The sequence below is a fragment of the Nuphar pumila genome, chromosome 11 (genome assembly GCF_984573655.1).
Source record: "Nuphar pumila chromosome 11, dmNupPumi1.hap1.1, whole genome shotgun sequence".
Classification (NCBI taxonomy): Eukaryota; Viridiplantae; Streptophyta; class Magnoliopsida; order Nymphaeales; family Nymphaeaceae; genus Nuphar; species Nuphar pumila.
The window spans coordinates 5,636,603-5,780,781 of NC_143259.1; the positions used below are offsets into that span (position 1 = coordinate 5,636,603).

At 37.8% G+C, this 144,179-nt stretch overlaps 4 protein-coding genes, 1 non-coding gene and 1 pseudogene across 6 annotated transcripts in view; 4 read left to right on the forward strand and 2 right to left on the reverse strand.

Annotated features, from left to right (window-relative positions):
- LOC149821744 (putative xyloglucan endotransglucosylase/hydrolase protein 32) overlaps window positions 1–1,602 on the reverse strand; it is a 3,303-nt gene extending 1,701 nt beyond the window's left edge. Inside the window, exons 1-3 of the mRNA XM_089981088.1 lie at window positions 1,392–1,602; window positions 1,214–1,314; window positions 442–659 (exon numbers count right to left, since the gene is read on the reverse strand). Of these exons, the coding sequence (XP_089837214.1) occupies window positions 442–659; window positions 1,214–1,314; window positions 1,392–1,602 (530 nt within the window). The remainder of the gene's footprint in view (window positions 1–441; window positions 660–1,213; window positions 1,315–1,391) is intronic.
- Window positions 1,603–27,270: 25,668 nt separating this feature from the next.
- LOC149821745 (vacuolar protein sorting-associated protein 24 homolog 1-like) lies at window positions 27,271–39,312 on the reverse strand. The gene is made up of 6 exons (XM_089980519.1): window positions 38,919–39,312; window positions 38,736–38,812; window positions 38,560–38,662; window positions 28,767–28,888; window positions 27,656–27,850; window positions 27,271–27,571 (listed from the first exon to the last, which is right to left on the reverse strand). Exons 1-6 carry the CDS (start codon window positions 39,028–39,030, stop codon window positions 27,491–27,493), a joined length of 690 nt encoding a protein of 229 aa, XP_089836645.1. The 5' UTR covers window positions 39,031–39,312; the 3' UTR covers window positions 27,271–27,490.
- Window positions 39,313–39,870: 558 nt separating this feature from the next.
- Window positions 39,871–89,825, forward strand: LOC149821746 (uncharacterized). 2 transcript variants are annotated; one of them, XR_016425867.1, is made up of 12 exons: window positions 39,871–40,002; window positions 40,759–40,939; window positions 41,040–41,093; window positions 45,649–45,690; window positions 47,879–47,998; window positions 60,205–60,350; window positions 60,487–60,634; window positions 66,780–66,863; window positions 69,759–69,869; window positions 88,586–88,644; window positions 89,385–89,475; window positions 89,551–89,825. XR_016425867.1 is itself a non-coding variant. In XM_089980520.1 (12 exons), exons 2-12 carry the CDS (start codon window positions 40,849–40,851, stop codon window positions 89,776–89,778), a joined length of 1,179 nt encoding a protein of 392 aa, XP_089836646.1. In that variant the 5' UTR covers window positions 39,871–40,002; window positions 40,759–40,848; the 3' UTR covers window positions 89,779–89,825. The 2 variants fall into 2 exon arrangements, 1 of the variants encoding a protein (XP_089836646.1); XM_089980520.1 differs by having other exon boundaries at window positions 69,759–69,874.
- Window positions 89,826–105,405: 15,580 nt separating this feature from the next.
- LOC149821747 (ACT domain-containing protein ACR10-like) lies at window positions 105,406–109,028 on the forward strand. Its single transcript, XM_089981095.1, has 5 exons — window positions 105,406–105,562; window positions 105,658–105,879; window positions 106,130–106,235; window positions 107,313–107,916; window positions 108,313–109,028. The coding sequence occupies exons 1-5, from the start codon at window positions 105,406–105,408 to the stop codon at window positions 108,451–108,453; spliced, it is 1,230 nt and encodes a 409-aa protein (XP_089837221.1). The 3' UTR covers window positions 108,454–109,028.
- A 9,076-nt stretch (window positions 109,029–118,104) lies between these two features.
- TRNAG-GCC (transfer RNA glycine (anticodon GCC)) lies at window positions 118,105–118,175 on the forward strand. The gene has a single exon. It is a non-coding gene; the product is annotated as a tRNA-Gly (tRNA).
- Window positions 118,176–131,489: 13,314 nt separating this feature from the next.
- On the forward strand, window positions 131,490–133,409 carry LOC149821749 (purine-uracil permease NCS1 pseudogene; annotated as a pseudogene).
- The last annotated feature ends 10,770 nt before the right edge of the window (window positions 133,410–144,179 follow it).

Below are 144,179 nucleotides of genomic sequence, written 5' to 3' on the forward strand. Positions count from 1 at the left end.
GGCGCGTTTGTGTCACGGAAGAGAGCTCTACTAGAAGCGTTATCATGAAGCTCTCTTCTGAGGAAATCCAGTCCTATCTCCCTACAGGGGAAGTGTTACCGGGGAAAGAGGGGGACCGAATTGAATTTGGGGCCTCCTTCTGCGCGAGGTTCCCCCGTTTGCATAGTCACTGTGGGCCTCGTAAAAACACATGGAATACCGTGCATTTCCGCAGAAACCTGTGGCTTTCTGCACTTTGCAAACGGGCCCCAAAGGTCTCTAATTCCATCAAAAGGTCGTTTAGATTATGACATTTTACAGTAATGACAGGATAAGTTGTCATTAGGGAAAACACACACATGGTCAATCATCACGCACACACAGGTGAGAGTGCGCCTGTAAGGTAGCGCTGGCAACACAGAAGTAACAGCGATGACAATAATTGAACAAATGGTTACTCACACTATCTCCCTTGGATTCCAAAGTATGGCGTAGTTGTGAAAGTCAGCAGTAGGATCAAACCACAGATGGAACTTCACCTCTCTCCCTATAATCCTCCCATCACCCGTTCCATTGATGTATACATTGGTTTGCAGTGTATAGGGTTTTCCTGGCCTGGTACCCAAGAACTCAATGTCTACTTCGTCATGATGCCCAGGATACTGATCCCCATTGGAAAGCTGCAAAATTTCAACTGACAACTCAATCTTAATTCAAAATTTCATATATATATATATATAATGCTAAATGAAATATGCCAAATGAAACGTGCTAAATAAGTTTTTCTGCTCTTCCGGTGTTTTTTTTTCCAGTTCGGACCCCATAAATGTGTTGAGTATGGTCGATTTAGGAAGAATCCAAGCATGGATCATGTGTTTTAGATGAAAAAAATGATATTTGGAGCCTAAAAAAATTACAAAGATTTTGGACCTTTGATTTTTTGAAGCTTATAAAAAAACCCATACATGTATTGGAATCCAACACTTTAAGAGCTGATTCCTATAAAATCAAGTACATAGAGCACATACGGTCAGAACTTAAAAATAAAACAAAATAAACCTGAAAAACTCATTTAGCACGTACCCATTACTCTCTCTCTCTCTCTCTCTCTCTCTCTCTCTCTCTCTCTCTATATATATATATATATATATATATATATATATATATATATATATATATATATATATATATATATATATATATATATATAAGAACATGTGCTTAGATAGCTCACATAGAATGAGGTTATGATTCCTGCAGTATAACCAGATTGGAGTTTGATTGCTGCTCCAAAATAACCCGATCGGTAAGCCCTTGCAGACTTAAACCCACTTCCTGAGTTTCACAAGAAATATGGCATCAGCAGTTATATACGCACACACAAATACATATATAACTAGAGAGATGAGAACCTGAGTATCTGTCAAGCCAAATAGTGACGGAAGATTGGTCTGGAGAAACAGATTGGTGTTGAGGACCCCAGAGGCTTGCAAAGGATTGATAGAAAGAGGATGAAGGGTAGATGGAGGTTGGGTAGTAGCCAGGTGATGGGGGTCTCTGACCTCTGCTGCTGCTTAATATCTTCAGTATGGTCACTAGGAGGAAAACAAGAGGATGTGCCATCTAGATATAAAACAAGCAAGTGCAACCGTTTTTTTTTTTGGGGGAAAAAGAGAAAGGTGAGCTACTGCCTGCTCATTGAGTCCATTATCTTGTTGAGGCCTAGAGATGCTGGACTTGAGTAAGGTGGTACACAATAAATAGAGTGCTCTCTCTCTCTCTCTCTCTCTTCTTATGTATGATCGGGGACAAAACCTAACAATTCTTGATATCTTGTTACATGTCCATATTGTCTTGTGTTTATATAGAGATAACTTGAGGAGGGTCATCATCTCCTTTTTATTCATGCCATGTTTCTTGTACCCCCATTTTTTGTCAATTTCACCATCAGCCTAATCTATTTTTTTTAAAGGCAAGCTGGGGTTAGGCAGACCCATAGTGACAAAAGTTAAAAACGGCAAAATCTCCGCATGCAAAAAACTTGGGAGATTTTGAAAATTTTCATAAATCTCATATTTTTTTGGCAAAATTCTCGGGAATAAAAAATAATTTTAAAAATATAAAAAAATAATTTATATAAGAAAATATAAACAAAACACATTTAAAAATAAAAATCTTGGAGGTTTTCAAGATAAATTTATTTTAAAAATATAAATATCATGATATTTGTCACGGTTTGAAATTCTCGCGAGAAATTGCGGTTTTAAACTTTCAGGCAATTTCTCGTGATATATTGGCAAGATTTTTATAAATCTTGCGATATTTGTCACAGAGGGCAGACCCCTACCAGAACAACAACCGCCCCATGTGGCGGAAGGATTCGATCTTGGGCCTTCAGCTTGATACAGGACCCCACTTACCACATGGGATACCACCTCACTCAAGTGGGCCAAGCCAGTTAATTTGGAAATGGCCCAACCCAATTAATTGAAACCAATTTTTGGTTTTAGTTGGTAGAGCTGAAATACAGACCGGACCAGTCAATGTCAGGTCAATTCAGCCTTGTCTATCTGCCTTGTATGCCAAAATCTACTGCAATGTAGGACCAAACTTGTCTGTGCTCCTAGCCGAGGAGTTTTATGTATCGAGCGTGATAACTATGGCAGGCTGTGAGCCAGTGACCAGGTCTTCATGCTGGGTGCAGTTTCTTCAAGTTATAAATATAAAAAAAAAAACTCAAAATCTAATCCCAAGTTAGTTGGCTAGACCCACTTTGTCTTCACAAGAGGGCATGCCAATTCTTTGAGAAAAGAAAAAGGGGGGAAGGATCTTAATTATGCATATTTGGTTAATGCATCTTAGTAAACAGTCGACGGTTTCCATTGGAAAAAGTAGTTTCCTATTATCAGACTCATTTCTTATGATTGTTCTTTTTATTTGAGACTAAGGAAAAATCCATTAATTCTCAAAAGGAAATGAAGAGGGGGTGATGAGGAATCATACACGGAAGCAGCCATAGAAATTAGTTTCCTATGATTAGATTCATTTCTTATGCTTATTTGCTCCTAGGGTACAACCACTCCCATTATTCTTTCTGCAGGAGAATTAGGCCAACTAAAGCAACTGTAACTTTCATGGGGTAAACTTTTGTCATTGAGTGAACATAACTATTGAACTTTGATATAACTGGTAGGAATGGTGGCATTTCTCCAAGAGGGAAAAGTTTTGGTCTATAATTCATGAAAGGGAAAGGTGTTTTTATTATTTATGAAGAAGCAGGAATAAGTCAAGTTGGTGGTTTGTTATTTTCAACTGCCTTGATGGGTATGAGGGAAAATTTCGTGATAATTTAAAAATTTTCTTAGGAGAATCTTGAGACAATATTGGCATAGGAAACATTAATAATGTAAAATAGGAACTGTAAAGAACATTTGAAATGTATATAAACAATATTAGAAGTTTTTTTAAACTGTATTAATATCATGGTTATATAACTATAATTTTAAAATAGGTGATATTTTGAAAATATCATACCTTTTTTTAGATAATATCGGCTTTTGAAAATATCGTGATACGATCATGGTATTTTCGAAATATTACCAATATCTGCTACACAGAATCAAATAAAACTGGGCAACTAAGTTCGTGATCATAGATGGTGTATTTTGCAAGCAACTCGAACCTATTTGCCAAAAGAGGGGTTGGCATAGTGGGGTGGGGCCTTGGCTGCTAGACGAGCAGTTAAGGTTCGATTCCCATGGGCATCACACCTCTGCGCGAGCCAATGCGTAGCATAAGCCCCGGGGCAGGGTTCCTAGCCTCAGGGTTTTATGCAGATGGCAAAAAGACCATAGGTATGGCAGGTTGAGCCAGCACGACCAGGTCTTCGTGCCAGGTGCAGTTTCTTTGAGTTATAAAAAAAGAAAAAACTCAAACCTATTTAGTAAATTTAAGGCCACTCAGCCATGTCTTAAACTTGGAATATGCATGAAAGACAAATTGATTTGGGCTCTTTATGACTTAATTTCACGTTCTCGATTCTCTCACCTCGGCTGGAGAAAAATATAAATTCAACATTTTTTGGTTTTTGCTGAAAGATATCAAGAAAACTCAAAATATCGAAATGTTAAATTTAAAATTATACCATAAATGTAATATTTTTTTTTTTGGCTAGATCAAGGGAAAACATGATTCCTGCCCCTCCAAAATCACCATTAGCACATTGGCATGCTTTTTGCTTGTAAAACCCTTGAGGTCCCTATGTTCTGCTTCAACCTTATGGCAAGGGATGCCATCTGTGGGTTTCGAACTCGGCATACCTTCAACTTGGTGACATTCACGAGTTGCCACTACCAGATGATTGTGGGCTTATAAATGTCATATGTAATAATATAGTAATGCATTGGAAATAGGTGGACATTTTTAAAATATTATATTATCCATATTTCATCGCTTGTGTATATATATGTCACAATAATATTGCGAATTCTCAAAATCTAGACATTTTTTGGGGGTAGTGCAAGAAAACCCCATACGGGCACCCCCACCACTTCCGCTGCTTACCGGAGAGTACACCCAGCTAGGGATGGCAGTGGGGCGGGGCGAGGTGGGGGACAAGGTCTCCACCCCTGCCCCGCCTCAAGATTAGAACCTCCATCCCCGCCTCCATCCCCAGCCGGGATGGATTTTAACCTCCACCCCCGCCTTCATCCCCTTTTCATGTCCTCCATCCCCGGTTCAAACCGGGATGAGGCGGGGAAAAGTGGCAGGGACGGGGCGGGGCGGGGATCGTAGCGGGGATGGGACGGGGAAAAGGGTACGTCCATCCCCGCCTCCATCCCTGAACGGGGATGGATTTTAACCTTCGTCCCCGCCTCCATCCCCATTTCATACCCTTCATCCCCGGTCCAAACGGGGCTAGGCGGGGTCACTACAAGAAAAACCCTTATTAGCGACGGATTTTTGCGACGGGTTTTTTCCGTCGCAAATTAGCGACGGACTTAGCGAGAGAAAATTATCCGTCGCCAATCTTTGAAATATTTTTAAAATTAGCGACGATATAAATTCCGTCTCAAATCCGTCGCTAATTATCGACAGATCGACGACAAAAAATTTTCATTGCAAAACTGTAGGAAATTAGCTACGGATTTAGCGAGGGAATTTTTCCGTCGCTAATTAGCGATGGATTAGCGACGGAAAAATTCTCTCGCTAATTCTGTCGCTAATTTTCGATTTAAATCGTCCCACCTAAGGCGCGAAATTTTCTCTCTCTCCCCCATTCGAAATTTAAATTGATGTTCAATTTAAACCGATCCTCGTGCTCCGCTGGTCGATGAAGCTGAGCCTCATGCTCTCCGCAGTAAGGCTCACCGGACGATCCTGTTGGACGATGTCGACCATCGCGACTGCCGTCGCCCAACTCTGACGCAGCAGAGGAGGGTGGAGGAATCTCGATGAAGGGCGTGCGGATCGCGGGGCGGCCGTTGTACCTGGACATGAAGGCGACGTCGTCGGTGGACCCGCGGGTGCTGGACGCGATGTTGCCCTTCTTCACTGGCCGCTTCGGCAACCCCCATTCCTGCACTCACCTCTACGGCTGGGAGTGAGACGAGGCAGTCGAGCACGCCAGGGAGCAGGTCGCTTCCACGCCACCTACCTCTCCGTCGGCTCTGACGATCTCCTCGACCTCGACCACCTCTGCAACGTCATCCGCCCCGACACCGGCCTCATCTCCGTCATGGCCGTCAACTACAAGATCGGTCCATTCCGAGCTCTGCGAGACCCAATCGAAGATCTTGGGGTCGAGGGAGTACGTCTTGCTGGGATCCGGTGGTGGGTCGTCCTCCTCCTCCGTCGCTGCCGACGAATCGCTCCAAGTCCGGCCTATTGTTGTCGAAATACCTCCTGACAACGAGCAATTTTTTTTAAATATTTATTTTTTAAAATTTAGCGACGGATTAATGACAAATATTATTTGTCGCTAATTTAAAATAGCGAAGGACTCACGACGGATATTATCCATCGCTAATTTAAAATAGTGACAGACTCGCGACGGATCATTTCCGTCACTAATCCATCGCAAATTAGCAACGGATTAGCGACAGATAAGTTTTGTCGCTACTTAGCATCGAAAAATTCGCTATGAAAGTTAACTGTCTCTAATCCGACGCTAATCCATCACTAAACTGTTTAGCGATAGATTAGCGATGGATTTAAGTCGTCGCTAATCCACATGTTTCTTGTAGTGGGTGGGCCCCGCTTTCCCCCGGTCCACTGCCATCCCTACACCCAGCTTTGGCCTTGCGGCATATGGGACAGACTGAATATGTGAATCAGCCAAGCCTAGGGCCATAAGTTAAATAAATCAACTAAAATGACATGTACATTTGGCGATCTTCTGTGGTTGTGGGCACAGGCAATGTTGTCAGTACCGGTATCAGCCCCGTATCATTTGGCCAACTATTCAAGTGATTCTGCCGATATACCGATACTCAAGTGAATAATTTTGAATCGGCCAAAAAACAATTAAAAAATATTACATGTCAATCAAAACGTGACACGTGTTAAAAAAATATTAAAATAATATTAAAAACAACTCTTAAGTATTTTTATATTTATTAAAAAAGAGCCGATTGAGGGGTGAAGCGTATCAATATACTGACAACATTTCACAGGTCATGACAATCTTGGACCAGCTACTAAGGGAAATTAACGCCATTGGCAAACTTAGGCAGAAGAAGTGCAGGATTAAGATCAGCACCCATCTAATGCTGCCTAGTCCATGGCTACCATGCACGTCTTGGCATCAATGCATGGCTTTTGGGGATTGTTGATGGTGTTGCCTTAATGATATTCTTCTGGTTATCTTAATATTTAGAAAGGCATTGTTTTTTTCTGCAATTATGTAGTTTGTGCAATAAAATAAGAAGAGACAGTTGGAATAGTAGGGAGCTCATAGGGTTTATCAATGAGATCCACTGAAAAACAACAATGTTGTAGTGATGAATAGTCTAAATGCAGAAAATTAGAGGATCTTTTCTCCAAATAATCATGTACTGGTCTATCTTCACATTTGCTTTTGCAATGAATATTTTTTACTCAATGCATAGAACAGTATTTCTCCTTTTCTAATGCATCAAATTTTGACATCTTTTCTAAAACATGACTTTTTAATAACCTTAATCAAAGACTTTCTTGATAATTCATTGTACACCATCTACCACAAATGACAAGTATATTTTTTTTGGATAATCCAAGGGAAAACCCCCCTTATCACCGACTGCACATTGACTGGCCTCAGATTGGTAAAACCCCCTTGATCAGTTTCCAACTGCCCATTGGGGAGTACACCCAGCTTTGACCTTGCAGCAAAGGATGCGACCCATGGGTTTTGAACTTGTGACATCCCATCAACTTGGTGACATTCAAAAGTCGCCCCTACCAGATAAGTGGAGCACTTGTAGGCAATGACAACTGCATTTTAGGATTACCACATTAGGAATAGTTTGATGTGGCGATCTTTCAATTTAAGATGCATGATTGGTGCATGTTATTGGTGAAATTATAGCCTAGCTCTTCGATGGCAATCGATGGATCGTGATCTCGCCGATATTAATTATTTTCTATAGCATTTGGAGAAGAGGGTTTTCAAATTAATTTGCATAATCTATTGATGTTTCATTGATAAATCATCAATAATGAAGAGATAGATTACATTGATGTCATAATACATCATTAGTCTTAAACAATTAGATTGCAATGACCAAGTGGCCACTGCAGCTGGTTAGACAAAGCCAACTGATCAGGAATTTGCTGTGACTTGTGAAGAGTGCAAAGATCATGTGAAACGTGACCAAGAATGTGAACTTGATCATGTTCCTACATGAAGCTCACAAACTTGGTCATGTTTTAAATGGCAGTGAAAGAATCATATGAGAAAGAACATGACTAGCATTATAAAATTGTTTAACAAAATAATATTCCACTTTCACTAAAATAGAAGTACTGATTAATAAAATGATATATCGTTCTACTTGGCTTTTAACATGCAAGTAATATCACATTTTCAACAAAATAGTAACACTACTTTGTGGTAAATGATTGTAGGACTTGATAATGCGTGGGGCCTACGAAGGAGGCCTAGGGATCTGGCTGGCAGGTCCTTTGTGGGTCCATCTGCCGACACAAAGTAGCAGTTTCAAGGACAATAGGTTGCACAGAGCATATAAAAAAGTCTTCCTATGTGGGGGCCACACGTTGCAGCATGAGATTATGTGGGTTCCTTTCCCCCCCTCCTCACTCCTCAGTCTCCATGTACCAATGCTTCGAAAACAGGAAATAATGTGGGCCTCATATATATTTGATATTGACTTTGGAACCACTAAGATCCGGATAATTCAATTTTGTAAACCATCAAAATATGTAAACTGCTATGCATCGAGATTTTTATAGTTTTATTTATTTATTTTCTAAAATCTCAGTATACGGATGCAATTTAGATGCTTGGTTTTATAAAAATAGACACTTGGGAAAATCCGATTACAATGTATAAGAATATATAAGAAGGACCTTTTAATGCTTCAAAATAAACGGTTCAAAATTTTTGTAAATATTCAAGCATACAAAATCACATTTTTTTATCTGATTATGACGATTCAATAGTCAATTTCAAGCAAATGGGCCACGTTGAATGCATCTGCAGGGTTAGATTTAAAAAAAAAACTACGAAAATCACGGTTCATAGTAGTTTACATATTTTGTTTGTTTACGTATTCTAGTTTTCCTATATATACACAATCTACAAACTTAGCAAATGTTAATTTTATTTTTTAATTAAGCTGACACTATAGCTGTGATTTACATGCTTTTTGTTTAGTGGGGATTGGCATTTGGATATGAGAGAGAGAGAGAGAGAGAGTCCAAAGAATATATTCTAAATCTTTTACATCTGAAGAAATATGGGGAACCATAACTGAAAAGAAAATTTGGAGCAGCTTTCACATTCTCAATAATTCAACTTAAAGTAATGCCAAAACCCTAGATCTCACTGCCCCTGAAAACTGATTTTTTTTTTAGACAGAGAAAGCTGGGGTTAGGCAGACTCCTACCAGTTATACAACTATACCATTGGGATTGGAACTTGCAACGTCCCAACACAAGGTGACGTGCACTAACTCCTCCACAAATGGAGCCCCCGTTGGTTGAAAGCTGATTTTTTTAATAAACCCAAAAGCAAACTGCTTCTTTCTTTGACAATAATAATTTGAAATATGGGGACTCGACTCTTGTCAAATTACACCACCTTTACTCATTCAAGCCATCTTACCCCCATCAATATTTTGTGAAATATTTGATGTTCACATCTTAATCTATGTCACATGGACACTGATTCAATGCGAGTATGGATATGGTACAAGACATGCAATTTTTTAGGAAAATTAGGGCACAAAGGCATGGTTGTATGTTATTTGCTATTGAGAAGAAACTGTTGGTATTTGATGTATATATTAAAAATATCAAAATAATCTTAAAATAATGTAGAACATCTCATGACACGTGGTTTATCCATGAGTGTTGTGTCTCACCTAGACATAGGGGCCTAAATAACGTGTCCTTGTAATGTAGATATTAACATGATCTATTGACTAATGATTGGGAGAAACATGAAGAGTCAATAAGTAGGGATGGCAGTGGACCCGGGAAACGGGGTTCGCCCCGCCTGGCCCGGCTTGGACCGGGGATGAAAGACATGAAACGGGGTTGGAGGCAGGGATGGAGGTTAAAATCAAAACCTGTGCGGGAATGGACTTATGCTTTCCCTCGCCCTGCCCTGTTCTGTCCTCGCTCTCTGCCTTGCCCTGCCCTGCCCCGCCCTGTCGTCGATCCTTCTTTAGAGATGTCAGTGGATCTAGGAGAAAGGGGCCCCGTCCTGCCTTGCCCCGTTTGGACCGGGGATGGAAGATATGAAACGAGGATGGAGGTTAAAATCAAAACTTGTGTGGGGATGGAGGGTAGGATTTTGAGATGGGACGGGGGTAGATACCTTGTCCCCCGCCCCTGCCCCGATCCACTGCCATCCCTACCGATAAGTTTCATGAAACAAATTGTATTTCGCATGGGAAACATGCCCTAAAGGTACACCTAAAACTTTTTGTTTCAGCCGTTCATGTTTTGCATTGCAGAAGCCCTTCATCTAACACTTGAACGGCTCTCAAAAGATTTGTAGTAACCAAATAAGAAACAACATATCCATCCATCTAAGTCCCTGTCTTATGCCGTTAAAATTCATGTGTAAAAGGTAATATGGGTCAGATTAGACCCGACCCCACCCGAATCTAGGGATGCAAACGGACCAGATCCAGTATGCCACATTTATGATTTTTGTCTGTTCCAATGTGACTTTCCTATGTGTTTAGCTAATTCGGACCCGAACCATTTGCATCCCTACCTGCATTGCTTTTCCCAATTTCGATAGAGATACAATTAGACCCAACCAAGATTCGAATTCGACCCAGGTATATATATCCATTCTGGATCAGACAGTATAAACCAAATCGGAACCAGCTATTACTGGGAACACTGAGTTTTTAGCCCACTAGTTTTTGGATATGCTTTTGTAGGACCAGATCCAATTAGCCAATATACAGTCCTCTCAGACCTGTAACCCTAATATATGAATCTGCTTACAATAAAACAGATTTATAATTGAGTTTTGATTTGTTTTAATGATATCTCAGGTTGCCCCCCCCCCCCGGCCTCATTTATGAGATGGATCACCGATTTTCAATAATTCATCAAAAGATTCGATCATGATTAAACTTTCAATAAATAAAAGAAAAAATGATGCACCAAATTTCAGGTAAGATTTATACCGACACAACAATGTGGAGCAAAGATTTTCACTGTCAAAAAAAGAAAATTATAAAGGTAGATGACAGCTCTTTGTCACAGGTAACCTAAAGCGCCACAAAATGCTCAAACTCACAAAATAAGTTACCTGAGCAAGAAAACCCTAAAAAAGTATTTATAGGACCTTGTTACAAATAGATCGGGTCCATACGGTGAGAGCTTCGCCCCCGCACCCTCACTAAGTTAGTGGTGGGCTATGATCCTGGGCCTAATGAACCGGTCCCTCCTCCACCACCACTGACTTCCAAAAAGTCCTCAACATCGCTTTCTTCAAGTGACATGTGTTGGGATTGCAACATAGAATTTAAGGCACATCTCAACAAAAGAGGCAATTGGAATAAAACAAAGGATATGGATGGGAGAAGATCAATGCATGAGTCACCATATCTTATTGGGGGGATGGTGTGGGGGTGGGGGGAGGGGGTGTGGGCTTGTCTTTAGGTGGGTCAGGTTCTCATGGTCCCGTGAAGTCTTTTTTGTCAATAGTGGCCCATAATGTCACCTAAAACAAACTCATGAAGGGATGCATGGACAAAGATGATGATTGGGGTGAGTAGGCTATCCAATCTTGAATGCCAAAAATGTCAAACTCAAAATCAAAATGTGTCTCTTTTACATAGTTTGTGAGGGGCTGCCCTACCTACAGTGTTTATTTATGCTATATAACAAACCACCAACCCTTCTTGGAAGGAGTCCCACACGTAGGGACCACTTGATCTCCTTACTTTCCCTATACAATTTTGAGCTTACGTCAATAATGAGAAACCAGTGCAACAGATGGAGACTGGTGTGTAATATAGATCTATTATGACAACTTGGTTTGGCTTGTAAAAAACCAAGATTAAAGTGTCTTAGTAGCATAAAATGGTAAGTTATTCATTGCAACAGCCTTTTTTGATGAAAGAAAAATATTTATTGACATTTTACTTTAGATGAAAAACCTTATAATGTGGTCACTATAGTTAATTATCAAGAACATATCGCAACATCAAGACTAGGTTTTGCATATATATATATATATATATATATATATATATATATATATATATATATATATATATATATATATATATATATATATATATATATATATATATGGTAATGATAAGGTGCTCCGGCAGTGCTTACTCCCACCTAATAGAAGCTTTAGATTTTCAATTTTCTTAAACTTTTTTTGTTTATCAGACCCTACAGATATGATCTATAAGCAATATTTGGTACAAAACAAGTTTTGGATGGTCCAATTATGTCATACATATATGTTTTTTAAGACCTTTAAAAATCAATGACTCACAATGTATCAAAATTTTATGACTTAAAAAATCTTATTTTTATGTCAAAAAACATGATCCAAAGCATGTTTCCTATCAAATAAACTATGTTGGGTACATCCATAAAGTTTAATTGAGAAGATACAACCTACAACCATAATTTCTAGTATGTGAAAGTAGGTATTCTAAGAACGCGCACATGCGCGCGCGCACACACACACACACACACACACACATAATTCTCTTCCAAAATGATAAGCCTCACTCAACGTTGCTTCACTCATTCGTATTGCATTTAGATGTTCCTCCTTTCAAAATTTGCATTTTGAGTCTCATGGACAGTTCCAAAGTGTACGTGTTATTCCAACACCTTTAGGAAAATAGTTTTCTTGATTGGTTCGTGATGAAATTGTTTTAAACCCCAAAAGGGGTTGGTGTAGTGGAGTGGGGCTTTGTCTGCTAGACGGATAGTCAAGGTTTCATTCTCATGGGCATCGCCCATCTGTGCAAGCCAACACATAACATAAGCATCAGAGGCAAGGTCCTAGCCTCGGAGTTTTACGTTGCCGGCACGACGACCATAGGTATGGCAGGTTGAGCCAGCACGGCCAGGTCTTCAAGTAGGATGTTGTTTCTTCGGGTTATAAATCCAAAAAAGAAAGGATCATTAAGGTATGTTTGATGCGTCATTCCTAGCATGATTCAGACGAAAATCATGCTGAGAACGGCGATTTTCAACAAACATTGGACGTGGCAAACGACGTTCCACCACGTCCATAATTGTTTGTGATTTGCAATCATCCCCCCCCCCCTCTGTACATGTATGTGCACAAAAATATCAAGAATGCATGTGCTTCCTGATCTTTTTAAATATATGTGCAAGCTTTGTTGCCACAGTTGAAGTCTAGCCAAGTCACAAGCTCATAGCCTTGAGTATTTGCATATGAAACTGAATGGATTCATCTTACATTGATAGGACTCGAGTGTAAACATATGGTTTGGTGCTCGAGTGGTATCTCCTACTTAGTTCCAATGCAAGGTAGATGGAGTCATAGTCGGGCTTGGACTACTTGTTGCCCTAGCTAATTTCTTTTTGCTGAATGCATAGATATAGAGTAGACGTGATGTGAACTCGGTGAACACCGATCCAAGATCCAAACAGATCTTAACATGAGCGGAAGCTTTCATGAAGATGAGTCCAAATAGGACTCAAGAAAACAGGGGTTTTGGGACTCATGCGCTCTGTTTCAACAGAGACAGTTCAAAGAAAAGTTGTGCACGACTTGTATGCCTTTCCAGCGAATCTGAAATCACTGGATTCAGATTAGAGGTGTTTGTTACATGGACTCGAGACTAGGACAGACAAATCAGTCTATGACAGACTTCTAGACTACGGACAGTCTGTTCGAAGGGGTTTTCGACCCTTTAGATAGTGGAGTTTGCAGAAACCACCAACAGAGAAACTGTAGGTCAGATCTAGACCTTTTCAACAAACTAAGATTTGAATTTTTCTGAGTTTTCTATGAATTTTTGAATTCTCAAAATGATTATAGTAAAATATAATCGAAGATTCGACAACAACAGGAAGATTGATATTTTGTGAGACACCTAAACGAGGATTCAACCACAACTTTGAACACAAAAGTTTTAGAGCTATGTTCTCACTTTCCACATAATCAAAGAAATTAATTTTTCATGCAAGGAATCTCGAGATAATTGAAAAATACAGAACACCACTAAGTGTGTTCTGTAACAGATAGGTGACAGTGGAGTTATGTTAGTCCAAAATCTTATCAGCACTGTTCAGGGCTATATAAGGTCAATTCACGAAATGGCCTCAACTACAAAGTTATAGATAATCGTCTTAGATTTTCGTGAAGCTAAAGAATGTCAGAAACCGACTAGTATTGAGGCCGATACGATTGTTTCTTTTGAGTCATCCCTGATAACTCAGGATTGGAGAATTCGATTTTTGACAGAAAACTGAGTTATGTAATAACAAATAGAACTGAATATTTTTGTGAACACTAGAATCAATTTGTAACATAAAATACTTATAATCATTCATTCTAATAATCAACAAATAATCAACTTGCAACAGTCAACAAGAAAATACAGGAAAATTGATAATGAAGCAAAGACAAACACAAATGAACCAACAATTTTTTTATCTAGATGAAGATGACCATTGGATGTCGCTGGGAAGCAGTTGGCACCAATGGAAATTTTCAAACAGCAGACCGAACATCCTCTTTGAGGGCCAACACCCACAAACCTGAAGCTTTCACAACACGTCAAGGTCGATATTCACTAAAGGGATTCTAAAAAAAAACTCACAAACTCGAGCTTTCCACCAATAAAAGGGCTTGATGCTGTCAGCATGAAACTTGCCAAGGATTTTAGCAGCTTAACCAAGTTGTATCAAGTAGAATGATAAACAAAAAACTTTTAGAACAAGATCTTAGCTTTCCAACAAGCTAAAGATCATGCAATTTGGACCGATATCTAGGGAGATACGGTCAAAATATTGAGACTGTAATCACCCTTCAAACACTTCTTCTCCACCAAGAAAATTTCAAATTTTTTAGAACAAAAGCCACCTTCCCTTGGTCGACCTCCTCTCTTGATTAATAAGCATGTGAAAGAGCCATATTAAAGAGAAAAATGGTCTTCCCAAGCATAGCACATCCCATGATTTTGATTAAGCTATTTTGGGTAAAGACCATTAAGAGGTCTAACCGCCATATTGACTTGGAATAGTCAAGGCTGGATTTGAATAAAGGCTATATTGGTCCATACCAAGTGGCGCCAACTAGTTCCCCTTGGATATGGATCTTGATCCAGATCCAAAACTTGCAGCCAACCGGATCCTACACAAAAACACATTAGAAATAATTCAATTAAAAAAATAAAAATTGCCCTTGTTTCCCATACACCCTCTAGTATCACAAAAGAATCCTACAGGGCACCAAAACTATCCAGATCCGTAGAATCCGGCTCCTAAAAAATAAAAAATACATGAAATAAAGTCTGTAGAAAAAATATCCAAAAAATTATGATTTCATAAAGACGCAATGTAATCGAAGCATCTAGCAAAGGAGCATGGCGAGCATCGACTAAATTGTAGATCCACTGGGACAAGGGACGTCTTGCACGTGTGTGAATCGCCTCGGGTAGCGATGCCTGGATCGGGTCTGGAGAGTTGGATTGGGGTCCAACTCCGCTTCTGAACTCTGAATCTCTGGATGCTCTGCATCAAGATGTGCATTCATTGTTGATGAAATGTATAAAATTTTGTCAAAGTCAATAACTTTCTCTTGAAAATCTTATAAGGTAGATTTTATTTATAATGGACACACACATTGAACCTTACAATTCAGATGGATTAAAAATCACCTTGATATGAAGTTGCACTTATAGAAAAATTTGATTTCCCATATTTACTCGAATTTATCCTTCTTTAACGTTGAAATATCTGCCTATAACTTATTGATATTTAAAACAATATTCATGAACCAAAAAGATGCAAGTTAAGAAGGTACAATCTAGGACTACTAGTTTTGACATTTCAAACTTGCTACCCATCATGTCTGAATGATGCAATAGATTAAATGCAACAAAACTTTCAACTTTAATATTTCATTTATTGCAGATTGTACCCTCAAATTTAAATTCAAGTTGTTATTGATTATGATCAATTTTGCTTGCAAATGAGTTGAGACGAAGGCTATTTGATAAGAAATATTAGATAATCATTATATATAGAGGTGATAATATGTGTTTTTTTAAAGTCGTTTCTTTTTATCAGGATTTGATTTGGATCCAGTTTGATATCAGATTTAGCACAAAACAATTTATTTCTTATGTTGTTATGGTAGCATTGACCTTCTTTTAAATTTATTTGTTCTCAAATAAGTTACATGCATGAGCTATTGGTTTAGTGAGATTTTGTTAATGCAAAAGAAGGAAAAAAATGCTCCACTGAAGAAATCATCCCCATCTCATTTTTGCATCACAGTGTTTGAAACAATCTCATGTTTTTCATTTAAATGACACTTCTTTCTGAGCATGCATTTTCATTGCGTCCTTTATTATTTTCATGCTGAAGTTTTTCGCTTTTACTAATCTCCTATTATATGTATTGGCATTCATATAGTAATGTGATAACGCATACTATGTTCTCAATTTTTTTAAGTAGGAATGTTTTTTCTTAGCATTTAATATATTCTTTATTTACATGTTTCATAGAATCCATGATGTCAAATGTAATGGGTGAGGTACAAGAAGTGCAACCAAGTCAAACTGAGAAAATGCAATGAAGTACTCCGCAGGTGGACTTCTTAATTGACTGCATGTTAGAGCAGTCTAGAATACCTACAATGAAACATTCTGAGGGATTGAAAGAGAAGGCCATGAGGGTGGTGGAAAGTTAGGTGAAGGAGAAGTTTGGGGCCAAATTTACCTTAGAAAAAATAAAGAACAAGTTGAAGTGTGCCAGACCCAACTTGACAGTAATTAACAAAATCTTAAACACATCGGGCTTTGGATGGGATGATGAACTAAGGATGCCTTTGGCAGATACAGAAATATGGATCGAGTGTGTTAAGAAAAACCCAATATGAAAGAATTATCAAAAACCCAAAAAATAATGATATTTTAAATAGGTTGTAGAAATTTATGGCAAATCAACTGCTATAGGCAGTTATAGGTCCATTCAATCAGAAGTACAACCACCACTACCATCTCCCAATGATCTCGGCGTGAAAGAATTGAACTCATCAACAAAATTTTCAAGTGATGAGATACCCATGAATAGCCCACAACCTAGCGATTTCCAACATGCCACAAACTGACTTTCAACAAAAGGAAAGTGCAAAGTCCGTAGTGATGATCAAATTATGGAAATGCTAGGCATCATTTCTGAGTATGCGAAGACCATTAGCGATCAATCTCCTTGCACGATGATCAAATCGTGTAATGTTATATTGAAAGAAATGTTCAATAATGGTGAGATTACTGCAAACACACGTGTGAGGGCATTGGACTTAATGATAGTGCTTGAAAATGCAACTTTATTTCAGAATATGGATCCAGAATGTCGGGTTGATTATTTTAGATTTGAAATTATCATCTAATGTTTAGGTATGCCTTTACTGTGAACACACTTATGTTGTTTTTTTTATATTGATCATTTTATTAAATGTTTCTCCATTAAAATGTTTGCATGTTATAATATTATTACATATTCAATATACATGTTATATTACAACCATGTTATTCTTATTTGATTTTTATCATGATTTACATGTTTATTCAATCATGTTAAATGTTCATAATGTTGAATGCTATTCATATATAATTCTTAGATTTTGTTCATGTTACTAATGTTAAAACCTCAATAATTTTATTTGTATTTGCAAAAGTATGATGAATCTTAACCAAGAACTTATTTACTTACTCACTATGGTGGTGTTGATCATTTCACTATGTTGTTCGGGAAGGTCACGTAGGGCAATAGTTCATAATTCCATACATAGCGGTAATGATTTCATGCGTGATTGCTTGTTGGGTCATCTGCACAATTGTTTTGATCTTTTACGTATAAAAAAAGGACATTTACATCACATTATGTGAATCTCTTCACAAAAATGGATTATTACAAGATGCTTGTGATGTAGGTCTTGAAGAACAATTTGCAGTTTTTTATTAACAAATTTTTACAATGAGCAAAATAGAGCAGTAAAGTATGTGTTCAAACACTTAGGACAAACAATTAGCAAGTACTTTAATTTGGTTTTAAATGCATTACTTAGCATTGATCATCAATACATGGGCCGACACAATAATGATACCCCAACAAAAATTATGAAAGAATACCCATATTTGAAGGTAACCGAGATTCTATACTTATAATATATATATATATATATATATATATATATATATATATATATATATATATATATATATATATATATATATATATATATGTGTGTGTGTGTGTGTGTGTGTGTGTGTGTGTGTGTTGACTTACCTTTATTTCTTACAATAGGAACCCATATTCCTATAAACACATCAAGGGGAGAACAAATAGAGTTTCAAAATAGAAAATGGTGGTTGTCACAAAATGTCCTCGCTGTGGTGGGGTTTGACATGAGATTTCACTATGTGCTTGCTGGGTGGGAAGGAAGTGCAATCAATGCAAAAGTATTGTATAGTGCACTTGACGATCCTGACTAGCCTCTAGTGATACCCAGAGGTAAGTAAATAACTATCATGTGCATAAATTACATTGATTATTGTATATAGACAAACATTTTTGTTTACTTCATAAACCAAATGTGTTAAATATTATCTTGCATATTCTGAATACCCAAATATTGTTAGGTTTTTTACTCCACACAAAGGATATCACTACCATTTGTCAAAATTTAATGCACCTAGTGCAAAACCAATTGAAAAAGCAATAGAGCTATACAACCATAGACACTCCTAATTGCAAACAACAATTGAACATGTTTTTGGTTTGCTCAAAGCACAATTTTCAATTTTAAAGTGCCAAGTTAAATATCTGGTTCTCACTCAAGTCAAAATTGTTCATGCAACATGTATAATACATAATTTTATATTAGAAAATAACCCATATGTCGAACATATCACAATTAACAATGATGAATATACGTTGGTTCTCGAATCTGAGAAAGAAAAATTAACAACAGTAGTTACTCGTGGTTGCAAAAAGGACTCGAGAGATGCAATAACAACTCAAATATGGAATGATTGGCCACATAGTAAGTATATTCCATGATTTGATATAAGTATATTTCATGATTTTATTACATGTTATATAAGTTTCATAATGACAACATATAATGATTAGCAAAATTGATGATTTGTTGTATTATATTGGTGCAACATGATGTGCAACAACTGGAGGTGCTTGAAAGAGCGACTACACGATGTTTGAGAAGATGCTGCATTTGTTTTACCATGATACTCTTCCTGATTTTGTGCTTTTTTCTAGTATATTTATGTTTTTTCATGCTGGAGTGATGTACACTTTTTGGGTCTTGGGTGGATGGTTCACATAGTATGATACTCTCTCACATACTATTATACTCTCAGTTTGCACATTTTGGATTTATGACACTATTGATATTTTAATAAATGAAATATATGTCTGCATTTTTTCATGCTGGAGTGTTGTTTTGGACATCTTAGATGTGTATTTTGATTATATATGTTTGCGTGTATCCTTGTGAATCACCTCTCAAAGCTATCACCTTTCAATGCTATAACACACTCATTTCAACTGTGTTTTGATGAATTTCTTGGCCTCTCCTTGCCTCAACTGGTGTGAGACACTGTGAAGTACTTAGATACTCAAAGAATGGAGTAAATACTTCACCTAGATTATAAGGAACTGTTTCTATTTTTTTGCATGTTAAATGCTATCCGAATTTGCTTATGAACTTTGTGTCACATATTTTATTACCTTAATTGTTGTCTTATTGAAATTTTTTTGTACCAATGCCCTTAGGAGGATGATAAAGATTTAATTTATTAGAAGTAATATTCGAAGAAATTGAATTCTCTTGGGATTATAGCAATGGAAACCTCTGTATCTATATGAGTATCCAATTGCAACTTGCATAGATGATCAAGCTTAGGAAGTTGAATGATTTAAGGGTTGTTTGCTTTCTGTCAAGTTTTGCTTGGTCCTTACTGAATTCTTTGTTTCTTAGATTTTCATCAAATAACCGCAATGAAAATCCACAAGCTGCACCAAGTTGATTGTTCTAAACATAAGCAAAATAATATTAGTTGTTCTGTGTGTAAGGGTTATCTCTGCATATCCGAGTACCACTAAGAATGTAGCCACCAATTGCACTCATTTGCATAGCAGCTGCAAGAAAAAAGACAGAAAAAAATCACAGATTACTGAAGGAATCCAAAAAAAATGTGAAGAACCAACTTACACAAACTAATAGCAAAAATTAAAAGCATTTACTGAAGGAATCCAAAAAGAATGTAAAGAACCAACTTACACAAACTAATAGCAAAAATTAAAAGCATTCCAGGAATATTCAAGAAAGCACACTTGGTATTCACGTAACCAAGGTTCAAAAATTTGAAAACCAACAACCATCTTTTCAGAATGCATATTGTGCATGATTGCTGCAAGATGCTGCAACACACACACAAAAAAAGTCTAGTTGGGTATCCAGAATAAGTGATTTGTATGCTAGCGGTGTCAAACATATAATTAGCATGACTAGGTTGTTGAACTACCATTTGGTCTTTCATTGGATCTCTCATTATGGGCATATACCATGCTTAGTAATTACCATTCCCATGAACCTCAACATTTTATTGAGGGTGCACAGATCAGATGCAATCACATTCAGTGTAGCCGTCCTCGTCGACTAAATCATTGTCACATCCAAAACAATTTGGGACCATGATTTTCATTGCAAATTGTTGGATCTTCAAGTTGTCGATTAAATTCGGGGCAAAAATTCAATTTGAGATTCATATTCAAGGAAAAAATTCATATTCGGGGCAAATATCCAATTTGAGATCTATATTCAGGGCAAAAATCCATATTCGGGGCAAAAAATCTAATTTGAGATCCATATTCGGGGCAGAAATCCAATTTGAGATCAATATTCGAGGCAAAAATCCCATTCGAGATCCATATTCGGGGCAAAACTCTAATTCTAAATCCATGTTTAGGGCAAAAATTCATGATTTTAGATATAATTTTGTAATTGAATCCATATCCGAGCAAAAACCTTAAAAAACTTGTTAAAACATATAAAATGGTGGACGGATCGGGTCATACGATCCAAAATGAAGTAATTTGACCCATTATCCATGACTGTCCAAGTTGTCTGCACATCATCATCAAACAATGAACATTTGGAACATAGCATTTGATTACGGTCCAAACAAACGTTGGACTTGAAACACTTATTACGGAACAAATAAAACCAATGTTCTGTTCCGTTCTTTTTGTTCATTTCGTCCACCCCTAGACAATCCATCAAACATATCCTTAATGGACAGGGTAGCATTTATACTACACCAGTGGACATGAAATGACCTTTTAGTTGTGACACTTGTGTAAATGAAAGACGCTTATTTTATGTTGTTTCTGGTTGAGTATGATAGTTGGATCGATGATCTCTCTATCTTAGACTACAGTTCTTTGTCACCTGAGGCTATCCTCGCTAGTGTTGCCTATGCTAACAGAGATGGAGTTATTTAATCACAAGTTGTTGGTCTATTAAATGCACCTAAATCATGGGGGTGTATGGCATGACTTGTCCTTATTAAAATAAGCATCTCTTGCCCATTCAATTTGGGGGGTGGCAGCATGTACTAATGGTTGTTAACCTTCACATCTTTTTGTGGATAACTACTAAAAAAGAACTTTGCACACCTGACTGGGTGGCAAGGCTTTCAAGATGAAGGAGGTTGAGAGTTCAATACCCAGGGTAAAACTATTTCCAGCGGGCAAATAAGAGTGCTCATGGAGTTTCACACTGCAGGGACCGACTAGGTCCACGGTCAACGCGAAATCTCTTGGCCCGTAATGGGACATCCAAACCATAGCAGTGGTTTCTCCACAATAAACCAAAAAAACAAAAAAAACAAAAAAAACTCAAAATTCCCTCTATTTTAGTGCTTGAGCATCCGTTGTGCAAAACACACACACACAATAGCATGCATTCCCTGTTTGAAGTGGCTATAAGATTGAGGAACATGTTATTTTCAAATGACAAACATTTTATAATTAGCACTAAAGAATCTAAGCTAGGGTTTCTCACCTACCAAATCTCTCTCTCTCTCTCTCTCTGTGTGTAAAGTATTTTCTAAAATTGATAATATATAAAATATATGTATATATATAATACATGTATAAACCATATATAATATGCATTTTATGTATATAATATATGTATACAGTATATAATATATAAATATATAATATGCAAAACGAGCCTACATGAACCATCCGAGCTGAGCTTGATATGTTCGTGCTCTGTTCATTTACCTAAACGAGCTGGGTCGTAGCATGGCTTGCTGAGCTCAATTTTCAAGCCGAGAACGGCGAGCTGCTTGTCTCGTTTCCGAGCTCTACTTACAACAAAAACTCCAATATGGATCCAAATTTTATCCGATCTTGGATCTTAATCACATTGAATCTTGTATCCGAATCATGTAATTCCTATTCCCTAACTTTATTTTCTAGGAGAAATCTCATATATATATATATGTTTGTTTTTTCACGTCATTTTCATCCTTTTCATCAGTCTTTTTTAATATAAAACTTTTGTAATTGGTGGATGAATGAGATGGCCGGATGGTTAGGTCACACTATCATAACCGAGGTCTCACATTCAAATCCCACGGGGTTTCTCCCTACTGACCTATCCCCTGAAGAAAAGGAAAATTTTCAAAAGATGCCTAAAGTTTGGGCATTTCTTAAAACTGCACTTAAATTTTGAAATTTTTAAAAATTGCACTTAAAAAATATGGTTGTTAAATATGATGTGAAATTACTATTTTACCCTCAACATCATATTTAAAAAAAAACTCCACCTACAAAGGAGGAAAGGAGTCTTTGAAAGGTTAACTAGTAAAACAACTCTCTTAACTCTTCTTTGGGTTAGTGATAACCTAGGTTAAATGGATGAAAATTTGATTTTGATCAACTAAGCAAAAATTAGATGTTTTTTTTAACTTTTCCTAAACTTAGGCACTGTCTTTCATTAATAACCAAACGTTAAGTCACTAATCCATTCTTTAACGAATTTTCGCCGTATTGCTAATTGATAATTTTGGTTACTGATAATTCCTGCTGGGATAAGTTCAAAAAAATTGGATCGCACTGGCACTATACGATCAAAGGACTCCTTTTAATTTTCGTGTAAATTTGTTTTCCTCCATTTGGCATTATAGATCACGTCCTGAATGGGTTCATAACCTGTCAACATCCTCTCTCTCTCTCTCTCTCTCTATATATATATATATATATATATATATATATATAATCACTAGAATATGAGAACTAATTGTGAACCGCTATTTTCATGATTTTTTTTGTCCTTTTCTCTTGAATCTAATCGTACAGATGTGATCTACATGCTTGGATTTATAAGAACCTACTCTTGAATCATCAAATTTTGATGCATAAACATGATTTTTTTAAGGTTTTAACATCAATGGCTCATTATCTTCATAAATATTCAAGCATTAAAAAAACACATTTTTTCATCGAAAATACATGATCCAATGGTTGATTACTAGCAAATTCACCATGCCAAGCACATCCACATGGTTGGATTTGCAAAAAAAGTGTTGGAAATGCCCATATTTCAGTTCTCATATTCTAGTTACTATATATGTATATATATACAGAGTATTTCTCTCTCTCTCTCTCTCTCTCTCTATATATATATATATATATATATATATATATATATATATATATATATATATATATATATATATATATATATATATATATATATATATAGTCACTAGAATATGAGAACTAAAAATATGGGCATTTCCAACCGTGTAGATGTGCTTGGCATGGTGAATTTGCTAGGAATCAACCATTGGATCATGTATTTTTGACAAAAATGTGATTTTTGAATACTTGAATATTTATGAAGATTATGAGCTATTAATTTTAAAGCCTTAAGAAAATCTCGTTTACGCATCAAAATTGGATGACTCAAGAGCGGGTTCTTATAAAACCAAGTATATAGATCACATCCATAGCGTTAGATTCAAGAGAAAAGAACAAAAAATTCATGAAATCACGATTCACACATTAGTTCTCATATTTTCAGTTCTCATATTCTAGTAATTCATATATACAAATACCAACGGGCGCTTGTCTGGTAGTCACCTTGTCAGGTTAAAACCCAATGGTATAGTTGTATAACTGGTAGGGGCCTGGGTGGCCCCAGCTTGCCTTTAAGAAAAAAAATTGTAACGTGCACAAAACAAACACGCCCTTTGTCTTTCTTTAGAAACATGTTCGAACCATAACAGTGGTTAACAGTGGTGTTTTTGTTAACAAGATAACACGAGAATTGATATTTCCATTGTACAATTCTTTGCAGAAAGACAAATATGTCAATGTAAATAGATTCTAAGGAGTGTAACATTGTTCCCAAGAACCTTGCTAGTTTCAGAATCCTTGGTTATGATCGGGTTTGAAAGGATAAACCGCCAGACTGGTTTCCTTCCGGTAATGATATCTAAATGTAGCCTTACAAAAAAAAATGATATCTAAATGTAATCGACTTCATGTAACTGGTAGGGGTCGATCTGCCTAACCCCAGCTTATCAATCCAAAAAAAGAAAAAGGAAAAAGGAAACACTATATCGACTGCTTACAATCCATGTGAGAAGGCTATAGACTACCAACCCTTTTGTTAGCTTGTGATTCTGTGACAACTTTGAAGATAAGCCTCACAGGAACACCTCATTATCATCTTCACAATTCAAGGGATGCCAAGTTCGTGAACGTCTTTTCAGCACCTATGGAATATGGTGATAGATGCAAGGAATTTGGAATATATGTATTTGAATATATTATATTTCCTCCTTGGAAGATTAGGATATAACAACATGATATTTCTTGGATTGTGAGTGATTATTATTGCTGCAGCCAAAGATTCACGATAATGATGTGTTCGTGTGAGGCTTATCTTCAATACAGATAATGACATGAAACAAATTCATATTTTCAAGAAGAACCATTCTCAAAAAAAAAAAAATATTCAAGAAGAACAAGTGACCAAGACAGGTTGAAGGGCATATTTGATGCTCGTATATCAGTAGGATACTTGGAAGTACCAAGTTGAGGGATAATTAAAAGCAGCTTTGTTCAGTAGGCAGAAGCCAAGCAGCATTCAAGTAATGTGATGCACTAACTGGTTTGAGCAACAAATTAAAATTGGTCAACCACCAAGACCATCTTGGTTCTCCAATCTGACCTTATGAATGTGTTCGGCATGGTCAAAATAGTAGGAATCAGCATTTCATTGTATTTTTTCATCGAAAAAGTATGATTTTTTGAAAGATGAAAATTTCGCAAATTGTTTGCCATTGATTTTTCAACTCCCAGAAAATCGAATCTACATGTTAGAAAAACATTATCTAAGGGCCGGTTTTCATTAAACCAAACGTGTATAATCTGGAGAGTCAGATGTGTGTAAACAAAATAAAAGATTCAAGTCCTGATCCTACAAGTGTAGCCAATGAATGTCAGAGGCAGGTAGGGATGGCATTGGACCAGAGCCGATGTGGGGGACAAGGTCTCCACTCCTGCCCCATCTCAAAATTCTGCCCTCCATCCCCACCTTCATCCCTGCACGGGGGTTTTGATTTTAACCTCCATCTTCGGTCCAAACAGGGTGAGGTAGGGCGGGGCCCCATTTCTCCTAGTCCACTGCCATCCCTAAAGAAGGAGGTCAAACTGTCAAACAGTATTTTAATTATTTTACTAACGGGGATCGGGGATGAGGCAGGGGAACACGTAAGTCCATCCCTGCCTCCATCCCCTCACGGGTTTTGATTTTAACCTTCATCCTCGTTTCATGTCCTCCATCCCTGGACCAAACGGGGAGAGACAAAGCCCCGTTTTCCCCTGGTCCATTGCCATCCCTAGAGGCAGGCAATTTTTTTTATAATACACACGAGCATGGGAAATTTTCACAACCAAACTCAAGTCGAGAAATTAAAACTGACCTAAAAAACCATTGGGTAGAAAGATAGCTTTTGCTGACACTTGTGGATACACGTTTTCAGGACCCATTTTGAAGTGGGACCCAACCCATTTCATAAAACTTCATCATGGAACCAAGTCCCCCACAAGGAAGGTGGAGATATGACTGAAGGGGAGTGTCTTTCATTGCCAGGGTTCGAATCTCAGTTAGGACCTCATATCGTAGGATTTCAAGTCAGACGGGTGGGAGGTCTAATTTCACTACCACAGCTATAAGGCCACGGTGTTCGTTTGATTACCTCAGATCTCAGGTGTAGATAAGAACCAAAATGGAATTAAAGGTTCAATTAATCGAAGGATCTGAGATCCTCAGATCTTGGAGCCACTTTTGAGGCCCAATTTAGGGTTCTTAAATCTGCGGTGAGAAGAATGCTACTTTTGAGGTTGTTTGATTTCCGTGGACAAATTTGTGTAGAACATGCCTGTCTGGACACTGTTGGTCAGGTGTGGAGGTGTCCTGGACAAGAGTTTTTGTTTCAAGTGTTCCGCTTTTTTTTTTAATTTGTTTTTAATTTTTTGGTTTTTGTCCCAGGTATCCTGGACACCAATGATTCAGGGGGAGGGGTGGAACATAGCAGGCCACCTCAAAAGCATCCTTCTGGACACACAGGATGCCGTATTCCAGGTGTCCCATGTGTCTGCCATTTGTGTTGAGTGCATGGTGCACGGACAGCTGCGACCCACAGATGCTACTGTCCGCACAATCATACATGCCCTTAGGGTGTGTGTGTATGCCACAGAAATGGGCAGTAGTAGACACAAACATAGGAGCTACTTTCCTCAAGCCCGAGGTACAATCCCCTTCCAGCAGAATCATTTCCTGATCGGGTCCACAACTCATTTTCTGCAAAAAAATGTGCTACAGACGCATGGTGCTATCCAGTGACAGTTTCTTACCTGAGAGTAGGCCATGTTTCTCGTATGAGAAAGTTCTTCAATGCTTTGTAAGCGTGCAACTCATTTTCTCAGGAAAAAATGACCAAGGCAGGCCATTTTCACAGGTGAGAACATTTAACTGTGAAAATTTTCTCCAACCTTCACCCCAAGTAAACTAATCTCAAACAATTGAGCTATAGCACCAAGAAGGATTTCAAGTTGGAGGTCTCACTTCCCATTTTCCAGAGATGTGACATCCCTTCTCGTTGCAAAGTTCAGGTATATCCATCTAGTTTGACAATCATATTATTGATGACCAAAGAGCATGTGTATTGGCCGAGATGCTACAGATTTCAAGCATGTCACAACTTCGCAAATATGCCATGATTCGCATTGCAGGCTAAAAAGAAACAAGAAGAATGACCAACAATCTTGTTGATGTAAATAACAATAATTATAAGGGAAAAGCAAAGAGGCTAGAGCCAATATACATGTGTCAGACAACAAACGGAGATAAGACAAACCTCGGTGTTTAAAACACATGCTATGCCGAGTTCGTTGCAATGTGTTCGCATATTATCACACAGTAAAACATGAAAGTGTAACTTACTTAGAACTGTAGGCAGGTCACGAGAGGCAAGAGCTATGACCTCACATTTGCAAGGCGGGCCCTTAATGCTTCCATATCCTCTTCATCATCAACACCCTCGGCTACAGGTTCGGCCTGAAACGAGAGAGAAAGCTATGAGCAGAATTTCAAGAATGTAGAGGAAAAGAAAATCCAGATAGAAAGCATTCTTAATAATACCTCTTCTTGCACTCTTTGTGCCTGCACAGGTTCCTTTAGTTTCTCTCTTCTCACGGCATCTGGCAACTGTGCAGCAGTCTCACCAGCAATTTGTGTTAGCACTTTATCGACCTCCTCTTCAATTTCCTCTTCTATGTCTTCTGAATCTAGCGCAGAGTCAACAGCATCATTGACCATTTCTTCCATTACCCCAGCCTACAGATCATAGAACATTTTTAGGTCAAATGAGCAATGAACTTCAAAACTAATTACACTTCAATTCCTTGGTCCCCGTGAATGATGTTTGCTAAATCGGCCATGAGCCACACAGTTTACTTAGATGCTGGAAACAGGCTTCAGCTAATCTAATAACATCTGCCTTAATCAAGGCTTCTTAACCCTGTGGAAAGGTGCTCTATTCAAGATAGATGTCTGCATTGACATGATCATTCACTATCAAGAAGAAAAGAAAATAGTAAAGTGTATTTTCTTTTCCCAAGTGGTCTTGAATATAAAGCATACTGCATTAACATAATAAAGCTTAATTCTTGTAGATAATAAATTTTTTCATATTGGCCAGATCAGCACACATGTGGAACAAACAAACCTAATTAGTGACTAATTGCACACAAAAGCAATATGTTTAACTTCTGGATTTTGACCCTTGGGCAATGCAATATCTAGTTCCCTTGCTATCAGGAACTACAAACTACTCTAGTATAGGCAAATGTTTACCATCACCAGATTGATCAACGGATAAAAGCCTTGAACACTTGACCAGTTGACCATGTTGTTCATGGTTGATCCATGACTTAGGGAGAGAGATCACTGTTCTTCCTTTCTCCCATGTAGTATATTCATTTCCTTCCATTATCTTGTGAATCCTAGAGGAAGATATTTATTTCATTATCTATCTTTTGGCAACAAATTCACTTTTATAAAATAGTATGTGACCAGATAAAATTTGGCTTACAACGCTCTTGCAAGTTGCACTAGCAAAGTAATATACAACCCAGGAAAAAAAAAGTGGCAATGTCCTACATCATCCGGTACAATTTTCCAACTGCATGCTCAAATAAATTATGCAACAAAATGAGTGGAGTAAAAGGTTTAGTATAAGCACAAACTTAACCTTTGTCATTTCTTTGGTGAATTCTTGCATTGTAGCAGCCACCTCTGGTGCTTTCATAAGCCCATTAACAAGCTTCATGACCTCTGCACTCTTTGACAAGTGTCCAACAGTACGAGCAGTTGCTGAACAATTATAAAGATAGAGAAAGCATGAGGTGCAGCAATAAATAGATTGATAAAGTTAATGATTTATAGTTTAACAAAGGAATTGGTAGATGTGCAACAAATATATTCTTATGAAAGTAAAATATTTTATTAATGAGAATATTACCTCAAAGAAAATACATGTTGATATGTATGGTACTCTAAGCACAAAATCAACTTATCCAAGAAAATATGCCCAGTTCCCTGAATTAATGAATCTTTTATGAATACTAATATTGAGGACTTTCTTGTTTAGTGTTAATACCAACCTTTAACGTATTAATGTTATCAACTTTTAGGCAGAACAATCTGGTGCTAGTGCATCTTAGCTTTTGTCCAGCTCCTGGAATAAGCTGTCGATTTGCAAAGGCTTAATTCCAATATTCCACAGCAACATACACAATGTCACCTCTCATTTCACATACAGTGCCAGTGGTATCATCTGACATGTTTCTAACCATCTGATCTCTATCATTATACTAATCAGGTAATCCTTTCCATTGTAGTTGTCATCATTAAGCCTTGTCTCATGTACACGGTGCCTGTGATCTCACATTGATTAACAATTCCTATTGTGTGAGATGTTTCTCACATACGTTGGCAAATTTTCAACTGCATGTGTATGGATGGAGAACAGTGAAACAACCATGTAGTTGGCAGGCTGGCCTTCAGGTAGATTGAATCCAGCAATTGAGGAAATCACTCAGGCAATTCGTTAGCTACATTGATTGAACTTGAATGGTAGGAGAAGGATCAAAAGGACACTCTCCACAAAAAAATCAGCATGAATGGTGAAGGGAAAAATTAGAAGTTGTATCAAAAGATAGCACAAGACAGTAGTGAGGTCCAAAGCAGGATCCATAAACCAACTAGAAACCCATTAACTAGACCTCTCCATGCCAAATCTGGAATTAGATAAATAAAAACGGATACTACCAGATATCCATTGAAGAGGAGGGAAGGAGGTAAGGAATGAATGAAAGGAAGGAAGAAAGAAAGAGAAAAAAAGGAGGAAAAAACGGAAAAAGAAGGAAGAAGGGAAGGAAAAAAAGAGGGAAAGAAGAGAATTTCTATTATTTGTATTTTAACTTATTATTTATTTATTTATTTATTTTTTTAAATTTCCAAGATTTTCTTGATATTTTCCAAGAATTTCTATTATAATATATATATATATATATATATATATATATATATATATATATATATATATATATATATCACTGTCACCGATATCGCCGGAAACAAAATATCGCGATATTTTTTGAGATTTTTTTTTTATTTTAAGTTTGCATTTCCTAATTTTTTTGTTTCTTTAAAACTTTAAAACATGTTTCTTTAAAACCTTTAAAACATATTTCTTTATATTTTTGATAGAAAAATAATACAAAACTTATTATTTTCTTAGTTTTTTGTTGTTATTTATATTTTTTCAATTTTTTAAATTCCCGAGATATTCCTGAGATTTATTAACTTTTGAAAATCTCTCTGAGAAATACCCTCACCGAGAAATTACCTTTAGCGGTACAAGTGACTATGATATATATATATATATATATATATATATATATATATATGCACCCTCGCACCCAAGTTTTTTGAGACTGTTGTGTCGCACACACAATTATCTGACATAACTGGAAGCATAAAAACCTAAGACCTGCATGAGTATCATCTTTATTGAACAGATAGTTATATCCATCATCTATGTTTCACAGACAATAGACAAAATTGTGCATCACATCCATACCCAGCATATTCTGCAACAGGTGCTCTTTGTATCTCACCATGCACTTGATAGTTCCAACAGTTTGCATGTTGATCAGAACATATCGTAGAAAGCTATGTCACATAGGTGCGGGTGCGGATGCAGGTGAGGATACGGGTGCGGATGTGGCACTTTAAAAAAACTTGGGTGCGGGAAGGCTATATATATAATTTTTAATAGTTTTCAGTTAACACTATGCGTATGTGTGTGCATTTATGTATTTATATATAATATAGATAAAAATAGTCTTGGTTAAGGTTAACTGAATCTACTTTTGAACAGAAATGGACCTAAGTGTGGTTGAATTCACCTGACACAAAGAAAGCTGTGTCCAAGTGTCACACCCACATGGGTGTGGGTGTGGCGCGGGTCAATGCCCTGTTAGAAGAGTCCGTGTTACATAGGTAGAAAGTATGAAGAATGACATAACTCCACATATATCACAATAATATTAACCATGACCAGAAAATGTGAACCTCATGTTCACAACTATTAATATGCATATTCCAGCCTTACCAACACCTCCCTCTATCATGTTTATCGATATTATGTTGTGGTTGATTTTTCTCACCTATCTATTTGATTATGGATGATTTTTCTCAACATCTAACGCAATATCTCTTGCTAGCCTAACACAGCACATAAATCCTCAATATCTACTTTGTTTCATCATTCAATGGTTCTTCTTTTGTCAGCCAACTAGTGATAGTTACCTTGCCTCTCATTTGGACTCCTAGAGAATTTGATAGCGCACTTGTTGGTTCTATGAGCCACAACCGCGCTCCATACACAACTGGGAAATGATCATTAGTTGGTTGCAAAATGCTCCCCACTGGAAACTCCATATGTACTCCTTCCCTCAGATCTGCTGCCAGATCCACCTCTACGCAGACTCTAGATGCCGTCATGCATTGGAAGGTTCGTCTACCATAATCAGTTTCCCGAACGTGCTATCAACACCTCCCATACAGGCCCCACCTCCTTTACCTCCCCCGTAAGATACGGCAGAAAAACAACGAGCGTAGAGTGTAGAGTAGACTCTTCTTTGGAGCGAGCCTACGAACGCGAAGTGAGCCCACACTACACATATTATGAGTGTTTGACGTGACTTCTGTTGTTGGATAGCCTAGCCGGACTAACTTAACAAGAATTTCTGTATGTGGCCCAACTTCAAGGAATTGCTCAGTATAAGCCTCCAATCTTCCGGAAAAATGTGACTTTTCAATAAATCCTAAAATTCTCTCACTTCCTGCACAAAAGTCACAATTGTTGATATGCTTAACACATGCAAGTCAAGTGTTCTTTTCAAGGAGCAAACCTGTAGGATTTAAAACCAGACTACTTCAAACACCTTCACATGCTTAGCATGTGACCTCTAATGCCTTATTATGCCTAACCAAGGTTGTAAGTATAGTGGGCCCAAAATAAGATACATATCATACAGTACAGTAAAATATCATAACTTTTTAATAAAAAAATTTCAAAAATTCAAAAAAAAAATCATGAAAAATCAGAAAAAATAACAAAAATTATAAAAAAATCATAACACATGAAACAATGATGAATTGTACAAAATACCATCATAAAATCACAAATGAAGCATTTATGTCTCTATGTGCTGCATAAGACATCATCAAACATCAACTATCTCACAAGAACAATGCAAAATATTAAATATCTTGCAATTAAGAACATGTCACAAGACTTGTACTTTCATATTACATAAATAAAAATATTATGGCAATAGTTGCACTCGATTTTCAATCGGTTTTCACTCATTACTTGAGTGTCTCATTGCCATGACAGATCATCTGAATGTCATTCTTGTTGAAGTGTGAAGCCTGATTTCTACCGTGATATAAATCCCTAATTTTCGGGGATCCAACTTTCTTGAGTATGGAGTTGGGAGCCTGAGTGCTGCGTCGGAGTGTGAAGCCTGAGTGCCCCGTTGCAGAGGGGGTAGAGCCCCTGAGGCAAAATTCTTTTAAAGGGTAGTTTGGTAATTTTACTCATAATAAAGTTTTTTTTTTAATCTTAATCTACTTCTTTGAATGAAAAAATGATGGAAATACTCTCTTACTAAAGCAAAGCACAAAAGCCCTCTTCCTTGGGCACAGATCGGCCCTCAAATCGCTCTCACGACTCCTAGGGTGAGTGGATACCCCTCTAATGACCTCTACACAAATGAGGGGGTTGGTTCTCAAGAAGTCTACAACAACAACAACAACTACGCCTTCATCCCAAAACAATTGGGGTCGGCGATATGAACCAAAAAAGAAAATCATTCTGGGTCTTCCACATGAATCCTTCTCCTCCAATCATTTCTATCCAATGCCATGTCCTCGGTGGGGTTCACAGCATTCATATCCTTTCTTATCACCTTCATCCATGTCTTCCTAGGCCTACCCCGACCTCTTTTAACTAATATATTTTCCCATTTCTCCATCCTTCTAACTGGAGCATCATTAGGCCTTTGCCGAATATGTCCAAACCACCGTAAACGATTCTCTCTCATCTTATTTTCAATGGGTGCAACGCCTACCTTCTTACGTATCTCCTCGTTCTGAATCTTATCTTTTATTGTATTTCCACACATCCATCTCAGCATACGCATCTCAACTACACTCATTTTTTGAATATGATGTTTCTTGGCAGCCCAACATTCCGTACCATATAGTAAAGCGGGCCTAATAGTCGTCCTATAAAACTTTCCCTTCAACCGCAATGGCATTCTACGATCGCACAATACTCCAGTTGCACTTTTCCATTTCATCCACCCAACCTTTATCCTATGATTTACATCTCCATCAATTTCTCCATACTTTTGAATGATAGATCCCAAATATTTGAAATAATCATCCACAGGTATTTCTTGCTCACCAAGCTTCACTACACTCCATCACTACTTCGTTGCTTACTAAACCGACATTCCATGTATTCTGTCTTACTCTTACTCAACTTAAAACTTCTTGCTTCCAATGTCTGTCTACATAATTCGAAGTTAGCATTAACCCCAGCTCTAGACTCATCAATCAAAACAATATCATCAGCAAACAACATACACCACGACACATTTTCTTGAATTGATCTCGTAAGCTCATCCATCACTATAGCAAATAGGAAAGGGCTTAAAACAGATCCTTGATGTAACCCAACCATTATAGGAAAATTGGTTGTCACCCCTCCACAAGTGCGGACATTGGTTACTACTCCTTCATACATATCCTTAATTATACTAATGTACTTGAGAGAAACACCTTTCTCCATCATTGTCCACCAGAGAACGTCCCTAGGTACTCTATCGTATGTCTTCTCCAAATCAATAAAAACCATATGCAAATCTTTGTTCCTCTCTCTATTTCTCTCAATAAGTTGTCTAAGAAGATGTATAGCCTCCATAGTTGATCTTTCAGGCATAAAACCAAATTGATTCTCCGATATCATGACAATCTTCCTCAACCTAGACTCAATCACCCTCTCCCAAAGTTTCATAATATGACTCATGAGTTTTATACCACAATAGTTTGTGCAATCTTGTATATCACCCTTATTCTTATATAGAGGCACCAAAGTACTCTTCCTCCACTCATTAGGCATCTTATTTGTCTGCCAAATCTTGTTAAAAAGATTTGTCAACCATTCTAAACCTTTCTCTCCCAAGCATTTTCAAGCCTCGATAGGTATACCATCTGGGCCAACTGCCCTTCTTGATTTCATTTTCTTCAAAGTCTCTGCAATTTATTTCTTTTGAATCTTGCGTATGAAGTCACGATTCATCTCATGAAAAGGAATGGACAAGTCTCCAAGATCTTGAGCATGACTTTCATTAAATAGCTTATCAAAATAATCTTTCCATCTCTCCTCAATCTCCTCATCTTTGACTAAAACCCTTTGTGTTTCATCTTTGATACATCTAACCATACCCAGATCCCTCGATTTCCTATCTCTCATCTTTGCAAGCCTATAAATATCCTTTTCGCCCTCTTTGGTATCCAACTTGTCATAAACCTCCTTATATACCTTATCCATTGCGTTCCGAACTACTTTTTTAGCTTCCTTCTTTGCTATCATATACTTCTCCAAATTCTCATTATCACGACTCTTAGTTAGATTTCTATAACACTCTCTTTTAACCTTAATAGCTAATTTGACATCCTCATTCCACCACGATGCATCCTTACCTAGCGGTGCACCGCCTTTAGACTCACCCAATACCTCCTTAGTCACCTTTCTCATGCCACCCGCTATCTTATTCCACATTGATTCTGAATCCTCCTCGAGACACCAATCAACTTCCTTAACTACATGCTCTATAAACATTCCTTCTTTAGCTCCTTTCAGTGCCCACCACTTAATTCTAGGATCTATCCTATGCCTATCCCTTTTGTGGCATTGTCTAATTCTAAGATCTAAAATTAAGACTCTATGTTGTGTAGCTACACTTTCTCTCGGTATAACCTTACAATCGATGCAACAACCCCTATCTCTCTTTCTAAGTAGGAAAAAATCTATCTGACTCGTATTAACCCCACTTTTAAATGTTACTAGGTGAGACTCTCTCTTCCTAAACCAAGTGTTTGCTAAGATCATATCATAGGACAAACCAAAATCTAAAATCCTTTCACCACTTTCGTTTATTTCTCCTATACCATAGCCTCCATGGATACTCTCAAATCCATCCCTACTAATGCCTACATGCACATTAAGGTCACCGCCGATGAAAAGCCTTTCTCCATAAGATATCCCTTGTACTACTCCATCAAAATCTTCCCAAAATTGACGCTTAATGGAATCATCTAAACCTACTTGAAGTGCATAAACACTAATAATATTAATAATCTCCGAACCTAATACTAATTTAATAAGTAAAATCCTATCACCCTTCCTACGGACCTCAACTACATTATCTATAAACTCACGACTCATAACAATCCCTACTCCATTCCTATTCCTATTTATTCCTGTATACCAAATCTTACATCCCCAAGGTTCTATCACTTTTGCTTTCTCACCTACCCATTTGGTCTCTTGTAAACATAAAATATCAATTTTTCTCCTACACATAACATCTACTAACTCTACCAACTTACCAGTTAAAGATCCTATGTTCCAAGTGGCTAACCTAATTTTATGGTCTTGGACTAACTTCTTTACCCCCACCCGTCCAACAAAGTGAGGGAACCCTTGCCTATTTGACACCACACCCGGGCGCCGGTGTGACGCGTCGCTTCCGGGCGACGACCTAGCAACCCTTGCCCATTTATCACTGCCTCTGGGCCTATAGAGTACTGCGCGTAACTCAGTAGGGAACGCCCCAACGAAATTCTCATATTGGTTCATATTCATAGGGTATGACTAAGTTTTTATGCTGGCTGTCACAGGCCTACCGCAACCCTCCTCCTTTATCCGGGCTTGGGACCGACAATGGATAACTAAATAGTTATACACAGGCAGAGTTGTATCGTACGATACGATTAAAAAAAAATTGATTCAGCCCTTTTTAAAGTCCATTAAAGGTGTATCGTACAATACGATATAATATAGGATTGTATTGTACAATACATACGATACACTTGTATCGCGATATGAGTGTGTATCATATCATTATTTCTTATAGTAACGATACGTATCATACCATATTATACGATACGATACTTAACATTGTGCCTAACCATCCCTTATAGCCTTAGAGTTTAACTCATGGTTGCCAGTTGAGGAAGCGGGAAGCGAGGCACTTTCAAAATTTTAGGAAGCGGGGAAGCGTGGGACCACTTAGGACCGATTCAGGAAGTGTCTCGGAAGCGACCTAGGAAGCGTCTCGGAAGCGACCTACGAAGCGTCTCGGAAGCGACCTAGGGAGCGTCTCGAAAGCGAGGGGGAAGCGGAAAAAAATAAAAATAAAAAATAAAAAATACAAAAAATTGAAAAAAAACAGGGGAAGCGTGATGGGAAGCGCGCTTCCCATTAAAGGGAAGCGCGTCCCCCATTAAAGGGAAGCGCGCTTCCCAAAAAAGGGGGACGCTTCCCCCCACGCTTCGGAAGCGCGACGTTTCGCGCTTCCGAAGCGCGCTTTGGGGAAGCGCGCTTCCCCTTTTAGCTAGGCGCTTCCGGTAACCCTGGTTTAACTCTCATTCTCAACCCATGACCAATATGAGCCCAAAGCTTCCTTCATAACTCCCAGAACTTCTTCACAGTGGTTCCGTTCTATGCCTCATTTTACAGGGAACCCCAAAGGAGCTCTATTTCATTATATTTCATCCATATCCCAATTGAAATGGAAAAGCAACATCTATTTCTAAATTATGAAAAGAAATGATCTGTCAGAAAAATAGAAGTAAGATACAACTCTCTGAAGCCAAACCAAAACATGGACATTAGTTGCACAACTTAGGGAGCTAGGCAAAGAAATTATTGAATAAGAAAAAACAAATAGAGGATGTCAACTATCAAAGAATAAATTATACCAAGGCAACAATACATCCCCAAGGACCAAAACACCTCCATCTTTATGTGGCTGACAATGATCAATTAGCTAAGAAAGTTTGTGGTCTAATCTTATATGACTAACCTAACAAAAAGTATGAATCAGGTACGCATAAGACAGGCCATGAAGCAGTGGATAATGATGTAGGATCAGCACTATAAGTAGAAAAATGAGTTGACATGTAGGCTGAAGTCTGAAAGATAGAAGATAATGAGTCAATTCATGCATGTTTTTCGATCCATGAACAAGAGAAGTAAATAGGAAGCAGGACTAAACTATGACACATGGCATTCACAAAGAATCAGCAGCAATAGATGGCACAAGAGGAGTTCACACAAGAGTATTCCCATAGCTGATATGAGTGAATATCTAACACGAGGGGTCTAACATTGTTACACTGACATAACTGAGAAGTAACAGGAGCAGCATAATTTGAAGCAGTATAATTTCTAACTTTTTTGAAAGAATAGATAGTGAGCTTATTGTCATGCTTATCAACAAATTACCATTTTTCTTTTCACTTCGAAGGGAATCAGAGGGGCAAGCCCCTGGCAGGATGTGAACCTGAGACATCTCATTTGAGGTTAGTATGTCTTTCACTAGTCCCGTTCAACTCTCGCATCATATGTAAACTAGGGAAAAGATTATCTAGAAAACCAAGTTCATCCTGAAAACAACAAAATATGTACCTCCACAGCTTAGTTGAGCCTCAACAGAATCAACTTAAAACTATGTCACACAGACTCCATTTTGGCTACTGCTTGGATTTCTAATGAAGGTTCAATTTTCACGCATTCTAATGCTTGATCCGGATATGCATCAAAGTTCACAATGCTTTTTAGCCAGGAAAATAAAGCAAAACAAGAAATTTACGCCTATCAATTTTCCTAATTAAGCAAAATCCTTTTTCCACAAAATTTTTTGATGTTTCCAATAAATTTAGCATCTTTCAATTTTGTTTTCGTGTCTGATCTTTCCAATCGATTCAAGAGAAGCAAGTAGCAGATTGCCATTGCGCTAAAGTAGAGGATTTCAGATAAACGTGATTGTGCTACTTGATTTCAGATAAATTCGTTCAATGAGACATTTAGAACATCGGCTTCAAGATTATCTGTTTTCATCTTGAAGTGTAAATAAACATATCTTTTTCTAGACTTCCGGGCCTCCCGGCTATCAATTGCTAGCACTATAGTCTTCCTTCAGATCAGATAAAAGAACAATAATCAGCCAATTGGACCATTATTCGAAGAATACTCTTAAAGCATCATCAAATACTCGAAACAGCGACCTAGCAAACTAAAACCTATAATCTCAGTCATCAAATTCAATCCAATCAAGGGAAACCATCAGGATTACTAAGAGATAAAAAATTCCAGTTGAGATCAAGCGAGATCGTACCGACAATCTCTCCGAGATGCATCGATACCGAATTCAACTGTGCCTTATTCTCATGGAGTCGGCTCACAGCTTGCCTTGATCTAACGATCTCCTTAGCAAGCGCCTGCTCGAATCCCAAACCGCCGCATCCAAGGATCACGAAATTCATCAAAAAAGGGAAAAAAATCATGAATTACCTTCGCGGAGACCATATCGTTCCTCTTCACCGCCTCTTTGATCGCCTTCTGGACGTTCTTCTCCTCTCTCTGAATATCTGCACGATCAAAAACAGAAACGAAACTCTAATTTCGAGCTAAAACAAAAGGGACGGGGAGATCTTGAGACGGTGAGAATAGGGAATCTAGGGTTTTGGAATTTGCCTCGGATTTGGCGTTCCAAGTTCCTGCATTCTTGACGGAGGCGCCTCTGCCATTCCCTGAGTTGCTGCTGAGGGTTTGGCTTTGGCCTCAGCAGAGACTTCACGGTCTCCATACTTCTTCTTCTTCTTCTTCTTTAGGGAGTAAAGGAAAAGGGAAAGGAGAATGGATTCGGTGGAGATGATGACGAGGGGATTGCTTTTTTAGATCAGCAGAAAAGTTGGGTCATTTCGGATGATCACGGATCGGAAACCCTGGCGAGAATCTCTTTTCACCTTTCTGCGCGAATCCCAGAGGGAGACGACCGCAGCCGGAGACTCCCGCAATCCCGCGTTTGGTAATTTGGGTTGGGATTTTGAGCGCAAACATCGTTTTCGGAGTGGTAAAACGTTTCTCAGGAAAGTTGGGCGTTCGCGTTGTTCTCAGTGTCACTGCGATCTTCCGATTCGTGTCCTACGGTTCGGATTCAGCTTTGCATCATTGGATCTCATTTAGATCCAGATTTGAATTTGGGTTCAGATCAAGCAGGATCCAAATCTAATCCAATCCATTCACAGCCCTATCACCTATGACTAGTTACTAATACTAAAATAAGAAATGGGTGTAAGAAGATGAGAAACAATGCAATAAGCGATACCAGTCTCACAAACATCGATTTGTTATTACTTTGAAGGGGAGTGTTGCAGCGATTGCCAGCCCATGATAATGCATTGAAATCCGGACCCGAGAAAAACATCGCAACGTAAGAACCTTTAAGATAAATTTTAAAATCAGCTATTCTATGTTATTCGTTCACGGTGCGATATTTATAAAATAAGCTTTATTTTAAAAGGTTGAGGATATTTATTGGGCCACCATTCGCTACCTTAAAATATCGCGATATATTAAATGTATCAGCGTTATTTTCGATGTACCGGTATAAAAGAAAAGGCGTTATAAAGACGCAACACGTCTTCCTCAGTCCGACTTATCCCGCCTTCTCCCTCTTTCTCTCTCTCCCGCCACCACGGCGGAGACCGGCCATCCGCCGCTCCTCCACCGCCCTCCGGCGTCTCTTAGGCGGCGATCCTTCAGAGGAGAGGTCGAGGTAATGAAAGCCATGGCTGCGACAATTCTTGGTTCCTAATTTTATGGTTTCCATTCCCCTTCATATCGTTTTCGCGCTTCATTATGTTTCTAGTTGGCGTTGCGATTTTTATTCCCACCACTTCCTTAGTATTCTTGTTGAATCGCTAGCATGCCGAAACCTGTAATTGGCGAGTTCTTGGGGTTCTTCTTCCGAAGTTGTGTAATAAGCATTGATATGCTGACTCTTGTGGGGCGAGATTTTTTTTTTTGAGAGAACGTTTTCTTTTCTTCTTTTCTTTGGATTTTAGGGCTCTGGCTTCTATTGTGTAAATCTCGGTGATTAATAACCTTGCGTTTGAAAATGGGCGAAATCGAATTCTGATGGAAGAAGTTCTGTGGAGCTCACGACCGGAAATAGTCGCCTTGGCCACAACTATCCAGGCTCACTCTCCTTATAATAGACAAGATTTTGGATTGAGTGGATGATGACTTTTTTTTTATCCCTGTTATTTTTAGGCCATTACCATACACAACACAATAATACCCTTTTAAAAAACGAGTAGCATGACGAAGCATTCTTGAACATACGGATTGGGTTTTCAATTAATTCGAATAGAGAAACTTTCAGCTAGGATGTGATATCGGAATAGTTTCATTAGACAGTGTTCCTTGTGATGACAGATTTGCTGTTGCAGTGTGAGACACAAGTATTAAACTGGTGTTTCATGAATGCTTGCAGATCCCTCTCTGATTGTTTGTCCTTTTTCTGTTATAGGGGTGGTTGAATTTTTAGGTGTGTTAGATTTTAGAAGGAACATTGGATTGATTTTACAAGGACCATTGGACTTGAATATCTTGTAAAACAATGAATCCACTTGGGGAGAATGATGAAGTTGATGGGGATGTCTTTATCGATGAACATGACATCGTATATGCAGAAACACTTGATGATGAAGGTAGTTGTTCTCATAGAATGTCTTTTCAATTTAATTATGTTATTTCCCTCCTTTTGCCTTTTCATTACTATTTTTTCATTTTTTTATTACATGTAACTAGATCTTCCGGATGCCAATGATGGAGAGGACTCTGATGCTAATGATAATAACCTAGGTGAGCTTTGAATCACTAGTTGGGATTTGCTAATCATTGTCAAAAAATAAATTAAGTTTTGAATATTGTTGCTGCTTCTATTTGATGTTTCTTTTTTTTATTAAAAGTTTAAAACTATGTTTCTTTACTGACAATTATTTTTGTGGCAGACACTTTCTTTTTTGTCTCTTTTTTTTTTGGTGTTTTCTCAGAAGTTGATATTTATACATTTTTTATTCAGTCAATAGCAGGCTATGTCACATGGGTGCGGGTGTGACACAGGTGCAGAGCAATTTCAAAAATTTTGGACATGGGGACACGGCTATATATATAACAATAATAAGATTGTAAATTTTAAAGCAAAAAAAAAAATAATTCTATTGAAGTAACAACACAAACTTACCAAAATATAACACATAAAGAAGGTTGTGAGTGTGATAACAACAAAACTTATCATAAATCTGCCTCATCGTCTGAATTAGAGGGAAAAACAGGATCGAGGTAGTCCATTTTGAGAGTATGCAAATCATGTTCTCCCTCCAAGTCAAAATCTTCTGGATTTACATCCCAATACTTGGATGGTCCACAACTGCATCAAAATATGACTAACTTAGTATCTAACTTCAAACTTTGAATACAAAAGAAAAAAAAGTACTTATTACTCATCTTTGGTGCAGCGAGAAATTAATCGTAGATTAGAGTGAACATAAACCAAATCATCTGCTCTTTTACTGGTGAGTTTATTTTTTTTAATGTTGTGAATTTGAGCATATGTACTTTAATTTCTTTCACAACACGATGATGTAGCAGATTGGGATAACAACTGCATTGCAAGACATTGCAGATTTGGTGTCTTTGATCCATATGTTGCCCACCAATTAAGGAGATCTCCCTCGTTTCTTGCCACAAATACTGCTAAAAAATCAAATCTCCCAGTAGAGAACTTTTCAAACTCACTATTTACAACTTTAAACATGTGAGGATCATTAAAAAGTCTTCCCAAACATATCATTATATTTCTTGATATCTCAGGATCTTCATTTGGAGAAACATAACCAAGACCTTCTGTCAACCATTTTTTTGCATAATATTTTAGATTGAGAGAGTGTGTCATGCAATGCAAATGTGTATTTCTTTTATCTCATATTCTCACTAAAACTGAATGTACATGATTGTAAAATTCTGAATCATCAAGTGCAACATCTTTCTTCTCATGTTTGAAAATAATACTTTAAACTTTTTCAATCATATTGTCCCACATTTCATAAATTCTATGAAGCATGGGTACATCTTTGTCAACTTCTCTTAACATTTCTCAAATAGGCTCTGTAAATTCAACAAAATATGTAATTTTATCTCACCAAAAATCATCATAGATGTATTTTTTGATAGCTTGAGCCTTAACATCATCTTCTCATTCTTGATCAGCCACCATCATCATCAATGCATTCTTGAGTTGCTTAATTCTTTTCATCATAACAATGAGAGAAGCAAAACGAGTTTCAGCAACTTTCATTAACTTGAGATCAGAATGCCTATTAAATATAGAAATAATGTGATGATGATTTACAACAGAATTTCTAATATTTCGAACATCATGCTTTATTTCCTCAATCCATAAACACATTTCATGTGCATGTGCATCATCTTTTGATGGATTGCATATACTTTTAAGTGCCAAATTTAAACTATGCTGCACAAGGAGTCCAAAAAATATGTGAATACGTATCTTTACTTGCCAAATTCATTCTGCATGACTGCAAACTATAGTGTTGTCAGTAATGATTTGCACCACACTTTCTTCACCTACTTCTTTTATTACTTCAACAAATAATCTCTTTAAATATTCAGCATCTTTATACTCCCCAGATGCATCAACAGTTTTCAAAAAGATTGACCCATTAAGTGAGTAAGCAATGAAGTTTATCAGTAGTCGCCTTTGTATATCAGTCCACCCATCAGAAACAATAGACACTCCATGTCGTTTCCATGCAAATTTTTGGGTCTCTAACAAGTCTTCAATTCTATTTTTTTTCTCTGCAAGAATGATTGTTCTTAGTTTTTCTGAACTAGGAGGCACATAACCACTCAAATTACAATTAGTCAAAGATGTAATCATATCTTTCCAGTATGGACTTCTAGCTACATTAAAAGGAATTGAACTTGAGTAAAAGAATCGACCAATCTTTTTATCAATTTCTACTATTGCCATGTTTTTGAATGACCCTTGTATTATTTTATTGCTTTTCATCTTTCTTTTCTTCAAAATCTCTTCTTGTTCATCACTAGCAATAGCAAAAGGCAGATTAATCGAATCGCTTCTCATCTCTGCAATTTTCTTCTTTTCAGCTTTCTCTTGTTCTTTCTTTAATTACTTTAACAAGTCTTTGTCAACCCTAGAACATGGCCTAATTCCTTGACCACGGATATGCAAAAGATGTGCTTTCACACGCGTATAAGAACCCGTGAAAGCAGTCTTACATAGATTACAAAAAAACTACACATTCCCACCACCACAGCTAACTTTTATCCATTTTGTCAAAAGCCTCCAAAGTGGTTGAGAAACTTCTAATTCAGAGTTAGAACTTGAACCAACTGTATTGACACTGCCACTAGAACACGCCATTATACTTGAAAACTGAAAAGAAAAGTGAGATTGAAAACTGAATACAAAATTGTATGCAGTACACACCAAATTATGTAAATAAAGTTAATAAACACTTCAAAAAAATAGTAACAGGAGCTCCACACCTCTCACTGTGTGTTTGACAGAAAATAACAGAGGCTGGGGGCTCCGCCCCCGTTGAAAAAACAAATTGAGGCAAGGGGGCGGAGCCCCCTACCGGAAAACAGATCCGAGTTAAAGGCCTCTGCCCCCTACTGAAAAACTGCGACTGAGGGGGCTCCGCCCCCTGCCGGAAAACCAAACGGAGGTAGGGAGCTTCCCCCCCTGCTGAAAAAACAAATTGAGGCAGGGTGGAGGAGCCTCCTACTGGAAAACAAATCCGAGGCAAGGGGCGAGCCCCCTGCCGGAAAAGAAACTGAGGCAGGGGCCTCCGCCCCCTACAGGAAAACACGAACGAGGTAGGAGGCTCTGCCCCCTGCCGAAGGAAGAGGAAGAAGAACGGAAGAGGGAGGAGGGATATACCTGAGAGAACCGATGGATGGCATCATTGGCAGCTACGGTCGCCGGGGTCTGGTTTGTTGGCGAGCCTGAAGGGGACGAGGAGCGAGGGACGGGTGGGGGAGAGGGAGTGATCGGCAGGGAGGGGTCTGTCGTCTGCCCCTCCCCCTGCATAGTCTCTTAAGGGTCGGGCCCCGACCCTGTTACTGTCTTGGATTTGGGTCGGGTTTGGATCCGGACCCGACCCGAGTCCAAATTAATTTTAATAAATGGAAAAAAATAGACTTGGTCAAAGTTGATCGAGTTTAAAATGTGGACGGACTCGGCCCCAGTGCGTTGATCGAGTCTAACACTTAGTTGACCGTGTCTGCCCCGTGTCTGAAGCCGCACCTATGTCCGCACCGGTGTCGATGCGGGTGCGTCGACCTTTTAGCCGAGTCCGTGTGACTTAGATAGCAGGTAGGTGTTGGAATTGTTTCTTAAATATATGATATTGTACATGTTTTTCTTTTTTTTGTTACACCTTTTTGTTATTATATAGCATGTGAATGCTAAAATGGAACTATGACTATTGCTGAAACTCCAGTTACAGTACGAATCAAACATAGGAGGCATTTAGACACATGAAAGTATTCAGAAAAGTGGGATAAGGTGCAAGATTATGTTGTGGAGTACAATGCATTTTCTCCGTTTATCCACTTCTCTAGACACGTTGGTGCATTAAGACATAACTGCATATGATGATGGGAATGCTGTTTCTGCTTGGCCTATTTTTATTTATTTTTGCAGTGTCTGTAACTTTTTATCTCTTGGATTTATTTTCATCAACTGTAGTTGTTATTTTTGCTTTTTAAAAGCAGTTGCAGGAATCTGGAAATTTTGGTCAGGTACAGTGCATTTTTCCAAGTTTTGAAAATTCAAGAAATTACATCTTAATATCTTATGATTCTTTTTCGTCTTAGCTGGCTGCCTACATTGTTTCGGTGGGTAAAATAATGTTTTCCAGTGAAACTTTCCAAGCATTTGTGCTTTTCTTTAGAGTTGAATTTATTGTGATGATATTTATTATTATGCTTGTTAATTTCATTGGTTCCAAATTGTATGCAATACCTCATGCAATTTTCTTAAACATGAAGCATTGGTAAGTTTGTGTTTGAGGTTTAGGGTGATAGGTATAAAATCTTTTGTAGGTCTGAATGTTCGCTTATTCATTTTCATGTTTGTTCATTCTCCATTTCTCCTAATCTTGTTTGGTTTTACACCCGAGGTATTCTTATGTTTGAAATATGCATGAGCTAGTGTAGTATTCAATGTGGTATTTAATGTTGCGTTAAATGGAAACTAGTCATGTAACATCAAGATTGTACTTTTAGATCCCTTTGCTCTATCAAGTGCTACAACTGTAGATGGCAATACTAACTGGTGAATGTCTTTCTATTGTCCTGGCCATAGATGAAGCTGACGACTCTGTGCACCTATTTGTTGGTCATTCTGGTAAGTTTTATACTTCTTCTTTTGAGTTGTCTTATGTATCACGATGAAATGGATCAATAGTTGAGACTTTTATCCTCTACCTAGTTCATGAAAGTTTTTGTTTTCTGAATATTACAATAAGGTGTCCTTAAAAAAAATCATATCTTGCTGAAATAATTAAAACTTGTGCAAATAGATTTTGTCACTAATGCTTAGTCTGAGGTCTATTTTGCAGTATCCAAAGCCTTTTTTGGACTGCATTCATATTCATGTACTAAGCCTATGATATGAGAAAGAAGGGAACTGATAGTAGTAAAAAATTATTGGAGGTTTTGGGTTTTGCGTGGGGGATAAAGCAAATCAAATTTTATTTTATTAATTAGTATATAAAATTGCTCCTTATGAATACAAAGTGAAAAGAAACAACTGAAATTTCTCATGCACATTCTGTACTGTTAATATAAAGGATTTTCTTCTCATCAGCTGGGAAGTAGTTCTCCGCATTAAAGGCAATTAAGCCTTCTATTTTAGACCATCCTATTAAATTAAAAAAATGTAAACGTTTAGAATGAACTTAACAGAAGAAAAGGAGGGACCCTGTGTCTTTTATAGAGATGAATAAAGATCAGTCTTACTCCCCTCTATTGCTGGAGCAGGATCTGGTCCACTGTGATTGCACAAAAAAAGCGCAGCTCCCCTCAGCTGCATAACATGTGTCCTGTTCAGACTGTTGGATGCACAAATGTTGACTGGTTTTGTCATGTTTCATGGGGCCGAGCAATATGTGGTGTGCAAAGAGATGGGTGGCACACTTTTTCTGCAGTTACATTGCACACTCTTGCTGGGTGCCCATATCCTGGCCTACATATGCAGTCTCTGCGTCCTCATTTTCCTTCTGCTTGACGTTCACTATCTAAGTAGATCAATGAAGATGTCTTGCTTTTTGGTTGTAAATTTTGTAAATGTAAAGAAGTCTCACTGTCTCAGATACATGAACTGTCCATTCTCTTAACTGCTTGTTGCTTGGCATAATCATGATCAATAGCCAGTTCCAATTGAGGCTTAGGGTTTGATTTCATTTATTTTTCTAGAATCCATAGAACAAATAGCAACTAGAAAATTCTGTCCCATCAGTCTTCCTTCTAACTTATGCTTCTACAGCTTCCTCTGGTGGTTTCAGCAGGTCATAAGCATAAAACATCAACTAGATTTGTTGTGATTGGTGTCACTGATTGGAGTGGAACACATTTTATGAAAACCTGGTCACAGAGTCGGGATAGTGCATGGGGCATGATCAGAATGGGATTTGTACTGGGCATTTCTAATAGCTGAGGATCACAGAAGGATGGTGTGAGTGATGTATCTGTTGGAACTACCAGCAGTTCTTCATGGAAGAAGGAATTCTTTTTCAGCATCAAGTATAATTTGTTCTTATTCTAATAGGGATGTTAGGTGCTATTGTGACTGATGATAATGCTCATGGAAGTGTCATTCAAACCTAGGACATGCCAAACATCTACAAAACAACAGGAACTTCTATTAAGACTGTATCGTATATCCAGTTAATGAACTGGATCGGGTTCTCTAGTGCCACAAGCGCAACCCAAGCTTGAGCACCTCAGTCTCAGCTCTTTCGGCTCGTTTAGCTGCCCTAGTTGCCGGTTGGTTTTAGTTAATCTGAATCTCCAGATGTGTTTATCATTGTTTTTTTAGCAGAAAACAAGGCTTGGATCAGATTATTTCAATTAGAAAATGTGAACTTTTTTATTGTAAAATTTAGATGTGATATGAGCAGTTGTTTTTTAGATTAATTTATATATTGTTTCCACCAAATAATGTGTAGAAATCACATTTGTAGGGTTTAATTTGCACAACATAAAAGACTGAAAAACTAAAACCATGATTCCTTGTGTATGCCATAATGTATGTGATTGCTGCTCTCCTTCACTGAGGTCGCATGGACAACATTACTAGTATTTTAATGGAAAGTCTCTTTATTTCAGGTTATGCTCGTATGAGGTTTGTCTTTGTTAGCAACATGTTGCTTGGAGCCAGATTAGCAGCATGTTGCTTAGAGCTGGCCGCACTCTATTATTTTGCATATACGTTACAACTCCATGAACTTGTCTGAGATATCAGGTTTTAATTATGCAGCTATTGTCTACTAATGCTGTTCTTTTTGACATCAGCTATTTTGGCATTTTGACAGGTGAACTGTATTCTGTTGCATGTAGTCCAACAGATCCTGCATTGGTGGTGACTGGAGGTGGAGATGACAAGGGATTTATTTGGAAGATTGGTCAGCTAGACTTGTGTTTGGAGCTCTCAGGTGTTTTGTACTGTTTATGAGTATTATTTCTAATTCTTGTCTTCAGAGCATCACCACCATTGCCATTGTACAAGAATTATATATTTACATTTTCTTCAATGTTTCTGCACTTGCCTGTAACTTCATACATTTAGATATTTCTTCTAAGTTCTAAGGTCATTATGCTTGTAGAAGTTTATGGGGGTAGATTTTATCAATTTTGTGTACTATGTTCATTATCTTCTTTGGTAATAATTGAAGTAATACTTGAATGGTTGGAAAGAACAAAGCAAAATAATTTTGTATGAAGTCAAGGTGTTGGGTTGAACATTATAGCTAAACCAGTAGAGACAAATCATGTTTAGAGAAATCTCTTGTTTGAATCTCATCAATGGTGATCTCCAGCCTGGTTACCAAAGGGAAAAAAAAGGTGGAAGCCAAGCTGCTAGCAAGCCATAAATAAAAGCGAAAGGAGAAAACCTGCTCTAAGTGGCATGAAAAATCAACACAGATTGCCATGATCCTGAGAATATAATTACAAAGCTAGCTACATCGGCTTTTCAGTGATAGCCTTACTTTTTTCGTTTTTGGGAAAGAAGGGAAAATTTTATTGAAGACAAGAAGTCAATAAAAAGTGATGAGCAGTCACAGTCAAAAGCAAATGACCCTAAACAAACATGTCTCTATCAGGAAGCCGATTCCACAACACCAATGCAATGCTCCTTGCTTCTTTCTGTAATGAAGTGCCGGATGAAGTCTCCAAGCGCAAAACAAGAGAGCACGCACATACACAAATAGCCACTAATGGGCAAAAGAACAACACAACCACTTAAAGTGGTAAGGCACCCAAAAGAAGAGGAAAAATATATATTCCACTCAAAAGGCTTCAAAGAAGCATGCTTTACAATGGGGATAAACCCCTTTATTTATAGACAAAAGAGGAGGCCTTGGAAGGGCTCCTAGAGGGACGTTGGAGCCCTTCCAACGGTCATAAATATGACCGTTGGATGCTCCAACGTCCTCCTAGGTGGGGCCCATTCCAAGGTGGAAAAGAAAAGAATAAAGAAAATAAAAAAAAGGAAAAAGAAAAAGAAATAAAAGAAAAGAAGAAAAGTTACAATATGCGATAAGAAGTAAAAAGACTGTTTTACCCCTATTGGTCTATTTTACAAAAGATATAAATATATATATATATATATATATATATATATATATTTATATATGTAGATAGACACATAGACATATATATAATTAATATATATATATGTGTATGTGTCGTGATCTATATATATAAATATATATATGTATAACATATTTTAACACCCCCCCTCAAACACACAGTGAGATCACCGAGAGTTTGCTAAGGAGAAAGAAGAAACGAGGCGATGGCAAAGCTTTGGTGAAGAAGTCCGCCAACTGGTATTCGGTTGGAACATAAGGCAATTGAATGGTGCCTCGTAAGAACTCATCACGAACATAATGACAATCCATCTCAATGTGCTTTGTTCTTTCATGAAAGGTGTGATTGCTGGCAATGTAGATAGAGCTCTTGTTGTCGCAGCACAGCTTTGTGGGAGTTGAGAATGAGACTCCCATATCTTTAAGCAAACTTCTTAACCATACGATCTCCGTGGTGGTAGTGGCCATCGCACGATACTCGGCTTCAGTAGAAGAGAGTGAAACTTTCTGTTGCTTCTTACACCTCCAAGAGATAAGTGACTCTCCAAGAAACACACAATATCCTGTGGTAGAAATACGATCATCGGGGTTACCACCCCAATCAGAGTCAGTATAAGCAAGTAAAGTAAGAGGTGAAGAGGAGGGTAAGAATAATCCTTTTGTTATGGTGTTTTTCAAATATCTGATAATTCTCATGACAGCAGCCATGCGAATGGTGGAGGGAGCGGTCTGAAATTGACTTGCACTATGAACTGCATGAGAAATATCGGGCCTAGTGATGGATAAGTATGTGAGAGACCCAATCAATTGACGATAAGGTGTGGGATCAGCTAAAGGAGTGCCATCACTGGCTCTCATCTTGGCATTGATTATTTCTGGCGTCTCCACCTTCTTGTCATCAGTCAGTCCAGACCGATCAATAATGTCGGAGGCAAGCTTCATTTGAGAGAGGACATACCCTTTGGTGGAGTATGCAACTTCAATACCTAAAAAATATCTTAGATAACCAAGATCAGACATATCAAAATTTTCTTTGAGAATATTCTTAATAAGGTCAATACCTCTCTTATCATTACCTGTGATAATCATGTCATCAACATACAATAACAGAATTGTAATGTGATCATTAGAATTTTTAACAAACAAAGCAGTATCAGAATAACACGAAGAGAAACCATTATCAAGAACTACTTTGCTAAAAAGATCATACCAAGCTTTAGGTGCTTGTTTAAGACCATAGAGAGCTTTATTTAACTTTAGAATATTTCCTTTACCAATTTCAAGACCTGGCGGAGGATCCATAAGGACTTCTTCATATAAATTTCCATTTAAAAAGGCATTTTTAACGTCAAGTTGATATATAGGCCATTGTTTGATGGAGGCTAAGGCAATTAAAGTTCGCACACTAGTCATCCTAGCTACGGGAGCAAAGGTTTCCTCATAATCAATTCCATATTCTTGGGCATAGCCTTTTGCAACCTAACGAGTTTTGTATCTCTCAAGAGATCCATCACACTTGGTTTTAACTTTATATACCCATCTACACCCAATTGCCTTTTTTCCTAGTGGTTGGGGAATAATACTCCAAGTTTGAGCTTTGTTAAGAGCCTCTAATTCAGCTTTCATTGCATCAATCCAATGTGAATGATCTTTAGCTTCTTTAAAAGAAGTAGGCTCATGATATGAATGAATTAACATGAGACAAGCCCTATAATTAGGTGAGAAAGATTCATAAGATACAAATTTTTGTGGAGGTCTACTATTACGAGAAGATCTCCTAGGTACATTAACAGGTTCTTCTAATGAGAGATCTTGAGAATATCTTTCAAGAGCAGGTTGATGTTCATTTCCTGACCGCCGGGTATATACATTTATTTCATTAAGATTTTCAATTTGAGAATCATTACCATGTTGAAGTATATCATTATGATGTGAGATGCCATCACAAGTATTATCGCAAGTAATTGCATCTGGTGTTTCAACTCTAGGAGCAAGATCAAATAGGAAGGAATAGTCAAAGTCTTCTCTAGATGTGTGAACATCAAATCCATTTTGATCTTCAAGAAAATTTACATTTCTTGATATATAGAGTTTATTATTTCGAGTATCATAGCATCTATAACCTTTTTGATTTTCACCATATCCAATGAATGCACATTCAATAGCTTTAGGTGATAGTTTATCTTGTCCTTGAATAAGCACAAAACCTTTACATCCGAATATCCTTAATCTATTAAAATCTGGAGTAATTTTGAATAATTTTTCAAAAGGTAATACATTTTTTAAAGAAGCAGAGGGCATACGATTGATTAGATATGTTGCGGTAATAAGAGCTTCGGCCCAAAAGTTTTTAGGAACATTTTTAGAAACAAGAAGTGTTCTTGTAGTTTCAATTAAATGTCTATGTTTTCTTTCCGCAAGACCATTTTGTTGCGGGGTTTTAGGACAAGATCGTTGATGTAAAATTCCATTTGTTTTGAAATAATTTTGAAAATCTTTAGACATGTATTCTCCTCCAGAGTCGGATCTAAATATAGCTATATTGTTTTGAAATTGGTTTTGAATAAGAATATGAAATTCTTTAAAATTATTAAAGACATCGGATTTGTTTTTAATAATGTATACCCATGTATATCTAGTAAAGTCATCAACAAAACTAACATAGTAGGAGTAACCTCCCTTGGACAGAACGGGTGCCGGTCCCCATACATCGGAATGCACAAGTTCAAAAGGTCTTTTTGACACAAAATTACTATGAGAATACGGAAGCGAATGAATTTTTCCAAGGATACAATCATTGCATGTGAATGTATTTGTATTACAAAATTTTTCCAAAAAAGGAAAGAGATACAATTTAGAAACACTAGGATGTCCAAGTCTTTTATGCCAAGTCTCAATATCTTTGTTTTGAACATGATTACAAAATGATTTGGTTGGCAATGACAAAAAATCCATATAATAAAGATCCCCTCTTCTATGGCCTTGCCCAATCCGCTTCCCGGACCGGAAATCCTGCACATAGCAATGGGTAGGTGAAAAAGTGACATTACATTCAAAATCGGTAATTTGGGAAACGGAAAATAGATTTAAATTAAGTTTTGGAATAATTTGAATTTTGGGAACAAAAAATTCTTTGTTTTCATTATAAGTTTTCTCAAGATTCCCAATGCCTTCAACATCCAAGGATGTTCCATCGGCAGTGGAGACAAAAGATTTAAATTTGTTGAGACTTGTTTTTTATAAGAGTGATGCATTCGGAGTCATATGAAAGGAGGCACCCGAATCAAGTATCCAAGAGGTCATACCTGGGAAGGAGGAGATAGCGGCGCCGGAAGTGGATGGTGTAGAGGAGAACTGAGAGGAGCTCATCTTCATGAATTGTTGAAGAGTTTCGGTAAGATGAGCAAGGGATTCTTTTATGTCACCATCTTTCTTTGAGTCTTCATTTGGAGGAGCTTCACCAACGGAGGCCACCTTCTTTTTAAATCTTGGGCAATCCGCCCGGTTCATTACAATTATGGCAAATAATTTTCCTTCCTCCACCATCATTATTTTTGAAAAAATGAGGTGGTTTGTATGGCCTTACATTGTTGCCGGGTCTAGACACGACATGAACTTCATCAACATCTCGTTTTAATGCCAAACGAGTCTCTTCTTGACATAGGTCGGCCAAAATATCACTTAGAGGAGTAGAGGCCCTATGGAGAAGGGATCCTCTAAGTTGCTCAAATTCGGGGCGAAGCCCATGAATAAATTGGAAAAATCTTTCTTTTTCCATTTGCTCTTGCCTCATAGCAATAGCACTACCTTCCCATTGGGGTTCAAGAAGGACAAGTTCATCCCATAAATAAGATAGGGCACTATAATAGTCCCTAATACTCATATCACCTTGTTTGGTAGCTCTTACCTTTTCTTATAGAAAGAAATGCCTAGCAAGGTCCCTTTGAGTGTACATGCCTTTCATAAAGAACCAAGTTTCATTAGCCTTCTTGAATTTGGCGAGATTTGCACAAATCTTTAATTCAACATTGTTCATGAACCATGCTAAAATTTTAGCATGCTCACTTTCCCAATCTTCTAATTTAGAAGAGTAATCAAGAATAGCCTTCTCTTTTTCCTCTTCGTTCAAAGCTTTTTCCTCATTACCTTCAAACTTTGTTAACTTCAATTGTGGTTCCGGAATGGTTCCACATACATAACCCCAAAGTTTTTTACCTTTGAGATTGTTTTCCATAGCGGCCGCTCACATGCGATAATTGGTCCCATCCAATTTGAATGAGAGGTCGATTTTTGCATCCTTGTTGGCCATTTGTAGAAGAGGAATGTGAATGCACGAAAGAGAGGGATATTGCTTGTCAAAAGAAGATCCGTTGAAGCTTTATCGACCAAGGCTTTGATACCATGTAATGAAGTGCCGGATGAAGTCTCCAAGCGCAAAACAAGAGAGCACGCACATACACAAATAGCCACTAATGGGCAAAAGAACAACACAACCACTTAAAGTGGTAAGGCACCCAAAAGAAGAGGAAAAATATATATTCCACTCAAAAGGCTTCAAAGAAGCATGCTTTACAATGGGGATAAACCCCTTTATTTATAGACAAAAGAGGAGGCCTTGGAAGGGCTCCTAGAGGGACGTTGGAGCCCTTCCAACGGTCATAAATATGACCGTTGGATGCTCCAACGTCCTCCTAGGTGGGGCCCATTCCAAGGTGGAAAAGAAAAGAATAAAGAAAATAAAAAAAAGGAAAAAGAAAAAGAAATAAAAGAAAAGAAGAAAAGTTACAATATGCGATAAGAAGTAAAAAGACTGTTTTACCCCTATTGGTCTATTTTACAAAAGATATAAATATATATATATATTTATATATGTAGATAGACACATAGACATATATATAATTAATATATATATGTGTATGTGTCGTGATCTATATATATAAATATATATATGTACAACATATTTTAACACTTTCTACCTTTCCACAGTTCCTGAAATGTCTCGTTTTTCCTTGTGAGGTAGAAACTGGACATCAAGGCTGAATAGATGAGAGGGTGTGCCTGATCAGCAACTCTTTCTCGGCCATAGACTGGTATATAGATTTCCATCTCTGCATCTTCTTCATGACAGTCTTCCATTTTGCTCCAAAGTGCGCAATAATGAAGATCTCTTAGTCAGGGACAGCCCCAAGTATTCCATGGGTAATTCACAAAGTTATAGGTTTACTTAAAATATAGGGAAACTTATCAACCTTGGCACACTACAATTCTGGTTGGAGCTGGGTTTCTTTTGGTTTTGATGGTATGGAGACACTTTATTGAACATTATAAAATTTACTTTGATGATCACAAACTCCTGTTTGCTTTGATTTTGGGCTTGATAAGGTACATCGTTAAGGATGTTATCATTGAAGGAACATGTGTCTCTTTTCAATCTTTTTTTATCTTAATAATATATTTCTCGGGAACTTGTTGAGCGTGTGCATTTTAGGGATGTTATTGTTAAGTTATATGTATAATTTCATAGATAGTTATCTCTCTATATATATAACTATAATTTATAATGTAATTTAGGTTGCCCACCAGGGGCATTTTGGTTATTTTGTATATGATAGAAAATAGGTTTTTCTTTATTCTTCTTATTTTAATTTTTTGTATTTTATCTCATTATGAAAGGGCATTCTTGTAAAATGCCTTAGTCGTTGGGAGTACTCCCAACGATCACACATGATTGTTAGGAGCTTCCCAACGTCTATTTTGAGGCTCCCTCTTGGCCTCATCTTCTCTATAAATAAGGGCCTAAGGCCCATTGTGTTTTGAAGCTTCTTTGAAGTCCCTTGATGAATAAATTCATAATTTTTAAGTGTTGTATCTCTTTTGATATTGTATGTACTCTTGTGCTTGTGTAAACCTTAGTGCTTTTTGGATTATCCCTTAGTGGTTTTTGTGCACTTGTGCATGTGCACTTTGTGATTCTGTTCTTCATAAGCCCTTAGTGGTTTTTGTGCTTTGGACAATTTGTGGGTGTAATTTGTGCCTCTTGAGTGAAGTGTGTGAAGACTCGTTGTTTCATTACATGGTATCAGAGTGAGAGTCTTCTTGGACCTTTAAAGTGTGATCATCACGTGAACGTGGTACCCGTGTGATCGTGGTGATTGTGGTTCCCAAGAGGTTGTGTTATCTACATCTTTTTCTCTCTCTTATAGTCTTTCAAGTTAATTAAAGCTGGATGATGTGGGCTTCAATATTTATTCTAAAATCCTTATATATATGATTATTTTTTAGTTCTCTATCTTTAAAAAGATATTTATATATTTTTGAAAAATTTGCTTTAAATATTATGGTTATTTCTTAATCATGTAAAATGTGTTTTCTTTAAAAATTAAATTGGAACTAGAGTTTGTGTTTTGATATTAAGTTATTAACTCATAAGTAGCATATTGTTGAGCTCTTTATGATAAATCCTCTATATTTTACTTTTATACAAAAATATATATTTTCTATGCTCTCATATATATCCATTAGTAAATTTGTGTGCGTATTCATTCAAAGTATATATTTTTTTTTGAAAATTTTTGAACACTTTTATGATTATTGATAATTTCATGCATATGTCAAGGTATGTTTTTTGAAATATATTTAGAGTTTTTTAAAATAAGTTAATGCTTCTTACATGTGTTATGATCAATAAAATCAATATTTTTATCTCTTGTTCTTGTTCTTGTACCCCTTTAGTGGGTGTTTGTGAGTGAATCTTTTGTGGTTCTTTGAGTATTCTTTTTGGTATTTTAGTGAAACTCTTTTGAGTGTCCATTGTTGGTGACTTAGTGTGAGCCCATTTTGTGGCTTGTGAATGCTCTTTTGGTCCTGTGGTGGAACTCTTTGAGTGTCCACTTTGTTGTTGTGGTAAATATCTTTTGGAGGACCTTGTTTCCTTTCGTTTGTGAACATCTTTGGAGAATTTCATTTTCTTGCATATTAATTCAAAGTATATTTTGGGTATATTAATATCTTTATGATTATTTGTGTATATTCTTATAATATATTAAAAATTATGTTCTAAGTATGTGGTTTCTTAAGGACTCTAATTAATATGATTATATGTTTTCTATGCCTCTTCCTTTTTGTTTAACAAATGAAATTTTCATCTTGATGCTTTTATGAATGCCCCTTTGTGGGCTTTGTTGGTGTGCTCCTAATGGATACTTGTTGTGCTTGTCCACTTGGATCTTTAATGAAAACTAATTTTCTTGATTAACGGTTGTCATTTATAAAAATGTTAAATATTATAGTAGAATTTATGTGGCCTTAAAGTTATTAGATTATTTGATATGCATGAATTTTAATCTCTTTGAGAGTATCCATGATTGATTGTACTTGGGTATGCTCTTGGTCTTGTGTATGGTTCGTTGAGAACCTTTGTAAGTTTTGGCCCCTTTTATGTTGTATACCATTGTTGTCTAATAATAGACTTATAATCTAGATTGAGCTCTCTCTTTATATAGCTTGTTTATATTGGCATTATTCATTCTTCATTGTTATTGATGTAACCTTGATTGTCTTTACTTACAAGGTTTATGAAAAATTATAAATTAATATCTTGTGTGCATATGATTGCATAAATCTTTACAAGGTTTTTACCTAACTTTATTGGACTTGATTTGACACTTGCTTTTTCAAATCGAATATTTGATATGAACTCACCTATTTGGAAATTGAATTATGTGAGTATGTATTACCTTTTGTGGCATTTGGATTGTCTATCACAAAATTTTATATGATACATCATTCTCTTGGCCTTTTTATTTGTTCAGAGATATTTGTTGGGGTGAGTTGTGTAACCTCGTTTTATGTGAGTTTAGATTGTCGACCTGTGGTTTCAATTTAGATTGTCAACTTGTGGTTTGACTCTAACTGATGGTTGATTGATCTTTGGATTTGTGAGTATCACTCATTTGTTGATTGGCCATTGTTATTATTATGGATGCTTATAACTCTATTTATCTGTGATGACAATCTATTGTTTGAAACTATGTTGTTTCAAAGGATTGTTAAAATTAATATCCTTTTTTTATGACATTAGTGTGTTTTCATTGCAAACTTTCTTACTTCGAGTGTCTTCTCCTTGTTATGCCTCTTATCTAGGTGTCATTATATGTAGACAACAGATGTTTGTTCACACATTCGTGTGTGTTTTTAGCCCATTATTGACATTATGATTATAATCTTGATCTAGTTGATAATACACTTATTTTTTTAGTGTCATTGTATGTAGACAAGAGATGTTTGTTCACCCCTTCGTGTGTGATTTTAGCCCATTGTTGGCATTATAATTATACTCTTGTTCTAATCGTTGGTACACTTGTTTTGAGTGTCATTATATGTAGACAAGAAATGTTTATATACACCTTCGTGTGTGTTTTTGGCCCTTTAGTGACTGTATGTTTTATACTCTTATTCTAGTCGCTGATACACTTAATTTTGTGGATTGGAGGTCTAGTGAGGTGATTGCTTGTGATGGTCAAACTTTTGTTGAGATATACAAACATCATTCATTCTGTTATATGAGATTTTTTAAATCTCTCCACAAAATTTTTGATTTTTTACTACTTATTTATCCTTATATGGAAAATGGTTATTCAAATATTTTCATGCATTTTGCATTGAATATGCTTTAATTACATGATTAAGGACACTTTAAATTTGTTTCATGATAGAATGCCTTTTTGCATATATATTACTATTTGCAAAAATATTATTTCATGAGATTTGTGGAATTTTAAATCTCTCATAAGTTATTTTCTCTTAGAAAAGATTTTATTGGTCCATAAGTGACTTTCATTAGCTCTAAACCATGGTTGCCAGTCGAGGAAGCGGGAGCGGGAAGCGACACGGGAAGCATAAGCGGGAAGCGAGGCACTTTCAAAATTTTAGGAAGTGGAAAGGGTGGGACGACTTAGGAGCGAATCAGGAATCGTCTCGGAAGCGACCTAGGAAGCAAAAAAGAGAAAATAAAAATAAAAAAAAAATAAAAATACAAAAAATGGAAAAATGGGGGAAACGAGGGGGAAGCGCGATGTTTCGCGCTTCCGAAACGCGCTTTGAGGAGGCGCGCTTTCGGTAACTCTGCTCTAAACTATTGCATGATTAATACTGCTTCTAAAACATAATGTTTGATTGATCCATGCTTGTCATATTTATCTTATCTTAACCTTTATTGAATGATTTGAATTATTTCTTATATCTTCTGTTGTGTAAAAATGACTCGTTCTCAAAAGAAAATCTATTTACGAGTCAAATACTCTTCTTTGTGGGATTTTATGATTTAAACACTTTTTTGTGAGTCATTTATTCATGGTATTAATATTACTCAACAAATCCTATTTCATGTCTTGCATGCATTAATGTGCTTTTTCTTGATAAATATATGTGTTGATTATCCTAAAGTTAACTTTTTTATTTATTGATTGTTTCTTGAGTTTTTCACATCTTATGCATGACTATGAAGTTTTCCTTGTAGGTTTTACTTTCTCACTTCGAAGTATTGGGGTATTGTACATATTTTCATAAATGTTTAAAGTGATTAATGATTTATGCATCCTTCCATAATATCAATATATTTTGAACAAATAATATTTTAAAATGTTCTTTGTTTTTATAATATACATGTTCTTTTGTATAGTTGGGATATTTGGCTTGTTGATCTATGTACAAGTTCCCAAGTATTGAAGAGTCGATTTTTAGCAAATGATTGAACAAAAATATTAAAAACTCTATAACATGATAGAGACTGAAGATTTTTAAAGACACGGGTTCTTTTGTATTTGTACACCGTAAGTTTCAGGGAGGTGTTAAGTTATATATATAAATTCATAGATACTTATATATATTCAAGATATCTGTATATATAACTATAATTAATAATGTAACTTAGGTTGCCTATCAGGGGCATTTTGGTCATTTTGTATATAATAGAAAATAAGTTTTTCTTTATTTTTCTTCTTTTGTTTTTTTGTATTTTATCTCATTATGTGAGGGCTTTTTTGTAAAATGCCTTCTTATAGTCGTTGGGAGTACTCCCAACAGTCACAAATATGATCGTTGGGAGCCTCCCAACGTCTATTTGGAGGCTCTCTCTTGGCCTCTTCTTGTTTAGAAATAAGGGCTTAAGGCCCCTTGTATTTGGAATCTTTTTTTAAGCTCTTTAATGAATAAATTCATTATTTTAAAGTGTTGTTTCTCTTTTGATATTGGATGCACTCTTGTGCTTGTGTAAGCCTTAGTGCTTTTTGGATTATCCCATAGTGGACTTGTGCATGTGCACTTTATGATTGCGTTTTTCATAAGCCCTTAGTGGTTTTTGTGCTTTGGACGATTTGTGGGTGTGATTTGTGCCTCTTGAGTGAGGTGTGCGAAGACTCCTTGTTCCATTACTGTTATTGTTATTATTGAAGGAAGATGTGTTTTCCTTTGTATCTTTTTGGTCGTGGTAGTTTATTTTTCTGGAAGTTAAAGTATATTGTTCTAGAATGTATTGAATCACTGTATGCTGTCTTCTATTTGAATAAACAATTTACCTTTTTATTATTTGAAAAGTAAGAGATTTTGCCAAATATGACCTTTGCAAATTGTATTTACTAATGCCTGAATACTTTGTTATTCTCTATAGTGTCAGTCATTGGGGGCCCAAATGTGATTTTAGCAATTTATGCTTTATCGATAAGAATTTTTTCTGTTCCTAGTTATTGAGAATTAAGTTGTCAATGTGACTCTTATCTACCTGATTGTGTCTTGTACTTTATCTTGATTCAAGTCTACAAGTAGGTGTTCTTTGAAATAACTCTTGATTTACATAGTTGCAAACCTAAATCTGTTCTACCTATTTTGAGAACAAACTGAATAATAGTGGCATTCAACCTTCATGGAACCGTAGTGAAAGTATAAATGGAGTATTGCTAGTACTCTTTGGTTCAAGGGATGGTCCTCTTGCAATATTGTGGCATTGATTGATTATGAACTAGACTTTTTAAATCCAGTTTTTCATTGTGCAGGACACACAAACTCAGTTTCTTCATTATCCTTCAGTACTGATGGGCAGTTAATTGCTTCTGGAAGCTTTGATGGGACTATTCAAATCTGGGATGCATCTTCTGGTAGCCTTAAATGCTCTCTGGGCGGGCCTGGAGGAAGCATAGAGGTGAACCTTGTTAGAAGCTTATAATTATTTTCTTTCCTTCACTTAGGTCCACTTTATTTCTATTTACGTTCTTTAGTTTTCACTCTGTGGTCGTTTTCACTCTGTAGTTGACCCTTTTTTCTGATAAATTGTCCAGTGGGTCCAGTGGCATCCAAGAGGGCATGTGGTGTTGGCAGGTTCAGACGACTGTAGTGTTTGGATGTGGAATGCTGACAAAAATGCTTGCCTTAATGTGTTCACAGGGCATGGTGACTCTGTTACATGTGGGGATTTTACACCTGATGGTACTGAAAATTTTAAACAACCAATTTGTTCTTTCTTATTTTCTTTTTGCCCTTTTTGACTTTTTCCTCGTGGTAGTTAAGATAAGGGATGTGTGGTTATATTGTCTTTGCTCTTTGAACTTGTGTGGAGCACTGTTGATGTTCTTCCACTTTACTCATGGAGATGATGCTATGGCGTGTGTTTTTCATTTGGCTGTGCTGCTTGTGATTCATCTTTGCTTTTGTAGTAGAAAATATAGCGGTATTACCTATGAAGTTTTCTATGAAAAGACAATACGCATACAAGCTTAAATACTTTATAAAAGAATTGTACGAAAACACTCTCACAACACTTTAACAAAATACGCAAAAAGCGTAAAAGTAGCAAACATGCAATAATGCATGTATTTGATAAAAAGAACAAATGCTTGAGACTCTCAAGCTTGAGCATTACAAAGGGGGAACACCCCTATTTATACAAGTGCCAAAAGGTGCAAAGGGGAGGCTCCCAAAGGAGTCGTTGGAGAGCCCCCAACGGTCACATTTGTGACCGTTGGGGGCCCCCAACGACTCTATTGGGGGACCCCAATGCACTTTAAATAAAATAAAAAATAAAAAGAAAAAAGAAAAAAGAAAAAAAAGAATTACAAAAAATAAATAAGAAAATTACAACATATTCCAAATGGAATATGCGCAAGATAGGAAATTACAAGAATACCCTTTTTCGGGTAAGAAAATAAAAAAAGGTATATAAATATATATATTTATATATATAGAGATATATGTACATATAATATATTATATGTAAATGTATCTCTATGTATATAAATATATATATTTATATTTACAATAATGATTTTAGGAGATACATTTTAACACCCCCCCCTCAAACTTACGGTGTGATAACCGCAAGTTTGTCAAGAAGGAAATGAAATCTGGGCGAACATAGAGCTTTTGTGAAGAAGTCGGCAAGTTGATACTCAGACATCACGTATGGTAGATCAATAACCTTCTTCAAGTATTCTTCTCTAACATAATGACAGTCCATCTCTATATGCTTTGTTCGCTCGTGAAAGGTGTGGTTTTTGGCAATATAGATTGCACTTTTATTGTCACAACATAGCTTTTTTGGTTCTTCGACAACCACTCCCATATCTTCCAAAAGGCGTCGAATCCATACAATTTCCATGGTGGTAGATGCCATGGCTCTATATTCGGCTTCAGTAGATGACAAAGAGACCTTCTGTTGCTTTTTACATCGCCATGAGATCAAAGATTCACCTAAGAAAACACAAAAACCAGTGGTGGAGTGACGGTTACTAGGGTCACCTCCTCAATCTAAGTCAGTATAAGCAAGTAATTTTAATTCAGAAGAAGAAGATAGAAATACTCCTTTATTTATTGTTCCCTTCAAATATCTGATGATGCGAAGGACAACACTCATATGAACGGTTGTAGGAGCGTGCTAGAACTGACTGGCGATGTGAATAGCATGTGATAAGTCGGGTCGAGTAATGCTAAGGTACATTAAAGAGCCTACCAACTGCCTGTAAGGAGTAGGATCGGTTAGGGGAACACCGTCGTCAATCTTCATTTTTTATCCCATGACTTCAGGAGTTTCGCATACTTTGTCATCAGAAATTCCTGATCTGTCAATAATCTCACAAGCAAGTTTAGACTGAGATAGAAAATAACCACGTTGCGAATAGGCAACCTCAATTCCAAGAAAATATGTTAGAAAACCCAAGTCTGACATCTCAAATTTTGAAGTCAAGACGGACTTGATACCCTTGACTCCTTGAACATCATCACCTGTAATTAACATGTCATCAACATAGAGTAATAGAATCACAATTCCTGCATTAGATCTTCTAGTAAATAGAGCAGTGTCAGTATAACATGAGGAAAAGCCATTTTCCAGCATTACACTGGTAAACCTGTCATACCAGGCTTTGGGGGCATGTTTCAAACCATAGAGGGCCTTACGAAGACGAAGAACTTTATCTTTAGGAATCTTCATGCCTGGTGGAGCATTCATATACACTTCTTCATTAAGATCACCATTTAAAAAAGCATTTTTTACATCCATTTGAAAAATATTTCAATTTTTAATAGATGCAATAGTAATAAGACATCTAACTGTAACCATTCGGGCTACAGGGGCAAAAGTTTCCTCATAATCAATTCCACACTCTTGCCCATACCCTTTTGCAACTAAACGAGCCTTATACCTTTCCAAAGATCCATCGCTCTTAGTTTTAACCTTAAAAACCCATCGACAACCTATAGTTTTCTTTCCTATGGGTAGAGTTTGGAAATCCCAAGTTTCAGCCTTTTTAAGGGCATTAAGTTTATTTTGCATAGCTTCTTGCCATTCTATACATTTTTTAGCTTCAAAATTTCTTGGTTCAAAATAAGAGTGAATGACACTAAGACAAGCCCTATATCGGGGTGAGAAAGAATCAAAAGAAACAAAATGAGTTGGAGGTCTTCTATTCCTTTCAGATCTTCGGTGATCGATAGTAGGAACAAGCTCACTATATTGGTCAATAACACTTCTAAAGGTGTCTTGGTTTCTACGAGAGTAGGTTATTGGATCACTTGAAAATCTACTTTCTTGTTCATTGAGTGAGTTATGTTCACCAATGTCACCATCATTTTCCTCATCATGATTTGATGATACATCATCATCACTAGATATATCATCATTACTAGACAATAGGTCAAATAGGAAGGAATAATCAAAATTTTCTTGTTGAGAAACATTTTTTTCAAAGCCACTTTCATTTTCCAAAAAAGTTACATTTCTAGAGACATATAACTTATCGTCTCGAAGATCATAACAACGAAACCCTTTTTGAGTTTCGGAATATCCAAGAAAGGCGCAAGGGATAACCTTGGGAGATAGTTTGTCATTCTTATCCGTAAGTATAAAACACTTACACCCAAAAACTCGTAACCTATTATAATCAGGTTCAAGCTTATATAAAATCTCAAAAGAGGATATTTTTCCTAATATCCTAGATGGCAAGCGATTTATCAGATAAACAGAAGCAAGAGCTGCTTTTGCCCAAAAATTTTTACGAATGTTTTGGGAAATATGAAGGGTCCTAGTAGTCTCAATGATGTGCCTATGTTTTCTTTCGGCCAACCCATTCTGTTGAGGAGTTTTAGGACAAGACCTTTGATGGACAATTCCATGATCCTCAAGATATACTTTAAATTGATTGGAGAGATATTCCCCTCCAGAATCACTTCTAAATATCTTTATATTACTATTGAATTGATTCTTGATCATTGAATGAAAGGTTTTAAAACACGAAAAAACTTCATGTTTGAACTTAAGAAAATAGATCCACGAATATCTGGAAAAATCATCCACAAAAATGACGTAATAAGAAAAGCCTCCTTTTGAAGAAACAGGTGCGGGTCCCCAAACATCCGAATGAACAATTTCGAAAGTTTTAGAAGAGAACATAGTTCTTTGCTCAAAAGGTAAACTTTGCATTTTTTCGAGAATACAATCATTACAAGAAAATGAACTTTTACATAGGTCTTTTGCAAAATGTAAATAAGACAACTTGGTGATATTAGGATGACCAAGTCTTTTGTGTCATACATTTATATCTTTGTTTTGGGCCACATTACAAAAAGATTTTGGAACTTGAAGAGATTTCATATAGTATAAGTCTCCTTTCCTAAAGCCTTCCCCAATCAATTTCCCGGACCGGCGATCATGTATTAAACATTTATCACAAGAGAACTTAATATCGCAACCATGGTCTGAGAGTTGAGAAACAGAGAGAAGATTTAAGTTTAGTTTAGGTATAAATCTAATTTTTGGAATAAAAAAATCTTGAGTTTCAAAATTACCTATACCTTTAATTTCAAGAGAGGTTCCATCCGCAGTGGAAACAAAAGAGGGAGAAACATTTTTTGAGAAATCGGAAAGTGAAAACATGTTTGGAGACATATGAAAAGATGCACCGGAGTCCAAAAGCCAAGAGACTTTACCTGAAAGAGATGAAGTAGACACGGCGGCACCGGAGGTAGCTCCCTTGAGTAGAGGTTGAAGGGCTTCCACTATTTGATTTAAAGAGAGTGACCCAATTGATGATGCCTCCTCCTTTTGTGGTACACCGGTGGTAGCCATTGCGAGAAGCTTTTTCCATTTAGGACATTTGGGTTTGATATGTCCGGGTTTTTTACAAAAATGACAAATAATTTTGCTATAGTCCCTTTTTCCTCGTGGCCCACCATTTTCACCTTGATTTTGTGGTTTAAAATGAGGGGGACGATAGGTTTTTACATTGTTCCCGGGTCTTGATACGGCATTGACCTCATTACTTTCTTCATGATTACAAGGAACCACAAGAACACTTGATCCTTGTTTACATAAACTCATACGAGTCTCCTCACCACTTAATTTGGTGAGTACATCTTCAAGAGAGGGAGGAGTAAAAGAGGATAGAAGACAAGACCTTATTTGCTCAAATTCAGGCTTTAGCCCATTCAAAAAATTGAAGAACCGATCTTCTTCAAGTTGCTTGTGACGGAGGTCAATTGCTTCTCCACTCCATTTTGGTTCAAGTATGACAAGCTCATCCCAAATAGAGGAAAGGTCGGCAAAATATTCCCTAATAGTCATTTCACCGTGAGTAAGAGAGAGAGCCTTCTTTTGAAGATAATACTTATGAGATAGGTCCCTTGATATGTACATTTTCTCAAGATAATGCCAAGCTTCCGATGCCTTTTTGAACTTAATAATGTTGGCATTAATCTTAGTTTCAACGGATGAAAAGAACCAAGAAAGAATCTTGAAATTTTTCATTTCCCACTCATCGTGCTTCTTAGAGTACTCTTCAAGAGCTCTAACCCTTTCTTCTCTTTCAAGAATCTTGATTTCACTTCCGTTTACCACGGTTATTTTGGGTTCCGGAATTGTGTCTTGCACATAACCCCATAGCTCCTTCCCTTTTATGTGAGCCTCCATGTTTCCGGCCCAAATATGATAATTAGACTCATTCAATTTGAAGCCAAGAGTAAAGTGAGACTCTTTTTCGTCCATTATGAAGTAGAGAGAAAGGGAGAAATGGCGTACCAACACAATATTTCAAATGCTAGCTTGCGCAAGATTCTTCTAAAATATTTGAGAAGCAAGATCCACCACTTCAACCTTTAAAGATCCGAAGGCACGTTTTTTGAGGCACTTGAAAAGAAGAGAATCCCACAATCCTCTATCACCAACCAAGCTCTAATACCATGTGAAGTTGTCTATGAAGAGACAATACGCATACAAGCATAAATACTTTATAAAAGAAGTGTACGAAAACACTCTCACAACACTTGAACAAAATACGCAAAAAGCGTAAAAGTAACAAACATGCAATAATGCATGTATTTGATAAAAAAAACAAATGCTTGAGACTCTCAAGCTTGAGCATTACAAAGGGGGAACACCCCTATTTATACAAGTGCCAAAAGGTGCAAAGGGGAGGCTCCCAAAGGAGTCGTTGGGGAGCCCCAACGGTCACATTTGTGACCGTTGGGGGGGGCCAACGACTCTATTGGGGGACCCCCAATTCACTTTAAATAAAATAAAAAAGAAAAAGAAAAAAGTAAAAAAAGAATTACAAAAAATAAATAAGAAAATTACAACATATTCCAAATGGAATATGCGCAAGATAGGAAATTACAAGAATACCCTTTTCGGGTAAGAAAATAAAAAAGGTATATAAATATATATATTTATATATAGAGAGATATATGTACATATAATATATTATATGTAAATGTATCTCTATGTATATAAATATAAATATTTATATTTACAATAATGATTTTAGGAGATACATTTTAACATTACCGGCTTAAGATTTCAGGTTTCTAAATATTATATTTTGCTATAATTCTTTATTATTAGTCCTCCTTGAAATATGGACTGCCCTTCTTCCTATTATGAGAGGTTCAGGGGCAGACAAACAATTTTACTTTTTCTAGATGGTTCAAGGAAATGCATTGAGAATTGTGGATTACATGGGTATGATCATGTGAACTCTGACTATAGTCATCATTGACCGTTTCTGTACATCCTAGTTTCTTCACATCCTACCAAATGCTACAAGTTGCTTTGATGTTATTCTAACTTTGCTGATGTCTGCTGAAGGTAAAACCATTTGCACTGGCTCTGATGATGCAACACTAAGGATATGGAATCCAAAGTCAGGCGAGAGTGTGCATGTAGTTAAAGGTATATTTAGTATCAACCTTGATCATTATAGTTGTCTTCCTACATAGTCATTTTTCTTCCCTCCATAATGATTAACTTATCGACATAAAGATCATATCTGTTGTTTTCATTTTGTATAATATTTGTTAGTTAATTTTCATCTGTAAGTGATCATACTGGTTCTTTATGCATATCAGCAAAGTGATCATAGTTGATGAACGTTGCAGATGAGTCACTGCTGCATTGACTGCTAACAGTATCAGTGTGGATGTGCAAACCTTGTCCCTTTTCTAATCTGATTGAATTATTTTCTTCTTTTTTTCCTGTTATTTTCTTTACTGATGTGGATTGTTAGGTGATGAAGATTAAATTCTGGCGTTCACCAACTTGGCTAGGAAAAAAATGCAATTGGAAGATCTGTGTTTTTCTTATTGTAATAGCTCTGGATGCAATTATGAACTTGTATGATTCTCCTGGATCGAGACTAATTATTATTTAAAGTACTCAGAGAATTGTAGTTCTGATGCACAGAAATGACTGTTCTAAACCTGATCTTGTTGATGCAAATATGTGACTGAAACTAAATTTGATTGATGTTACGTTATCAGGAACAGTTTAATCATGCAAAAACTAAAAAACTGGTGATACCAAGAAATTAAAGTATGAGCGTGACCTAGACCTGTATCTTCTAATCGTGACACTTAATGTCAAATACTTATATATCTCTGGAGAACAAGGTTGTGGAGAAAACTATCATCATAACTTAATAATAACAAGTACAATCTCCTGACAGAAAGGATCATTGGATCTTTCTGTGGTGAAAATAATAATAGACAATGGTCATGTGGCTGGATATTGTAGTAAACAGGGGTAGGCTACTTTGACGTGATTCTTGTATTGTCATGCTTATTTATTCATGTAATTAGGTTTATTTCATGTGCAATATTGGTCTAGTCATATTAACTGTAAAATATCATTTTTACTTGATTAATAAGGTCCAAGCTCTAGATACAAAGGTTCTTTCATGCTGAACAACATACTGCAGTTTCTTGACCTATGTCACATGGATGTGGATGCAGAAGCGGGACATGATGTGGGTATGCTTGGTACGATATGGTAATTTAAAAAAATGACATGGGGACACGACCATACACACATAGATGTATGTGTGTGTGTGTGTGTGTGTGCAAGTGTGTATATAAATCACTATTAGGAACGTCAAATAATGAAACTAAGTTGAAATTGAAATTTTATGTAAATGATGATAAATTTTAAAAGAAAAGGAACTCAAATAAATACAAAATTAAGAAATAAGATCATAAAAGAAAATGGATAAAGTTAATGACACAATGTTGACTGTGTGTAAAACTGGTTTGACTATGTCCATGAAGTGTCGTGTCTTGTGCATGAAATATCTCAGTGTGGTGTCGTATTGACACAGGATACACATGCTAAGTGAAGTGTCTGCGTGACTTGTTCTTGACCAAAAATGGCTCTCCAGGTGATATTGATTAGATTTGGCTAGGCCTACTCGGGGTGTGCTCGCTGGAAGATCTTTATGATGCTTTTAGTTTCCTGATTTATTTACTGTGAAAATTTTGGAAGTTTATATCAGCAGTCTAGTTTTCAGAAATTTTTCAAAGCCATAATTTCATGAATGATGACTTAAAGGAAAAGAAAGTGCTTCATTGTCAAACAATAAATGCAAATATGTAATGCATACTGCAGAACTATATCAATCATTGAATTACAGCAGTATGCTATATATCATCAAATCTCCTTTATAAGATGATCTCAATTCCTAAATCTTGATGTGATGTTACTTAGGTGCCATTTACCATGGAAAACTTGAAAATTGATGTAGATGTTAGATCATTTTGTTATATCTGCTCATGTTGGTTTAGAAACAGAACTAGGTTAATGCCAACATCCCCCTTATCATTTATATTATGATCTTCTGTTGGCTTCAGATGGTCGAGTACTTCTATTCAGACCTAGAAATCCTAATATTTTCCTGTGTACCGTGCCATGGAAAGTTAAGATATATCTTGTCATGTTATCCGTCAGAATTTTTATAATAGCTGATTAATTTGAAAGACACAAGAAACCTCTGGTATGTGAACCAGGGTTACCGGAAGCGCCTAGCTAAAAGGGGAAGCGCGCTTCCAAAGCGTGGGGGGAAGCGTCCCCGTTTTTTGGGAAGCGCGCTTCCCTTTAATGGGGGACGTGTTTCCCTTTAATGGGGGACGCGCTTCCCTTTAATGGGAAGCGCGCTTCCCATCACGCTTCCCCCTCGCTTCCCCTGTTTTTTCAATTTTTTTGTATTTTTTATTTTTTATTTTTATTTTTTTCGCTTCCCCCTCGCTTCCGAGATGCTTCCTAGGTCACTTCTGAGACGCTTCCTAGGTCGCTTCTGAGACACTTCCCGAATCGCTCCTAAGTGGTCCCACGCTTCCCCGCTTCCTAAAATTTTGAAAGTGCCTCGCTTCCCGCTTCCCGCTCCCGCTTCCCGTATCGCTTCCCGCTCCCGCTTCCTCAACTGGCAACCATGATGTGAACTGATAACATATTCAAGTGGGGCAAAAACGATGGAACTGTGTTGCCTTCAGTATGCATGTATACAAGTACATAATGTCACATGTTGCAGCAGAATAAACATAACCTTCAAGTACTTTCAGAAAGTTTGTGGTGAATTGCGGGCTTCTCACACATGATGGTCAGTTGTCATGTTTGCTGGTTTGTTAAGTTACTGAAAATTCTTGTTTGAGTGGCTTTTTTAAAATGATGATTGCATGCTTCACAATGTAGTTTGGTAAATAAAGTTCTTAAAATGAATTATTTAGACAAATCTTTTATTTATAAGCCTACATCATATTTTATTGATGCTAAGTATCTATTGCTGTAAAACTTTTATAGGTCATCCATATCATACGGAAGGGTTGACATGCTTGAGGATTAGCTCCGACTCCACTCTTGCTGTAACTGGTTCAAAGGATGGGTCTGTTCATTTAGTTAATATAATTACTGGCAAGGTCCATATCCCTTTTGAAGTCTTGAAAAGGCCTGCATTCCTTTCATCCGTCTCGTGTGTTCTAGTCTATATGCTCTATACTTATTCTGTATATGTAACTTCAACTGTTTGACACCTGGTTCTTTAATTCTGCATCATGATATGTGCATTTGCTTTAAAATATTAAAGCTAATAAATCTCAATAGATTAATGTCTCCCTGCTGGTAGGTATTGCATAGTTCTTAACAAGGTTATTTAGTTGGCTATGCTGGTCATTGTACAAATTGTGTGCCAGGTTTGCTACGGCCTGAAGTTAGACATGCTGGAGGCAGAAGCATCTAGATGTACAAACTTAGAATATTACGTGTTTAGCTTACTTCCTAGTATTCAGTAAATGGACAGATGCATTACCTACAGAAAGCATATGCACTTGACTTTCCCAAAAAATATCTCACACGTAAGTAGCACTGATAATAGATTGAATGGAATGAATCCCATGGCACATCGTATAAGAGGCTGTGCCAGAAGCATGTAAACGAGCAACTTCTTGGGGGTTAAAGGTGGCAATCCTTAGATAGGCAGCTCCTGAAGCTGAACAAACTGGGTTTCATGATACAACTATCAAACTATCCATCTATATATGTTTGATTCAACATACCTCCATCTCAAAAAGCCAAATAAATAGTGCAACCAGAGTTTCGGGGAAGCGATTCGTGAAGTAGAAGCAGGAAGCGAGGCAATTCCAAAATTTTAGGAAGCAGAAAGTGCAGGACGACTTAGAAGCGAACCAGAAATCGTCTTGGAAGTGAGAAAAGAAGCGAACTGGAAACGACCTAAGAAGCGAGGGGGAAGCGGAAAAAAAAACAAGAAGGAAAAAACAAAAAAAAAAGGAAAAAAGAAGGGGAAGTGAGCTTCCCATTAATGGGAAAGTGTGCTTCCCAATTTTTTTAGTGCTTTCCAACACGTTTTGGAAGCGCCACGTTTTGCGCTTCCGAAATGTGCTTCGGGGAAGCGCGCTTCTCAAGGTTCTATGGTGCTTCTAGTAACCCTGAGTGCAATACACATGCGAGAAGTGCATGGGACAGTCATTTGTGCCACTATCAATAACAAAGAAAATTAAAGACATCTTAAGATTTATTAAATGCATGAAACATTACCAAGATCAGTGTGAAATCATATGAAGCCATTATGCCTACTTTTCTTGGTAAGTGTAAGCATCCATTCTAGTGGTCTAGAAAATGGTAAACTGACAAATTTTATAGTATAATAAAGTGCCATTTAGTGGAGCCATCTGCAATGTGTTGAGACGCCCTTGAATCTATGAGCAACTGTTGATATAAACTAAACTACCAGAACTGAAGAAGTCACTTAGAACCAACAATTGGTAGCTTTTGGACAATTGTGAAGCATATTCTTTTTGCCATCTTTGTCTGAAGTCTGAACTCAAAAGTAGTCTAAACGTGTAGGAGGCTTTGAACAAGGAGGGCATGCAAATTCTCGCATGTAATTGTGGACTTCAGATTTTGTGGTAGTATTTTCCTGCATCTCAATTAGTTGATTATCAATGTTTGAAAATGGTGTGGTTGTTATGCATCAATAAGAGCTGATAACAAATACATATCAATCTTTTAAATGTTGCTTGCAGGAGTAAACTTAATATGGACCAGAAGGCACCAAAGCTTATTCTTGTTTGTTGCTAATAGTTGCAAATATGATATTCAAGTTGAAGTGTAGGTTTAACATTTTAATTATTTCTTTCAAAAGCTTCAAGACCTGGCAAGCTTTTACAAGAAAATAAGAATATGTGGTTGTCCTATGAAGTAAATGGTTAACTAATAACTTTTAGTTTTTAGATAACAAATACAATTCAGAATGAGCATTTTTCCCTTAATAGATATGTAACTAATCAATATCTGTTTTGGTAAGAAAGAGAGATTATTATCTACCAAAATGGGGAAAAGACGAATATATAAACATTTGGTTTTTGTTTAATTGAAAAGGCAGAAACATTTCTTTTCTTCAATTAGAATCTGTCACACGGACACTTCACTTAGCATGTGTATCTTGTATCGACATGACACTCGGACACTTCACGGACACGATACGACGCTTCATCGAGAAACCAGTTTCATGCACAGTCAACATTGTGTCTTTAACTTTATCCGTTTTTTTTATGATCTTATTTACTTATTTCATATTCACTTGAGTTATTTTCTTTCAAAATTTGTCATCAATTACATTACATTTCAATTTCAACTTAGTTTTATTATTTGATGTTCCTAAATGTAGTGATTTAAAATTGTTGTTTTACACACACACATATATGTGTGTGTGCAGCCGTGTCCTAATTTTTTAAAATTATTTTATCGTACTACCTGCATCATGTTCCACTCCCGCATCCGTATTAATGTGACATAGATTAGAATACATTAGGTAAAAAACCCTTTAAATTATTCTGTATAATGTCCAAACTCCAAAGGGTTTACCCTTGTTTAAATAATTAATAGGAAAATCATCTCAGAGTTCCAACAAAATGTAGTTACCTTGAGAAAGTAGTTAACAAAATCAATGTGTGAAGGGTAGATTGCAACTCTTATAAGAAAAAAGGCAATTGCTGGAAGGAGATTTCCATGTATTTTAAGGATAGATTTAACTGTAGTCTTCGGGATGTATTAGCTGTATTCAAAACATAAACAAGCATGTAAAACACAAGGGGGTCCCCTCCTGCAAGATGAAGTCAGGTGTGAGTTCTCACTTCTGGATTAAGCATGAGATCTGGATAGTTTTCTCATTTGTTAGATGTCATGAGAATGACACGAATCTCAATGCCCTCTGGAATAGATCAAGAATCAACAAATACAATGTATTTGAATACATAATAATCATAGAAATAACAATGGAACACAAGACTTGAAAAATAAACAATTTCATTAACAATGAAAATCAAATAATACAAAAGAAATGCAAAATTACAAAGAGCCTCACTAGAAACTCTAAACACTCATTATACTAAAAATTTCCCATACATTCTCTCAAACCTCACATGTGCACACACCCACTTATTTATAGAAGGGAGAAGAGAGTAAAGGGAGAAGAAAAACCCCTTCTAGCTGTTGGAGGGGATCCAACAGCTAGAAGTCAACCAATGTTGACTAATTATATATATATATACAAAAAAATACATCCATCTTAACACCCTCCCGCAAACTTACAATGTCTCACTGTAAGTTTGAAATTACAAAATGAGAAACAACAACAAAAAACAACAACAACAACTACGCCTTCATCCCAAAACAATTGGGGTCGACGATATGAACCAAAAAAGAAAATCATTCTGGGTCTTCCACATGAATCCTTCTTCTCCAATCATTTTTATCCAATGCCATGTCCTCGGTGAGGTTCAAAGCATTCATATCCTTTCTTATCATCTCCATCCAAGTCTTCTTAGGCCTACCCCGACCTCTTTTAACTAATATACTTTCCCATTTCTCCATCCTTCTAATTGGAGTATCATTAGGCCTTCGCCAAATATGTCCAAACCACCGTAAACGATTCTCTCTCATCTTATTTTCAATGGATGCAACGCCTACCTTCTTACGTATCTCCTTGTTTCGAATCTTATCTTTTATTGTATTTTCACACATCCATCTAAGCATACGCATCTCAGCTACACTCATATTTTCGTACAAAATGAGAAACCCATTGCATAAAATATCTTCGTAGACTTCAGCAATTTCTTCCATTTGGTGCTTCTTTAAAGGGTGCTCAGTCATATTCTCCATTACACAATGGATCTTTAATATCATCATTTTTTTTATAATCATCAATATTGCCAATATTTTGAGAACCTATAAAGAGAGCAAAACAAGCGCAATCTAACAAGAGATAGCTATACTTATATATATATATATATTAGAGAGAGGATGGCGAAACACACAAAGATATAATATATAGAAAATAAGTCAATTTAATATTTTTTCAAAATCATTTAGAGAAAAAATTAATTTTAAAAAAAATCATTAATTTCAAACACGATAGTCATTTATCACTTTAATCAACAACTACGCCTTCATCCCAAAACAATTGGGGTCGGCGATATGAACCAAAAAAGAAAATCATTCTGGGTCTTCCACATGAATCCTTCTCCTCCAATCATTTTTATCCAATGCCATGTCCTCGGTGAGGTTCAAAGCATTCATATCCTTTCCTATCACCTCCATCCATGTCTTCCTAGGCCTACCCCGACCTCTTTTAACTAATATATTTTCCCATTTCTCCATCCTTCTAACTGGAGCATCATTAGGCCTTCGCCGAATATGTCCAAACCATTGTAAACGATTCTCTCTCATCTTATTTTCAATGGGTGCAACGCCTACCTTCTTACGTATCTCCTCGTTCTAAATCTTATCTTTTATTGTATTTCCACACATCCATCTCAGCATACGCTTCTCAGCTACACTCATTTTTTGAATATGATGTCTATTGGCAGCCCAATATTATGTACCATATAGTAAAGCGGGCCCTATAGTCATCCTATAAAACTTTTCCTTCAACCGCAATGGCATTCTACGATCGCACAACACTCCAGTTGCACTCTTCCATTTCATCCACCCAACCTTTATCCTATGATTTACATCTCCATCAATTTCTCCATACTTTTGAATGATAGATCCCAAATATTTGAAACAATCATCCACCGGTATTTCTCACTCACCAAGCTTCACTACACTCCCGTCACTACTTCGTTGCTTACTAAATCGACATTCCATGTATTTTGTCTTACTCTTACTCAACTTAAAACCTCTTGCTTCCAATGTCTGTCTCCATAATTCTAACTTAGCATTAACCTCAGCTCTAGACTCATCAATCAAAACAATATCATTAGCAAACAACATACACCATGGCACATTTTCTTGAATTGGTCTCGTAAGCTCATCCATCACTATAGCAAATAGGAAAGGGCTTAAAGCAGATCCTTGATGTAACCCAACCGTTATAGGAAAATTGGTTGTCATCCCTCCACAAGTGCGGACATTGGTTACTATTCCTTCATACATATCTTTAATTATACTAATGTACTTGAGAGAAACACCTTTCTTCATCATTGTTCACCAGAGAACGTCCCTAGGTACTCTATCGTATGTCTTCTCCAAATCAATAAAAACCATATGCAAATCTTTGTTCCTCTCTCTATTTCTCTCAATAAGTTGTCTAAGAAGATGTATAGCTTCCATAGTTGATCTTCCAGGCATAAAACCAAATTGATTCTCCGATATCATGACAACCTTCTTCAACCTAGACTCAATCACCCTCTCCCAAAGTTTCATAGTATGACTCATGAGTTTTATACCACGATAGTTTGTGCAATCTTGTATATCACCCTTATTCTTATATAGAGGCACCAAAGTACTCTTCCTCCACTCATTAGGCATTTTATTTGTCCGCCAAATCTTGTTAAAAAGATTTGTCAACCATTCTAAACCTTTCTCTCCCAAGCATTTTCAAGCCTCGATAGGAATACCATCTGGGCCAACTGCCCTTTTTTATTTCATTTTCTTCAAAGCCTCTGCAATTTCTTTCTTTTGAATCTTGCGCATGAAGTCACGATTCATCTCATGAAAAGGAATGGAGAAATCTCCCAGATCCTGAGCATGACTTTCATTAAATAGCTTATCAAAATAATCTTTCCATCTCTCCTTAATCTCCTCATCTTTGACTAAAACCCATTGTGTTTCATCTTTGATACATCTAACCATACCCAGTGTTCCACCCTGCCATGTTGATTCCTCCTTACTTGATGTAAATACCTCTTAGGACCCCTGCGAGTGCTCTATAACTGGCCTTTGGCCTAAGATCCCCCGTTAACCAAGAAAAGTAACGGGTCCCTCCCCCCTCTCTCTCTCTCTCTTGCTCTCCCCTCCCCCTTTGTAATTGCCAACTTATGAATGGAAGTTGCTTTCGTTGCCTATGCTGCTATCTCTCTCTCTCTCTCTCTCTCTTTGCTGCCCTCTTTGAGATTGTGTATGCTCGGATGTGATTAGACACCCTTGTGAGAGGTGTTTGCGTGCTTTCTGAACTAGGAAGGCTGACCTGGTTGGGTTGCCAGGTGCCGCACGTGGCTTCCAAAATAAGCCCATGACAACTGGTACCAGAGCCTAGTTGAAAATTTGGGAAGTAGAAAGGAGGGGTACTTGTTGAAACCCTCGCGACGTTCAAGAATGGATACTGAGTTTGGTGAACTCGTCGGAAAAGTTCACAAAGCGAAAAAGTCAGACAAGGAAAAATCTGTTGTAGAGTCGACAGAGATGTCTCGCCTTGAGGAAACGGTTGGTCCTCTAGATAAAAGAGTGACCAAGATGGAGAAAAAGATGACAGATTTGACAAGTGATGTTCGTGGTTGCTCAGCTGCGCTAGAAGGTGCACATGAAGATTTTGAAAAGTTGAATGAGGATGTGAGGGCTGAGGCCGAAGAGCTGAGGGCCACAGTCCAGGAACTATCTGATCGGTTGGTGGCTCAGGAAACTGACATGCGGGAACTTCGGGAACGATATGGAGTCTTAGAAAGACTATTGGGAAATGGAATTGGTGGTGTGGCCAATGCCGGGAATCGCGGGGGTAATGCAGTGGTGGTTCATCATGAACGACCGAAATTGAAACCGGTGGAACCAGCAAAATTCAAAGGTGAAAGGGATGCCAGAATCGTGGAGAACTGGCTATGGGACGTAGAACAATTCTTCGATCAAGCAGAGATTGACATCGATGCTGATCGAATACGCACGGCAACCAGGTACTTGATTGAGAACGCCGCTGTATGGTGGAGGACGCAATATCGTGGCATGGAACGTGGAAGGGTCCCTATTGAATCATGGGATGACTTTAAAAGGGAACTCAGGGGGTATTTCCTTCCACATAACGTTGAGGAGCTTGCTCGTGACAAATTGATGGCCTTAAGGCATACAGGAAGTATTTCGGAATATGTAGCGGCATTCTCCACAATGATGCTTGACATAGAAGATATGTCAGAAATGGATCGCATGTATTGCTTCAAAAAGGGCCTACAGTTCTGGGCTCAACAGGAATTAACTCGTATGAGACCGACAGACCTGATAAGTGCAATGACTATAGCGGAACAGATAGTTGAGAACCCAAATCGCGGGGCCGCTCAGGGACGGCCAAATCAAGGCAATGTTGCCGGAGGTCAAGCCAGGAACCAGTATCGACCTCCCCCTAGAGATCAGAGAAATCAGCAACAAGCACGTCAAGAGGGGATTCTAGGGAACAGGCCGATTCACCCAAATCTTCGGTGTTGGTATTGCAGCGGAAATCACTTTGCTCGAAATTGCCCTAATCAAAATGCGGGGAATGCAGGAAGAAGGGCGGCTAATGCCATTGAGATGGAGGAAGCCCCGGTAGAGGAGGACGTCAGGATGGGGGCGGTACAAAGGGTGAATGCGCTAGGAGAATCTTCTTCTGCAGCCCCCACGGTTAAGAAGGAACTAATGTACCTAGCGATGTCCATCAACGGAAGAGCTACGAAGGCAATGGTCGATACGGGGGCTACTCACAATTTCATGGCCGAAGATGAGGCCCGAAGGTTGGGCCTACGATGGGAACAAAAAGTTAGTCGCATAAAAGCTGTGAACTCCGCAGCACAACCTATTCTGGGAGTCTCTCGAAATGTGACAGTTGGGGCTGGTTAGTGGGTTGGCAGAACAGACTTCTCTATTGTTCCGTTGGATGACTTCAAAGTCATTTTGGGGATGGAATTTTTACGAGCAAGCAAGGCTGTGCCTATGCCTCACTTGGATGTTGTCAGCTTTATGAGTGAAGAATCGCCATGTATGATTCCTGCCTCGACGTTGGGGGCACCAAATGTTCGTTTGGTTTCCGCCCTGCAAATTAAGAAGGGCCTCCAACGAGGTGATCAAACATTTCTAGTGACAATGAGAGAGGAAACCAGTGAGAAACTTCCTACGGAAGTGCCACCACCTATAGCCGCAATATTGGAAGAATTTCAAGAAGTAATGCCCGAGGAGTTGCCGAGACAGTTGCCACCGCGAAGAGAAGTAGATCATCAGATTGAGTTGGTGCCAGGTGCACGACCCCCTGCCATGGTGCCTTACAGAATGGCCCCACCCGAGCTGGTTGAACTCAGAAGACAGTTAGACGAAATGTTGGCTGCCGGAATCATTCGCCCTTCAAAAGCCCCTTTTGGAGCCCCTGTCTTATTCCAGACCAAGCATGATGGGTCCAAAAGGCTTTGTGTGGACTATCGGGCACTGAACAAACTGACTGTCAAGAACAAATATCCCGTGCCACTGATCGCTGATTTGTTTGACCAATTAGGGGAAGCCCGGGTGTTCTCGAAATTGGATCTGCGTTCAGGGTATTGGCAAGTCAGAATTGCCGAAGGAGACGAAGCCAAAACCACTTGTGTGACGAGGTATGATGCTTTCGAGTTTTTGGTGATGCCGTTTGGCTTGACGAATGCTCCTGCAACGTTCTCTACACTGATGAATCAGATATTCTATCCTCACTTGGATCGTTTTGTGGTTGTATACCTCGATGACATTGTGGTGTATAGCCAGGATATGGAAGAACACATGCGACACCTGCGCATAGTGTCAAGATTTTAAAAGACAATGAGTTATGTGTAAAAAGGGAAAAGTGTATGTTCGGCCAGGATGAGATAAGTTTCTTGGGCCACGTGATCGGGAAAGGCTGCTTAAGGATAGATAGCCAGAAGATAAGAGCTATTCAGGATTGGGGAAGTCCAACCAAGGTTCCGGAGCTTCGATCCTTCTTAGGTCTGGCAAACTACTATCGGCGCTTTATCGAAGGATATTCAGCTATCGCGGCGCCGCTAACTGAATTATTGAAGAAAGACAAAAAGTGGGAGTGGACAGAAGAGTGTCAGCAAGCCTTCGAAGGTCTAAAAGACGTCATGGCCAAGGAACCAGTGTTGCAATTATCGGACCAAGGAAAACCATTCGAAGTCTATACAGATGCGTCGGATTTTGCAATTGGAGGTGTACTAATGCAAAATGGTCACCCAATAGCTTTCGAGAGTCGAAAGTTGAACAGTGCTGAGCAGCGATATACAGTGCATGAACGGGAAATGACCGCCGTAGTCCATTGCTTACGTGCCTGGAGTCCCTACTTATTGGGGTTGACATTCATTACCTACACCGACAATGTAGCTACGAGCTACTTCCAAACTCAGAAAAAGCTTAGTCCAAAACAAGCTCGGTGGCAGGAGTTTCTAGCAGAATTTGACATGGTTTTAGAGTATAAACCTGGAAGGACTAATGTAGTGGCGGATGCCTTGAGTAGGAAGGCTGGACTGGCGGCCTTGTTGGAAGATGCTAGTAGAAGTACTGGACCTCGAAGTGACCTCCTTGATAGAATTCGGGAGGGCTTACGGAAGGATCCCATGGCGCGACAGCTGCTTTCTCTGGTGAAAGAGGGGAAAACCAGGCGATTTTGGGAACAAGATAGATTGTTGATGACAGTTGGGGGTCGAGTTTATGTTCCCCGGTGGGGGGCACTACGACGAGAAATATTGAAGGAGTGCCATGACTCCCTATGGGCTGGTCACCCAGGCCAAGAGAGAACCTTTGCCTTGATAGAGCGAGTTTACTACTGGCCGCAGATGCGCGATGACATAGATGGGTACGTGCGTACCTGCTTGGTCTGTCAGCAGGACAAGGCCATGAATCAGAGGACAGCAGGATTGTTGGAGCCACTACCTGTGCCGAGTCGACCTTGGGAAAGTATCTCGATGGATTTTATTGTCAGCTTACCAACAGTTGAGGGATGCAGTATCATCTTTGTCGTGGTTGATAGATTTTCAAAATATGCAACATTCGTGCCAGGCCCAAATCATTGTTCGGCAGAGGACACGGCTCAACTCTTTGTGAAGCATGTTGTGAAGTATTGGGGAATTCCAGAGAGCATTATTAGTGATCGAGATGCTCGGTTCACAGGTAAGTTTTGGAGAGAAGTCTTTCGGTTGTTGGGATCCGAATTGCACTTCTCTACCAGTTTTCATCCCCAAACTGATGGCCAGACCGAACGCATTAACGGGATGTTGGAGGACTACTTGAGACACTTTGTGAACGCTAATCAGAAGAATTGGAAGGATCTACTCGATATAGCTCAGTTCTGCTATAATCTTCAAAAGAGTGAATCATCAGGGCATAGTCCCTTCGAGATTGTGATAGGACAGCAGCCTCAGACACCGCACTCCTTAGCTGCTCGAGGTCGAGGAAAGGCGCCCTTTGCCTATAATTTTGTTAAGAACTGGCATGATCAGACAGAACTAGCAAAGGCATTCCTACACAAAGCAGCTAAGCGAATGAAGAAGTGGGCAGATCAGGGACGACGGGCCGTTGAATTCCAAGTTGGGGAGAAAGTGTTGGTCAAATTATACCCAGAGAGGACAGCTATATTTCGGGGGCACCATCGGGGACTCATTCGAAAGTATGATGGACCCTTCCCCATCGTCCAGAGAATCGGCAAGCTAGCTTATAGACTAGACCTCCCTCCCAGCTTTCAGGTACATCCTGTCTTTCATGTATGCAATCTGAAGCCATTCCACGAAGATGAAGAAGATCTGAGTCGCAGTCTGCCTCAACGAGCTCCTATTCCTCAACGAGCCCCCTCTACAACAGTGCCAGTCTCACGAGAAGTTGATTTTATCATTGATCATGTCCATAACTATCTTGGAGAAGTGAAGAAGTATCTAGTGAAATGGAAAGGTCTACCAGTGAGTGATGCCAGTTGGGAGACTCCACGAAATATTCGTCAGTTTCAGCAAGCAATCGAAGACTATCAGAAAAAAGATGGCGCCGAGGACGGCGCCAGTTTGGGTGGGGGAGTGTGTTCCACCCTGCCATGTTGATTCCTCCTTACTTGATGTAAATGCCTCTTAGGACCCCTGCGAGTGCTCTATAACTGGCCTTTGGCCTAAGATCCCCCGTTAACCAAGAAAAGTAACGGGTCCCTCCCCCCTCTCTCTCTCTCTTGCTCTCCCCTCCCCCTTTGTAATTGCCAACTTATGAATGGAAGTTGCTTTCGTTGCCTATGCTGCTATCTCTCTCTCTCTCTCTCTCTCTCTCTCTTTGAGATTGTGTATGCTCGGATGTGATTAGACACCCTTGTGAGAGGTGTTTGCGTGCTTTCTGAACTAGGAAGGTTGACCTGGTTGGGTTGCCAGGTGCCGCACGTGGCTTCCAAAATAAGCCCGTGACACCCAGATCCCTCGATTTCCTATCTCTCATCTTTGCAAGCCTATAAATATCCTTCTCGCCCTCTTTGGTATCCAACTTGTCATAAACCTCCTTATATACCTTATCCCTCGCGTTCCGAACTACTTTTTTAGCTTTCTTCTTTGCTATCATATACTTCTCCAAATTCTCATTATCATGACTCTTACTTAGATTTCTATAACACTCTCTTTTAACCAGTGTTTTAAAACTCGCCGAGTCAACTCGGCTGACTCGGCTCGGCTCGCCCCTCCAGCGAGTCAACCCATCAAGGCAAACTCAGTTTGCCAAAACTCGGGCTTGACTCGGCCTGACTCGGACTGACTCGCCATGTTGTTCGAACTACTGTTCACCCTGTGTTATCAACTTATTCTAGCAAAATATTTTAAAGAAATGATTCTCACTATATATGGCAGGTCAACTGTGCCTATGGGAAGTCACATTTAGGTTTCATCATCCATTTGTTATGTGAACAAGCATTGTACATATTCAAATATTAGTAGTCTTTTTATAGTTGTGCCATTAATATATTTCCTGCATAGTTTTATACATGAGAGAAAATTGCTTATTTATGTTGATATTGGGCATTCTGTAAACTTTCAATATGCACATATATCCCTGTTTTACATTTATGGATTTGTTAGAGAGGGAATCAAAACTTTTAAAACAAGCTAGCATATATGATTGGCCATTTTAGGAACCTTAGTTAGTAGCAGATTGAACTCATGGTGACCAAATCCTCTAATTCAAGTCATGAATTAGTCAAAGTGCTTGTATAGATATCAAATTCAATTATTCAAGCAAACCTCTATAGCTCTTTGCAGTTGTTTTTATATTCTTAGAGACATTTGGAGACTGTTTACTCAAAAACATGGTTTCAGACAAATTATATATTGTTTTTCTTTTAAAATCAAAAGTTAACAAAACCCGGTCCGAGTCACCGAGTTGACCCGTCGAGTCACGAGTCAATAAAGAACGAGTCGAGTTCCGAGTCACGGGTTTTAAAACCTTGCTTTTAACCTTAATAGCTAATTTGACATCCTCGTTCCACCACGATGTATCCTTACCTAGCGGTGCACCGCCTTTAGACTCACCAAATACCTCCTTAGCCACCTTTCTCATGCCACCCGCTATCTTATTCTACATTGATTATGAATCCTCCTCGAGACACGAATCAACTTCCTTAACTACCCGCTCTACAAACATTATTTGTTTAGCTCCTTTCAGTGCCCACCACTTAATTCTAGGATTTATCCTATGTCTATCCATTTTGTGGCATTGTCTAATTCTAAGATCTAAAATTAAGACTCTATGTTGTGTAGCTACACTTTCTCCTGGTATAACCTTACAATCGATGCAACAACCCCTATCTCTTTTTCTAAGTAGGAAAAATCTATTTGACTCGTATTAACCCCACTTTTAAATGTTACTAGATGAGACTCCCTCTTCCTAAACCAAGTGTTTGCTAAGATCATATCATAGGACAAACCAAAATCTAAAATTCTTTCTCCACTTTCGTTTCTTTCTCCTATATCATAGCCTCCATGGATACTCTCAAATCCATCCCTACCAATGCCTACATGTCCATTAAGGTCACCGCCGATGAAAAGTCTTTCTCCATAAGATATCCCTTGTACTACTCCATCTAATTCTTCCCAAAATTGACGCTTAATGGAATCATCTAAACCTACTTGAGGTGCATAAACACTAATAATACTAATAATAATCGTACCTAATACTAATTTAATAAGTAAAATCCTATCACCCTTCCTACGGACCTCAACTACATTATTATAAACTCACGACTCATAACAATCCCTACTCCATTCCTATTCTTATTTATTCCTGTATACCAAATCTTATATCCCCAAGGTTCTATCACTTTTGCTTTCTCACCTACCCATTTGGTCTCTTGTAAACATAAAATATCAATTTTTCTCCTACACATAACATCTACTAACTCTACCAACTTACCAATTAAAGATCCTATGTTCCAAGTGGCTAACCTAATTTTATGGTCTTCGACTAACTTCTTTACCCCCACCCGTCCAACAAAGTGAGGGAACCCTTGCCTATTTGACACCACACCCGGGCGCCGGTGTGACGCGTCGCTTTCGGGCGACGACCTAGCAACCCTTGCCCATTTATCACTGCCTCCGGGCCTATAGAGTACAGCACGTCGCTCAGTAGGGAACGCCCCAACGAAATTCTCATATTGGTTCATATTCATAGGGTATGACTAAGTTTTTATGCTAGCTGTCACAGGCCTACCGCAACCCTCATTTATCACTTTAATCATTCATGAAAATCATGCGTACATATATCTCTCATAAAAGGCATATTACTGCATGATTAGCATAAATTTTCAATATTATCAATATCATGAAGAAGTAACTCACAAAGATATATAAATAGCAAATTATTTTTACACAGCGAAAGATAAGAAATGATTTCAATTACTCAATAAAAGATTTAAGAAAAATCAAATACACAGATCAATTTCATTTTAGAAGCAATATTAGCCATACAACTAAAAAAGTTACTTATGGACCAATTTTAAGAGATAACACATGCTTAGAAAACAAGCAAAAAAAAGGGATCCTAATGAGGATCCACACAAATACAATAGAAGTGTACAAGCACCAGTCTTACCAAAAAGTAATACAAAGTGAGATCAATCTCAAGAGCAACCAGATGCACACAATAGCCATTATGAGCATACTAATGAAATGCTTAGAAAAGCATGTAACGGAGTTTGCAGAATTACAAAAACAAAGTGCAAAAGCACATACAAGTCCAGGAGTGGACAATACAAAGGCACAAAGACATAATATAAGCATAAAAGTGCAAAAGCACAAGTCCACTATGGAACATACAAAGTGCCAACGAAGGGCAACACAAACAAGTAAAAAATATATTCTTTATTGAATATATGCTTGAAAAAGCATAAACTTATGCAAATTATGCAAGACAATTAATCATGGAATAAGTCATGCAACTAAAGCATAGTACAAAATGCATTAAAATATTTCAACAACCATTTCTCATAAAAGAGAAAATAGGTTTAGAAAAAATGATGAAGAGATGAAAAAATCTCATACATCATGTATAAATTTTGTAAATTAAGATACTAGTTTGACCACCACAATGAATCATGTCACTAGATCTCCAATCCTCAAAAATCAAGTATATCAGCGACTAGAACAAGAGCATAATCTCAATGCTACTTATGGGCTAAAAACACACAAAAAATTGTGAATAAATATCTCTTGTCTACATATAATAACACTCAAAATGAGTGTATCAATTACTAGAACAAGAGTATTATCTCAATGCCACTTATGGGCTAAATAAACACACAAAAGTGTGAATAAACATTTCTTGTCTACATATAATAACATTCAACATGAGTGTATCAGCTACTAGAACCAGAGTATAATCACAATGCCACTTATTAGCTAAACAAACACACAAAAGTGTGAATAACCATCTCTTATCTATATATAATGACACTCAACATGAGTGTATCAGCTACTAGAACAAGAGTATAATTACAATGTCACCAATGGGCTAAAAACACACATGGTGTGAACAAACATCTTTTGTCTACATATAATGACACTTAGATACGAGGCATAAAAATAAGAAGATACTCGAGGTAAGAAAGCTTGTAATAAAAACACACTAATGTTATCAATAAGAATATCAATTTTAACCATCTTTCGAAACACAATGATTCCAAAAATAGATAGCTATCACGGATAAACAGGGTTATAAGCATTCATAATAATAATTACCTTACAACAAATGAGTAATACAACACACTCAGATCTAGAGATCAAACAACTATTAGTTAGAGTCAACCCATAAGTTGACAATTTGAACTGATATAAAACGAGGTGCGCATAACTCATCTCAACAAACATCTCTGAATCAACACGAGCATATATGGATTCAAAGGTCAATCAACTATCAATCAAATTTAAGACTGGTGTCGACATAACACTCATAAACTTTGATAATTGTTGATTTATAAGATGATTTATGATGCACACATAACTCACCTCAACAACTAACTCAAAATACTAACAAATGAGTTCAAAGGCCAATCAACCATCTATGTCACATGGGTGTGGGTGCGGGTGCAACACGGGTGTGGCGCAATTTCAAAAATTTTGGACACGGAGACTCGGCTATATATATATATATATATATATATATATATATATATATATATATATATATATATATATATATATATATATATATATATATATATATATAAGACTCGGTCAAAGTTGGGCCCATTAGGGGACAGGTGATGAGTTGTGAAGCCTGATTCAGGGTTTTTTTCCTTACAGGAGGGGGGGGTTCCTCCCGCAGCGCCCCCCTGCCCCCCCCCCCCCCCAAAGAATTTTTTTTTAAATTTTGTAGCCCAGAAAATTTTAAAAAAAAAATCCAAAAAATGGACCAAAATGACCCTGGGTGCGTTGACCGCACCCAGGGTCGGGTTGACCGAGTCCGAGCTGCACCCGTGTCGGTGTGTGTCGACGCAAGTGCGTCGATCTTAGAGCCGAGTCCGTGTGACATAGTCAACCATCAATTAGACCCAAGACAAGTGACGAGACATCACTCATAACCCTTGAAAATGTAGATGAAAACTTTAGCATGAATAGAGTGCAATCATATGCACAACAATATGTCAATTGTTGCAATTATATGCAATACATGATCTTTTTTCATAAATTTGAACAAGCAAGCAATCAACACATAGAAGATGAAATTTTTAGATTACCTTTTATAAATTTGCCAATTAAGGGACACATGCACCAAGGCACAAAGATTTAATAAAAGGAGACAAGAATAATGGTTTTAAGAAGCTTAATCTAAATCATTAGTCAACTATGAGACAATGAAGGCACATATGTAGAGATTCATGAAGATCTTTTATACAGATGTTTAATACATAATTTTCTCTAATCATGAACCCATATGTCATACAAAAAATTTTGCAATAAGTATAAAAATTTTAAGAATCATGATATAAAATATCAAAGAAAGAAACCACTAAGAGTTGCAAGAAGGCGCAAGCACCCAAGTCAATAAATCATCAATAGGCAAAACACATAAAGTCACTTGAGACTCAACAACAAGAATTTTTTTTTAAAAGTAAATTTTAAACATGAAAGCATAAAAGGTTTCCGGAAGATGTTCACCAAATCAAGAAAGTAAACACTTGAAGGGTTCCACCAAAGCATCAAAAGAACATGCACAAGCCACAAGCTCGCACACTAAATCCATCCAAAGTGGTTAACAAAACAAAATAATATTTTATTGATGATAGGATAGAACAAAAGTATCCACCAAAGCCCTGAACGGACAAACACAACAAGTGTCTAAGGACACACCAAAGCAAGAAACATAAAGAACACGTAATCTTAATTTTAAAATTCTTAAGAAATCACATATTTACTTGGTACATAATTTTGAACATGTTTTGTTAAAGCAAAAGTATTATCATACTCAAAATATACTTCGAATCAACATGCTTACACAAGAGCCGACAAAACAATAATATATTTAAAAAATATTTAAAATAAAGTTTTAATTTCAATTAATTTGAAAAACACGTCCAATTTTTCATCATATCATACGAAAAACAATTTTTGAAATTTTATCATAGGCACTTTACCAAATATAAAATACATACCAGAACGTGAGATCATCAAGCCATTCATCAATTAAGAGAGTTTTCTTTAGAAGAACAAACACGAACAAGATGCCAAGCTCTAATACCATGTCATGAGAATGACACAAATCCTTATGTAATCCAGAATGGATCAAGAACCAACAAATACAATGTATTTGAATACATATTCATCATAGAAATAACAATGAAAGACAAGTCTTGAAAAATAAACAATTTCATTAAGAATGAAATTCAAATAATACAAAAGATATGCAAAATTACAAAGAGCCTCACTACAATCACTCAAAACACTCATTACACTCTTTCAAACCTCACATGTGCACACACCCACTTATTTATAGAGGGGAGAAGAGAAAGCCCCTTCTAGCCGTTGGAGAGGGTCCAGTGGCTAGAAGTCAACCAATGTTGACTTTAGTCAACATATGTTGACTAATCACACACACACACACACACACACACACACACACACACACACACACACACACACACACACACGTCTGCATATATATATATGTACAAAAGAATACATTCATCTTAACATTAGAGAGGAGAAGAATATATGTCAAAAGTTGTATTCAAATAGTGTCATGTTAGACTTGCTGGATCTTAAAGAAGTCTGCGCTAGTTTTCAACCTGGAGAAAAAGAGTGTGTTGGAGACTCCTCCAGTTTCAAATGTATTATCATTAGTAGGAAATGCTTACAGAATAATTGCTGAAGTGTCCTAGACACACTAAAAGAAATTCTTATTTATGTCTGGACATGCCATTTATTGAATATAAATCTTGGAACTTAGTGGGGGATCATGGTCATAATCTATGTGCCCTGTGGAACTACGTGCATGGGTTGGTGCCACATCAGTTTCAAAATTTCAATCATCTTTGGGGGACCCTTTGTATTCAATGTCTCAAAAATTAAATATATGTTTTGGAATGTTCATTCGGTTGCAGGAAGATATTTATGTATGTATGGATTAAAGATTGTGGTTGAAAGATGAACCAAAATATGGTTGTGATGGCTTCTATTTGATGGTTCAACATGAATTCAAGACAAGCCAATTGTGCCGACCTGAATAGTTAGATCATGCAAAAAAAGAAAGAACTGAACAAAAGACTTGAAGGATTTAGAGGTTTTGCCAAAATATTTTGATTATTTGTACTTGATGAACTTCAGAAAATGAAGTGCATACAAAATGTTCAGGGACATTTGCAGGACAGTCTTAATTTTTCACCTCTCTGTGATGGTGATGATGACATTGCTAGCTATATTGTCAGACAGCTGGCTTTATCAACATCAACTGTTCTATATTACTCCCACTGTCCCACATGAAGGCAATTGATGTTCTAGGCTTCAAGCATAGTTGAAGTTCATGTGGATTGTGTGGGAGAAAAACTGAAGTCGTACCTCATCAAAGTGAACACGTGTGATCTTTCTTTCAAGAGGAGAAAAGGAGATTTAAATCTTTTTTCTATGGGCTATGACCTTTTCTGCAAGTAGCATAATTCCTTTGATGGTATATCTGTATTTGCAAAGGGTGGACCTTCCATGCAATTCTAGACTTTTAATATTTGGTTTGTTTCTGGGTACCGGTATATTTGTTCTTTCAGCATTCCGTTTTTTTTTTTGCTATATTTTTTGAATTAATGTGATCAAAGGAATTTTAAAGGATGTATGGCAAGTTCGAAACCAATTACATTTCAAGCCCCATTTGGAACTTTAAGAGGTAGTCAACTGATTTGTGTTATTTTCTTGGCACAGGTGATCAGTTCTCTTCTTGCTCATACCAGTTCCATTGAGTGTGTTGGACTTTCACAGGGGTATGTTTGATATCTCACGTGAATATTTCACTTATAAATATAAGCTATGGATAATTGCAAGGACCAGTTGCACCTTTGACCAGAGTGTTGATCATTGTGCATAATGTAGAAAGTTATGTTGAAATAAATGGATCTAACTAGCATTTTCAGGAATATTTTGTAGTATCTGTAAATGTGGATGATTGAGCATGTAAACTCACTACAATTAACGGATTTTCTTTGCACTAGTTGAGCAAGCTAGGGGATGTCTGACCTGCTATATTTTCATAACATGCAGTGGAAAAGTTTAGTTAGGTAAATGGATGGGAACTGGGAAGACTGAAGAGTAGCTGGATAAAATAATTGGGATGCATCACAATCTGTTAAAACATAGGGAAAATGACAATCAGGGAATAAAAAGAAGGCTTTAGGAGTCTAATTCATGCATGAAATATAAATTTTTAGCTTTCAACTCGTACTTGAAAGTTCTAAGTTTATGATTTTTACTTCCATCGAAAAAAAAAAGTTCCTAATTTTTACTTGTTATGTTACTGTCATAAACAAAGAAGTTACATCCAGACATTTATGTTACTAGTGATGTTTTATTCAAATTTACAAAAAAATCATGATTTTTGTATTTCCCAAACTTACCTGTAATACTTGTAACAAGAAAAATATCCATGATTCTTGCCATTAAACTTCTAGGAGGGATATGTGTCTTTCTGAGTTGTTTTCAACACAATCACTTACTCTTGTTGTAGTTTTCATTGGGCGGCAACTGGAGGCATGGACCAAAAGCTTAACATTTGGGATCTGCAACATTCATCGCCACGCTGCACCTGTGACCATGAGGCATGTTGAAGTTGTGTTTACAAATTTTAGGCCATTTCATTAATTTTACTTTGCCGTGACATTATGTGTTAGCAGGAGGGAGTGACTTGCTTGTTGTGGCTTGGATCGTCCCAGTATGTAGCTACTGGCTGTGTGGATGGAAAAGTTCGTGTTTGGGACAGCCTGTCTGGAAATTGTTTGAGAACCTTCTCTGGACATTCTGATGCAATTCAATCCTTGGCAGTCTCAGCTGATGGACAATTTCTTGTCTCAGTCTCGCTGGATACGACTGCCAGAGTTTTTGAAATTGCTCAATTTTGTTAAGAAAAGAAAGTTCATGGTAAGTTATATAGTTAGTGTTTTTACATTCAGTCTTTAAATCTTAGTGGCATTTCTTCCGTGTGAAAAAAAAAATCGATGATTTCTGATACCCTTTTGTCTTGGCTATTATTTAACAAATATTTTAGAATTGTCAACCTCCTTCACATTGTCGTGCATGCCTTTTAGGAAAGTATAGCAAATGAGGCTGTCATCTATTACATAAGTTTGCGTGGCAGTTTTTCTTTTTCTTTTTTTCTGCTAAAATGGGGTTTGGGTGCTCAGAACCATGTTTTGTCATCCAGACGCCTCCTTAGTTTTTGTTTAGGGATGCCAACGAGGTGTCTCTAGAATATGAGAACTACTGTGTGAACTGGGGTTTTTCCAATTCTTTTGTTGCAAATCCAACAATGTACATGTGTTTACCATGGTGAATTTGCCGGGAATCAACTGTTGGATCATGTATTTTTTATGAAAAAAATACAGTTCTTGGATGCTTGAATATTTATGAAGATCATGAGCCATTGATTTTAAAGATTAATTTATAAATTTGATCCATTTGGTATTGAGTAGCTCACATTGGATATTTAGCTGATCCAGCTCTCAGATTGATGGTGGTTTCTGCTCCGTCCGTGTTTCTTGCCTGAGGAAATATGTGAAGCTGCAGAGGCTTCTAAAAGAATGGGGTTTCACGCCTGATATTCATTATCTGAAATCGTGATTCACTTTAGAAATTTGAATGCCCTGGTTCTGAAAATAGGGGTATTCAAAGTTTCAAACGCACCAAAGTTTGGCAAATACAAAATAATGATTTTTTATCTTTTTACATTACAAAGTGACTTTTTTTTTATGATGAGTAACCCTCGCCAAAGTGAGGGTCTGATATAAAATTTTATAAATCATACCAAGCTCCATATATTAATTGGGGGTCCTTGTGTTCGACTTAGATTCTAATCGGACCTCTGTATCACTAAACGCAGACCCTATAGGGTTTGGTATGAGTTGGGTTCCGGTCAAACCTGACCCATTGACAAGCAAATCTTAACGTTCATTTGTGGGGTGGGGTGTAGTGCATCGTAGTTGCTGTATTGTCGTCACATCACTTTTGATAAATTGTGATTACTGAAACCTACATGAAGTTTTCATATGGGTACAATAAGTTTATTATTTGCATCCTATGGTACTTGAGGAGGTTGTATTTTAGGCGGGCTCTTTTTTCACTGAAGAATGGTGATTTTGGTGAAGTTGGGATAGGCAGTGCCATTTGTGTTTTACCTTTGCCCGTGATATGGACTTGCCACCAAATTCGTTTATTCGGAACCTACTATTTGGTGGGTCAATTGTGGTCTTGCCTTGTCCTGGCCCTAGCCATTTTCTCCTGTTGTAGAGAGAGAGAGAGAGAGAGAGAGAGAGAGAGCTTTAATTTAATTAGAAATAGTAATTCTTGGACAGTAAAATTTTATTCATTCACAGGTATTGGTAGAATAGTCTTCCGTTTGTTCAGAGTAGGTCTCCACTTGTCTGGTAGGAGCAGCTAGTGTACGTTACCTTGTGTTGGGACGTTGCAAGTTCAAATCCCAATGTTGTTGTATATGGTAGGGGTCTGCTTAACCCGAGCTTGCCTTTCAAAAAAAAAATTAGCGGCACTTTTGCTTTTATTAAGTCAAATTCCCATCATTAGTGATTTAAATCAATTGAATTTTATCTGATATTCGACTGAATTTGATACTGTTTAGTTGCATTTGGTTAGCAAAATCCTTATATTGTTATATTCGGATGTGAATATGACTTCGATTTTTTGTTACTAAATCTGACAAATATCCAAATTTGATGGATATCTGAATCAGTTTACATGTGAAAAACAGATCTGGTATGAGCTTTTCACTATCCAAAATCAATTTTAGTGTGTTTAGCCCACATTAAAATAGTTGGATATGGTGTTGGCCACATCCGATTTGAATCTGAACTGTTTGCATCCCTACCCGTCATGTATTGATCGCAGTGAGGGGTGTGAATGGATTGAACATCTGACTCATTTAAGATGCACTCAAACCTGCTCAAGAGTCGAGTACTTAAATCATGCATTTTCTTAATTAAAATACATATAAGATACTTGGGCATTGTTGCGTCGGATATCTGGCAAAGTGATAGCTCAAACCTGATTCAAAATGCTATTTGGGTCTGGCAATGTAAAGCATATTTTTTACTAAACAAATCACATATATCGTGTCCGTATGGCTTGATCCACACAAAAAAAAAAGGGAAAAGAAAATGTCAAGGAATAGGTGGTTTCCACTGGAGAGTATGGTAAACTCAATTCTTTTCCCTTTTTGAAAGATAAAAAGAGGTACACATCTCGGCAATCTAGTTACTCCGAATGCGATCACTTCTTTATTTATTTATTCAGTTTGGATTTTACTCTCTCTCTCTCTCTCTCTCTCTCTCTCTCTCTCTCTCTCTCTATATATATATATATATATATATATATATATATATATAAGAGGATCTGGCCTGCACCAATTGAGGCATTCCAACTACGGGTGCATGGGCTTTAGTCAGACTTATTCCTGGCTGCTACTTTATTTCTAAATACCAAGGCTTGAAAGCATATTCAACTGGATCCAGTATTTGTGCAATTTTTACATGTAACTCGGTCTTCTTTTACTAGATCCAGTATTACGCCATATATATGATAATGCTACGGTGCTCTCTGAGTATGTACTCCCACCTAATAGAAGCTTTAAATTTTCTAAATTTTTGAGTTTTTTTTGTTGAACAGAGCTTATATATGTGATCTATAATTAAGGGTTTAAATTTGTTTTGTGTTCTTTTTCTTAGGAATTATCTTATAATAACATAAATGATTTGATTTTAATGGTTTTATTTGCTTTTTGTATGATGCTTGTTATGGATTTTATTTTTTAAATAGCATAAATGTTTAATTAAGGTTTTAAGGTTTTTTATATTTTTTTAATTAGTAATGAAGCATGTAATGAATGCTTGATTTTAGTCAGAATATTAAGGATTTCATTTTTTTTTCAATGAACATAAAACCATGAACTTTTCAGAGATTAGGGTATTGGTTAGCATTTTTTCAAATGATGCAAATGTTTATTAATAATTTTTGGGTTTTTTGTATTACTTTTTTTATATATCATTAAGCAAAATTATATTAATGAATGCTTGATTTTGGTTATTAATTATTAAACCACTAAATCTTTTGTTTTTTTTAATTTAAGTTTTTTATTTGATTTCTTAAATGCCATGAATATTTAATTAAGCATTTTTGTCTGTTTTATTTCAATCAACATTAAACATGATTTTTTGAATACATAGAGGGTTTTATGTTTCTTTTTCAATTAACATATTTATGAATCATGTTGTTAGAATTCATGGTTTTGATTTTTTTTTTGTATTGTACATTTGTGTCCACCCTAGTTTAGATCCCTGATTGTGCCCATGTTGGTGGGGGTCTACCTAACCCCAGCTTGCCTTTAAAAAAAAAAGTAATTCTCCAATAGAGCCCAATAATAGACAATGTATGTTGAGTCATCACAATCACATCTTCAATCCTATATGTCTTGATAAATAAATAAAAATTGTCACCATATTGTGCTATCCAAAAAATATGTCCAAGAGATTAATTAATTTATAAATAAAATGAAAAATGATCGCACTATCCTATAAAAATGGTACATTTTTGCAAAAACCCATAAATATGTCAAAATCCATTGCATTTCCAAAATAATTGATTATTTACTTTTTAGGACCATTTTACCCTTCGCAACATATTTTCGCAGATCTCCTGGCATTCATACAAATATGTTGCAAACCTCTAAATATAGTTAAAATTATCAAGGAGATTCAAAACATATTTATGTGGGCCTCTTGACATTCACATAAACATGGTGCAAACTTTCGAATATGGTTAAAAATCACTGAGGAAATTCACAATATATTTACGTGAACCTTCTTACGTTCGCACAAATATATTGTGAACCTCTGAACATAATTAAAATTACTAAGGAGATTCACAACATATTTATGCGAATTGTAACACCTCAAGATTTTTAACCCGTAAAACTCATAAAAATTAAAAAAAAAAAATCTTTTTTATTAAAATCGTCAACGAAAACCTTTTTAACTTGGGTTCAAAACCTCAAACTACATTTCACTCAACAACAAGACTGAATTTAAATGCAAATATCATTACCATGTATTTGAATTCAGTGTCCAGAAAAGGAAATGATCGGCTCTTGACTCTACCTCTATATTCAACATTCATTTAATCAGATATCCATGATATACATCTATCAAGGTACACATACATGATATATGCCAATCAGGATAACATAATATATTTATTAGCAAAGTAACTAAGTAGGCATGATGTGTCATTCACCTAATAAGTTAATATATTCATTTATGTAGTTTTATTCTTCTTGGATCTTCACTGAGATCCATATCCAAATTCCTCATTCAAACCTTATAAATTTCCTAATTTTCATAAAATCATTGATCAAATATTTTAACTAAATGTTGAAATTTTATCGATAATCACTAGCTAATTAATTATCCAAAAAAATATAATTAATTATGCTAAATATTCTAAGAAAATCCTCTTTTATTTACTTTAAAATCCCAACAAATTTATGGGTATTACACGAACCTCCTGATGTTCACAAATATGTTGCGAACCTTCAAATATTGTTAAAATTACCGAGGAGATTCACAATATATTTGTGTGAACCTCTTCACGTTCGCACAAATATGTTGCAAACCTCTAAATGTGGTTTAAATCACTGAGGTGATTCGCAATATATTTGCATGGTCCTTCTCATGTTCACACAAATATGTTGCGAATGTCCAAATATGGTTAAAATCACCAAATAGATTTGCAACATATTTGTGTGAACCTCTTCAGGTTCGCGCAAATATCTTGCGAACTTCTGAAAGATTAAACTCAAACTAAGAATATTCACATGATATTTACATGGACCTTTCGACATTCATAAAAAATATTTTGACATCTTATAGTCGCATGATTTCATATCCATAAATATTTATATTTTTTGTGTGACTATGTTGTGAATCTTGTCGATAATTTTAACTATATTTGAAGGTTAGCAACATATTTGTATGGATGTGACAAGGTTCGTGCAAATATGTTGCCAATCTCTTTGATGATTTTGATTATATTTGGAGGTTTACAAATCACAATATATTTGTGCAGACGTGAGGAAGTTCGCACAAATATGTTATAAATCACCTCATTGATTTTAACCATTGTCAGAGGTTCACAACATATTTGTATGAACGTGAGGAGGTTCACACAAATATGTTGTGCATCTCCTTAGTTTGATTTTAATTATATTTTGAGATTAACAACATATACAAATCTCCTCGATAGTTTTAACCATAGTCGGAGGTTCGCAACATGTTTGTACAAATGTAAGGAGGTTCGCATAAATATTTTGAAAATATCTTTGGTGATTTTAATCATATTTAAAAGTTCACAACATATTTGTGTAAATGTGAGAAAGTACATACAAATATATTATGAATTTCTATAATAATTTTAATTATTTTTTAAAGTTTACAACATATTTGTGTGGTTCATGCAAATATGTTGTGAAGGGTAAAATGGCTATAAAAAGTCAAGAATTAGTGATTTTGGATATGAAAAATGCTTTCACATATTTATGGGGTTTTGTAAGAATGCGCCATTTTTATAAAACAATACAATCATTTTTAGTAAATAAAATGTCTACACAATCAAATAAAATGCCTTAACGAGAGTGTCGATAAGATGCAATGAGTTTGCTCAAAAAACACATGCCACCCCAACTTGTGTTTCACTTGTCCCATTGAATCCAAAAGCCCATCATGAATGTAACAGGTGTCATTCAAGGAGACAGAACACTCATGTTTCTTTGTGCAATCACATGCAAATGATCAAAACAATATATTTGTGTGAACCTCCTCACGTTCACACAAATATGTTGTGAACCTCTAAATATAGTTAAAATCATTGAGGAGATTCGCAATATATTTGTGCGGACCTTCTCATGTTCATACAAGTATGTTGTGAATGTCCAAATATGGTTAAAATCACTAAATAGATTTGCAACATATTTGTGTGAACCACTTCACGTTCGCACAAATATCTTGCAAACTTCTGAAAGATTAAACTCAAACTAAGAATATTAACATGATATTTACATGGACCTTTCAACATTCATAGAAAATATTTTGACATCTTATAGTTGCATGATTTCATATTCATAAATATTTATATTTTTTTTGTCTGACTATGTTGTGAATCTTCTCGGTGATTTTAACCATATTTGAAGGTTAGCAACATATTTGTGTGAATGTGAGAAGGTCCATGCAAATATGTTGCCAATCTCTATGGTGATTTTAATTATATTTGAAGGTTCACAAATCACAACATATTTGTGTGAACTTAAGGAGGTTCGCACAAATATATTATAAATTACCTTGTTGATTTTAACCATTATCAGAGGTTCAAAATATATTTGTATAAACGTAAGGAGGTTCGCACAAATATGGTGTGCATCTCCTTAGTTTGATTTTAACTATATTTGGAGGTTCACAACATATACAAATCTCCTCAATAATTTTAACCATAGTTATACGTTCGGGGCAAATGTGAGGAGGTTCACATAAATATTTTGTAAATACCTTCGGTGATTTTAATTATATTTAAAAGTTTGCAATATATTTGTGTTAACGTGAGAAAGTACACACAATATATTATAAATTTTTATAATAATTTTAATTGTTTTTTAAGGTTCCCAATATATTTGTGTGGTTCATGCAAATATGTTGTGAAGGATAAAATGGTTATAAAAAATCAAGAATTAAATGGTTTTAGATATGCAAAAAGCTTTCCCATATTGATGGGTTTTTGTGAGAATGTATCATTTTTATTTAGTAAATAAAATATATACTATATCAAATAGAATGCCTTAACGAGAGGGCTGATAAGAAGGGATGAGTTTGCTCAAAAAAACACGTGTCACTCAACTTGTGTTTCACTTGTCCCATTGAATCCAAAAGGCCATCATGAGTGTAACAGGTGTCATTCAAGGAGACAGAACACTCATGTTTCTTTGTGCAATCACATGCAAATGATCAGCACATGTTTAGCCATATGGATGGCAGATAAGGTGCAATCAAAGTGTTGCCCCTCGTCCACCCTTCATCTTTTACTGTGCCCTAAAGCTCACAAACTGTATCCAATAAAGTGCATGGTGATTAGGTGTACACACTCAAAGTATACAATGTGATTTTTTCTCTTATGGATATGGATTGACATGACGTGTGCTCATGGATTCCTTGTTCAGAGGCACCCTTTGGATGGTGCCGTTAAAGGGCCCTATACTGGCATCAAAATATCACTGCCAGATGGTGCGATTTCACATGCTTGATGTAACTTTATCACACTGTATGCCATAGTATTGGAAGGAAGGGATGGTACTGAGAGTACAGTTTTAAGCCTTAGAAAAAAGTTAATTTTCTTATGTTCTCATATTTCTCTTTATCTTTTGTTTTTGCCTAAATTTTGATGAGGTTTTCAGATTTGGAGAAAAGTGGGGAATGCAGTTGGGTGACACAGATCGGATATGGAACATTTCATGCCAGATCCATATCTAAGTCCGAAATGCAAACAGTAGGTCAGAATCCGATTTGATGAGGTAGAGTTAAATCACAATTCAAAATATATGTAGCCATGGTGGATCATTACAAAAAAGGATTAGAAATAAACTCTTACATGTGAAAAATGCAATAGGATCGGATTTTGATCCAATTCCAAACTAGATACAACCTAAAACACCAATCCAAATCCGAAAACAATCCCACATAACAAACCTTAATGCCTTTCGAATGCACGTTTATATCTGACTTTAGCGACCCAAATCCAGAAATACCGTTGAATTTGGGTTGGATAATCCAACCGGATCTGTGTGAACCTCCATTTTCTAGTGCTGCTGATTTTGCCCATATCCAAGCAGACTAAAAGAGGTAGTCATGAACATGGTAGGCGTTTGTTTGTCAATGCATGGGACAATGGTTTTTTGATATTTACACAGAGAAACCACCTCAGACACTTAGGCTCTGTCTGACGAAATTACAATCACTATCCTGCCAGCATAAAATTTTGTGGCCTTACACCTTTCCCAAGGAAGTCACTATAAACATAGCATGAATCACATTGCTTAAAGCCATAGTGACAAATATCGCGAGATTTATGAAAATCTCGTGATAATGTCGTAAGAAAATGCCTGAAAGATTAAAACGGCAATTTCTCACGAGATTTTCAAAATATTGTGAGATTTATGAAAAAACATAAATACCGTGATTTAAGCACGATATTTACATTTTAAATGGCTATTTACCATGACAAAGCTGTGTATTTTTTTAAAATAATTTTTATTAATAATTTCTTATAAATATATATATATATATTTAATTTGTTTTTTATTGCCAAGATTTTTGCTGAAAAAATGCAAGATTTATGAAAAATTTTCAAATTCTTGCAAGTTTTTGAAAAATAAGATTTTGTCCTTAAAAACATGTCACTATGCTTACAGCATTGTTCCCATGCTTCGTAGACATAGCATTTGATTTTAACAATCTTTACAAAATGTGCCCACATTGGCTAGGACCACCAAGATAACCATTTGATAAATAGGCCTTTTTAATTGCGCATGCATTTTATTATTATTATTATTAATATGCAAGCTGAGGTTAGGCATACCCCACCAGTTATACAATGTATTGTTGGGTTTTGAACTTGCAACATTCAAACACAAGGTGACATGCCCTAGAAGCAGGGCTCCCCGTTGGTTGCACATGCATTTTCTCCTCCCAATAAACTTGTCCAAGAAACAAATTAAATATTTTTATGTTTTCAAACTTTTTTATTTTGGAAAATTTTATCAAAGTATTTCCCATGTTTGCTAAGTTATGGACAAAGAGGTGAGGTAGGGTCTCATGTTCTTTTGAAAAGAAAAAGGGAACTTTTCCATTTCAAAACTTCTCCCCCGCAACCCTCTTAAAATGAAAAGTATGTTGTTTTTCATAAAATACTTATTGAAATTTAGCAAAGGTAACCCAACTTAGTTATAGAATTATTAAATGTCAAGTTCCACGGTCTTGATAACGGCTTAAGTTTATACAAAGATTTATTCAATTTGTATACTTTATCTTTTTGATCTTTGATTTCAAAACTTTTTTGTTACTACTTAAAAATAATTTTATTTAATTCACGATTCAAGAAAATTATTTTCACATCCATTTGATATAGTCAAAGCCAAAATAATATGAATAGAGGCCAATTTAGTCACAAGATCAAGTTTCTTATTAATCTTTCTTGTTGAAAATAGCCTTTTGCGACTAATCATGCCTATCATTTTTTTGTTTTAAAAGGCAAGTTGGGGTTAGGCGGTTATTATTCAATGTACCACTGGGGTTTAAACCTGCAACGTGTCCTACTGTAAGAAGACACGCATTGACAGCTTCCAACAACGCGGAGACCCATCATGACAATACTCTTAGCTGGTTCAACCAAAACAAACACAATTTTAGATTATGAGAAACTCATTTGTGTGTAGGGATAGCATTTGCTGCCCTAGTGGGTAAGGAAAATGGTCATATATAGTTTATATAATTCATCGACAACTTAGTTACTATTCAAATATACGCGAAAATCAATAAATTTGAGCACTAAACTATTTTCATTGGCTGCAATCATCACTTAAGAAAAATAAAATGTAAATAAAGAAGGGCCTGTATGGAAACCCATGTAAACTTGACGAAGACCAAAAACTGTAAGAAGTAAGTTTTTTTAAAAGGCAATTTTCACTGCAGCAAATGTTTAAGTGAAGCAGAAATAAAAATAAAAAACTACCAAAATATTGGAACATACAAAGGAAAACTTAGATTATACTTGGCTTAAATAAAAATAAGAAATTCACAGAATTAAGAACACTAGCCCTCTGACCATGACAAGCCCACAAAATTAATGAAGGGAAAAATAAAAAATAAAGATAATAGCAGAAAATAAAAAATATTTTTCTTCCATAAAAATGGGTGATAAAATAACAATAAATTGAAGAATCATGAACTCTCAATGAATACCTTAAAATAGGTTTCTTCCTAAGTCCACATCATTTTGAAAGACAAAATTTGAAAGAAAAACAAAATAAAGGAACATATCATGGTTTTTATCCAAAACTTATCATGGTATATAGCGGCACTTATTTTTTTGGCTGTTTTTTTAAGAAATTTACAGGTCCTAAAGAAAATGGCGATATATCACTATATATAGGCTTTATATAGCCCATATCCTTACCATGGTAAGGAACCCCTAGTTGAAATTCATCATGAGGTTGTTTTAACCAAATCTCAACTCATGGCAAAATGGTCAAAATAACAGGAATCTACTCTTGGTTCATAGTTTTTTGGCGTAAACATTTGTTTTTCTTTTTAAGTTTGAAAATTTGGTAAATTATAGCCTATTGATTTTTCAACAGTAATAAAATCTGACATATACATTAGAAAAACATGATCCAAAGTCTATTTCTACTAAACTTAATATGTAGTTCACATCTGATGTGCAAAAAAAATCCTGAAAAAATAAAATTATTATAAATTTTCACTGAGTTATTTACCTACGAGGGCAGAAAACATTATATATATATATATATATATATATATATATATATATATATATATATATATAAGTGGGACCATGATTATATAAAAGTGGTAAATACCAGAATCGGACCTGTATCATTTGGCCAACTATTCAGATGAATCAGCCGATGCCGATTATTAAGTGAATAGTTCTGAATTGGCCAAAAAAATATTACATGGCAATCAGAATGTGACGTGTTAAAGACATTAAAATAATGCTAAAATTTGAATTTAAACTATTTTTTATATTTATTAGAAAATAGCCGATTAAGGTCAGTATTGTATTGATTTTCTGGCGAAACGATAAGTATAGACCGATACGCACCAATACTGACAACACTGGTAAATACCAAGTTCAAGAATAACCTGTCATGAAAGCAACCAAAATTGATATAATTAAGTTTAGTAGTAGCCGCATTCTTCACCTATTTCATTCACAAGATTCAGATGATCTGCTTGATGTCTACTTGCTGCCCCCCACCCAGCCAAAGAGACCCTTTCAAGGGGTCCCAAAGGAATACAAATTCAAAAACTTTGAAACTCCTTCCACATGCAAAGCTTTTAATTAATCTCAGCTGGGTTCACACTCATCCTAGTATGTAAACAGTTCAGATTTGGATTCAGATTTGGATGGTGAAAAACTCGTACCAAATCCGATTCTTTACACGAAATAATCAGGTTCCGATATTCATCAAATCCAGATATCTGTCGAGTTCGGTAGTAAAATATCAAAAACCATATCAGTATCTGATTATGATCGGATATAGTTTTCACTTACCAAATCCGACTAAGCAAAATTGGATTTGGTGGGATATCAAATAGAATCTGATCCATTGACATTCCTAGTTTCTTTTGATGAGAACTGGGTTTTCCTTGGGTTAGCAAAAAAAAAGAAAAAAAAGATAAAAACATATTAACTAGTAAATAAATCAAAATATCTGAATCAATTGGTGCACGTTCACACACTTCCTTCGGTTGTGTGCCTCTCAATTCCGGGTCAAAATCAACATGGACCCTCTATGCAGATCCGCAAACCGGCCCCACAAGCTTCATATGGAGAAAGTGATCTTGTACTGGCCAACTTATGGAAGTAGCCTGCTGGTGCAGGTTTAGAAGATCATTTCAGAAAAATAATGAATTGGATTAGTGCAGGTGGACTGCTACTCCTACAAAAGGAAAAGATCAACTTGGCTTCTTTGTAGCACATGAGACTTTTTCATTAGTACCAATAGGATAAGCATTTGGAGACTATAGGGATGATATTAGCTTTGTGGTCTGACTCATGAGGCGTGAAGTTTGACTCAAATGAGCATTTAGAGACTACAGGGATGACATCTACTTTAGTTCATTTTGCTCATAAATAAAATTCGGTGCTCTTTCATATGGACAAAAGTTTCTGTTATGGATAGACCTAGATCCTTTTTTCGTTCTTTTCGTGTTTGGATCAATCAGATCCATTTAGTTGGGTTTTGGACTCTTTGCTTTGGTTTTGGTTGTTTGAGATCAGTCGACGAATCTGATCCGTATTTTATTTGGTTTGTACTGGATCAGATCCCACAGAACTTGATTTGCCCTTGAACTATTTAAGGGGACTTAACCCCCAAAATGAAAGTATCTTGAAAGTTTTTAGAAAACTCTTCTCTCTGAGATCTCGTTTTTTTTTTTTTTTACGCTTTTCGATGGTACAATCATCGAGATTGAAGATCTCCCTTTGGTTGCACCCATTGCCTCTGATCGTTGGGAACGTGTTTCTCCCTTCGATCGTGGCATCTACGATTTCTCAATCATTACAAGCACATCAACTACTAGGGATGACAGTGTGTGTGTGTGTGTGTGGTGGTGGTGGTGGTGTGTGTGTGTGTGTGTGGGGGGGGGGGGGGGGGGGGGGGGGGGGAAGGGAACGGGCCTCCCCCTGCCTCACCTCATTTAGACCGAGGATGGAGGCAGGGATGGAAGTTAAAATCAAAACCCATGCGGAGATGAATGCAAGAATGAACTTACTCTTTCTCCCGCCTCGCCTTGTCTCCGAACCTTGTTAATAAAATAACTAAAATACCTTTAGAGATGACAATAGATCGAGGATAAATGAGGCCCCACCCCGCCTTGCCGCGTTTGAACCAGGGATGGAGGGCATGAAACGGGGATGGAAGCAATGATGGAGGTTAAAATCAAAACTCGTGCGGGGATGGAGGGCAGAATTTTGAGACAAGGCGGGGGTGGAGACATTGTCTCCCGCTTCCGCCCCAATCTATTGCCATCCCTATCAATGAGAGGCCAAGCCCTTCACGTTTTTTGAAAAAACCATTAAGGCATCGATCTCGAAAACAAGTCAAGTTGGATTCGTTCTTCATTATTTTCTTGTTTGGATCGATCATATTCATTTAGTTGAGTTTTGGAATCTTTGCTTTGGTTTTAGTTATTTGAGATCAGATCTATCTTGGACCGATCCATATTTGCTTTAATTTGTACTGATTCGAATTCGCACCGGACCGATCAGCCCCAGAACTATTTAAGGGAAACTTAGCCCCAAAATAAAAATTTTGGAAAACTCCCATTTCTCATATATCATTTTTCATTTCTTCTTCCTTCCTGCTTTTTGAGGAGTATAATTATAGGGATTCAAGATCTCATTTGATTGCACCCACTGCCTCCTATCATCGAAAATGTGTTTTTTTATTCTATCTAGCATCCACGGTTTCTAAGTAGTTATGAGCACATCAACCAAAGCCCAAGCCCAAGCCCTTCACGGTTTTTTTATGGCCTAGTTTCTCAGTCTAAAACTTAAATCACATAATGAAAGTATGAAATATAGGACATTTTCCAGAATCTGTCTTACAAAACACTCCACTTGACATAGTCCAACATCAAATAAAAAATTGGTGCAAGGAGACTCTCACATAAAGTGGGGGTGCCAAGTGGCACATGACTTGATGCTAAAGGATCAGGTCAGGAGACAGAGTGTGAGAGTAGATGATGATGATGTACTGAGTAGCTATTTAAGCATTCTTGGCCCAATAACATGGTTATGTCATTTTCTTGGTTAGCTAGAACATAGACTTCAGGTCTTGACGGAGGCTTTAGTCAGTGGAGACCAGGACAATATTGAGACATGAAGCTTGACTAAATGGCCTGGGCTCAATCTAACTTGCCATTGTGCTCAGTGTGGTTGTTGGTGGTGTGCTTGCAGTTGCTAGGACAAGGTCGCGTGAACCTCTCTATTCAGAGAAGATTCACCCCCATTAATATACAAAATTTTAGTAGATTAAGTGGTTGAAAAGGCTTAAATTGTCTCTGTCATTAAGAAGCAAGTTGATAGCAATAGCAATAGTTGTTTATTGTAGTGCTTGTGAATCTTGGAACTCGTACATAACACTACCTGCTCCTTAGTAAAATAAAATTTGGGTAATGCCGTCCCGGGTAGAAACTCTCCCAAAATGCTGTTACTATCTACTGCTCATAATAATAATAATAATAATAATTGTTATAGTTATAATAATACGATGGACATTATTAGAGAATAGAAGTAGAATATTGTGATAGATCTGCCATCATCATGGGAGATTCTAAGATTTTTCACAGTTTATGCTTCTATGGTAGTCTGGGTTCAAGCAAAGAGTAGCCAGCTACTATATGAACTCTGACATTACATGTCCACTAGTAATAAGATGCTAGGGACCAATATTCATCAATTTGTTTGGATTCCCTGGGAACAGGCACACACTGGATCAAGAAAGCCAAAGACTTCCAATGTTTGAATCAAGAAAGCCTCAGTAGCCCAATGAAAGTGCCTACCTTGTTCAGTAACCAATTGGACTCATAGCCTAGCAAACCAATGTTTAGCACATTATTTTTTTGTTGTATTTGCATACAAATACAAGTCTGCTTCATATGGTCAAATTGCCCGGGCTAGCATACAAGAGCAAGATACTTGGAGATCCAAGCATAGATTAATATCTCCATCTTAATCACTTTTGTCTCTCTTAAGCCCCCTCTTGATCACTTATAAATCAAGAGATTAAAATAATCAAATCGAGACCAATAACAGGTGATAGCATATATTAAAAAAATATAAAAAAAGAACAAAATGCAGCAGTAGGTGGTTCTAAGATCCTTCGAAGACAAAATGCAGTAGGTGGCTTTAAGATCGTTCAAAGTGCTGAGAAGACCAACTACTTACAGAATACAGTCAAAAGAAAGCAACTAAAGGAATCTAGGAGAAGAAGAAAGATACCCCCAGCCCCATTTTTTTAAATACTTGAGAGAGAGCTGCTTGCCTCCACACTTCTTTGGGGACTTTAACACTAAGCAAGCCACAGAGAGAGATAGAGAGAAAGACAGAGAGCTGCTTGCCTCCACACTTCTTTGGGGACTTTACAGTAAGCAAGCCACACACACAGGCAGAGAGAGAGAGAGCTGCTTGCCTCCACACTTCTTTGGGGACTTTAACACTAAGCAAGCCACAGAGAGAGAGAGAGAGAAAGAGAGAGAGCTGCTTGCCTCCACACTTCTTTGGGGACTTTACAGTAAGCAAGCCACACACACAGGCAGAGAGAGAGAGAGAGAGAGTTGCTTGCCTCCACACTTCTTTGGGGACTTTAACACTAAGCAAGCCACAGAGAGAGAGAGAGAAAGAGAGAGAGCTGCTTGCCTCCACACTTCTTTGGGGACTTTACAGTAAGCAAGCCACACACACAGGCAGAGAGAGAGAGAGAGAGAGAGCTGCTTTCCTTCCTATGTTACTCCCGTATTTCCTTTTTCTGAGCTGCTTTCCTTCCTCTGTTACTCCCCTGTTTCCTTTTTCTTGCTTAGCACTCGAAAGAAAACGACGATGGTTGTGCTCCAAAGGAGGCAAAGATCGAGATTTTCTGAGATTTTCCGGTGAGAAGGACAAAAAGGAAGGCGACCAACATGGGAATTCAATCCGAAGACGACGTGGTTCTCATCAGAAACGGCCGCAAGGAAGGAGATCCCACCATCATCACCGTCAATTGCCCAGATAAAACCGGGCTTGGTTGCGATCTCTGCCGTATAATTCTGCAGTTTGGCTTAACCATTACTCGAGGAGGTGACGCTTCTATTCGTTCTTTTCTTGGTTTTCTCTTTCTGGGTATCGTTCAGTTGATCGTTTTCTCAGAAAAGGAATTCTTGGGTGTTCTTTAGACGTTTCTACGGACGGGAAATGGTGTTACTTGGTTTTCTGGGTGGTTCCTCGGCCGCTTGGCCGGCCCATAAGGTGGAGCAATCTGAAGAAGCGCTTCTTGTCCGTGTGCCCGCCTTGTTCTTCGGCGGCTTCTTTGTATCTCCGGCAGGAGATTCCGGCGAAACCGTCGGAAGTTTACATGCTGAAACTGTGTTCCTTGGATCGGAGGGGTCTTCTGCACGGTAATTTTGTCCCTTTGTTGGTTTTTCTTCTTTTTTCTTTTTTTTTTGAAAGGCAAGCTGGGGTTAGGCAGATCCCTACCTGATACCATTGGGATTCGAACTTTCAACGTCCCAACACAAGGTGACGTGCACTAGCTACTCCTACCAGACAAGCGTAGCTACTCCTACCAGACAAGCGGAGCCCCCATTGATTTTTGTTTTCTTAGTTTTAGCGTGGTTTGTTCACTCTTTTGTTTCAATACAAGAGCAGATGTGACTCAGGCTTTGTGTGAGCTTGAGCTCACCATCAGAAAAGTGAAGGTCTCAACAACTCCAGATGGGAAGGTTATGGATCTCTTCTTTGTAACAGACACCAGGTTTGGCCTCTTTCTTTTACATTCCATGAACATTACCTCTTCTTTTAGCCATATTTTTCTCCGACTCTTTAGGAAAGAGATCTCATTATGTTTCTCAACTTAAGTTGAGTCACCGATGATGTTTCCGTCGCATTTGTACTGTCAGATCTATATCCAAATTGAATATTAATAGTTTGATGTACAGTACAAATGGCCTTCGTTTTGATATGTGCATTTGGAGGAATTGGTAGGTCCTAACCAGTTTACTCTCCTAACGTTCCAACTATTTTCCAAACAGCATAGTTGCAGATTTGCATTGCTTTTTTTGTTTTTGAACCTGCAGATGTACTCTATGTAGCTTTTTAATGGAAAACATTTATAGAATTAAATATTTTTCATGTTTAGATGAAATTCTAGAGAAAATAAAAACAAAGGCTCGTATTGCACTAAACTTTTATAATAAAAGATGTTTTTCATTAGTTTAATTGGTTTCAAAATATTCTTTTGTAGTAAATAAGCACCCAAAGGTTCAGCCCCAAGGGGTTTGGTGCAGTGGAGGGGGCCTTGTCCACTAGACGAGTGGTCAGGGTTTCATTCCCTTGAGCGTCAAACTCCTTGCATTAGTCAGGTCAAAGGATAAGACCTTGATCAGCCAAAGCTGGGCGACTCTCAAGGGGTGCATCACGGGTTTACACCATTGGGAAAGCGACCTTAAGGCAGGCTTGGTCAGTGCGACTAGGTCTCTGATACCAATGGTGGTTTCCCCGTCCTTCATGGAAAAAAAAGCACCTACAAGTTCAGATTAAGGCACCTAAAACTATGTTTCTTGGAAATGGTTAATTGGGTCGGAAGGATAAACTGGTTAGGACAATTCCTCTAGGTATTTTGACATCTTAAAAAAGTGATCTTAATACCATCCTTCTGCATTCGTCATCTAGAATGCTAAATTTACCATGATGTTAATTTTTTCTGGTTTTGATTGTACTTGTTCAAATTTGTTCTCTAAAAGAATTGTTTGTACTTGGTTGCACACACGCATGCATGCGGGCACCATGTGATTAGAGTAATGATATTAAGATTGTTTTTTGCTTTGGAAAGGGAGGAACTCCACATGGAAAGTAGGAGAGCTGAAACATGTGAGCATCTAAGAAGCGTTTTGGGAGGATCCATGATATGTTGTAGGTTGGAATTGGTTGGTCCAGAGATGGGAATTTTCCAACAAGCCTCCTCTTCATCTGTTGGCTCATCTCTATTTACTGAAGAAACATTCAGTAGAAATCAGAATGCGGACACTAAGATCTCGGTTACAATCGATAACTCGCTTAGCCCATCTCACACTGTTGTCCAGATCCTCTGTTTTGATCATAAAGGTCTTCTGTACGACACTATGAGAATTCTAAAGGAATACAATATACAAGTCTGTTATGGAAGGTTTACTTCAAAGGATAATGGCAGTTGTGAGACAGATTTGTTTATAGTGCAAGCAGATGGAAAGAAGATGATCGATTTTGAGAAACAGAAGGCCTTGTGTTCCAGGTTGCGAAAGGAACTGCTTCAACCTCTGCAAGTGAAGGTGGTGAGTCGAGATCCAGATATGGAGCTTCTGGTTGCTAACCTGGTTGAACTGTCTGGCAGGGGTCGGCCATTGGTTTTCTATGACATCACCCTTGCTCTCAAAAAGCTCAATATATGCATCTTCTTAGTATGTCTTCTTCCCTCCCTCTTTTCTTTCTCTTTTGTCAGCACACACCCATTTGGAGCATTTTATTGTGGTTGCACCTAAGCACAACGGCTGCCAATTTCCTCAGTGTATGCATTCTAGTGAACGGGATTGGAGTCCTTGTATGCCATTTTGTGCATGGTGTTTTGTGAATGTGTCATTTGTTAAGCAATGATACGTCTTGTCTTTTGAATAAAATGGCATACAATACTATCCTATCGGTGCTTAAATGAAAAATGTGCTACCACAAATGGACATTTAAACTGTGTAAGATGCCCAAATGAGGTAGAGAATGTGCCCTATTTTACTTCGTCATCTTATGCTCTCTATTCTAATTAATCCTAGTAAGTTTTATGATCTTCTAATGCATCATGACAGGCTGAAATCAGGAGGCATGTGATCGATGATCGGGAGTGGGAGGTCTACAGAATCCTCCTCTTGGATGATGACCATGGTTTGTTCAGTGTGAGAAACAAGATTGAGGAGGAGGTGAGAAAGATGTTAATGGGGTGGGATTAGCTGTGTCTGAGAAACACAAGCCTGGGGAGGATGTAGAAACTATGGTGGAAGGAGACATATAGGTGAGTTCTGTGGAAGTTTTATGTCTATAGTGGTGTATCAGATTCACTTGATGCATAGAGCAATGTAATGCTTGAGCCTGTTTACAGTGCCATATGTGTTCAGCTTCAACGGCTGACTTCATTGTAGAATTGCAAACGTCAGTCCAGGGAGACCAACAACTCGGTAATTTATAGCTCATAGTCTCCGAAATCTCGCATATAATACACATTGGCTGCTGTTATTGCTGAGATTTCCATTTTGTTGGCTGTGCAACTTTGTAGAAGAAGTGGGGCTACAACCCCCGGTTTATTTGGGCTTTGGCGTGTACCATGAACTTCATGAAAGATGTGTAGAAATATCTTCTTGAAGAGCTTTTAGGCCACGTATGGAAAAGAAAATTTTCTCATATGAAAAGAAAAATTTACATGCAAGTTCTCATATGAAGAGTTTTCAAAGAGAGAGCAGCTTGTCATATAAAAAGATTCTTTGTCTTCCGAGATGGAGTAATTTTTCACACTAAAAAATTAGATTTTTAGAAAAACACTACAACAAAGCAGTAGATTAGCGACGACCACATTCTGTCGCTAACCATGTTAGCGACGAATTAGCGACAACGAGGCGACAGTATGCTTACGTCGCGAATATTTCGACGCTAACTGGCGACGGAATAATTCCGTCGCCAGGTCCGTCGCTAATTGCGACGGAATAACGAGCGCTATATTCCGTCGCCAATCCGCCGGTACTAAATAGCGACCACGGCTTGGCGACGGATTTAATTCCGTCGCTATGCCGTCGCTAGATTAATATGAATAGCGACGGATGATTCCGTCGCTAAGCCGTCGCTAGATTAATATGAATAGTGACCGAATCATCCGTCGCAAACACAAAAAAAAATCAAAAAAAATTTATTTAAAAATTAATTACCGAGAACTGTACAATTTCTATTTCCTGTACAATTTATATTTCCTGTAAATAAAAAACAAACCACACAAAAAAATTCATATAACAAGTATCTATAATAATTAATCGTTCCACCTTAAAATTAAAAAGTTTAATTATTTACAATTCAACAATTACAATTAGGAAAAATAAAAAAAATAGAACTTCTTCAACACAGTCCTCTAATCATCGCCAAGATTTTGTGCGTCTTCTTGTTCATTGTCTTTATCTGTCCCTTCAGCTCCACTACCCTGATTATCGCTAGCAGCCTACACAAGAAAAGAACAGTCAGTATTGATAAAGAAAATATAATGAAATAAATTACACACTATATGTGATTCTATCATGTGCTCATATGTGATCTAAGGCAATAAAAAAACTCTATATGTGATTCTATCATGCTCATATGTGTGCTAAGGCAGTCAAAAAATTGAATATGTGATTATAGCATGTTCATATGTGTTCTAAGGCATCTAAAAAAACTCTATATGTGATTCTACCATGCTCAAATGTGCTTTAAGGCAGGCAAAAAACTATATATGTGATTCGATCATGCTCGTATGTGTGCTAAGGCAGTAAAAAAATTGAATATGTGAATATAGCATGCTCATATGTGCTCTAAGTCAGGCAAAGCCAAAAAAATTATATGTTATTCTATCATAAATGATATATAACATGTTCATATATGTTCTAAGGCAGTTAAAAAACTCTATATGTTATTATAGCATGCTCATATGTGTGCTAAGGCAGTCAAAAAACAGAATATGTGATTATAATATGCTCATATGTGTTCTTAGGCAGTCAAAAAACTGAATATGTGATTATAGCATGCTCATATGTGTTCTAATGCAATCAAAAAAACTTTATATGTGATTCTATCATGCTCATATGTGCTCTAAGGCAGACAAAAAGTTAAATATATATATATATATATATATGTGATTCTATCATGCTCATATGTGTGCTAAGGCAGTCAAAAAATTGAATATGTGATTATAGCATGTTCATATGTGTTCTAAGGCATATAAAAAAACTCTATATGTGATTTTACCATGCTCAGATGTGCTTTAAGGCAGGCAAAAAACTATATATGTGATTCGATCATGCTCGTATGTGTGCTAAGGCAGTAAAAAAATTGAATATGTGAATATAGCATGCTCATATGTGCTCTAAGGCAGGCAAAGCAACTTTATATGTGATTCTATCATGCTCATATGTGTGCTAAGGCAGTAAAAAAATTGAATATGTGATTATAGCATGTTCATATGTGTTCTAAGGCATCTAGAAAAACTCTATATGTGATTCTACCATGCTCAGATGTGCTTTAAGACAGTCAAAAAAACTATATATGTGATTATACCTGAGAGGGACCTGGAATCGAAGATCCCCTATCCTGAACAGCGGCCTTGATCTCATTTCGGAGAAAGGGGGCGACGGTGTATTGGAAGTAGTTATTGAGTGATTCATTAATGATCTCGCGTACATCATCACCGGAAAGAATAGTCGGCTGCTTGGAGCTTATGTCGGCGCAAGAAGTCGATGAGCCGTAACTGGAAGAACCAATAACTGGTGAATTGTTCATATTACTCTCAATAACTGGTGATTCTTCATCTACGGCAGTTCTTACATCACTAGAACTCATAGCAGAACCCAGTTCTGTTCCTGCAGCATCAAATATCAAATTCGTATATGGATTATCGTGCACCACATTCACCCGTGCATCAAAATCGTTTCTAAATTCTTCTCCATGAAACGTTCAGTTTTGATAATCACTCACAAAACCCTTCCTGTATAGGTGATGTCTAACGCCATGAGGTTCTACAAATCGATTATTCTTACAAATCTTGCAGGGACACCTAATCCGACCTGTGGGATCTACCGTACTGACACTCGCCGTTGCAAATTCAATAAAACTATCGACACCATCCATATATTCATGCGATAACTCATTGTCCACTATCCTACGGTACATCCATTCACGGTTTGCAGTCATTCTGTCGTATGATGTTACGAATAGTATCCTAACGAATTAAGAAAAAAACAATCAGAATGCTACGATGAAGAAAATATCAAATTTATCATGCAATATACTATGTCAAACAATAACAAGAATTTTGATGCATGCATTGATAACTTAATATTTTCATGTGCAAACTATTAATGACACGATACAATCATTTGAAGCATCTTTTATTATAAAATTTCACATGGAAGTCAAAATCAAATTGAAAGTAACTATATGCAAGTATGGATACAATTACATCAAACATTGCAATACATCATAATCATTCATATCAAATAAATGGCAAACATGTACCTGCAGCAAACACACTTCAATATCTCACTAACTACTACCATACTTAGCATGGACTCTGTACTCCAAAAATAAGAACACTTCCATATTTCTACATTAAAATCATGCTCAGCATGATCTCCGAACTCCAACAAAGCAATCCTAGATATCAACAACTAAGTGAGTGTGTGAACAATAAAGTGCTGCATTCAATAAATTAAATAACATGTGATACGTTTGCATCACTTACTCACCACGGGTATTTACCCGATTTGCATTGTTTTTGTCATTTACTTACCACAGGTGGCCGAGCACGAGTTGGTTCCGCTGAAAAATCTGCACAAAAACAAAACAAATTAAGTAACAAACTAACTAATCATGAAACAAGATGAAACACTAACTAAAAAAATTAAAACAAATTAAAACAACTCTAACTAATTGAAAGAAGAGAAAAGAAAAATAGTATATATGTTAAGCCAAATCTAACTAGAAGATGTTAATTTAACAAACCAGCTATAACATGTTGAACCAGTCGACTAACATAAAGTCATAGACAATTTTTAATCTGAACTACTTAGCAAAGGAATAGTAAATCAATCAATTAGTTTACTAGAAAAGATGTGAACTCCGTTTAACCACCACTATCATAAAGAATTCAAATAGCCCTAATCTAACTAACTGATTGTGAGAACATTAAATACCAATTTATCTAAGAAAAATATAATTATAAAAGACTAATAGATTGAAATACTCTAACTAACCAGATTTCAAGAAAACAAATTGAAGTAAAACTAACTACCAGTAGACATTAACAAACTAACAAATTGATAAAAATTTATGAACTACTCTAACTAGAACAAACTAACAAATTGATAAAAATTTATGAAATACTCTAACTAACCACAGTTGATTAAATCTCAACCTAGCCAGTTGATTTCGATTTGAATTTTTTTTTTATAATTTAGTCATTATAGTTGTTGATTAAACTCAAAACAATAAATCTTTTGCTACGATTTTATTAATTTTACAACTGTTGGGTTCAATCACAATAGTCTATTATATTTTAGCAGTGTGGTTCTTCATAACTACAGTCGTTTCAAATTTCAGCAGCTTGAATTGTAGTACCGTTGTTATTCTTTTTATTTCAACAGCAGTAATTGTTTCTAATAATTACGATCTGATTTTAGCACAACATAAAAGTATTAATTTTTTTTATTCAAATCATCAGCAACTTATATTTTTATTTTGAGCCGATGTTTGTAATCCAAATAGTCAATTTTTTATATATATATCAGCAGTTAGACATTCTTTTTAGCAGTTGATTTTATGACAGCATATTTATTATAATTTCCAGTAGTTTGATTCAATCTTTTCACAACAGTTTGACAAATTGCAAATCAGTAGCTTGATTTATCATAGTTCAGTAGTGGATTTTGATTTCCACAAAAATTTAAGAATAGTTCTACTTTTATCGACATGATTTTCAAATACAACAATTTGTTTTCAATTTGTTAGTTTGTTTTCAATTTGTTAGTTTGAAAGCACGGCAGGGGGTTAAACCCCCTGCCTTTCCAGCAGAGAAGGGGGTTAAACCCCCTGCCGGAAAGGCAGTTCCGGCATGGGGGGTTGACCCCCCCTGCCGGAAACGCAGGGGGTCGACCCCCCCTGCCGGAAAGCACGGCAGGGGGTTAAACCCCCTGCGTTTCTGGCAGGGAAGGGGCGTACAGCGTGAAGAAGAAGAAGAAGAAGAAGAAGAAGATTACCTGCGCGTCGCCGGACGGTGGCGGGAGGTTGGCGGGGAGCGGCAGCTGGCGAGCGCCGGCTGGCGAGCGGTGGACGGGGAGCGGCGGCTGGCGAGGTCGCCGGTGGCCGGCGCAGTCGACAGCAGAGAGGGGGAGACCTGGAGCGAAGCTCGGGGGCCACTGGGTCGCCGGAACTCAAAGCGGAGGCGAAGAGGTGGCTGCAGGGAGGATCGTCGGTCGTCGGCGGCTGAGGACGCCGGTTGCGAGTCGCCGGCGACCGAAGGGGAGACAACACCTCCCGGCAGCAGCCACAGGGAGGAACAGCAGGGAGGAGGAAGAGGTCGGCGGCGGGTCGCCGGTGCTCGGGGTCCCTGGCGCAGCCGCTAGCCAAGCAGGGAGGTCGGCAGCGAGGATCGTCGGCAAGGCGACGGCGGCCGGACGGTGGCGAGAGCCGACGGGCGGCGGGAGGGAGCAATACAGCGAAACAGGAAAAAGAGAAAGAGGGATGGGATTAGGGATTTACGCGACATTTAGCGACGGCTTAGCGACGGAAACATTCCGTCGCTAAGCCGTCGCTAAATCAAAATAAAAAAAACGCGACGGAATATATTTTGTCGCTACGCCGTCGCTAATTAGCAACGGATTAGCGACGACATAGTTCCCTCTCTAAATCCATTGCTAAAATGGTGTTCTTGTAATAAAAAGTAACGACAAAAAATTTAGTCGCTAATCCGTCGCTAAGTAGCGACAGATTAGCGATAAAATTTGTTTCCTCGCTAATCCGTCGCGAATTAGCGACAGATTCTATCTCTAGCTAATCTGTCGCTAATTAGCGACGGATTTTTTCCGTCGCTAATTAACAATTTTCTTGTAGTGAAAGTTTCATGTGAAATTTTCTCTTCTTTGGAACAATTAGAACAACTGTACCTCTTTCTCTTACACTTATTTATCCTATTGTTCACATTTGGAAGCAAGAAAAATTCTCGCAGTAAAAGAAAATTGTCTATGAAAAGTTTTGCTATAATAACTTTTTTAAATGAAAAATTTTCACTTGTTTATGTACCATGAGAAAAAACGGAATCGAAAATGTAAGAAAAACGAGGGAGAGAGCGAGAGAAGAAGAAGAAAAAGAAGAAGAGGAGGAGAAACTTACAGTGAACAGTGTAAAAGCATACTGCTCTCCATCCCCAGGTAGAAAATAACATGATGTACAAGCAGGAGAATAGTAAACTGCATGGCAACCCCTCAACCATTGAAGAAAAACCTTAAAACTCAGATTTTGCAATGACGAAGAGAAAAAGGATTTTTTAGGGAAAAAAAGAGAAAAGAAAATTAAATAGAAGCAATAGGGGATCAAAAGAGTTAACTCACCACTAGCGCCACCAACTGACAGCAAGTTGAAAGAGTTGTCTTTGTAGTTAGTTCAAGAAAATCACCATCTGATGCCACTATTGCAATCAATCCTTGATCTTGCAGCTCCTGATTCTCCCTACAAGTATAAGACTCACCCCTACACAGTTAAAAAAAAAAACTCTTCACTCAGGAGTTTCAATCTAACCCCAAAACCTACAAGCTCAATAGCTTCTCTTTTTTGTTTGCGCTTCTTAGAGAACCTCCAAAAGTATAAGCAGGACCACTATAACTACAAACTTTTGGGTGTAAGAAGAGATGAGTAAATAATTCAAAGAAGAAAACAATTTGGGGATCACTCCCTTTATAGAGTACTTTTTGAACTTTGATGATGTTGTATAGTCCCATATTGATGAATCACAAAATGGTGGTTGGGTTTATATCTTACTTGGTGATTCAATCATTTGTTCCAAGAACAAGAGGGATGGTATGATAGTCACACACACGAGCGCCCGCCGAGCCGAGCTGGGTTCGAGTTTGGGTAATTGGCCCTTTAGGATCATATCTATTATGTAAGTTCAATGTTTCTTTTTGTCTCGCATTAATTATTTTATTTGGATTAAATAAAAAGAAAAGAGAAAATTGATAACTTTGCAACAGGTAACGGATCTCTTCCACGTTTTTAGTATCCGAGATTATAAAACGTGGTTAGAGGGTTGCGGTTACGTAGACGGTAGTGAGTTTCGATACTTTTTGTTTTCTCTCTCCCTGCTCTCTCTTACTTCTCTGAAGGGCGTTTCTTGAAAAAGGAATTTCTGCAGCATTTCTTCACAGAGGTTATTTTCGAAGGGTGATCTACCATCAAAGTGCACCGATCTAGATTGTTGAGGTTATTGTATCCTGGGGGAAGGACGCTGGACCTTTTTTGCACCGTATGTGAAGGTGAATCTTCTCTAAGGAGAGTATTTTTATACGCCTTAGTCTATTGCAAAATATTAACATGTTTTCATTGTTGTTCTTATTCTGTTCTATGCATCTATTTGATTTGTTGTCTTCGTCTAGATTTTGGTATAAAACGGAACATGACATGATTGAACCCTGTTACGGTTTGAATCAATTGTTTAACATGCATATCATGTTGATTTATAATCTGATTTGTATCATATTGTATTTGATTCTAACACAAACCCCCAATAATGGAAAATCAAAATAAATCCAAAGAGAGACCAGGAAATGGTGGTGGGTGAGAGGAAGCTTGTGTTCGAGTTGTGACAGCCTTGAAATGAGACGTGTTTGTGGGTAAATGGTTGTCCTATTGCAAAATTTTATTTTGATAGAAAAAATTCCTCCACCGACCCTAGGTGGAGGAATTTTTCTTATAAAATTCATATTTTTTAAAAAAAACTTTTTGAAAATTTTGTTAGAACAGTTGAAAAAGATGTATTTTTTTTCTATTTTCACTTTTCCTACTACTTTCTCACTCATCTTGTGTATTGATATTTGGTTTACTTTGGTCCACCTTATTACACTAAGGGAACCTTATATGTAAGGTATCTGTACTTCTATCCATGTGATGCGACAGGTTAAAATTCAAGCCGAGTCCGATTGAGTTGCTGCTGGCATAAAGAGATCATACATGGGCAGCAAACTTAACCAAGAAGAAGGTTAGGTGATTGAGTGGAGTTCATCGCGGACTTGTAGCTAGGCTCATGAAGAAACTCTCTGACCTCTAACCCAATCTCCACATGGCTAAGCCTCACATCTTTGTTGGTCACTCCCTTTATTAGTATTTGACAACAACTGGGTGGCTCCGTTTGTCTAGTAGGAGCAGCTAGTGCACATCACCTTGTGTTGGGACGTTGCAGGTTCAAAACCCAATAGTGTAGTTGTATAACTGGTAAGGGTCTGCCTAACCCCAACTTGCCTTTCAAAAAAAAAGTGTAGGACTTGCCCTTTACTCCCATAACCAATATGGCCACCAAAAAATCTCTCCGCGAGCATTACAACCATGACCAGGTCCAGTCTTTCCTAGTGGAGCAAACATGGATTCTGGCATTGTAACTAGTATAGTTAGACCCTCATATCAATCCGAATGAATCAATCTTCCCACATGAAGGGTGACTCGGGATGCAACTTTGTAAATGAAAAGATCCAGTCCCATTATCTTAACCAACTGGCTATCAAGAAACAACTGGCGAAGTCCTGAACCAGGGCTACTCAGCAGGTTGGTTGAGCATATATCTGGTGTATATTCATTATGAACTGAAACACTACCAATTTTTTATGAAACAATTCAGCTCTGCTTTGCATAAGCTAGTGGCAACCCAAGTTGACTCTTGAGTACAAAAAATCAGAGCACAAATAAGGGACTCACTCAGTGTCCCTGAGGGCAAGGTGTAAGCCCACAGAGTTTTAGGTTGGGCAGAGCCAGCACGGCTAGGTCTCTGATCTTGGGGACAGTTTCTCTGTGTACCAAAGAGTTCAGGCTAGGCACTAACCAACAGTCCCTCTGCAGTTGAGCAATTGAGCACCATTTTCAGCTTTCTGCGTTTGATTGTGTGTATATGTGTGTGGATGGGTGCACCTGCACACATACACGTGTGTGTATCTGGATCGAATGAATTCAACATGAGAATACAATCATCATGAAATTTTAATGCATTGTGGACCATTGATTTTTGAAGCCCTTAAAACATCTGCTTGTGCAACATAATTGAGCCAGATCCAACAGTTTTTTGAATAGACAAACCATGTAAATCCTCTATTGAGATTGATCACCCAAAAAAAAAAATGTGTTATGTTTCACCATACAAATGAACATGGATGTGGTTCATCTTTAGCTTGTTCAAAGTCCTTAATTACCTTATATAATTTAGCACAAAGCTTTTTATGGTACTGTGGTTGTGACTTTCTTCTTGCATTCATAACGGATTTAAGCCTTCTTTTAAGAGGTAGTTAATGTTTTCTTCTAGATTTCTCTCTCTGCGGTTGTGATAAGAATTAGTTCTGCTTTGGGGTTTTCTCTTCTTGTCTTTTTGGTTGGATTGATGGTCCACCGAGTTGGGTCCAACTTCTAGACGTTAACTGAATGGTGAAAACTGGTACCAACCAATTTTGCCAGTATCTGTATCGGCCCTCTCGTTTGTCCAACCAACGATTCAGGTGAATCGGCCGATACCGATAATCGTTCTGAATCGGCCAAAAAAAATTAAAAGAATATTATGTCTGAATCAGAACATGATTATTATATTATATATAATGTTATGTATAAAAGGTATTCAACCAGCACCAGTGGTCTAGTGGTAGAATAGTACCCTGCCACGTTACAGACCCGGGTTCGATTCCCGGCTGGTGCACATGTTTTTTTTTATCATTTTTGTTTTGTTTTTAAACTTTATTTAAGAAAAGGGCATTTCAGTCTACTATTTTTGTCAGAGTGGAATAGGACAGTAGTGGTGAAGAGCTGCATTTGAAAGATCGGTTCGTTTAAGCATTGGTCATCCACTGGCTTGGACTAGTCAACTCATACCGGGCATTCAGTGAGTCAAGGGTAACTTGGCTTTTGCCCAAAGAGTCGGCCAAGCCCGCCTTGGCTGGGTTTTGACCAAGTCATGTGGTGACTCAGCCCAATGCTGACTGAAGTGAGTCATGGTTCATAAGAGTTTCGTGCATTTTTTTTTTTATGAACAAAACGTTTTTCTTGTAGCGTAAATAGGAATGCAAATGGGTCGGATCCAGGATGGAGGTTTTGCAATTTTTAGTTGTTCCCGATCCGATTATGATCCGAATGCCCATGTCTTTAGTTGCTCCATATCCGGGCCGTTTGCATTCCTACGTGTAGTGCACAATTATTTTCCAATATATTTACTGATGCCTGAATCTTTATTTTTAACATTTCTCTCCTTTTTGGAGATTCTAGGGCCTATTTCACTGGGTTGTTTCAGTCAAAAGCCAGGTCTTGAAATGTCTTTTGAGAAAGTCCGGCCTTGTTTTTGGAATATCCAGAGAAACACTCATATGTCAATTCACTAGTCATCCCATCTGGTAGTGCACGTGTCTCCTCCCCATTCGTACGCTGATGGCAGGATCCATCTGCGCGCAGGGACGGCCAAGATGCATTCGGCTGCTTGTGCAGACTGCCGACTCCTTAGCTTAAATAATCTCTTAAATCCTAACCTATCTTTACTCAAGACTTACGCCAAAATCCAATTCTTTGTTAACGCTACCAATTAGGGATGGCAGTGGACTTGGGGACAACGGGGCCCCACCTCGCCCCCATTTGGACCCGGGATGAAGGGCATGAAATGGGGATGGAGGCGGGGATGAAGGTTAAAAACTATCCTCGTGCCGGGATGGACTTACACTTTTCCCCACCCTACCTCAATCCCCGCCCCACCCCGTCCCCAATCCTTCAATGGATGACTATAGACTAAGGGAAAACGGGGCCTCATCTCGCCCCCGTTTTGGACCAGGGATGGAGGACTTGAAATAGGGATGCAGGCGGGGTGGAGGTTAAAATCCATCACCGTGCGCCGGGGATGGAAGCAGGGATGGAGGTTCGGATTTTGAAACGGGGAGGGGGTGGAGATCTTGTCCCCCGCCCCGGTCCACTGCCATCCCTACTACCAATCCACATTGAGCCTCAAAAATGAATAAAACTCTCTCTCCTAAACCACCTTCCTAGTAGGAAGGAATCATATAAAACTGTGGGTGGCATCAACCATAACCACTAACCCCTGCCCTTCTCTGTTCAAGAGACCTAGAAGGCGGATCAGGTTAGTGGCTGTGATTGGTAGGTAGTCACCCACCGTTTTATATGATCCGCTCTTAATAAAAATCACAAGTCCTCTTTGCCCACTAGGAAGTAAGAAACACACACACGTCTTGAATTACTAGGAAGTCTCATGGTTGGTTTTTATTAATCAGTTTTTCTCTCTTATTCCAAAGTTCAATCTTAGATTTCTTTAATTTTACACTCTAGTTTTCAAAATTTCTTGATCGTGCCTCATCTCTTTGTTCAACAAATGGCCCATTCCTATACAATAATCACAATGTAGCGAGTATAATTTAGTGGTAAAAGTGTGATTTGTTCTATTACCAGCTGAAATACTTAATGAGTTCTTTAGGTTTGATACATTCATATTCTCATCAAAAACTTTATTTCTTACAAGGGTTTAATCCTTTCCTCTCCCTTAAGTGTAGGGGGGCTGTTGGCTCAGTGGGTTGGGGCCTTGGCTGCTAGACAGGCAGTCAAGGTTCGATTTGTATGGTTTCTTCGGGTTATAAATTAAAAAAAAAAAATTTACTGAATGAGTGGAACAGATTTAATCTGACAATTGCCAACACGGTCCAAGTAATAAATTTTCTTTTTTATAAAAAAAAAAAAAAGGTTCCTGCTACTTTACTTGTCAGAGACTCCAAAGAGCTAGATCTAGACGTAAGTGAGGATCAGATTCGTATCATCCTGATGCTATCCTTTTTGGATAAAGATTGATCTTCCTCTCCCCTCCAAATGGTCAGGTCAGATAAGAATGTTGGGAGTAAGAGAGAAGCCAGGCAAGAAATAATAAATAAGAAGATGAGGATTGAGAAGCCTACGTCATGGCTTAATTTATGTGTACAACTAATCATTTCCCTTAAATAATGTCAAGTAAAGGATAATCAATAAAACACATAGCATAATGGTTATGCTCAGCCATAATCACCAATCACTTGCATAAGGACAACTCATATGTACCATCATGTTCCGAAGTAGGAACAAATAGTTGGGTAACTTTTTGTTTTCCACTCGATTAGAAAGATGAGAAAATTTGATGGTAGACAACGCATTCATGTTATTTACATGATGTTTTTTACTCCTTTCTTGCTGCCTTTGGTCTAATCATGTACAGTGGGCCAAGTCTAGCTAAATTTAAGATCAAAATGAGATTTAGTAATCAAGTATGAACACTAATTGATTCATTTATATTGTAGTTATGTAAATCTAAAGCTTAGGTTTTTTTCTTTCCTTCTTTTTTTGAGATAGAAAAAGCAAATCCAAAGTATCATGAAACTGATACTGTCAACAGGACCAATTAAAGTTTACGGGCTTGTTAAACAGCCTTTTGGTGTCCATACTGTCTCTCCTAGAAAACCGTCATTCCATACCTTTGTCCTTCCTGTGGGACGTCACATGGAGGTCAAGAACAATGAAATCTAAAGATTCTAAACCATGGATGCGTGCAAAACCGGGCAGTATTGTGTTCCCTCTAGATAAAATCTCAAACCAGTTCTCCATAAGGCCAACTCTCTCTCTCTCAAAATTCTCAAGGCTCCAAGAGAGAGAACAGAATAATTCTCAAACCCCAGTTCTCCATAAGGCCAACTCTCTCTCTCTCTCTCTCTCTCTCTCTCTCTCTCTCTCTCTCTCAAAATTATCAAGGCTCCAAGAGAGAGCAGATTAAATCTCAAACCCCAGTTCTCCATAAAGCCAACTCACTCTCTCTCTCTCTCAAAATTATCAAGGCTCCAAGAGAAAGCAGATTAAATCTCAAACCCCAGTTCTCCATAAAGCCAACTCTCTCTCTCTCTCTCAAAATTCTTAAGGCTCCAAGAGAGAGAACAGTAAATCTCAAACCCCAGTTCTCTATCAGGCCAAACAAGGCTCCAAGAGAGAAATCTCTCTCTCTCTCTCTCTCTCTCTCACACACACACACACAATTCTGAAACCCCAACATTACAGGGACTCTTGCCACCCTTCCCCTGCACAAAATTCTCAATACCAAAAAAACCTCTCCCCCTACAAAAATTGGCAGCACCAAACACCTCCCAATTTCTCAATGACAGGCAGGCTGCTGCTCACTGTACCAGCGATAGCCATCACCCATGTCCAACAGAAGCAACAGCACCCACAAGCGCCCTCCCCACTACCTCCCCGCAACGGAACCAACAACGCCACCTCCCCCAATCCCCTCGACCAGCCCACCCCAGGCTTCAATTCCTCCATGTTCGTCACCATCTTAGTCCTCCTGACCGCCCTCTTCTTCATGGGCTTCTTCTCCGTCTACGTCCGCCGCTTCTCCGAGGAGGATTCCGCCACCCGCCGGCGCAGACGGGCGGCCGCGGCCGGAGCTCGGCTGCCCGGCGCCGCTCCCTCCTCGTCCCAGGGGCTCGATCCGGGCCTCGTCGGCTTGCTGCCCACCTTCCCTTACAAGAGGGCCTCGCCGAAGGACGAAACCCTCTGCGCGGTCTGCCTCAGCGAGTTCGAGCAAGGGGAGACGGCGAAGCTATTGCCCGTCTGCGGCCACTTGTTCCACGCCGACTGCATCGACGAGTGGCTCTCCTCCCACACCTCCTGCCCTCTCTGCCGCGCAGCTCTAGTCCCTCCTTCCCCGCCTCCAAAGGAGCAGCAGGAGGAAGCGGAAGAGAGGACCAGGGAGGGGGCAATCGCTCCGCCGGCTGGTGGGTTGCCGGAAAATGAGGTGACCGGAAGTTTTCCGGTGGCCGGAGACTTGGAGTCTGGGCTTCGGAGGTGCGGGAGCGGGTGTAGCTTGTCGTGTAGACTTGAGGTGGAGGAGGAGGGACAGCCAAGAAGGAGCTGTAGTTTTTGAGAGCAGCAGAGACAGTAAGTGGTCGTCCCCCATGTTTCTGTGGATAAATGCAGAGGATTTATTTTTCTTTTTTCTTTTTGTAAGGAACAGAGGATTTGTTCTTCTTTTTTCCCTTTTCTTTTTATGAAGGAACAGAGGATTTGTTTTCTTGTAAATACAATTCATAGCGTTTTGTTTAGATTAGTTTTATCATTCATTTGCAGTGTTGTATAAGGTTCCTTTTTCGTTTTAGTTGCATTTAATTTTTTTTAGACTTCCACAGATTATCATGATATTTTCCAATGCCAACACAAGACCGTAAATGCCTCCATCTTTTCACAAATTTTGGTCCCAATATTAACACGCATTTTCATATTATTATACGTATAATATATATTTTTTATGTTCAGATCTTTTTTGCATATGAGTGAAAATACTTAAAAAAGTATTAATGAGGTTTTCCCGAGAAAGAGATTTGTGCGAATTCATTGACAGTGTCCCTGCTCAATATGTGACGTGGTTCGGTTCAGTGTAGGCTTACCTGCAGAAAATTTCTCTCCCAATCTCTCTTCAACTGATTACGAGAGGTTTCTTTAATATATATATATATATATATATATATATATATATATATATATAGTAGTGCGAGGTGAATGACCACCACTTATCAAAATGAACGTTTGCACTTTCGGTGACCTTTTAGTGGCGACTTTTGTTACAGTTAAAAGGTGTTATTTGGCTGAAGCTTGTGCGCGTGATGAATGATCTTTGGTTCTTCTAAAGTAATTACATTTTAAACCAGTTAGGTTTAACATTAGATGAATTCAGCCATGTTAAAATGATTAAAGATATGATATTTAAAGCAAATGTAAGATTATTTTTTGAGGTCAAAAAGGTAACTTTGTTAGCTTTTATTATTTTGAGAAGTGAACTTTTGATATTTTCTAAGTTCAAAAAGACTTATAATACCCAAAAAAAAATAACTTAAGTCATTTTTATAAGCTTGAATCCATCCAATGTTAAACCTAATTGATTTAATGATAAATTAACCCTATATATATATTATATATGTATATAAAGATTACAGTTGTTTTGGAGATCCATTGTCACATTGTTACAACTTATGCTAACCTCATTTTGGATTATATGTTTTGGATTCTTGATGTTCTTTGTTCTTGAGTAGGATTTTTTATTTCTTCTTAATCTTTATGGATCTTGGAAGTTTCCAATCCATCTTGAAAGTTAACCCTATATATATATAAGCATATAAATGTTAGATTTTAAGCAAATTTGCTGATAGATGTCTCACCCGTAGTGACAAAAGTTAAAAACTGCAAAATATGGGCTGCCAAAAACTCGGGAGATTTTGAAATTTTTCATAATTCGTGTTTTTTTTTTGGCATGCAAAATATCGGCAATAAAAAATAAATTAAAAATAAAAAAAAATGTTTTTTATAAGAAAATATAAATAAAACACATTTAAAAATAAAAATCTCTAAGGTTTTCACGATAAATATCTGCTAAAAATATAAATATCGTGCGTTTTGAAAATGTCATGAGAAATTACCGTTTTATCTCGCGATATTTGTGACAGAGGTCCCACCACAAATGACATGAAAACAGCTTGCCAGTTACGTCTGAAAGAGTTGAAAAAGCAAAGTCCCAAAGAAATGGACCGTGTGTGTGCATGTGCGTGTTTATCATTGATTAAGTCCAACGTTTACTTTTTGTTCTCAATTCCACCACAAAAATTCCAGTCATGGTTGACATTGATCGAATTTAATTTCCACTTTGTAGGTGTACGCAAAGCTTGATCTAGAACTATATCACAATTGTGTAAATATTGTAATTTTATCACAACTGTGTGTGCATATTGCAACAAGGTATCCACCCCCACCCCGTCTCAAAATCCTACTCTCCATCCCCACTTAACCTCCATCCCTGCCTCCATGTTCTCCATCTCAGGTACCTGTTTTTCCTCTATCCACTTTCATCTCTAAAGAAGGATCGTGGACGGGGCGGAGATCAAGGATGGAGGCGGGGCGGGGGAAAGCGTAAGTTCATCCCTACACGGGTTTTGATTTTAACCTCATCTCCGCCTCTATTCTCATTTCACATCCTCTATCCTTGGTCTAAATGGAGCAAGGAAGGGCAAAACCCCATTTCTCCTTGGTCAATTGTCATTTCTATTTTTACACTACAAGAAAAACGTTAATTAGCGATGAAAATTTATGATGAATTATTTTTATCGTAAATTTGCGATGAATTAGTTAGAGAAAACTAGTTGTCCTTAAAATAAAAAATTAACGACGAAAAAACTTTGTCGCACGATCTGTTGCTAATTAGTGACGGATTTGCGATGGCTAAATTCTATCACAAAATCCATCGTTAATTAGCGATGAATTTACGACAAAAAAATATGTTGCAGAATCCATCGCTAATTTTTTTTTAAACCGACCCATCTAGGACGCGAAATTCTCCCTCCCCCTCTATCTCTCCCTCTGATTACCCATACCGTCGTTCCCCCACTAGATTCAAACGCTGAGAATAGTCTTCAACCCCTCAAATTACTTGTTTATTAAGGCCTTTTATACTTGGAAAGGAAATGCATGACCTTTTATATTTAGAAAAGAAATACATGTCAGAAAAATAGTAAGAACTGTATCATGGATTCCTGGGAAAATTCTCATTTCTTATAATAATATGTATATGGTAACAAAGCTTTCTAATGTACCACTACAGGTAAAGGGCTTTCACTGGCACAGCGTTTGCGCCAGTAAAAGCCTTTACTGGCACAAACTCTGCACCCGTGGAAGTTCTGCCGGTGAAGCTTTCACTGGCGTAATTGCATTAGACAGTGAAAGTTTTTTCCCTGTTGACTTTGTTTTGCCAGTTTGGACTTTCACAATGCCTAACCTGATCCAATTAGTAAACAGTCGAGTGCGCGGTAAAGTAATTTCTTATGGGGCATTTGTTTCACTCTCACTCAAGGAAAACCTATGAGCCACTTTTTGGAACTAAAGTGTCTCTAGAGATGGAGGTATGAACCCATCGTTTGGCAATAGAAAACAGGGAGCGTGGAACTGAAGCTTTAAATTAGATATTTTCTAAAGTAACACTAATACTATCGCCCAATTTTTCACACTTTGCAAGCCGCTGCATGCCCACAAGGGCTTCCAAGATCGATGTGCAACAAATGCAGTTTTCATTGGAAAACGTTTTCCTAACCTTGTTCCGTGATCCACACTTTCCATAGGTTAGGTGACACCCTTGGCCTTGTCATAGTCATTGTCATTAATTGAATTTATTAACAATGGGTGACCTCAATATTCTTAGCCAATTAGCCAGTCTATGATCACTGTTGGGGTGCAAGGTTGTTAAATGCGATGAGGCCAAGCGAGGCGTTGAGCCTGCGCTTCGCCTCTGAGGCGTACGCCTCAGGTATTGAGGCATATGCCTCTCACAACTGGTATGGAAGTGAAGCGGTGGGAGGGGAGGCAGTAAGAGAAGGACCACGCGCCCAGCTGGTACGAAAGCGAGGGATATGCCGCTCGTCCGGTGGTCGGAGAAGACTGAGCAGCAGCTGCAGCACAGCAACTCCGGTGGTCGGTGGTCACAACTGGTCGGAGGTTGATGAGGGGCGCATCACAGGAACGCCTCAGTACCTTGAGCGTGCGCCTCACGCTTCAGGTACCTCTCACAACACTGTTGGGGTGTACGCAGCCAGCCATATTAATTGGCTGGTTGTGTTCTAAAGCACAGACCACTGACCCTCTTATCCCATCTTTAGTAGGGATGCAAATGGGTTGGGTATCGGATCCGAGTTTGGGTTGGTTCAGATATGAGACTGCCAAGTTTTGCAAATTCTTCTTCATGGATCAGACCCTAATCTTTAGGGATAAGTGGGTGCATCCAGATACATCATTAAAGAGATGCACATACTTATCCCAAATTGTTGATAACTTGGAATGTTGTCCTGTGCTTCAAAATGCAATATCCTAAGTTACGTCATTTTTTTAACAAACAATTGCATAAAAAAAATATAGCAATTCTGTTTTCTGAAAAGTAAGAGCAGGGCTGGAAAACAAGACGAGTCGCTCTTGGTTCAACTTATGCTCGGCCATTAAAGAGCTAGTTTATGTAAAATAAGCTTTGGAACCTAAAACATGTAAAACGACCTACTCGAGCCAAGCAACTCCCTTGGAGAAAGGGGTGAGCCTACGGAGCTTTTTGGGGCCAGGACAGCGACCGTAAGTATGGCAGGCAAAGCCAGTGTGGTTAGGTCTCTGTTCTTGGGGGTGGTTTCTCCGTGTAAATATCAAAAAAAAAAAAAAAATACTTTGAGCCAAACATGAACAGCATGTGTTCGGCTTGACTCGTGTGAACTTGCTTAAATAGTGACAATGAAAGATGTGATCTTCACAACTCCAGTCAAGCTTCCCCTAACAGCTTTTGTTAATTATTCATCCTGATCCAAAAATGATTAATATTGGGGTTGGATTTTTCAAGTCTCTGTAGAGAATCTCTTCTCAAGGTACGCAAGCAAAGTACCAAGCATATAAGATCATGTTGAATTTAATTTTTTAGTATTTCAAAATAAGTATAATTAATATCAGAATATGTCTTAAGACACATTTAAATCAATCATAGTGCATCAAATTAACTAAGAACATGCACAAGCAATTAATTACAAAAAAGTAAAATTGTATAGTTAAAATTTATTTTTTGCTTTATTAACCTCCTAGAGGTATGCGCAGTTCAATTACGTTGAGACACATGAGACCATTCAAGGGTTTTGTTATGCATGAGTGCTTTAATACCCTGAATGAATATATGAATCGGATTTTTAAAGTGACGATATAATAACGAGAAATAACCCCTAAAGGCTGAGATAAACAGAATGCATTTGACTTCCATAGAGTTACAGGACCTACTCACATAAGACAAAATTGAGTAGTCTGCATCCCCTAACTCTGTGGGCAAAAGACAATTGAGTCATTATCGTTCATAACATAATAATAAATGTTGTATGTTTCAACAACAATCCAACAAAGTTTGTACCATCTACCCTTTCTAAGGTAGTTCGACGTTGGATGTGTATTCATTTTCTTTTCTTTTTAATTTGATTCATTAGATTTTTTATACTTGCCTCTCTTGTGCAAACCAGGGTTTCAAGAACCTGAATATCGCTTTAGAGTACACAGTCTTATCAACATGAAATGATAGAATGCAGACAAAACTAAGGGTATAATCAATAATATTATATTTATTTTTAGTATATTCATATCACCAATCAAGTGAGCTCATGGTGTATTTACCAACGAACCGAAAGAATGCCTTAGTATGTTTAAACCGGCCAGACATTTAGTTAGGTTTGTGTACATGCAGTTATTTAATTTAATAACTTGGGCGTACACATTGTACTATATTGGTCTTTTTCAACCACATGCCCAGACTCGGGCAAAACACACACAACAAATTATTGTGAATGCTCGTGTGACACCCCAAAGGTTATGTGAACCTTATGCTCAACTTTTGAGCTTAATTTTGCACAATCATGAATCATGCACATTTCTATAACTATACAAATTATCAATACATGCATTTAACAATATGCAGTCCATGGTCATGACATTCATATGTGAAACATACCATCCTTTCATGCCAAATAATAAATATAATTAAAATCTCATGTATTTTGCCAAGTTCATTAAAGATAATCTTTTTGTGCATGAGCAATAAAAATTGGAAATTGTTCAAAAATACTCATTTACATATTTCCCAATAACAAGATGGCCAACCAAAGTTACCATATTTTTTTGAGTTTCAAAGAAAAGAACAACCAAACTTGTACACAAATACGATTCAAATCTTGAGGATCCAACATCAAATGAGCATTTTTGTTTGTACATCTCTCTCTCTCTCTCTCTCTCTCTCTCTCTCTCTCTCTCTATATATATATATATATATATATATATATATATATATATATATATATATATATATATATATATATATATATAATTTATTTTTATTTTATTTTATTTTTTTCATCCTCAATTGCAGCCAAATTGCTAGAGTCCGAGTTACAACGCACTACCCAGGGTGGCGCATACGGTTGATTGCCGAGTCCCTGTTAGGTGGGCTGGGGTCGTCAGATCCAACCTGCTGTACGCTTAGTGGGTGCAGCCTACGGCTCAACACAGGAGTCACAGCTGCTATGCTCTGTAGGTCTGCAACATAGACTGCAAATTATGATGGCAGACGGCTAGAACAGGCAGACCTAGCCATCCTGCAATATATATAATATATATTTTTTCATTATATATGTTTTTTCTCTCTTTTGACAGGGTCAAGTAAAACCGTATCAGCCATTCAACTGAGTTTAGTAGGCTGGAAGCATCAACGTCACCTCTAGGGTGACATTGAGTTTGCAGAGCTCAAACTGTAGGCAGCATCGAGCCGTGGTTGGGGTCCAAGTGACCCCAGCTGACTCTGCTCAGCTGGGCACAGGACACCCTGCTACGCACAGTGGTTGTCTGCCATGCGCAGAGAAGGGCAGCAGCCAGAGGTTGCAGACCCTGGTCTGCTGCACGTAGGTGCACTGCAGGCTACAATGGCTTCAGGCAAGGGTATGGTGCACCCTTGCGCACCAGTTGTGGCTAGGTTGAGTAACCCATCTGGCCCAACCTTCGACAAAGCCGTGAGGTCCAGAAGTGAAATGGGTTGGGGTTGTACAGGCACCAGTTCATTGCCCTACACCCTTCACATGCCATAATATATATATATATATATATACCTCATACAAGGTGTATGCATGTGTGCAAATGGACAGTAAATAAAACTAACTAATTACACATTAAGCAGCATGCGTCACATGAAAGTTGTTGAGTGAAATAGCGTTTTTTCTTTCCAAGCACAATATCCAAAACTATGATGCATGGACTCATTATGTTCATTAAACTCATACATCTAAACAAACCTATGTTTTCCTTGAATAACTATTAGATTAATAATACACACACACACATATATATATATATATATATATATATATTTTTTTTTCTTTTCTCTTAAGTAGTGATTTTATCAATCACAGGATCGTGGATATTATCACATAAAAGAAATCATGAGACCCTTTTTTTTTTGGGTTCTTTGGGTTATATTCAATTTGATTCATGCGCATGTGATTCGATCGTGCCCCTAATATGCTATCAATTTCACCTTGGAAGGGTATATTAAGTTGTAGCCAACATGAACCTCATGTAGGCCCCTTACTCATGCACCTTAGTTCAGGAAACCCTACCTCTATTGTTGATCGAACGGACATGAACAGTTTTGAACTACTCCAAGCTCCCCAGTTGAATTTTTTCTCTATCATACGATATGAGAGGAGGGTTTTGAGATTGAGAGAGGTGAAAGAAGAGGAAGAGAAGAAAGATGAGAGATGATGGAGAGAAATTTGAGAGAGATAATAGAGTGTGTGAGGCAAAATCGTATGTGAGGGTCAACCTCACATAATGTGAAATGGGAGAATAAGAGACGCATCACGTTCCATGGTAGCGTCTTTTTCTCTTTCGTAAGGCCATTAAGTGGTTTTAATATTTTTAATATAATCTATTGCTTATATATATATATATTTTTTTGAACTGTAGAGAAGAAGGAGAGGCTTATTAAAGAGAGCTTCATTAAATTTAAAAATGGAAGTTTTTTTAGTATGGTGTCTCTTTCTTTTCCCAATCAAGTTGCTTTATAGGGTTTTTATTATTTGTTATATTTTTAAACAATGGGGGTTACGAAAGAGAGAGAGAGAGGGGCATTAAATGTCAAGAGGGAGAGGAGAGACACATGGCCTATGGTGTCTCTTATTCTACCCATAAGTCATTAAATTGACTTTTTAATGCTCTTTTTTTAAATTTGTTTGTATTTATTATACTTTTTTTTATTATCTTACTTATTAGTTTTAAATTTCTTCGTAAAAGAGGGAAGCGTGATTCACCCTTTCCTCGTCCTCTTATCATTACACCCGTTCCTTGTTTATTTAAGGTGGGACACACTCTTGTCCTTTTATTTAATTTTTTTTTGTTTATTATTTTATTGTTTGGTTTAGATAATAGAGTGTGTGAGGCATAATTTTATTTCCTTTATATTAGATTTAAGTAAAAACAACACTCAAAAATTAAGATAATTCTTAATTATTTATTTAAATAATTAACAAAAATTAAGGGGTCTTACCGTTCAACTTGTTATGGCTTCCCAACCAATATCATTCTCATTTTCTCACTTTTAACATATTTTTCATATTTTTGCCTTTTCATCTGTTCAAGCATGCTCTCTTTTGGCTCTCTTTTTATTTTTTTTCTCATGTGGTTGTTTTGACTCATTTCTCCTCTTGAGCCATTACCACCTGCACCTACCATACAACCATATCCTCCATAAAAAACTATCAAGCCTAAGGGTATGATAATGTTTTTTCTCACTTTAAACACACTTTTTTCACACTTGACTCTTTTGGTTTTTTTCACATCTCGACTGGTTTGGCCATTGATGGAGCCTAACTAGTGACTACGAATTCCCTTGAACCCATAAAAAAAAATTTAGAAGCAAGCTCAAGCATAAGGCACTTTAACTTGATTTTAAGCTCACTGAATTTGTCACCTAAGTAAGTCTTGTTTGATCTTATGTCAAATGACTTGAGATATCTAACTATAAATTCTCATAATTAGATTATTGAGATCCCTAATCAGCAAACAATGATTTGAGCAACTACTAAAGAATTTGGATTTTTATGATTTTATTTTATAATATGTTTTCTTGAATGACACATTTTCACAACCCAAGAGGATTTGTTATTATCACTATGTAGCCAGCTCATATCAACCATGGATCTTATTAGACCCGACCGTGATGATTTTTTCAATATCAAGTTATCAACCACATGGAGTGGCCTTTATATGGAGGGCATTTTCGTCCCACCGGCTCATTTGTTGTGGTGATTGAAAACCAGTATCGCATGATCTCAACCCCCAAACGATCTTCTTCTTCTTCTTCTTCTTCTTCTTCTTCTTCTGCAACTGGCCCTCTACAGCAGGAAACGAAGAGATGGGTGAGGAGTTGGAACCAGATCCAGGGCTCATCAACGAGGACCTCAAGCCAACCAGACCGGACCAGCGGACCCTGACATGGTTGGGGATGGTGAGCATATGGGTGGGCATGGTGGTGGGCGTCCCCTGCTACTACCTCGCCGGCAGCCTAGTTCAGCTCGGCATGTTTTGGTGGCAAGGCATCCTCACCGTCGTCCTCGCCAACCTCATCATCCTCTTCCCCCTTCTTCTTCTTCTTCTTCTTCTTCTTCTTCTTCTTCTTCTTCTTCTTCTTCTTCTTCTTCTTCTTCTTCTGCAACTGGCCCTCTACAGCAGGAAACGAAGAGATGGGTGAGGAGTTGGAACCAGATCCAGGGCTCATCAACGAGGACCTCAAGCCAACCAGACCGGACCAGCGGACCCTGACATGGTTGGGGATGGTGAGCATATGGGTGGGCATGGTGGTGGGCGTCCCCTGCTACTACCTCGCCGGCAGCCTAGTTCAGCTCGGCATGTTTTGGTGGCAAGGCATCCTCACCGTCGTCCTCGCCAACCTCATCATCCTCTTCCCCCTGACCCTCACGGGCCACGCCGGCGCCCGCTACGGCATCTCCTACCCGGTGCTGGCCCGCGCCTCCTTTGGCGTCCGTGGAGCCCACATCCCCACCCTCCTCCGCGCCCTCGTCGCCTGCGGCTGGTTCGGGATCGAAACGTGGATCGGCGGCCAAGCCATCTTCCTCCTTGTCCCGGACTCCTTCAAGCCCGCCTCCCTCACCCAAACCCTCCCGTGGCTCGGCACGAACCTGCTGGAGCTCGCCTGCTTCTTCGTTTTCTGGATCCTCCAACTCGCCATCATATGGAAAGGCATGGATGGTGTAAGGCGTTTGCAGAACTACTCGGCTCCTGTGCTCGTTTTCTACGTTATCTTGCTGCTCGCTTGGGCCTATGTGCGCGCCGGTGGGTTCGGAAGCATGTTGTCTACTGAATCGAAGCTTGATCCTTCGCAATTCTGGCAAATTTTCTTCCCCTGCCTTACAGCTTCCGTCGGCTCATGGGCAACCATGTCGCTCAACATACCGGATTTTACCAGATTTTCTAAGAGCCAGGCTCATCAAATCCTCGGGCAGGCCGGTTTGCCGGTTTTCATGGGCGCCTTCGTTGGCCTCGCCGTCACCTCTTCTACTCAGGTGATCTTCGGCGAAGCCATTTCCAATCCGATTCTTCTCCTTCCCAGGATCAGCACCAGCTTGCCTGTCATTTTGTTCGCCATGATTGGCATTAGTCTTGCTACCTTAACCACCAACATCGCCGCGAACGTCGTCGCCCCAGCGAACGCGATCGTGAATCTTAGCCCCCGTAGATTTAGTTTCAGAGGTGGAGCTCTGGTTACTTCTGTAATTGGGGCGTTGGTCCAGCCATGGAGGCTGTTTCAGTCCAGTGAGACTATGTGGACACTTGGTTGGTTGGATACTCGGCGCTGCTGGGGCCGATCGGCGGCATCATCGTCGTCGATTACTGGGTGCTCCGGCGAGGTGTTCTGAATGTTGGTGGCCTGTATTCTGTGAGTCCGTTCGGTCCTTATTGGTACAGTAGAGGATTCAATCTTGTGGCAATTGCAGCACTGGTCGTTGCAGTGCTGCCTGTGATTCCGGGTTTTCTTTATGAAGTGGGAATTCTGAAGGCTGTTCCTGCTGCGTTTGTCGTGATTTATGACATTGCCTGGTTCATCACTTTCTTGTCTGCTGGTTTGCTCTATTGGATTCTTTCTTGTTCGAGGGGAAGAGCAAAAGAGGCTGAATTGGATGAACCACTGTTGCCCAATTATTTTCATTAGCGTGTTTTTTTCTTCTTTTTTGGTTGGGTGCTGGATGATTGATGTAGGAGAGGAAGAGAAGATGTCCATAAAGATCTATTTAAATTTTTTTCTTTGGTATTTGAATATTTTGTAAAAGATATTTAATTTATGGATTACATCCAAATTCACATTTTATTGGATTAGAATAAGTTTATCTTTCTGGGTAGTTAATTTACTTGAATTAGAATTAGGTAAAATCTTATTTATTTATAGACGGGGGAGCTTTGCAGATGAACAATTAGAGTTGGATGATTGATTATTGTTATCTTTTTTAATTATGCATTAAGTTCCTTTAATTTTCATTGGTTATGCATCTGTAACATAAATCTGGAGTAGTTGATAACATAGTATTTTTCCGTGAATTAAAGATTTCATTTGCATCAAAATGATATCACAGCAAGATCTCGATCTTGTAACAGAAATCGTGATTGAAGCAAAAATACGGTGATCGATTTGCCGGTAGAACTGATGTCTTTGAAAGCGATCATGATGAAGATCAGCAAAAGTCTTACTATGTTGAGACAAGTGATGCAATCACACATGCCCATCAATGAGTGCGAAACAGAGGTGTTTTATGGCAACAAATGAAGAGGGTGGTATCCGCCTTTCTCCCCTCTCCCTCTTTTCATATTCTTGCGGGATAGCACTGCCTCATCGATGATCTCGCGTCGAATGGACACCACCGGTGAGAGCTAGTCCCTTCGGTAGGAGACCCCACCCCACCAGTAAAGGGGTCGCCTCACCCCCTACCTTTGCAGGCGGTGCGTCGATTGCTGCCCATCCTCCCTTCTATGGAGTTTACCATCAACGATGGACTCACCGTGGTGGGATCCCGGTCAGCATTCGTCTGTCAGTCAGATCTAACGCCAGCGATGTGGTGGCAGTGGGGGTTGCCTCCTCCACTGTCTAGTTGCAGCAGGCCGCCAATGAACTCACTGTCGATGGGAAAACCACCGGCCCCCACTCGTCGGTGCTCTCTGACCGGTGGGGTGTCCGATAGGAGGCCCCTCCCTTGCTACGACACAGTCGGTACCAAGGGGGTGTCTCTTGCCCTAGCGTGGCGTGAGTGGGAACCCCCTCTACGATGAGACGAGAGGAGGAACTAGTTCAGTCCCGAATCAGTTCCTCCATGTATCATCTGTGTGGGAAGGTTTCGAACCTCCAGGCCCGAGTCTCACAGGTTTAGGCGCGGTTCAAGCCCACAGTTATCATTTTGGGGGCCAATTTATGAGTCTTAGGTCTGAGTTCTACTGATCTAAACTCGAACTTGACCCAAGAAAACTCTTTTGTAATCGAGTTTAGTTCTGGATTTTTTCTAAATTGAACCCAAACCTAACATTTTTGTCTCATTTCCTTAAACCCAACCCGCTTGTGGAACAAATCTCATTTGATCCAGGACCAACTAAATCCCATTTAGGTCCAATAAAGGTTAATTTGGATCCAATTAATCCTATTTGGACCCTAACAGATCTTTATTTAAATCTCTTTAACTTGTCCCAAATATTACTTTTAGACTCATTTGCTATCTTTCTCTACCAATAATCTAGAAGCAGGATCTGCATAGTCCTCAGTCCTTTTGCGGGTTGGATCTTATCTTCTTCATATTCACATGTGACATATCTGCATCAACTATGGAGCACTTAATCGATGGTTCATGTTGGTGGAGCGGAATTGGAAAAAACGTAAGAGAAATCAAGACTTAAGGGCAAGTCCTCCTCAACCCGAGGAGAATGATGCAGGAGGGGAAAAGAAAGACCCAGGTCCATAAAGATCTATTTGGATTGGATTCATAGTTTAGAGTTTTTTGGGGGTATTTGGATATTTTGTAAAAAATATTGGATTTATATATTTCATCTAACTTCACATTTTGTTAGATTAGGATAAGTTTATCTTTTAAGCGGTTATCAGGGTAGGTAGTTTACTTGAATTAGAATTAGGTAAAATCTCATCTATAAATAGATGAGGGAGCTCTGCAGATGGATGGATGATTGATTATTGTTATTTTTTCTGAAGTTATGCATTAAGTTCCTTTATTTTCCATTGCTTTTTCTTGCGCGTAGATGGGTAGTAGTAGTTGAAAATGTAGTATTTCTTTGCGAATAAAGTTCTTCGATTTTCTTCAGAAATCCAATCCACGGGAAATTGGATTGGAAGATCCCAAGATTGGTTGTCAAGAATTTACACTCTTTTTTTTTTTCAGAAAACAATTTTTAGAAAAAGTGGAAGATTCAGTTCATGAGAGTTTGCCAATCTTCTGCACTCCACAAATAGAATTCTTAAAAAATCTTTTTCCTTCTCACATTGGAGATATTTCACATGAGAATAGTATAAACTGGTGATACAAATCCCCCATGGCCCATGCCTTTGTCCTTTCCAAATAGTTTAACTGTAATATATTATATACATCAATGATTGAACATGGGGATCTATTCACATGCTTGCCTGAATGAATGGAGGAGAACAAGAAGATAGAAAGAGCAGGGTCATGAATATGCTGTGAATGATAAGAGCTTCTGACTGAAATTGGGTGATTTACATACATATATGCAGAGTTGATTATCAAATTCAATGTTGCATGTTATTGCTTCTTCAATATTCTATAATGTCTCAATTAACTTAGGAAATGGTAGTAAACATTTGCATGTGCATATATGAATTTTCTATTGTGATATCTGTACTGAATTGCTATTATTCAATGGTCCCCGTAACGGGTCAAGGCCTAAAACCCTGAATTGGAGATAATAACAAGGCCAATTTGGCCTTTTTAGCTCTTAGACTGCTCTCTTCCAAATCAAGATGGGCATCCTGCATAAAGAAAATGGAAAGTGAGTAATGGTCTCTTGGCACGATTTTGGTCTGACCTTTATCTCAATGAGCGCCTTGTGGATAACGTGGCAGTAGAAGATCATGGCAGAATTGCATTTGACACTCGGCTCACAGTCCACAAAGCCTTAAAGACTTACTGTCACCAACCTGATATACAGGAAATTATTCTTGCGGGGGTCCCAATGCAACTCCCCTCCCTTAGTGAAGGTCCAGATATTCCTACCTGAAAAGAGGTTTATGTTTCATCTGTCACAAGGAAGCACTCTGGGAGGAATTAAGTGTTGGATGTAGGAAGAGATGACGAGGGAATTCAAATAAAGAAAACATGTAGAGGCCACTTCTTTATGGAGTGTGTTTGGACTTTGATGATGTGGAATAGTTCCATATTGAAGAATCTCAAAAAGATTGTGGGCTTTACAACCTACATGGCGATTCTAACACTTGTTCCAAAGAACAAAAGGATGTGATGGCTACCACACATACACGTCGGGTCGTACGGGTACGGGTAAATGGCTCTTTAGGGCCATATCCATTTGAAGTTTAATGTTCTTTTTATCCCGCATTATTGTTTGTTACAAAGACGAAAATGCGTGTGCCTCTTGCAGTTTTTGGTTTTCTCTCTCCCTACTACATCTCTTTCTCTCTCTCGGTTTTTCCCTATGGGTGTTCCCCTGCAAGAGAAGTTCTGCAACATCCGTTCGTTGAGGTTGTATTCGAATGACGATCTACCATTAGAGTGCAACGGTTCAGATTGTCGATGCTACTGTATCCTGGGGGAAGGATGCCGGACCTTTTTGCACCGTATTTGGGGGTGAATCTTCTTTAAGGGGAGTATTTTTATATGACTTTGCCTTCTGCAGAATAATAACATGCTTCCCTTGTTGGTTTTATTATGTTCAATGCATATGTTTGATCATTTGATCTTGTCTGGATTTTGGTTTAAAACCGCATTTGACATGCTTGAACTCTGTTACATCTTGAATCAAATGTTTTGTTTCTATATCATGTTATATGAAAATCTGATTTTCAACATGATTTTGGTTATGATTTTAACAGTCTTAGAAAAGATTTTAAGCATGTCGATTGCATCGGGTTTTGTACCGAAAGTAGACATGTCCGGTATGCCTGAAAATTTTATCGGCCAGAATTTCAAGCGTTGGCAACAACGCATGAAAATCTAGTTCACAACTATAGGTCTGTTATCTTTTCGAGAACTCGAATGCCCTTCGATTTCTGAGACTGACACTAATCATGTTGTAGTTAATACGGCTGTAGAGTAGAAAGAGAAGGACGGTATATGTCGTGATTGCATTCTATTGGCTTTGTCCAACACTTTGTTCGATGTATATTGTTCATTGTCTACCACTGTTAAAGTCTTATGGGATCAACTTGATAAAAAGTACAATACCGAAGACCAAGGTCTTGCGAAGTACTCGGTTGCCAAGTTTCTGAAATATTAGATGGTAGAGGGCAAGTCGGTCACTGAACATGCACACGAGTTTTTGTTGTTGCTTCACAGTTTGGCTGAAGCTAATATAAAACTTTTGAAGAAGTTTCAAGTTATGACCATCGTGAAAAAATTTCCAAAGTCTTTGGTAGACTTTGGTATGTCTCTCAAGCATCGTAGAGGAAAGATCTCTCTGGATGATCTTATGGTAGCCATAGTCATTGAGGAAGAGCGTAGGAGTTAGAAACAGGTTGTGATACCAACTGAACAGCCTAAAGTGAATATGATGACTGGATCTTTTAAGGGCAAGGGACAAAAAGCGAAACCTGCAACGAAAAACCAATTTAAACCTAAGACCAAAATCTAGAAGAAGGCAAAGAACAAAATGTCATCAGCTTCTCAGCTGGCCTTGTTTGTTGGTGCCTTTCAAGACTTAATGAAAGAGTCAAAAAGGAGTGATTGAAACAGTGCAGTTCTCTCCCACATTTTTAGTAGTGGCATATTGCAATCATGCAGCATAAAATTATTGGATTGTTCATTGCTATCCGGTTGTGTTAATGTATTCTTTCTATAACAATCACAAGAGTTGAGATCTCAGAAAGGAAGAAGAAATACAGTAAGTCTTGGTAGCTCGATTCAGCTGGAAACTGCTGTAAATTGATATCAGAAAGACAGATTATAAATGGGGGCACTCCATTCTGGGGTTCGGAATTGTTCTAGTCACCTTTTAGAGCTTAGAACTTTAGATTCCAGCATATCGTGCTCAGGCTAGCTGATAATGAAGTTTCACTGTTTTCCAAAACAGAAACGTTACTCTTATTAGAAAGGTATTCTTTGACTTGCATGGATCTGAATAAAAGCAAGGCTCCTTAACAGAGGTTTTGTTAATGGGCTCTCTTTGTTTGGTAAAATCATTCTGTGATTTCTTATATTATTTATTTGTAATTGAGATAATACCAAGTTGTGAAATGGACCGTGGCAGTTGAATTGGCCAGAGGAAATCCCAGGTGTGGGCTGTATTCTCTTTGTAGACTAATCATTTCTATAGTTTTCTTGAAAAAATATTTACATATTTTTTGAAGTAGTCGATACATTTCAGAGAGTTTATGCATGATCCTCTTAGGAATTAGCCCATAGTTGCGCTTAAACAGAATAATAATCAATCCTTCCAAGGAAAAAAAGTGTATTAAATTAATTATGCTTTTTATTTGTAACGATTTGTAAGAAAAGAATATTAAATTAACGATGCATTTTTTTATTTGTAATGATTCATACTGCACAGTGCTTTTTGTTCCTTCGGCAAAAATCCATACCCCGTAGAATGGCCGTTCGAAGAAGTGGATTCACTAATGGGATATTTTTGTTCAGATTTGTTAATTTTCCTACATAATTATATAATATCAAGAACAATTTACAAAAAGATGCCTATCTTATCAGTTATTTAACAAAAGTGCTTGGCAATTTGGTTATTGCATTTAGTTGCCTTCTTTTGTAATTTATGCTTCAAAAACATGTTTGGTCCTAAAATGATCTGCAAGTGGTCCTTACATGAGAAGCCACAGAAAAATGGAGAGCCAGGAGGAGCAATAAGACCAAGGTGGTGCATTATCCTCAGCTTCCGTACTTTCTTCACAGATTTTGGTGAGAGCATCATCTCCTACACGAAGCCAAAAACATGACTTTGGGAGTTTCAGAATGAACAATTAAGCAAATGGCAAAGAAAAACGCACATCGAAATGAACTTTTGGCCTGCACTTTTGCCCCTTCCTCTTTCATGGTCGTTGTCCTCACACCAGTTTGAACAAGATGCATCCCGCGAAGCTACATCTGATACATCAATAAAAGAAGCCAATATAAGAAAACCTGTTACCTAGCGGTGTCCAGGCGATGCCTCTTGAGTAGATTTGAGATTATAAGCTTTATAGCATTCCAGGGCAGCCGCCCACCCCAGAATTAGAAACCGAGTAGGAAAAAATCGAACACGTGTCGGGCACGTGTCAAGGGTGCTCCCTTAAGTCGGATCCGAGCCAGACCCGGGCTCTCGATCATTCGAGAGCCTGCGTGGCGAGGGGTAAAACCCTCGCCACTTTCCCTCTCTCCTCTGCTACGCCCCTCCGTTTCCCATCTGTCATCGGCGACCACATTTGTCGACGCTCCTTCCCCGTGCTCTACAGCCATCGGCGACTGCGCCGCCGGTCTCCCTTTGGTGAACCCGCGGTGCCCCCCTTTGAGCTTCTCCCTCTTTGCTGCAAGCTTCGGCGATGCGGGCTGCCGGTGTCGGACCTTCCTCCTCCTTCATCATCTTCATTTTGTCGGCGACCATCGTCAGCTGCCGGTCATCGCAGGTAACCTCCCCACCCCCCTCTCTCTTGCTTTTCTAGTCGATCGACAGGGGCTGAAGCCCCTGCCTGTCGCTCCATTTTCCGGTAGGGCGCAACCTGTCGACGGGTGTGGTCGGCAGGGGCTTTGGGGGGGGCTAACTCTTGATGTTGTTTGGCAGGGGGCTTCGCTTCCCCCCCCCCTCTGCCTTGTGTTGTTTCCCGACGGGGGGCGAGGCCCCCCCCTTCCCTCTTATGTTTTCCAGCAAAGGGCACTGCCCCCTGCCTCCTTGATGTTTTTTCAGCAGGGGGGCGAAGCCTCCCCTGCCTTCTTCCTGGTTCCCGGTAGGGGGTGACCCCCCCCCCCTACCTCTTCTGTTGTTTCTCGGCAGGGGGCGGCCCCGTTGCCTTTGTTGGTGTTTCTGACAAGAGGCTTCACTCCCCTTGCCTCTGTGAGCTCTTCTCGACAAGGGGGCTTTGCCCTCTCTGTCCCTCGATTGTCATCAGGGGCTCTGCTTCCCTTGCCTCCTCTGATTGCCGACAGGGGCTTCCCCCCTGCCTTGTTCTTGTTGTCGGCAGGGTTGGAGCATCTGCCTTTCTCTTTTCCAGGGGGGTGCACACCCTTGTTCTGTTGTGGCAGGCTCGACAGGGAGTCCCTTCTCTCTCCCCTGCCTTCCTTGTCCTGGCAAGCAGGGAGCCCTTGCTCCCTGCCTCTGCTGCTCTTTGCCAAGCAGGGGTGAGGCCCCTGGCACCCTTGCAAGCAGGGTGCGGTGTCTCTGTCCCTGCCTCTGCAACTTGCAGGCAGGGAGCCTTTGTTGCCTGCAAGCGGGGAACCGAGCCCCTTCGTATGATCATACGATGATGGGTTAAGGCATGGCTTATGCTTGTGCATTTATTCTTTTAGCGGCATATTACTAGTCTCATAGAAGATTGTCATTTTCATTTTGCTCGATCTTTTTTTGCAATGAGATTTGGCTCATAGAACATTGTCTTATTTTTTTTCGTTAAATAGGAATGAATATGTTTATAATGAAAATGTCAATCTTTGATCAATCTTCTATAACTCGAGAAGGAGAACCAAGTCAGAAAATAAGCAAAACAGAAATTGATGAATCAGAGTTACTTACAGACCCTGTACTTCGTCCTTCTATTTCTAGTTATCATCCTAATATCCAAGATAATGTTCATAGAGCATATATGATCTGATGTCCTTGTCAACCTCGAGATTGTATGTTTCAACTAAACCACAAAAAATGAAGGTTCATTCCAGCTTGGTATGATGAGTATAAGGATTGGTTGGAGCATAGTACAAGTAAACATAAAGCATATTGTTTACAGTCTTATCTTTTCAGGTCAAAAAATACAGAGAAGATTAGTGCAGAGGCATTCGTATCTAAAGGATTTGATAATTGGAAAGACAAGAAGAGGTTTGATAAACATGTTGGAAGCTCTAGCAGTTTTCACAATTCAACGCGAATGAAGTGTCAAAATTTGATGCAACAAAAACAACATATTGATGATATACTTTATAAACAAAGTGTTAGACAGAAAGATGAATATAGATTTCGCCTTTGGGCAATTGTTAATGTAATCAGATACTTGTTAAGTCAATGATTGGCATTTCGAGGGCATGATAAAGCTAAAGAATCTCTTAATAGAGGAAATTTTATTGAGTTGTTTAAGATATTTGCAAAGATTAATGATGACATAAATAAAGTTGTATTGAAAAGTACTCCAGAAAATAACAAATTGATATCTCCTGATATACAAAAGGATATTATCAAGGTTGCTTCTATACAAACCACAAATGTTATTATTATAGAACTTGGAGATACTTTTTTTTCTATTTTACTTGATGATTCTCGTGATGTATCAACTAAAGAACAAATGGCTATTGTTTTATGGTTTGTTAATAAAAAAGGTCGAGTGGTTGAGTGATTTCTTACTCGTGTGCATGTTCTTAAAACAAGTTATATGTCACTCAAACGAGCAGTTGAAGAAGCGTTTTGTAAGAATAAATTAAGCATGACAAGTTTGCGTGGACAGGGTTATGATAGAGCAAGTAATATGAGAGGGGAGTTTAATGGATTGAAAAGACTTATACTACATGAAAATGCATCTGCATATTATATTCATTGTTTTGCACGTCAACTTCAATTGCCATTAGTTGGTGTTGCTAAAAAAAAATCATTGCTTGATGTGTTTTTCAATATATTAGGCAAGTTATCAACTTTTTTCTCCACTTCATGCAAGAGATCTGAGCTTATTTGAGAAGCGGAATTTATGCGAATTGTTGAAGCACTTGCATTGGGTGAACTTGAAACAGGATGAGGATTAAATCAAGAAATAAGTTTCAAACGACCTAGTGATACTCGGTGGGGTTCTCATTACGATGCTTTGGTTAATTTACTCAATATGTATTCTTCTGTTATTCAAGTGTTAGATTTTATTGCAGAAAATACATATTCAGGAAAAAGTTCAGATGTAATTATTTTATATCATCAGTTGCAAGATTTTGAATTTGTTTTTTGCTTACATTTGATGTGTAAAGTTTTGAGAATAATTGATGACCTTTCACAAGCACTTCAGGGAAAAGATGAAGACATTGTGAATGCTATGAGTTTAGTCACTATATCAAAACAGTGTCTTCAAGGTGTGAGAGACAATGGATGGGGCTCTCTCATAAACGAAGTGTCCATATTTTGTAAGAGATTTGATATTTTGATTTCTGGTCTAGGGAACTCATATACACTTCAAAGACGACCAAGACGTAAGGTTGAAAAGATCATCATATTGCACTATTATCGTATTGATGTGTTTTATACTATTATTGTTTTGCAACTTCAAGAGTTGAACGATCGTTTCACTGAAGCAAATACAGAGCTCCTTCTTTCAATAGCATGCTTGAGTCCAAAGAATTCTTTTTCTGCTTTTGATAAAAATAAGTTCATTCGTCTTGTTGAGCTTTACCCTAAGGACTTTTCTAGAGTAAACATAATTATACTTGAAAATCAATTGAATATATATTGCAGAAATGTGAAACAATGATCAGTTTTCAAGTTTAAAATCTTTAGTAGAGCTAGCAGAAATGATGGTAGCAATTCAAAAGCACATTGTATTTTCTCATGTGTATCTATTGATTAAGTTGGCATTAACTTTGCCAGTTACAACAGCAAGTGCTGAAAGAGCATTTTCCGCTATGAACAATATCAAAAGTCATCCACGTAATAGAATGAGAGATGAATGGATCAATGATGCTTTGGTTACTTACATAGAGAATGAGACATTTGATACCATCAGTGATGATGCAATTATGAATTGTTTTCAAAATATGAAAAATAGAAGATGCCAATTGTAAAATTTTCATGAATTTAGTGGTTTGTATTTTTTAAGTGAACAATCTTTATTTTAATTTAAAAGTACAATTTATGGTTTTATCTTATTATGTTCATAAATTTAGTTGATTGTGTTTGTAACAATTGTTATTTTAATTCAAAGGCTTATTTAAGTTTTATCTCTTCACGAAAGACTGTTCCTTCAACAAAAAATTTCTGGCTCCGCCACTGATCCGAATAAATGGATCATCCTTCAAGACCAGCATTGTCCCTGAGACCCGATGTCTGTCCACTCAACGAAAAACTTCTGGCTCTGCCACTTGTGCAAGCACCATAGAGCATCTTAGGGAGACAATGACATGGAATAGTGACATTCGAGTTAAGAGTTTCGAAATATAGAGAAATAATCAACCGAATCAGAATTTTGAAATACAAGAGAAAAAATCAAACTTAAAGATAAACACCAGGTGATTCACGGAATTGGACTGGAATCCTTAGCACATCACTTGTTTTATCTCGAACTAAGAATGAGTTGACAGATCCATTTCCACACAAAGCCTGGACATCATTGTTGCTTTCGGTTCCATGGGATCCCTTCTCTGGAGTAGAATCAAATGTTTCAGATGAAAAATCAGCATCAAAATTCTCACAGAAACCTTGGGCTTTTGATCTGTACAAGATACATGTCACCAAATAATGTCTTAGGTCATTGGACAAACTAATGGATGAAACAGAAAAGAATGACTTCATGTGGTTCCTAAATTAACCAAAACATAAGAACCATAATGACCAAAGTTGTGAGCTACAGACTAAGCAGTCAACAGGTGCCCACGCATCAAAAACTCAAACGACTTTGAAGTCGGAACAACTGGACTGTAGGGCATGTGGTTCACGTATTGCAGTTGCAACCAGACCATAAAATGATCAA

Coding starts and splice junctions, on each gene's coding strand:
- LOC149821745 (XM_089980519.1), bottom strand. CDS start 39,030: ATGGAGACCGTGAAGTCTCTGCTGAGGCCAAAGCCAAACCCTCAGCAG. Junction 38,663..38,735: donor ACGATATGGTCTCCGCGAAG/GTAATTCATGAT, acceptor GGATTCGAGCAG/GCGCTTGCTAAGGAGATCGT. Junction 28,889..38,559: donor GCATCTCGGAGAGATTGTCG/GTACGATCTCGC, acceptor ATAATTGTTCAG/CAACTGCTCGTACTGTTGGA.
- LOC149821746 (XM_089980520.1), top strand. CDS start 40,849: ATGAATCCACTTGGGGAGAATGATGAAGTTGATGGGGATGTCTTTATC. Junction 60,635..66,779: donor TGGGGATTTTACACCTGATG/GTACTGAAAATT, acceptor TGTCTGCTGAAG/GTAAAACCATTTGCACTGGC. Junction 88,645..89,384: donor TGTGTTGGACTTTCACAGGG/GTATGTTTGATA, acceptor CTCTTGTTGTAG/TTTTCATTGGGCGGCAACTG.
- LOC149821747 (XM_089981095.1), top strand. CDS start 105,406: ATGGGAATTCAATCCGAAGACGACGTGGTTCTCATCAGAAACGGCCGC. Junction 105,563..105,657: donor CTTAACCATTACTCGAGGAG/GTGACGCTTCTA, acceptor GGTGTTCTTTAG/ACGTTTCTACGGACGGGAAA. Junction 107,917..108,312: donor TCAATATATGCATCTTCTTA/GTATGTCTTCTT, acceptor GCATCATGACAG/GCTGAAATCAGGAGGCATGT.